This window comes from Biomphalaria glabrata, chromosome 6 (genome assembly GCF_947242115.1).
Source record: "Biomphalaria glabrata chromosome 6, xgBioGlab47.1, whole genome shotgun sequence".
NCBI classification, from domain to species: Eukaryota; Metazoa; Mollusca; class Gastropoda; family Planorbidae; genus Biomphalaria; species Biomphalaria glabrata.
The window spans coordinates 25,067,498-25,202,728 of record NC_074716.1 but is presented as its reverse complement, the minus strand read 5'-3'; the positions used below and the strand labels follow the sequence as shown (position 1 = coordinate 25,202,728).

Here is a 135,231-nt window from a genome sequence, read left to right as displayed (position 1 = left end):
CCTCTATTTCCACGCTTGTTGTAGTATGGGTAGCCTAGGGAGGATGTGTGCGCAATAGTGCGCATTGAAGTCACCAGCTATTATTGTCCTCGTGTAGTGTGGTAGTTTTATGCCTATTTCTGCTGTTGAGGGTAAAAGTCATTCTCTGGCACTGCTAAGTAGATTCTTTAAAAGAAATAACATTCATTAATAACAGTTTCCACTTAGGACTTTTCAAATGACACAGTAGGGCTGCAGCAGTTCCGATAATAATATTCTTATGCATGTTCAGGGCTTCGAAAATGTTTTTTTTATTGTGTTCTTTAGTCGAATAGAGTTGCTGCAATATCAATGATTATTGTGGATTTCTTCGTCAATAAAAAGTAGATCTGATCGATATCCAAATGTTTTGTCTGTAGAGTAGGTAGTGGGTGTGATAATATCTTGATGGTGAGTGTCTGTAGTAATAAAGCGTATTTATCTCTAAATGTGTCAGGACCAGATGCTGATGAATAGTTGGAACTTGGTCATGGCGACCACGATAAGCAGATTCTGACAAAGCTGTATATCCTGGAAGTAGTCTATGTGGTGCTCCATCAACTCACGGGTATTTCCACACTTTCAACATTTGTCAATGTAGTGGAGTGGATACCTTTTCAGAAAACACCGGCCACCCCGATATCCACGTGACCCTTCCCCCTAGATGGCACCTTGTGTCCGCGCATAACAAGGCATACGAACGTGGGCACTGTCCATTCGACCGGCATCTCTTGTCGCTGTAGTGTCCGTACGTTACTGGACCTACGTCGTCTCCATTCCCTGTTTGTGCCTGGTTCTACATCATGTGTTTATGGATGGCTGCAGGTCTTTAATGTATAATAAACAGTTTGGAATCGCCCTACGAGTTGCCTTCGTCATGTCATTTAGTTAGTTCTGTGCCAAACCCACCACAGAAACTTGGTAGCACGAGTGGGGTCAGGAAGAGAGACTACACTGTGGGATCAGAAGACGTCTCAGAATCTGCTTCCTGACAACCGAAACTAAGAAAGTGACAACCAGACGTAGGCCTAGATGTCTACAAGTAACCGTTAGTTTTTCCTGTTTCTGTACTTTCAAATATTTTCTATTTTTTGTTTTCTTCTTTTTGTTTCAGGGTAGTTAGATTTAGTGTAGTATATTTTAAAATAATTTGTTTCTATTTTCTTACTTGTGATTTTACTTAGCTTGAAAATTGTTTTTCTTGAGATAGATTTAGTTATTAGGTTACTATTATTGTTAGAGTTTCTTAAGACCTGCAGCCAGATGGAGAGAAGTATGGTGGAACCTAGTTCAGTGAAGGGGAGAGACGTGCGTCCCACGTGCAGTGGAGGAGAGCCGGAGGGAATGGAACGTGTCACTAAGGGGATGTTGACTCGACTACAAGCTGAACTTGAGGCATTGAAACTGGCCTGTCAGCGCCCTCATTACATCATAGAACCTGCTAGAAAAATGAGACAGTTCAGTGGGGATGGCAGAAATGTTGAGGTTTTAATTGAAGATTTCGTCAGAGAAATAAGAGATCTATGGGAACTTCGGCCTTACCCCTCGCCTCAAGAGAAGACAGCAACCATCATTGCAAACATAAGTGGTCCAGCTAGATTAGAGGTAGATCTTCAGCCACCTCATATCAGAAGTGATCCAGAAGCTCTGCTCGATGCACTTACCTCTGCGTTTGAAGTAATTATACCGGTGCGAGAGGCAGAGATTACATTTCTGATGTCGCAGCAGAGAAGAAGTGAGTCACTGCTCGAATTCTCTCACCGACTATTTAAGGAGTTCACAACGGCCATCAGGCAAGAACAAAGAGAAGGAATAGATTGCTTCAAGGGGGAAAGATTGAGGGACCAATATGCCTATGGAGTCAGAGATCCAGAACTTCGCAGAGAGCTGTTTAGGTTCATAGCGCAACATCCCCAGATAAGTTTTCAAAGTCTACGAAACTATGCATTCAAGTTGGAGAACCAGAACAAAGATGCAGCTCGAGCTCAAGAGCAGTGGTCTGAGGTTCTCTTAGCGAAATTGGCCAAGTTAGAGAAGCAACTTGAAGAGATAAAGGGGTCAGGCTATAACAGTCTGCTAAGTTCAACTAACGCTAACTCACTCTCTTGTCAACAATACCAAGGGTCTGGCTATAAAAGTCTGCCAAGTTCAACTAACCCACTCTCTAGTCAACCACATAGTCAACGAGACCCACACAAAGACACACGAAAAATAGCAACCAAAACAGAATTCGACCAACAGCACCGCCGGGTCTTGTGTGGTCAAGGACGAAGAGAGGATTCTTCCCATACACTGATGATGGATCACCAGTCTGCACCCAGTGCTGGGAAGTTGGACATGTAAGGCGTCACTGTCAGCAATCACCACAACTCACAGCTGAGGTTCAATCTGTTGTGTGCAATAGTGAACCCATTGTTTCACAGCCAACCCACCAAGTAGAACAAAGAACCAGTGAGCAACAAGCTGATGCAATGTACAATACAGATGCTATTCACTCAATTCAAACATACCCCGCATCGAGGAATAGAAAATTTAAGGCTGGTCAGCCTAACCAGACCAGACATGACAGACTCCGGAAGACACATAGACAAAAAAGAAACTACAAGCAGTTTAACCAGCCACAAAGACGAACTCGCTCACTACTCCCTACCACACTTTCTACAGCTTCCCAGACATCATGGGTCGAGAAAGACGGTAGCTTCAAGGAAAAACCAGACAGACCACTCTGTATGACCGATGGACTCAGCACGTTACAAACTGGAAAGATGTGTGTCGTTCCAGAAGACACTGACAAGAAACAGTTGTTTCAGTTTTCAGAAACCTACTAGGCTGAACGCCCCGGGACGGGTCGTTTCAAGCTAGGGGCTCTGTAGTGGAGTGGATATCTTTTCAGAAAACACCGGCCACCCCGATATCCACGTGACCCTTCCCCCTAGATGGCACCTTGTGTCCGCGCATAACAAGGCATACGAACGTGGGCACTGTCCATTCGACCGGCATCTCTTGTCGCTGTAGTGTCCGTACGTTACTGGACCTACGTCGTCTCCATTCCCTGTTTGTGCCTGGTTCTACATCATGTGTTTATGGATGGCTGCAGGTCTTTAATGTATAATAAACAGTTTGGAATCGCCCTACGAGTTGCCTTCGTCATGTCATTTAGTTAGTTCTGTGCCAAACCCACCACAGAAACTTGGTAGCACGAGTGGGGTCAGGAAGAGAGACTACACTGTGGGATCAGAAGACGTCTCAGAATCTGCTTCCTGACAACCGAAACTAAGAAAGTGACAACCAGACGTAGGCCTAGATGTCTACAAGTAACCGTTAGTTTTTCCTGTTTCTGTACTTTCAAATATTTTCTATTTTTTGTTTTCTTCTTTTTGTTTCAGGGTAGTTAGATTTAGTGTAGTATATTTTAAAATAATTTGCTTCTATTTTCTTACTTGTGATTTTACTTAGCTTGAAAATTGTTTCTCTTGAGATAGATTTAGTTATTAGGTTACTATTATTGTTAGAGTTTCTTAAGACCTGCAGCCAGATGGAGAGAAGTATGGTGGAACCTAGTTCAGTGAAGGGGAGAGACGTGCATCCCACGTGCAGTGGAGGAGAGCCGGAGGGAATGGAACGTGTCACTAAGGGGATGTTGACTCGACTACAAGCTGAACTTGAGGCATTGAAACTGGCCTGTCAGCGCCCTCATTACATCATAGAACCTGCTAGAAAAATGAGACAGTTCAGTGGGGATGGCAGAAATGTTGAGGTTTTAATTGAAGATTTCGTCAGAGAAATAAGAGATCTATGGGAACTTCGGCCTTACCCCTCGCCTCAAGAGAAGACAGCAACCATCATTGCAAACATAAGTGGTCCAGCTAGATTAGAGGTAGATCTTCAGCCACCTCATATCAGAAGTGATCCAGAAGCTCTGCTCGATGCACTTACCTCTGCGTTTGAAGTAGTTATACCGGTGCGAGAGGCAGAGATTACATTTCTGATGTCGCAGCAGAGAAGAAGTGAGTCACTGCTCGAATTCTCTCACCGACTATTTAAGGAGTTCACAACGGCCATCAGGCAAGAACAAAGAGAAGGAATAGATTGCTTCAAGGGGGAAAGATTGAGGGACCAATATGCCTATGGAGTCAGAGATCCAGAACTTCGCAGAGAGCTGTTTAGGTTCATAGCGCAACATCCCCAGATAAGTTTTCAAAGTCTACGAAACTATGCATTCAAGTTGGAGAACCAGAACAAAGATGCAGCTCGAGCTCAAGAGCAGTGGTCTGAGGTTCTCTTAGCGAAATTGGCCAAGTTAGAGAAGCAACTTGAAGAGATAAAGGGGTCAGGCTATAACAGTCTGCTAAGTTCAACTAACGCTAACTCACTCTCTTGTCAACAATACCAAGGGTCTGGCTATAAAAGTCTGCCAAGTTCAACTAACCCACTCTCTAGTCAACCACATAGTCAACGAGACCCACACAAAGACACACGAAAAATAGCAACCAAAACAGAATTCGACCAACAGCACCGCCGGGTCTTGTGTGGTCAAGGACGAAGAGAGGATTCTTCCCATACACTGATGATGGATCACCAGTCTGCACCCAGTGCTGGGAAGTTGGACATGTAAGGCGTCACTGTCAGCAATCACCACAACTCACAGCTGAGGTTCAATCTGTTGTGTGCAATAGTGAACCCATTGTTTCACAGCCAACCCACCAAGTAGAACAAAGAACCAGTGAGCAACAAGCTGATGCAATGTACAATACAGATGCTATTCACTCAATTCAAACATACCCCGCATCGAGGAATAGAAAATTTAAGGCTGGTCAGCCTAACCAGACCAGACATGACAGACTCCGGAAGACACATAGACAAAAAAGAAACTACAAGCAGTTTAACCAGCCACAAAGACGAACTCGCTCACTACTCCCTACCACACTTTCTACAGCTTCCCAGACATCATGGGTCGAGAAAGACGGTAGCTTCAAGGAAAAACCAGACAGACCACTCTGTATGACCGATGGACTCAGCACGTTACAAACTGGAAAGATGTGTGTCGTTCCAGAAGACACTGACAAGAAACAGTTGTTTCAGTTTTCAGAAACCTACTAGGCTGAACGCCCCGGGACGGGTCGTTTCAAGCTAGGGGCTCTGTAGTGGAGTGGATATCTTTTCAGAAAACACCGGCCACCCCGATATCCACGTGACCCTTCCCCCTAGATGGCACCTTGTGTCCGCGCATAACAAGGCATACGAACGTGGGCACTGTCCATTCGACCGGCATCTCTTGTCGCTGTAGTGTCCGTACGTTACTGGACCTACGTCGTCTCCATTCCCTGTTTGTGCCTGGTTCTACATCATGTGTTTATGGATGGCTGCAGGTCTTTAATGTATAATAAACAGTTTGGAATCGCCCTACGAGTTGCCTTCGTCATGTCATTTAGTTAGTTCTGTGCCAAACCCACCACAGAAACTTGGTAGCACGAGTGGGGTCAGGAAGAGAGACTACACTGTGGGATCAGAAGACGTCTCAGAATCTGCTTCCTGACAACCGAAACTAAGAAAGTGACAACCAGACGTAGGCCTAGATGTCTACAAGTAACCGTTAGTTTTTCCTGTTTCTGTACTTTCAAATATTTTCTATTTTTTGTTTTCTTCTTTTTGTTTCAGGGTAGTTAGATTTAGTGTAGTATATTTTAAAATAATTTGCTTCTATTTTCTTACTTGTGATTTTACTTAGCTTGAAAATTGTTTCTCTTGAGATAGATTTAGTTATTAGGTTACTATTATTGTTAGAGTTTCTTAAGACCTGCAGCCAGATGGAGAGAAGTATGGTGGAACCTAGTTCAGTGAAGGGGAGAGACGTGCATCCCACGTGCAGTGGAGGAGAGCCGGAGGGAATGGAACGTGTCACTAAGGGGATGTTGACTCGACTACAAGCTGAACTTGAGGCATTGAAACTGGCCTGTCAGCGCCCTCATTACATCATAGAACCTGCTAGAAAAATGAGACAGTTCAGTGGGGATGGCAGAAATGTTGAGGTTTTAATTGAAGATTTCGTCAGAGAAATAAGAGATCTATGGGAACTTCGGCCTTACCCCTCGCCTCAAGAGAAGACAGCAACCATCATTGCAAACATAAGTGGTCCAGCTAGATTAGAGGTAGATCTTCAGCCACCTCATATCAGAAGTGATCCAGAAGCTCTGCTCGATGCACTTACCTCTGCGTTTGAAGTAGTTATACCGGTGCGAGAGGCAGAGATTACATTTCTGATGTCGCAGCAGAGAAGAAGTGAGTCACTGCTCGAATTCTCTCACCGACTATTTAAGGAGTTCACAACGGCCATCAGGCAAGAACAAAGAGAAGGAATAGATTGCTTCAAGGGGGAAAGATTGAGGGACCAATATGCCTATGGAGTCAGAGATCCAGAACTTCGCAGAGAGCTGTTTAGGTTCATAGCGCAACATCCCCAGATAAGTTTTCAAAGTCTACGAAACTATGCATTCAAGTTGGAGAACCAGAACAAAGATGCAGCTCGAGCTCAAGAGCAGTGGTCTGAGGTTCTCTTAGCGAAATTGGCCAAGTTAGAGAAGCAACTTGAAGAGATAAAGGGGTCAGGCTATAACAGTCTGCTAAGTTCAACTAACGCTAACTCACTCTCTTGTCAACAATACCAAGGGTCTGGCTATAAAAGTCTGCCAAGTTCAACTAACCCACTCTCTAGTCAACCACATAGTCAACGAGACCCACACAAAGACACACGAAAAATAGCAACCAAAACAGAATTCGACCAACAGCACCGCCGGGTCTTGTGTGGTCAAGGACGAAGAGAGGATTCTTCCCATACACTGATGATGGATCACCAGTCTGCACCCAGTGCTGGGAAGTTGGACATGTAAGGCGTCACTGTCAGCAATCACCACAACTCACAGCTGAGGTTCAATCTGTTGTGTGCAATAGTGAACCCATTGTTTCACAGCCAACCCACCAAGTAGAACAAAGAACCAGTGAGCAACAAGCTGATGCAATGTACAATACAGATGCTATTCACTCAATTCAAACATACCCCGCATCGAGGAATAGAAAATTTAAGGCTGGTCAGCCTAACCAGACCAGACATGACAGACTCCGGAAGACACATAGACAAAAAAGAAACTACAAGCAGTTTAACCAGCCACAAAGACGAACTCGCTCACTACTCCCTACCACACTTTCTACAGCTTCCCAGACATCATGGGTCGAGAAAGACGGTAGCTTCAAGGAAAAACCAGACAGACCACTCTGTATGACCGATGGACTCAGCACGTTACAAACTGGAAAGATGTGTGTCGTTCCAGAAGACACTGACAAGAAACAGTTGTTTCAGTTTTCAGAAACCTACTAGGCTGAACGCCCCGGGACGGGTCGTTTCAAGCTAGGGGCTCTGTAGTGGAGTGGATATCTTTTCAGAAAACACCGGCCACCCCGATATCCACGTGACCCTTCCCCCTAGATGGCACCTTGTGTCCGCGCATAACAAGGCATACGAACGTGGGCACTGTCCATTCGACCGGCATCTCTTGTCGCTGTAGTGTCCGTACGTTACTGGACCTACGTCGTCTCCATTCCCTGTTTGTGCCTGGTTCTACATCATGTGTTTATGGATGGCTGCAGGTCTTTAATGTATAATAAACAGTTTGGAATCGCCCTACGAGTTGCCTTCGTCATGTCATTTAGTTAGTTCTGTGCCAAACCCACCACAGAAACTTGGTAGCACGAGTGGGGTCAGGAAGAGAGACTACACTGTGGGATCAGAAGACGTCTCAGAATCTGCTTCCTGACAACCGAAACTAAGAAAGTGACAACCAGACGTAGGCCTAGATGTCTACAAGTAACCGTTAGTTTTTCCTGTTTCTGTACTTTCAAATATTTTCTATTTTTTGTTTTCTTCTTTTTGTTTCAGGGTAGTTAGATTTAGTGTAGTATATTTTAAAATAATTTGCTTCTATTTTCTTACTTGTGATTTTACTTAGCTTGAAAATTGTTTCTCTTGAGATAGATTTAGTTATTAGGTTACTATTATTGTTAGAGTTTCTTAAGACCTGCAGCCAGATGGAGAGAAGTATGGTGGAACCTAGTTCAGTGAAGGGGAGAGACGTGCATCCCACGTGCAGTGGAGGAGAGCCGGAGGGAATGGAACGTGTCACTAAGGGGATGTTGACTCGACTACAAGCTGAACTTGAGGCATTGAAACTGGCCTGTCAGCGCCCTCATTACATCATAGAACCTGCTAGAAAAATGAGACAGTTCAGTGGGGATGGCAGAAATGTTGAGGTTTTAATTGAAGATTTCGTCAGAGAAATAAGAGATCTATGGGAACTTCGGCCTTACCCCTCGCCTCAAGAGAAGACAGCAACCATCATTGCAAACATAAGTGGTCCAGCTAGATTAGAGGTAGATCTTCAGCCACCTCATATCAGAAGTGATCCAGAAGCTCTGCTCGATGCACTTACCTCTGCGTTTGAAGTAGTTATACCGGTGCGAGAGGCAGAGATTACATTTCTGATGTCGCAGCAGAGAAGAAGTGAGTCACTGCTCGAATTCTCTCACCGACTATTTAAGGAGTTCACAACGGCCATCAGGCAAGAACAAAGAGAAGGAATAGATTGCTTCAAGGGGGAAAGATTGAGGGACCAATATGCCTATGGAGTCAGAGATCCAGAACTTCGCAGAGAGCTGTTTAGGTTCATAGCGCAACATCCCCAGATAAGTTTTCAAAGTCTACGAAACTATGCATTCAAGTTGGAGAACCAGAACAAAGATGCAGCTCGAGCTCAAGAGCAGTGGTCTGAGGTTCTCTTAGCGAAATTGGCCAAGTTAGAGAAGCAACTTGAAGAGATAAAGGGGTCAGGCTATAACAGTCTGCTAAGTTCAACTAACGCTGACTCACTCTCTTGTCAACAATACCAAGGGTCTGGCTATAAAAGTCTGCCAAGTTCAACTAACCCACTCTCTAGTCAACCACATAGTCAACGAGACCCACACAAAGACACACGAAAAATAGCAACCAAAACAGAATTCGACCAACAGCACCGCCGGGTCTTGTGTGGTCAAGGACGAAGAGAGGATTCTTCCCATACACTGATGATGGATCACCAGTCTGCACCCAGTGCTGGGAAGTTGGACATGTAAGGCGTCACTGTCAGCAATCACCACAACTCACAGCTGAGGTTCAATCTGTTGTGTGCAATAGTGAACCCATTGTTTCACAGCCAACCCACCAAGTAGAACAAAGAACCAGTGAGCAACAAGCTGATGCAATGTACAATACAGATGCTATTCACTCAATTCAAACATACCCCGCATCGAGGAATAGAAAATTTAAGGCTGGTCAGCCTAACCAGACCAGACATGACAGACTCCGGAAGACACATAGACAAAAAAGAAACTACAAGCAGTTTAACCAGCCACAAAGACGAACTCGCTCACTACTCCCTACCACACTTTCTACAGCTTCCCAGACATCATGGGTCGAGAAAGACGGTAGCTTCAAGGAAAAACCAGACAGACCACTCTGTATGACCGATGGACTCAGCACGTTACAAACTGGAAAGATGTGTGTCGTTCCAGAAGACACTGACAAGAAACAGTTGTTTCAGTTTTCAGAAACCTACTAGGCTGAACGCCCCGGGACGGGTCGTTTCAAGCTAGGGGCTCTGTAGTGGAGTGGATATCTTTTCAGAAAACACCGGCCACCCCGATATCCACGTGACCCTTCCCCCTAGATGGCACCTTGTGTCCGCGCATAACAAGGCATACGAACGTGGGCACTGTCCATTCGACCGGCATCTCTTGTCGCTGTAGTGTCCGTACGTTACTGGACCTACGTCGTCTCCATTCCCTGTTTGTGCCTGGTTCTACACCATGTGTTTATGGATGGCTGCAGGTCTTTAATGTATAATAAACAGTTTGGAATCGCCCTACGAGTTGCCTTCGTCATGTCATTTAGTTAGTTCTGTGCCAAACCCCCCACATCAACAAAATAGATAACGATCATCAATAGCTCCCCTAATTAATCATGGTCCCGGGCGCAATGAGCTTCTCCAGGCAATGGCTCCTGTGGGCCCTAATTAATCATGGTCCCGGGCGCAATGAGCTTCTCCAGGCAATGGCTCCTGTGGGCCCTAATTTATCATGGTCCCGGGCGCAATGAGCTTCTCCAGGCAATGGCTTCCGTGGGCCCTAATTAATCATGGTCCCGGGCGCAATGAGCTTCTCCAGGCAATGGTTGCTGCACCTTTGATATTTGCCGCCAGAGCGCACTCTATCTTGTAACATCTTCTTAGGTATGCCTATGTTCAAGGAGATTTTCTAAAAACTCTTCACCACAATTTTTAAATTCTGCTTTGACTATATTAATATGTATTTCTCTCGTCCATTGGAATCTTTCTACCTCCACGTGTTCTACCAACGACAGTCCATTTTAATTATAATAATTATTGTTATTAGGCCTACTATTATTTATATTATCGCTATTGTTGTTGTTGACTTTGCTACTCAGCTTCAGACTCTAGATGGCAAAGTGTCTGCTGCAAACCAGAAATTTGGTTCAAGCATTGTCCAAACCAAAGCACTAGCCCAAAAGCGCAAGCATCGCGCCCTACGTAAACAGTATGATCAACCCCTGGAAATAGTTGATAATTTCCGCTACCTAGGCTTCTTTATCTTCATTGGTATGTAACTTGATAAGGACATAATAATTTGATGTCTAAGGCACGGGCTCCATGTCACGCCTACAGATAAGAGTCTGGGTAATTCTTTGTGAACTATTACTTTACCTTCCACCTCTGGAGTTGTAAAAGGCGCATTCAGAAAATAAGGTGGTAAGATACAATCACCAATGAGGACGTCTTGTAAAGAGGAGAGATACTATCTTAACTTTAATCGCCGACAAATTAAATTAAATTACAATGCTCTAAATTGCACTACGCAAAAAAACTTTTTTTCCTTTAGTTTCGGCATTTATTCGTAGGATTTTGGCCTTTGAATATTTATTCCTATGCACTGGATGTCGCATACAAAAAAGAGACATTTTTGCATTTGTTTTACAGAAAGCTTATTTCGATCACTATCCACAGCCAATCGAGGCGTCGACTATTGTTTGGAAAAGGTGTGTGTGTGGGTAATTATCAAGTAATAATACATAATATTTCTTGGGGTGTTAAGCTTTTACGTTGTAGAATAACTGGGGAGCGGAAGACGCGAAAAAAAAAAATTTTTTTTCTAAGATCTATTTGTTTGATTTAAAAATATTTTTCGTTTAGATCTAGAAATTGTTAAAAAAAATCATATTGTTTAAAATACCTGCGCACCATTATGATTTTTTGACAGAACCTAAATAGATCTAGGTCAAAATGTAGTTATTATACTGGAGTAGAGTTCGCCTAGCTTGAAACTGTATTTCGTTCCGAGTTCTACGGAACAAATAAGATTTTAATACCTTAAATTTATATTTGAAAAAAGTCTGGATATAAAAACAATCAGCTTTGCAACTAAAAACAGTGTTTTCAAAGCTGGATATTTGCTGCTATATATGGGTATTTTAGCCTAATTGATTCTTTTTAATGCAATTTTCTACCGAAGTAGCTTACGCAGGGAAAATCCTCTAATGCTATATTGTCTTGTCTGTCACTTGGAGATCGCGAACTAAAAGCACTATTGAAGAATTGTATGATAAAATTTAATCACAATAATTTCTTCTTTGCATTTCGATTTTTAAGATACGGTTTTAAGCAATGAAATCAAAGAGAGAGAGAGAGAGAGAAAGAGAGAGAGAGAGAGCGATATGGAAAATTGTGTGTGTGTGGTTGGGGCCAACCAAAATTAACCGAAAGAATAGAATGGGCAAAGGAATAAAAAAGAAAAATATGTCTAAGACTAAGACTAAGACTAAGACTGCTTTATTGATCCTTACGGAAATTTGTTGTGATTACAAGGACTCGTTTCTCATATAAAGACAACACAACAGAAAAATACACATAAATACAACAGACAACATAAAGAGTTCATTCAGCGACTACACACAGGTATCTTGGTGCATTTCATGTTCCCTGATCAATGAGTGGCGGTGATAGAGTCTGACCGAGTGAGGTACGAACGAGTTTTTGTACCGCTCCGTTCTTGTTTTGATTGACAGCAGTCGCCCACTTCGCGACGACCTGGCGTAGTTCTGATGGAGCGGGTGGCCGTTGTCTTCCAAGATTTTTTCGATTTTTCTTAGGCACGTTTGTTCAAAAAGTTCCTTTAAATGTGGTAATGTTGTGAGTGTAATTTTTGATGCTTTTTTAATGATGTTTTCTAGACGTTGCAACAGTTTAGATGAGGCGTTGCCTTGCCAACAACTTATTCCGTATGTTAGCAGATTTTGTACTGTCGCGCCGTAAAATGTCTCAAGGATCTTCTTGTTTAATTTAAAACTGTTGAGTTTGTATAGAAAAAAGAGTCGCTGGGCTGTTTTCTTTGTCAGAGTTCCAAGGTGGTCTTCCCATGAAAGCTTGTTGTTGATGATAATGCCTAGATATTTATATGCCTTTACTTGTTCTATAGATGTAGTGTTTATTTGCAGTTCACGTATAGTTTGTTTTTTCTTTCTAAAATCTATTATAAGTTCTTTAGTTTTTGTTACATTCAGTTCTAGAAAGTTGTCGGTGCACCAGTTTGTAAACTCTTCTATCGAGCTTCGATACTGAGTTTCGTCTCCTGAAATAAGACCGACTATGGCAGTATCATCAGCGAATTTAATGAGTTTAACTGAGTCATAGATGCTTCTTATGTCATTAGTGTAAAGAGTGTATAGCACAGGAGAAAGTACACAACCTTGTGGAGCACCCGTACATAGTACTCGAGTTGACGATTTGGTGTTGTTGACTTTAACATACTGGGGCCGTTGGGTTAAAAAGTTTAGAACCTAAGACGCCATATCGAAAGATCACTGTTGTGACATAAATAATAATAATTACATTGTGCCAGAAGGGCGTAGAGATTTGATTCTACATTGCTGAAAAGTGCACTCAACAAAAAAAGTATTAAATATTTCGGATGTTTCTTCAGAGTTGAAGAACGGGGGTTGGCAGCGGGCAGGGTGTGAACCCTGGACCATCGAGACAATCCAGCGCGCATAGCGCACGACCAGGCAGCCATCCAATACTTATCAATACTTCCGTAATCTGTACACCGGATATACCAAACACAAAAAATAATTATGGATCTGCCTCCATGTATGAAAATTTGATTCTGAAATGGTTTGCATATAGGCCTATATTGTGATCAAATCAAACAGGCAGGGCCGGATTTAGGGGATGGCAGGCGGGGCTCCAGGGACTCCACAAGAGAGGGGCCTCCACAAAATAGGTTTTAAAGTATCCAAATTTCGACGGGTCAGAAACTTTTACATTTAAATTTTTTAAATTTTTTTTTTAGTGACAATACTTTAAATCTTACGGTTGGCAACACTGTCGTGGTTAAGAAGTAGGCTGTTCGATGATAGCGTGCTCGTAATAAATAAATGCAGTTCATGAACCATAACAGTACGTCATTCCAGGGCCTTACCCTCCACAAACGCAAATATAGATAATTTTAAACATAAATATATATATTAAATATTTTTTTTAAAGAAGAAAAAGAGTAGGGGCCTTCACAAAACTACTGCCCAGGGGCCTCCACATAAATCCGCCCTGCAAACAGTAACGTTCAACTAAAATGCTATTTAACCTTGTTTAGGCCATTTATTAGAACATACATCCTCTTTTTAGGATCCCTGAACTCAAGAAAACATTAAGACATTAAGAAACTAGAGCGAACGCAAAATATAGCAGTGAGATTTATAACAAAATAATATTCACAATGACTACAGTAAAATACCATTATTAAAATCACTAAATTTAGACACACTTAATTTAGGTCAGAAGAATAAAAAAGTAAAGTAGCAATAATACATAAAAAAATTAACCATAGTTTACAAATAGAAAAACAAAACTATAAAATACTCAGAAAGACACAAAGATATAGGCACATTTCTTAGTCCGTATGCTAGGACAAAGTCGTAAAATTGCTCCTCTTCCATAGGATCGTTACAGAATGGAATGGGTTGCCTGAATCAGGAAAACCAACGACTTAGCAGAGTTAAATACGCTGATTAACATGCATGACTAGATTGACACTTGAAAACAAAATTAGCTACGCTTATAGCATTTTGAGTGCCTAATTTGCTTTTTTTTTTATATTGAAGAGTTTTTTTTTTAGCTTCAAACACCGATGAAGGAGGTTTTAAACTCAAAGCCCCTTTGGCTGTGCTGGGGCAAGTGATGTTTTAGTATTAAAATCTCACCTAAAATAAATAAAAAATCAGTCACTAAATTCCGACCCCCCCCCTTGTGGGGGGTATTTCATTTCCGGAGGGGGGGGGTTGAACCCCGACCCCATCTGGCTACGCCCATGACGCATACCAAGAGTTGCAATGACATGTAGGCCATTACGAGGAAAGCGGAAACAGAGAAATCCTAGTATAACTTGGCGCCACACTTTCATGGAAGACTCAGAGCAGTGGACACCAGGTGGGAAGAGGCTTCAGACATTGCCAGTGACAGATTTTTGTGGAGACAGCTTGCTGCCCAATGCGTCCAACGGCGCGGGAGGATCTAAGTTCTATGTAAGTAAGAATAGCAGATTAGGTTTTTGAACTAAAATTTTTTAATAGCAGGATAATGCACTGTAGATACTTCAGAACATATATTTTTGGTTTCAAATACCGGAAATAGTGCCTGGCGTCGGAGCTCCGTCCCGTACCCCGCTGGGAGAGCTCGCAGCACTCCCCCAGACCCCCTTGCTGGCAAAAGACGGGGTGTTTACGGCTTTTCCACTCTTCCAGGAAAACCCAATTCTAGGTAAGGCTACAATAAACGAAACAATAAAGGGTCGGAATATAATAAAGATTAATTATGCGCGCACACACACACACTGTGATGAGGATTGAAGCCTATCTATTTTGTAGTTAGTGATGCCTATCTGACTTCGACAGATTACTCTGGAAATGTCTGGGTTTCTTGTGCGGGTGTATTCAATGCGACTAACCACTAAGACTAAGAACTCACACAAAGTTAACAAGTGAAAAGTCCAAACCGTTAGACAATTCAAATGATGGTTTTAATACAGCAAAAGGCCACAGTCGAGTCTGTTGATAAATACGTCTTATCCCTATGAAAATCCTATCACCAACTACTTTTAAGTCTCTATAGGTAGCCTCTAACCCACTAAGTCATAACGTCACTATAGTCGCGTTCTAAGTCCGTCAATTTTGTTGCGTCTCTATACAAACTAACAATACTAAGTGTCTAACAACACACACACACACACACACACACATAAAGATTTTATATTGCGGGGAAAGGAAGAGAAAAAATCTCCCCAAACCCCCTCCCCCTTAAAAAAAAAAACAACAAAAAAAAAAACCAACCAATCCTGGCTACGCCCATGATGTATATATGTGTCGGGGGCGCATTATGAAGCGGGTCTTTCCAAATCAAGTCAAAGTCTATGTTGGAGAAATTACGATGCGCAGGTCAAACAAAAAAAAAAAAGGGGGGGGGGGGCAGAGAGAGATTAAGAGGGGGGGGGGGGATAGAGATCGGGCTGTACAATTTAATTGTAACAGTCAGTTACACTAATTCACGGGCTAAAAAAGTATGTTAGTTTGGTTGTTAAAATGTGGCCCGTTTATTACAATAAAAAAAAAAAAAGAAAAAAGAAAAGAAAAGAAAGGGGTGTTCCGGCCATAATAATATAAAGCTAGGGAACAAATTAACGGGAGTAGATGATGTCTACTGCTAGTTTAGTATAAATCAACATGATCGTCTGTAAATGTAAATGGAACTGAATTTAACAGATTTGGAACCATAAAATTAATAAGGATCTGGGTATTTTTTGATGTTTTTATACTTCGATTCTAGTTTGTTTTTTTAAATCTTTGTGCAACTAGTAACCGAACTCTGAACATAATGAATCAATGAGCCAACAGAAACACAAACATTGTTCTAGATTCTAGATAGATCTAGATTCTAGAGATAGTAGCCTAATAGAAGTATATATACATTTAGTACATAACTCTTCTAGATCTAGAGTATAAAGATCTAGATCTAAGACCTAGTTGTAAGTAGTCTAGATAATTTCGACCTATAATTAGTATAATACTATAGCCTTAGCTTAGCCTGGCTTAGGCTTAGGCAGGTAATAAATAAAGGGGGGGGGGGTGCTACTAGCTATTATTAGTATTATTTAGAATCTAGATCTAGATTTAGAGTCTAGATCTAAATAAAGTCATTAAAGTCTCAGTATTTAACAAATTTAAATAGTCTTTTTTTTTATATAGATCTATGCTATGCTATGTATATATTCTATAGCCAGGTATCTAGATCTAGATCTAATTTAATTAATTCTAATCTAGATCAGATTAACTATTGATTGGCAAATTTGTGGACTACTGAGTGTTGCCAGCCTAGGGCCTAGCCCTAGACCTAGACTAGATAGCAATGGCAATGGGAAATGCGGTCACTTGACTCCATTCTATTTTTAGCCTTTTGTTTATACCCAAAAGTTCAAAGTCCAACGATTGAGCTGTTGTGAAGATGAAATAGAGAATCTAGCAATCTAGATCTATCTCTAGATTGGATTTTTAAAATCTAGGCCAGGGTAAAGTGAGGTATTGTTGTTAATTGAGACTATTTTTAGATCAATTGAGCCCTTATTAACAATAATAATAAACTTTGGTATGGCATTAATAAATATAATCATTAATGATTAATAAGTATAAGACATAAGTATAAGTAGTAACAGTATGAAGATAAGTCAATTAAGATTCTAGACTAGTCTAGACTCAAGAATAATTTAGATCTTGATCTAGATTCTAGATTATTCTAGATTTGATCTATTTTTTATATGATTTAATTTTAAAAAGGCCAAAAAAGCAAACAACTAGATTAACTTCTAGAGACTAGACTGACAAGAGATCAATAAAATTAAGTTAATAAAAGTATAATTAATTCACGATCTAGATATACTCTAGTCTCTACTCTAGATATAGAGTAGTTTATTTATTTCGTAACGAACATGAAATCGGACATCTTGCCGTATTGTTGATTTTACCTCGTTTTGATGTGATTTATTTGCAAAAGTGAGTTTTGTGCAATTTGCATGTCCATTTTCAATTGTCTCTAGATCACTTTCGTTCGTTTTCGACATTTTCCAGACAGGATACAACATTTTCAAAGTTGCATGGTAAGCCATTTTTTATTTCTATATCATTCAGATAAACTAGCTTCCAGGTTAAGAGTTTTTTTTTTGTTCCTGTTTAATGTTGTGCACTTTCAAAATTGATAATTACGTTTATTTCTCCCACCTCCCACGATGTCTCAACTCTTGATTCTGCCTCCCATAGTCCTCCCATCACTCATGATGTCTCACCTTTTTCTTTGCACTCCCATGATGTCTCACCTTTTGCTTCCTCCTCCAATGATATTCTACATCTTCCTTTAACCTCCCATTATAACCCACCTCTTCCATCTACCAGCTATATCACCTGATTCACCTTTACCTCATATGATTTCACACCCCAGACCCTAACTGGATGTAAAACAATGACTGCCCACCAATTAGGTGCCCTAAATCAGTATTTGCTTTTTTTATTTGAAGAACTCTCCCATGAACCTTAAGTTTTTTTCAATATAAGCTAATCCCCTAACCCAGGAAATTTCCAATGCTCTTGACAAAATTATATTTGAAAAATTTAGTGAACTTTCCCTCTCACTCCTAAAATTCTGTCAAGTACCTGCAGATGATAATTCACAACTAAAAGCTACTCTAATTGCTCAGGACATTTTACAGATACCATCCTTTAAGAGCAAGGACAAGAGAACTGCTAAAGCCAAAAAATTAACTCCAACTCTCCCAAGTCTTGTAAGCGGGGAGGAATTTCGGCAAGCCCTTAAGCGCAAGATCACAGAAAAAGATGAACAAGAAAATATTAAAATAAGTAAGAAGGTAGAAAAAGATGAGAGAAAAAGAAAAAAAAAAAGATGAAGATGCACTGCAGAGAAAAGTCTTGAGAGAAAAGAAGAAGGTAGAGAGACAACAGTAGAAAGATGATGAAGCAAGGAAGAAAAAGAAGGAAAGAGTTTTAAAAGTTTTGCTAAGAAGAAAGACAAATGAAGACAGCGATGATGACCCTGAGGTAGAGAAACTGATGGAGGCAGAACAGAAAACATGTGACAATGAAAGTGGTGATAAAGTTTCTGACAGTCTTGTTGAGGAGGGAATGAAGATTGTCCTGCTGGTTGCCTTACTAGAAAAAAAGGCACTCTTTAAGTTCTATGTGAAGAATGTGATCTGTGGTGGCACACTTGTTGCACAACAGTCCCTCAGAATGGAACAGAAGAAGGATTAGAAAAATTCAACTTTCTGTGTTCTGCCTGTTGCCCCAATCAATATCGCTAGTTCACATTAAACTTAAAAAAAAACAGACTATGTTATCATACATATTTATATAACTCTTTACATTTCTATACTAAATGCTTTCATATTATTGTTATTGTTATAGCATTCATATTATTATTATTGTTGTATTATTATTATTAAGAGTTAAAAATGGTCACTTGAGTTTTATTTTCTGTTACAATTGTAAATCACGCCATTTGTGAATATAAACATATTGAAATTGTAAATATAAATTTGAATATAGCTGTATATAAATCTTTATAAGTCTTTGTTTTTAAATTTATTTTTTGTTAAATATTGGTGAAAGTAAATAATCTAAATGACATTAATAAAATGCTTATGGTCAGAAACAACAACAAAAAAACTTGAATTGAAATTATATATTAATAAAAATAGGGAAAAATAATACATACAACATTCATTAAGTACAACACTCAATGAATCATTTAAACATAAAATAAACAGTCCAAATTAAATTGCAACACTCAGTAAATCATGCAAACATAAAATAAACAGTACAAATTAATATCTAGGCTACAATCTTCATCTAACTATATTCAGTCATACAATATAAACTGATTTTAGTATGGCAAAACTACTTGGAAATTAAAAAAATAAATAAAGACTGTCTTTTTTTAAATGCATGGGGGATTTTAAAATTTAGTTAATATTAATATAGAGTTAAGATATGAGTTTATTGATATTAAAATATAGAGACTGTTTGGAATAAATTTTGGTGTTTGGAATCAAATAAAGTGTGAAAAATATGTTCAGATAAAATAATGACACATGGCCTCTTTTACCTTAAATATAAATAATAAATATAGGTTAGGGGTACAAATATAAGCAGTTATCCTTTACTCCTTAAACTAAAGAACATTTTGGTATTTCATTTTCTTTTCTATGTCAAACCATTATCAAATAATGCATGGTTAAAGTCAAACTTTGAAACTTTGGCCTATAGGTGTTTGGATAGCATAACTTACTCTAACTGGATTCAATATAATTAGATAACATCTAGAATAGATCTAGATTTAGCATAATAGATATAGAATAGATATAATACTGCTTTATTGATCCTTATGTAACTTTGTTATGATTACAAGGACTCTTTTCTCATATAAAAACAACACAACAGAAACATTCACATAAATAGAACAGAGTTCATTGAGGACTACACAGAGATACCTTGGTCATTTTCATGTTTCTTGATCAACGAGTGGCATTGATATAGTCTTATCGAGTAAGGAACGTATTAGTTTTTGTACTGCTCGGTTCTAGTCTTGATAGACAGAAGTGGCCCACTTCGCGACGACTTGTAGTTATGATAGAGCAGGTGGCTGCTGTCTTCTAAGATTTTTCCAATTTTTTTTTTCAGGCTTACTCATGAATGAAAAAAACACAAAATATACATTGTAAAATTAATATTGCCTGTTTTAAAAAATTTGAGATAAAAAAACAAATCAAAGGAGGGGAAGACCATTCATATCAGTACCAGTAAGCAATAGCACTTTTAACTTAAGACACTTAAAGTAGAGTATTTAGTAATTCTAGTAGTATACTATACATTTCTTTTTTTTTTTTTCCAAAAGTTGCTGAAATCAATATATATAAATATAAACCTAGATAGATCTAGTAGTCTTATTTCAGATGTAGACTGCACATATAAATGTTCATATAATATATGAGTATGCATACCTACACTAATTGACTAGATCTATTATAAGACTTTTCCACTGTTTTTAATTGCTTGATTATTTAAAAAATTCTATTTCTAAAAGTTGATTTCAGTGACAGACACATTAATGACTTAGCAGAGTTTAAGTCTCTAATTAACATGCACAAGATTGACAAATGGATATGCGTAGGATGTAATCATCTTCTGTTTTGAAGAAACATTCATAATTTATAAGTTAGATGTGTAGTTTCTGTTTTGTTATGTTTTAATTAGTTTAGTTATTATTTAATTATTATTATTAGACCACTTCTACTTGTCTGAAAAATGCTAAAAAAAACAACAACAAACAAACATCGATATACATTGGTTAAAAAGTTAATGCAGTTGTGTGTTTGAAGTAATCGTCTTGTGGCAGGCTAGCATTGGGATATAATTAAACTCAAATCTGAAGGAACATCCAAATCATGTAGAACATAAACAAATATACATGAAATTTAAAACTACTTGTTTTTAATTAAATATATCTGCATTTAAAACTAATAATTAATTAAACTAATTTAATAATGTTTATAATTGAATAAAAAGTATATATTTCTAATCACACAATATATAATCCAATGCTAGACCACAACTGACCCTTTTTTTTGTTTTGCATTAGATCAATTATTTTTTAATTGGCAAGAAAAAAAAGGTAAAAAATGTTAGTACTATCCTTAAGTAGGTTTCTTATTTAAGATCATAATGTGCTCTTTAACTAATTAATTAATTTAAAAAAATGGTTTCTTGTGAGAATTTTATTCTAAATAGATATATATAACAGAAATAGTTAAAAGTGTGATCACTTCTGATAGGAAATTTTAAGATATGAATGAGATATAGACTAGCATGAACTATGACATGTGTTGTATTCAAAGGGCAAAGTCTATATCAATCTGAATATACAATAATTTCACCTGTATCAAAGTCACACCATTGAACTTTGTGCTAAAGACTAGCCCATTTTTTTTTACTTTGTCATATTATCTGTTGTTGTGTACTTATTTAAACTCCCTCCCCTCCTACAGTTTGTCTCTCACTTAGTATGTATAGTCTCTCTCTCTCTCTCTCTCTCTGATTATAACAAGCACCTTCAAATAGAATCCATCCATTATCTGTTTAACTAAAGAGGAAGGAGGTTAAAGGAGTTTTTTGTTAATTAAATATTAAATGAAAGCCAACAGCAAGTGTGTAATTTTTCTTTTTTAATACCAAAACAAAACAAAAGTAATGACAAAAAATATAATTGATTATTTAAATATGATACAAAAAGAAAAGTTTCACAGTGCTGATCAGTCCAAAGTTCAGCTTCAGATAAGATGAAAGAAAATAAACAAAACTGGGTCAAACTATTTCAAGTGTGAATGGAGTCAGGAGGAGACTACTGCATTGGTTCATTCTGTGATGAATTGTGTTTGTGATGTTCCATTGAGAGCTAGGAAACATTCATGGAATAATTTTGCCAGCAGACTCTCAGACTCTTCAGTACATTTATATATATATATATATATATATAAGTTTCAAGGTTTAGGGAACATATATAAAGCTTTATTATCACATTGACCTAGCTAGAGCTTTTCTTGATAGCAAAGCTGGCATTTATTGAGTAGTAACAGTTGTACAGTAATATCCAGTGAGTAGTATAGGGTAGTGTTTGTTAACCATACTTGTTTGATCAACATTGACTTGTCTTAACATAAAAGACTTTTGAGCATAAAAAAAACCTGTCACAAAGATGTTAAGTTCATAAAAATACCAGCACACAATTGCTTTTAATCATGTTCATTCATAAGTAATAAACATGTTTATTGAATTGAACCACTTAGAATATACTGTATTGTTCAACTGAGTGCTCTGCTTTCAATTAAAAGTAAGCTACAGGACACTGAGATGGGCATGTCACAATTATTTTGAACAGGTAGCTGAAAGGTTCATTCCTCTGTACTAAAATGTTCTAGCTTAACCCCCCCCCCCCCTTTTTTTTTTGTCACAGATGACAAATGTGCAAAAAAAATTAAATCTCTAACAAAGAAGACAAAAGGCTGTGATCTTATTGTTAGCAGCTTTCATAAGTAAAGGCTGCTTTTGTTTCTCTTGTAATGATTGCTATTGTTGAAGTAAGTAATGAATTTTGATATATCCTAACCAGGCTTGGTTGTTTAAAGTACTGGTACAATTGTGTGATTTTTTAAAGTAGGCCTATTTCCAAAGGTCTGTGGCCTACTATGTTATGCTGTAGTCACATCACTTAATCTAAAAGCCTAAAAGTGTTTATGTAAAGCTCATTAATGATGCTATTCAAATGTTTTAATTAAACCTACAAAGCAAATATTCATTTCCTTGCTTTAGTCAGTACACATGGACTGGTGTTAGTTCATTATCTGGTTTTGAAGGCCTATCACTATTCTTAGTTTAAGAGAATAGACTTATTAATGTTGAAATCATTTTTTATCTTTGAAGTTTTGAATGTGTATTTTATTTTCAGTTTTGCAAGTACATAAACATATTTATATAAAAAGCAAGTAAAAGAGGAAATACATATCTTCCTTGCATTTTAAATCCTTTCCAACTATTTGTTAAGGAAAAAATCAAACAAAATGATTTTGTGTACCTGATCTTAAAAAATTTAGAAGGACAAAAACATTATTGTAACCCCCCCCCCCCTTTTTTTTTTAGTTTGTCACCTTTAAAAAAGATTTTAAAAAAAAAGAAGAATAAAACATCTTTTTAGATTTTTGGGCATGTACTAAAACTAACTTTTGTAAAATAAAATTCAAAAAAAAATCTTAAACAGCAATATCATGCTGATGGAGATTATGTTTATAATTGCTGTACCGTTTCAAATGTGTTTTTGTTTGTTTCATTGTTTACTGCTTTAAAGCCGAGTAGTTACAAAGTTTACGTTTTATTAACAACTTTCCAAATTGTAAACATAATTGAGAAAAACTAATTCATACAACACATGCTATGATGGCACTAAAATAATAGTTTTTAACACCTTTACTTTGTCATTAAAAGTTGTCAAGCTTTCACCTTTGTTCCATGAATACATATTTCTTTACCCTGACAGGTTGAAGTTGTCATTTAAATCCCTTAGCCTCCTTTCACCTCATCTCTTTAACTGTGATTTAAATTTTTTAAAAATATTTACAAATGCAGGATTTTTTTTCCTTCTAATACCTAACAACTTAGGATTTAATCCAGTTTCACAATAAGTGTAAATATAAACTTTTAACTTGATAACATAATTTGTCTACATTACAAGCATTTTGCTAATAAAAGTCATGCTTAACTTAGGAAGTTAAATTTTATAGTAGATATTTAAGTTTTTAACCATCATGACAGTGTATTCTGTGTATGTTTGCTTGATTATTGGATTTAATATCAGTACATTTTATGTACCTTTTTATTTTTAATTGTTTAAAATTAATGTATTACATACAATTTGGAACAGTTGTAAACCTTGGTTTGAAGGTTATTTAACAAAATATTTGCCTTGATCCAGATTTCTCAAACTCTGTTCAGTATTTTGCGAGCCTGAATAGGTGAAATTGGGTGCATATGGTGTAATTCCTAAGTAAAGATAGAAATGATATTTGATTTTATTAATCGTACATGCATTTTTATGGCAACAGAAGAAAATATGGATTCCAACATGCATATAAACTTAGAAGTGCATGACCTAGATGCACACAAAATATTATTAAACACAAAACTTATGCTGAAGTTTTGTAAACAACTACAAAACAAAAGTGTATTAGAAGTAAAATCTTAATAGCTTAGAGCAAAAGTTTATTCCCCATTTTTGACTTAGTATCATGGGCGTAGCCGGGGGGGGGGGGGGGGGTTCCAACCCCCTCTGAAATGAACGGAATTCAGTGACTGATTTTTTGCTTTAATTTTGTTTATTTTAGATTAGATTTTAATACTAAATCACCACTTACCACAGCACAGCCGAAGGGGTTTTGAGTTAAAAACCCTCTACCAGGGGGTTTTGAGTTTTAAACCCCCTACCAGAGGGTTTTGAGTAAAAAAAACCCTATCAGGAGGTTTTGAGATAAAAATCCCTCTACCAGGGGGTTTTGAGTTTAAAACCCCCTGCCAGCGGGGTTTGAAGCTGAAAAATACCTCTTCAATATTAAAAAAAAACAAAACAAGGTTACAAAGACAGTTTGTGTGGAAACACAAACTTAAAATTGGCCCCCGAAGTGGTCCACCCTGGCAGGCTTCAATATTTTCAGAAAGAACATCCAAATGAAATTATATCAAAGACAAATGACAGATAAGAATGGAGAAAGAAGCTTGACAGATCTTGTGTAGTGCCCCAACGGTGCAGCAGATCAAAGGATAGGTGCAAGTGAATGCAAAGTTAGATGTGAACCTGGCCTAACTAGTTCCCCTTTCAGACCTTGTGGTATATAGGGCAGATGATGTAAAGTTCATCTGTTTTTGTGGCCTACGGTTAACGAGGGTGTCATGTAGCCAGCACAACGACCAACCGCCTTTACTTTTCCCCAACTAATGTCAGGTACCCATTAGAGCTGGGTAGACTCAGTGGCGCCCAAGGATTCCGAAGTTGAAAATCCCAGTCTTCACCAGGATTCGAACCCGGGACCCTCGGTTCGGAAGCTAAGCGCTTTACCGAGCCTGTCCTGGTCTTTACATAATGTAATTGTTTTGAAAAAGCTATATCTTTTATTTAAATTTTCAAAAACAATATATAAAATATAAAAAAAAAGTTTAAGAAAATGAAGTTTATAAGATTACTATTCGTTTTAAATTAGGTCTAACTTATAATGCATACTAATTAGCTTTTTCTCTTTAAAAAACTGCTTGCATAACTGCTTTTATAAATTAGATTTTTGCTTTCAGGAAGAAAAAAAGTAGCCGTTGCATCAGAACTTTGAATGGTCTAAAATATTGTGATGTCGGATTTTCAATATCTTTTCTAGTTTACGAGATCTAAACGGGACGGACGGACAGACATTTCGCACAAAACTAATAGCGTCTTTTCCCCTTTCGGGGGCCGCTAAAAAAAAAATTTACGCACTCAAAATGCTATGAGCGTAGCCAAATAGGGGTTTGAGTTTAAACCCCCTTTCAGAGGGTTTTGATGCTAAAAAATACCTCTTCAATGTAAAAGAAGCAAATTACATACTAAAATTATTTGAGCGTAGCTAAGCTAATGAGGGGTTTTGAGTTTAAATCCCCCTCCTCCAGATGGCTTTTTAAAAAATTAAAACCCTTTCAGATGGTTTTGAGTTTAAAATTCCCCTACAGAGCGTTTTGAGTTGAAAACCTCTCTCTTCAATATTATTTTAAAGCAAACTACAGTCACCAAATTCTATGATCGTAGCTAAATGGGGTTTTGAATAAAAAAAACAACTCCAGAGATTTTATTTTAAAACCCCTCAACAGATGATTTTGACGATAAAACTTTCCTTTTCAATATAAAATCTAAAGCGAAATACAGGCATGTAATTCCAAGAGTGTAGTCATGAGAGGTTACACATTTCTACCAGTGGCTGGGCTTCATTAATAAAGTATGAATAGTCATCTGCCTAAATTGAAAAACACTAAATGTGGCTCAACAAAGATGGCTAAGACAGATTTTAGGCGTCAGTTATAGAGATATAGAAATCAAAGAAATCATATGCCGAACTGGGAGTCGACACCTTAGTAAGGTTCTGACAGAGCATCGCATGAGGTATTGAGGGACATGTTCTCCAACAAAATGAATTACTCATAATAAGAGTTGCGGAAACAGCTTGCCGGAAAATGCGCCGAACTGTGTGAGAGGGTATAAGTCAGTAAGAATAGCACATTAGGTTTTTGAAATAAAACTTTTTAATAGCAAGATAATGCACTGTAGATACCTCAGAATATGCATTTTGTTGGCTTTCAATACCAGAAATAGTGCTCGGCGGGGGGCTTTGCCCGCCCTGGGGGCGCACTGCGAGCTCCCCCAGACCCCCTTGCTAGCAAGGGCGGGGAGTCTAGGGCACAATAAACATCTTCCGAAAGGGTCAGAATGTAATAAAGATTAATTATGTACACGCACACACACACATATGTATATAATTCCCCCCCTCCCACCCCGAAAAAAATCCTGGCTACGCCCATGCTTAGTATAATGCATTGCAAATAGTTGAATCCAAACATGTTGTAGGATTTAGTTGTAAAACTTTGTCATACATAAAAGAAATGATGAAGATTTATTAATGTGCGCATATTTACATGGTCATATTTTAAGATATATTCAGCTGTATTAATGATTGCATTACAAATCAAGAGATAAATCTAGCTTAGGAAAAGTGTATTGTTCTTAGGCGAGATAGTTTGTTTGAGTGATGGTTGAAAAGATGAAAGATGCACCATGTGTTGCAATCTTTTTTTAGAAACATACCTTGGGTATTAACAAAACATTTCTACAAATTTAAAGCCTATTTATACAAGGAATATGTATTAACATTTTTTTGAAACCAGAGATATAATTTCATCTTTTGATGAAAAAATGCAATTCGATTTTTGTCCAGTTTTAAGTTAATATTTAAAAATGAATACTAAGTAAAAAAAATTTTCTTGCCTTGCATGAATGAATTTTTCTTTCTAAAAAGAAATTTGATCTCTCCCCAACCCTCCTTAAGTTCAACAGGTAGTCGATGTATTCAATTTGAAGTTTCTTATTATAACAAAACATCTGAACAATTTTGAGAGAAACCACACACACGCACACTTGTTTAGAGAGAAAAACATTTTCCTTCTCTGGGAGAGAGGAAAAGTCTAAATAAATACAGTAGATAACAATATAAAAATTAAACAGGATAATTCTTTTCAGGAAAAAAAGGACTTGTTTTAGCATTAAAAAAGTATTTTTCAAATGTTTACAAAGTTATAGTATTTGACGATATTACTGTACTTTTTAAAATTATTTTGGTAGATCTTTTTGCCTTATGAGGACTTGTGTATTTTGAGACACTAAATCACAATTAGAGACCAATAGGAGATTGTTTTTATTTCTTTTTTCTTCCTAGAAAATATCAGTATTTGAAATACATTTCTGCCATATTATTTTTTTAGGATACTTTTGAATGGGTTAAAAATATTTCAATTTTTATTTTTTTTTGACTAACCTATGAAGGGTGGTCCAGGTCTAGCTTAGAGTAGTGTTTAATACACTGACTTGGTAGAGATAGTAAGAAGGACATTTTCTTTCAGGCCTCTCCAGCCATTCCATGGTGTCCTTAGACTTAACTAGTTAGTCGAGTAGTATATAGTTCAAAATTTAGTTGAAGCCATCTATTTCTTCTTGAGATGGGCTGGTTATCAATGAATTAGCAAGGTATGAAGATAATGTTTTGGTCCAGTACTTGAGTTTTGGTGTGGCTGTTGTATATACCAAATATTTGGAATGCATCAGAATCTTTCAATGATAATGTGACATTTGTTACTAGATTTATTGTTAAAAGCTTCATCATGGCCACAGAATAGGTATACAGTATAGGAATACAGTATATCTGTAATATAGTATAACATATTAAAAAAATATAACCCACCTGAATGCCCCGGAAGCAGATGCACTTTTAGTTAATCCATTGATTGGACTCTCTTTTTGACCTTTTGTTTTTCCTTGCCTTGTGCATGACTTGTGGAACTTCTGTAATGAAGGAAGTCCGTAATAAGATAACTTGATGTCTTATACAGATTTTAAAATACTCGCTAATGGTTATGCCAATGAGCTACTTTCATATTTTTTCTTTATCTCTACATTATCAGGTTGTAGGCGGATAAAAGATGGCCGAAGCACATTCAGCTGTCGCCTTCTCGTTCACAGTCACACCAGATGGCTATGATGTTCGCATTAATCATGAGGCTCTTAAAGCTGTTTGGGAAAGTGGTGTTGTGTCCTGGAAGAAAAGGATTGGAAAACTTAAAGTAAGGATTAGGTCATGTACTTATTGGTAGAATGCACCTAATAAAAGAGAATCACATCAAAAAATGTAAACTAACATGGTTACAAAGACAGTTTGTGTGGAAACACAAACTCAAAATTGGCCCCCGAAGTGGTCCACCCAAGCAGGTAAAAAAGGCAGGTTTCAATATTTTCAGAAAGAACATCAGAATGAAATTCTTTCAAAGACAAAAAGAAAAAAATGGAGAAAGAAGGTTGACAGATATTGTGTGATGTCTTATAATGAATATCTAATTGATCTAATTGTTTTGTAAAGGGTCAATCTCTTATTCAAATCCTCAAGAAAAAAACATTTGGTAAAAAAAAAATCCTTTAGTTTAGTATATAATCATAGCGCAGCACTGCAGTTCATGTGATATGAAAAACTACTTATTAATTGTTGTTTAAATTGTGTCCAACTTATATGCATACTAAATAGATTTTTTCTCTTTAAAAAAAGTAGTAGTTAATATGACAGACCTTACTAAACTTAGCAATAAACAATAAAATATTTTGACAAAAAGTCTAAAACAATTTGCATAAATGTGTTAAAAATATGGTAAATATTCATCTCCCCTACTTAAGAGCTTCCTGTGTTTGTTACTATTAATAGTGAATAGTTGTAAAAGTGGTGTATTTTTGTCAAAAAACTGCTTGCATAGGTGATTTAAAAAATTAGATTTTTCACTTTCAGAAAAGAAAAAAGTAGCCGTTGCATCAGAACTTTGAATGGTCTAAAGTATTGTGATGTCTGATTTTCACTATCCCTTCTAGTTTATGAGATCTAAACAGGACGGACAGACAGACAGACATTCCACACAAAACTAATAACGTATTTTCCCCTTTCGGGGGCCGCTAAAAATGTATTGACCAATGAAGGAAACATTTTTTAAATATATTACTTCATTTGTGTAAAAAAAATTGCAGTTAATAAAATTTATTTTTTGCGATTGGAGTTTTAAAAAATGTTTAAAATCTGCTCATTTCAACTTCATTGATTTTTCCCACAAATATTACAAATGTTCCATGTATTAGAGCTGGCTAGAGTATTACCAAATATTTAATTAAAATCATTTTTTTCACTGGGATTCAATATTGTGACCACTAGTTTAGTAGTTAAATCCTTTTATGATTTTTATACCATGCTTCCTTTTATAAACTTGTGTATTTTATTGAATCAGTCTGTTTTTGCTTTTTACAGAATAATATTCACAATGGAGTTTTTCCAGCATCACTTTATTCATGGCTGATTGTAGTGACAATAGTTCTTGCTGTCCAATTGGTTAGCTATGATCCTTCATTTGGGTTCATTCAATTGATACATCTTCATATACCATAGTAAGTGACCTGTGTGTCAAAGTATTTAGGATGCCATTTAGTGAAAGATGTTTGTACAGTATATTAAAGTTTTAAAAGGACAACTGACCACTTTCAATAAATTCACTAAGTATTTGTTTTTGCATTTAAAAAAAGACAGACATAAAGTAGAGTTTTCCTTCAACACTTGAGGTCCATGTAGTAGATGATATCTTGATTACCTTTTTTTTTGTGTGCTTTTTAGATTATGTAACCATTACAATGACCAACTGCTTTTATTTTCCTCAGTCCTTGTCAAGTAACCATTTCAGCTAGCTGGACTCAGGGAAATAATCCTAAATTAAAAAACAACAACAAGAACAAAAAAAATAACCTGGGATTTTGAACTTAAATTTCTTGGTTACAAAGCTGACCATTTGACCTCAGCCAATGTTCCCTTCCTCATAAAATATTTTTAGTTCAATGAATATATTATTATTTTATGAAAAAAAAAACAGTGGCTGTTCAAAAAATAATGCTTGAAAAAAATGTAGCAATGTTTACAACTCATTGAATGTGTTAAGTGTATTAGCAGTAAAATAGTGTTTATAGAATAGAACAGGAATGGAAGTTGTTTAACAAGATTTTGTTATTTTTTGCATCAAATTTTGTGAGTACAATTTTTGTTACAGTGTGAATAGTGCATCCTCTTCACTGTTAGGTCTTTATATTAGTACCATTGTTTTTGGCACACTTATTTGGATTGCAAAGTTCTTAGTGCTCAAGTATTTACTCAAGCTGCTGTTGTCCTATCACAAGTGGATTTACGAAGTCCATGGGAGAACTTCATTCACCACAAAGCTTTGGTTTGTAAGTACTTTTTTTTTTCTCTGTCTTCAGAGGAACATAAAAAAAAATCATTTATTACAAGAAAAATAAGAAGTAATCAAGTGGACCTGTTTATACTACACCTGAGTGTGCTAGCATTTTTATTGACATGTATTCCGCAAAAACAATAGCTTAAAAATTATTTTTTTTAAATTAAATTTTTGAACTCTTTAACACCAGACCTAAAAGATTCTATTTAATGGATTTTGTTGTGTTCTATTATTCCTGTTTTGTTAATATCTTCAGTAATAATAATAGATTTTGTTGATTCTTTATCGTCACAAACACAACACACTTTATAATGAGTAAAGCACATAAACATAAACCATAAGCTGAAATATAAACATTTTAGAAAAATTAATTGAACAGGAGTTATTATATGTTTCAATCATGACATTGAATTGACAAGAAATAGATTTGTTAAGCCAAACTAGTAGTATTAATTAAATGAAAATTCAAAACCTCAACAATATGCCAGTATCTTTTTATATACTACTAGCATTACACACATGCTATGTCATTGATTTCATCAAATGCTATGTATTTTTAAAATTTTGTCTCAAACCTCACCTTCTGTATTTATTTTTTATTCTATTTTGCGCTTCCATTTAAATGACCCACATTTCAGCAATCCTTTTTAACTTGTGATTTCTAGTATCTTTTGTTGAAAATTGAATGGCCTGATTTCTCTCTCTTTCTATAACTCCTTCAACCCTGTATAGTGCTGTCCCACTTAGACTATTAACTTGAATCAGAATGGTCCGCTATTTCTCTTTTTGTCTTTATCTCCATCTCTCTCTCTCCTCCTCCTTATCTCTCTCTCTCCCCCCCCCTTTTCTCTCCTCCTCTCTCTCTGGAACCCTTAATTTTGCACTTCCAAATAGCAGACAGTTCCAATTCAAGTTCAAGTAACATTATAAACCACTTAGAGAAACATAATGTCCTTACTCTATACCAACATGGCTTTAGGAAATATAGATCATGTGAAACACAACTAATAGGACTAATTGATGATTTTTCAAAAGGTTTTGATAATAATGAGCAAATAGATGCTATCTTATTAGATTTTTCTAAGGCTTTTGACAAAGTTCACCACCATAGCTTGCTTAGAAATTTAATTATTTTAGCATTGATGGTTCATTACATCAATGGATTTGGGATTTTCTGATAGGGAAAGAACAAACTAATAATAAATTACTCTAAATCAATACCAATAATAGTAAACTCAGGTGTACCTCAAGGAACAGTCTACTACTATTTTCAATTTACATAAATGATTTACTAAATTGCATTAGTTCAGGAATAAATGTCAGATTTTTTGCTGACGATTACATAATATGTAGAACAATAAAGACAACACAATATACAGAAACTTTACTATGAGAATTAGATGAATTACACAAATGGGAATCAAATTGTCTTTCCACCCAGAAATATGTCAGTTATTAAGAGTAACTAAAAAAACTAAAACAAATAAATACCACTTATCTTATTCATGGTAAACCAATAACACAGACTAAAAACACAAAATACCTAGATGTTATAATACATGAAAAACTGTCATGGAATCCCCATATTGATGAAACAAAAAAAAAATCAAACAAAGCATTAGGGTTTCTTAAGAGAAATTTCTATAAATCAAATATGAACATAAATGTTATTAAATCTTGGTTAGGCCAATAATAGATTATGCATCCTCTGAAGAAACATTAAGAAACTGGAATAGACACAAAATAAAGCAGTGAGATTCATAACAAACGAAACATTTGACTAGAGTAACACCTTTAGTAAAATCACTAAATTTAGAAAGCTTTCATGATAGAAGACTTAAAAGTAAAGTAGCAATTATACATAAAACACTGAACAATAATCTTCAAATACAAAACCAAACCTTATAAAATACTTGTAAAGACACAAAGATAAAGGCACATTCCTTGTTCCATATGCTAGAACAAATTTGTACAAATGCTCCTTCTTCCTAGAGCCCTTGTGGAATGGGTTGCCTGAGTCAGCTAGGAAAACCAATGACTTGGCAGAATTCAGTCATTGATTAATGTGCATGGCTAGATTGACCTAGGAAAACACTTAGGACGTAATCATTTTCCAATGATATTTTTAGACTTCTGTTGTGACGTCACAAAATTTTTTATGATACATATAGCAATTTTGAAAATACTAGAGTAAATATTATTCTAGTTGAATTTTTTTTTTACAACTTTTAAGGCTAGGCCACTTGTCTTGTGATAGAATACAATAAAAAAAAAAGAATAATAAACAGTTTTCGTGCTGAAAGACCAACTCACATACTAAACATGTTTTCTTTTTAAGGACAAATCAGTACATTATCAAGTTCAGTCATCACCATACTCAAATTATGATATTATACTAGCTTTTTGTATTTATTATTATATTATAGAAGTTGTTAACTTGTTAGTTGTATATTTAGATTTCCAGTTTTTTTTACCTTATTCCCTACTCATGCAGACATTGATCAAACTATATGGAGGCAGAAAACCTTTGTTAATGAGTTACCAAGCATCTATTCCAAAGTTACCAGTGCCTGACCTGAGGTCATCTGTAAATAATGTGAGTTATGTACATTCTGTTATGATTATAATGATAACTATTATATATAAATTAAAAAACTACTTTTGTTTAAGTACCTCCTCACTACTATTTGATTGAATCTTTATTTGGTAAGATGAAACCAGCTTAGATGCTTCCATGAACTCTTATAAGGTTTCACTTTACTTGTATTTCCTTACAATATAAAAAGATTTATTACATCAAATAAGTCACACATTTTTCAGATTAGGCTGATATCAGGCAGGTTTTAAGCCCTTTACTATCAAATCAGTAGTTAAAAGTACATTCTACGCATCCTGGTAGTTTCTCATACCAGTAACATTAGACTTACATTTTATGCTTTATCTTTTTGCAACTACACAGTTAAATTATATCATTTTCTTAAACTTTAACTTTGAAATGTGCTATTTTAAATAACATTCAAGGTTTGTAATTGACCAACAACTTTCTCAGCCATCCTTTCTGCAAATACACTTTTTTTTTCTTTCAGTACTTGAATTCTGTGCAACATTTGATGCCAGCAGAGAAGTACAAAGAAGTTGAAACACTAGCTGATGATTTCTGTAAAGGTGTTGGGAAAAAATTTCAGAGATACCTTATTCTGAAATCTTGGTGGGCAACAAATTATGTAAGTACTGGAGAAAAATGTAATAAATTATGTACGTACTAGACAAAAATGTTAACAAATTATGTAAGTATTGGACAAAAATGTAACAAATTATGTAAATTATGTAAATACTAGACAAAAATGTTAACAAATTATGTAAGTACTAGACAAAAATGTAATAAATTATGTAAGTACTAGACAAAAATGTTAACAAATTATGTAAGTACTAGACAAAAATGTAAAATTGTGTAAGTACTGGAAAAAATGTTAACAAATTATGTTAGTACTAGACGAAAATGTAAATGTAAAAAAATTATGTAGGTACCAGATACAAAAAGTGTAAAATTATGTAGAAAAAATAATTTTATTACTAGACAACAATGTTGAGCTTACATTTATTCTCTGTTGTTGTTCCTTGAAGTCTTTCATTTAAAAATTAACTTTCTATGGATATTTAATACTTAACTTAAACAAACTTTCTAATATATTCCAGTTTTGATTAGCTTTATTAAGGAATTAATGTGTAATTGATTAGTAACTTCTGTAAGTTTATGATACACATAATACTAATTAAATAATGCCAATTGTCTAATGCCAGATTTATGAATCCTTTTATTAACACACTCACTTAACACAGTTTACACACATTTCATACAACATTACAATATTAACTCTCTTGTCAATTCTAGTAACAAATTACACACACATATACACATTGTGGACAACTTCACTTCTTTATCTTGCAAAAATAATCTATGTTATTATTTCAAGGCATGGTGTCAATATCTTTTTTTCAGGTATCTGACTGGTGGGAGGAGTACATCTACCTGAGGGGACGCTCACCGATAATGATCAACAGCAACTATTATGGTTTGGTATGTGGTTCAATTGTTCTTTGCAAAATGATCAAATCTATTTCTTTTGATGTAAAAAGTATTCTTTAAACTAAAAAAAAACAACATTGAAGCCAATTTGTAGAATTATTTTTTTAAATTCTACTGAGTTAAGAAGAAGCTATTTTAATTTTTTGTTAAATAGTCAGAAAAAATCTTGTGGTCTGCGTTAAATTCGTTCTAATTATGCTGTTAAGGCTACCTTTTATTTTAAAAAATATTTTTTTATTTGCTTGCACAATTATATTTGTTAGTAATTTGTATATTACTCAGGATGCATTGCTGGTTCACAATACAAGTGTACAAGCTGCTCGAGCAGCCAACTTGATCTACGCTATGTTAATGTACAGGAGAGAAGTAGACAGAGAGGAGTTAAGACCTGTGAGTTGTTTCCTTTTTTTTTTTTTTATAGCTTTATATAGCCTAACTTTCATGCTTATAGCATGCTCAGTGCGCCATGGTCCAATCTCATTTGTGGGGGAGAGATATCTGGAAGAAGGTTTTCCGGCTGCCTTTAGGTGCTCAGTAAACACAACTCTGCTCGAGTCAGGTGTCGAACCTTGAGTTCCCTAGTAAGGTAGCCAAGCTAAGCTCAAGCGTACTTTGCCTCATGGCCACACATCCCGCAGATCAAAGTTAGACATCCATCTAGCTTAGTGTAACAATCCATACTTTTACTTTACTTACTAAATGAAAAGTTATTTGACTATTAAATTTGTCCACTCTGAGTTAAATCACAGAAATAAATAAAAAAAAGACAGAAGCATTAAATCCTAGGTTGTACTTTATGTACTTTCTGAGGCATGGAGAAGATTTAAAAAGGTCAAAGCTTGTACACACTTACTATTAACCAGAGAGTTTGTTCAGTAACAACCTCATCTACTTTTAAGCTGTTAAAAAACCTGAATGTATGACTTAAAGATGTAAGTACTGTAAATAAACAACACATGACCTAGTAAGCAGGATTGCCTTTCAGACTTTCATTCAATGAACATTCTTAATAGACAGTTAAAAGAATAACAGTGTGTGAGTTTGAGGCAAGCTGCTAGGATTAATACTGCTAATGGTAGCCTAGTCTTAGTGACTTCTGCATTTAGTTAATTGGGTCTATGGGAAAATTTTTTTTTTAATTAAATTTTTAAAAGAATAAAATTGAAAATGATCAAACTACTTATTTTATTTTTAATCTTGTTTCCTTTCATTATTTGTGTTGTTAGACCCATATGAAATGTAGACTGCAACCATTGATTAAGTAATCTTCAATATCAAGTTTCTCTTTTGATCTTTTTAATACCCCCCACCCCTTTCTTAACTGGTCCAGACAATAGATAGTGTATTGAGAAACCTAAACTCATGAAATTGTGCTAAACAAAAACGATTGGGAAAAATATTTACAATTGCACAGATTTATTAATGTTAGTCTATCTATTATAATTTTAATAACATGACTGATCCAAACTAATTGATATAACTACCCTTAATATAATCTTTGTTTTAAATAAAAAGTATTTATACATTTTTCTTTTTAGATGTAGCTAAAAAGAAAAAAAGAAAAATACTAATGTATTTTTGGCATTGAACTATTTGTACTAATTGCAATGAATTTGGTGTGAAAACTCATGAAGATGTGTTCTAATAGTATTGTTTTGATATCCAGATATTAATCAACAATGTTGTTCCACTGTGCTCAGCTCAGTATGAGCGACAGTTCAACACAACTCGTATACCTGGCATTGAAACAGGTTGGTCTAATTTCTCTTCTTAGCTTGAGAAATACAAATAGAATCAAGTCATCAGCATAGGGTTTTAGTTCAACCTCTTTCATTTCAATTGTTTGTTTTTTTTTGTTTGACGTTTAGAAACGATTAGATTTTTATTGTACTAAATGAAAAAGTACAATAGAGCAACAGCTTTGTAACCTTGAATTCTTTTGACTAACTTGTTGAAACAACTTTTCAGTATTTAGATTAGCATCAAGACAAAAGCCATGCGATTGTTTTTGCAAAGGATTAGATTTATTTACCTAAATAAAATTTATATAGTCCTTTTTTTTGGTATTTAAATGATAGGTGTGAGTGGAATAATCTTTTGAAATGTAAATGTAAATTTGTGTGTTGAAATGATACTTATTGTTCTAAATTAAAATTGACCACTTTATTGGGCATGAGCATCTTTCCACACAATACTTGTTGCATAGCATTAGCTCTTCTAAAGTGTTGTAGTTCAAAGATTTCACTGGTTGCTCCAATTCCACTTTTACAATGTGTTAGCTTTAAAGCCAGCTCACATGCTTTGGAAGTAATGGCAACTTTATTGTGACACTTAACTTTGTTACAATGTGTTGAAATATATATGTTGTTTACATTGTAAATTCTTCTTTATAAATTTTCACTCAGTGTCACTAGTAATTCAAAAATGTCTTCAGTTAAGATTTTTCAGAAAGTGCTTTTATTCTGATGAAGCATTCCTTTCTATGGATTATCTTTTGGAAATGAGATGAATGCCTTGGTGGAGGTTGGAATGATGTCACCCACTCATTAGTTGCCCCCTCTCCATGCAGCTGATGTATTCAAAGGAACTGCTAGTGCCTATACACTTTGGGGTCACAGTCTCTGCCAGGGTGTATCACTGAGTGCTGCAAACTGCCTTAGGTTTGACTCCAGAAGCCTTTCCCATGATTGTGTATAGCTGCAAGGCAGCAGAGGTTTGAATTCAGAGATTCATAGTTATTCAGGGGATAGCCAGCAATGGCTAACGAGCTTGAAGCTTACTGGTTTAGGCACTAGTTACTCGCCTTCGCCCCTTCTTCTGTTCAAGAAAACAGTTCCGGCAGACTCAATACCTGAGCCACCCATGAAAAACAGAAGTTGGACTGGTTGTCAGAGGCTATTTGAGACACATGTTATAGGTAGTGGAGTGCTTATATCCATTACCACTTCCAGCAATGACAGCCCTGCTTTTAACCCCTTTCTTAGTGTAGCCATCACAAAACTTGTGTACTCTTCTTTAGCTTTTACCATGTTTAACAAAGTTAACCTTACTCAACAAAATGTTTCAGATAAACTAGTTCACTTTAAAGAAAGTAACCACATCACTGTCTACCACAAGGGACGTTATTTCAAAGTTCTTATCAAACACAAACAAAGATTTTTGAAACCAGCGGAACTTGAAATGTAAGTCGCTTAAATTGCTGGACTGAAGCTAGTGACAGATAAGTTATTGTTTTGATTTGCTTTGTATTTGTGCACAATTTCAGGTATTTAATATCAAAAGGTTGAATCATTCTACTATGTTTGTCTTTAGCAAATGGAGATTACAACAAGAATTATTCTAATACTTTCAAAAAGTAATACACTTTTATAATTTTGAAGGGGCTTTAAAACCAAACCAATCAACTTGAACACCTTCATTTCACTTTAAGATAAATCTAAAACAAAAGACTATTTTATTGGAACAAATATAAGCAGTGAAGCATTTCTCAGGCTAGGTTTTGTTTCATTGATACAGCATTTTCCAGAAGATTCTAGATGATAATTCAGCCCCTATGGAGGGTGAAGAGCACTTGGCTGCTCTGACAGCTGGTGAGAGGATCCCTTGGGCCAAAGCTAGGCAAGAATACTTTAATCACGGCAAGAACAAGACCTCACTTGATGCAATAGAGAAGGTGAATTCGCAACACATTTTTTAATTTACTATTTGTTGTTGAAGTAAATTGTTCATAGTTTGATAACAATGTGTATAAGATTCAGTGACAATATGTTTCTTATGTGAAATTATATAATATAGCACAAAATTATAATTTCAACAGGCTGCCTTCTGTGTAACCTTTGACACTGAACCTCAAGAATATGATCCAGTAAGTGAAACATACTTCAACTAGAGATTTCTTTTGCTAGAGGTCTCTTTAAAGAAAGCTGATATTGTTTTTGTATTGTCCTATCACATTTAGAGTTCAAAAACTAAATGCCTTTGCAAAAATCAATATCTCTTTCATCTTCATCATGCTTGAATTGGATCCAGTATGAACAATATTTACATGATAGCTTTAAAACACTTCAAGTGTTGGTTATTTAGCAGCTGTATGGGACCTTGACTGACAAAAATGACAAAAGAAGTTGACAAAGATCTTCATTTTTCTGCTACAAAGTTAATGATGTTTTCATGATGGTTAATTTAAGGTCTATGTTGCTAATTTGATTTAGGTTGGAGTTTGAGATTGATGTGATTAGAACTAATCCTTTTTAAACTTGTTTAAAACATGAACTACCAAAACATTATAATCTTTTTTTATCATTAAAATCAATTTTTTTAAAAGTAGATTTGAGAAGCTGAATTTATAAAAGCCTCAGATAAAAATCCTGTGAGTAGTGTGTATGTTACAATACAGATCAAAATTACGAGGTTACCATGACTTGTTGAAATAGGATTCAGGAAGTGAGACTGTTTATTTTCCTCCCATGGCAAATTAAAGGTAGACTAAATCTTGCAAAATTAGATCAGATCAGATGTGGCAATAGCATAGGGCAATAATAGCTTAGGTCAGGGAATTTCTGGTAGACCACCTCTTGTGCTCTCAGATATGGTGGATTTTTTAGGCTATATTTCTGTATTAACACCATTTTTTCCTTCATCAATTAAATAATCATAAGCAGCAAGTTTCTGAAAGATTAGTGCCAACTTTTTCTGGTGGATTTACTTGTATGATCTCATTAGTTTTTTGTTAATATCATTTACTGTTGAAATTAGATTATTTTGTTTCGCATTAGATGTTCATAAAATAAAAAATGTTAATGGTTAAAAGCTGTTTTCTATTCCAATGATCTATAATTTATCTCTCAGGGTTCGTAGCGCTCCTAAAATCTCCTAAAAAATTAAAATTCTCCTAAAAATTGTCAAAATTCTCCTAGAATTTTGTTCACTATCCTAAAATTTTTACCCAATATTTTTTTTCAAGTATAATTTTGCTTATTTCTTTCTAAAAATGTGGGGATGAGCAGCGTAACTAGGCATTCTGATCACATGACGTTACTGGCTGGCTGTGTTAATGAGCTGACCAGTGACGCGTCTACACTGCCTTTCACCCACTTGTGAAGCGCAACCTCGTGATTGAAGATGGTCTTGGCTCAAGCAAGCATTTCACCTGGCATTATTTTTCTGAAGGCAGCGTAGAAATGGTTGTTTTTCTTTCATTGTTATATCTGAAGACGCGCTATATCTAGTCTGTAGTGACTATTGTGTATTGTCTACAATTAGAGCAATTACCAGCCTAATGTGTAGGCTACATACCTCCGGCCCTCTCTGATCTAAATTTCCTTGTTGTAACAGTAAGAGTGACTTCGCGTGGAAATTCTGTAAATATTCTAGCTAGAAAAAGATCTAGATTTAGATTAAAGTTAGATCTAGTTAAAATAATTCGCACACAGCCGTGAAAAGTTGTGAATTATAGTGACTTAGATCTAGAGTCTAGATATACAGTAGATACAGTTAAAATAATTCTCTCACAGCTGTGAAAAGTCCGCATATTTTAGTGACTTATAGCTAGAGTCTAGATTTACCATATTTACGGTAGATTCAGTCTCAGTGAAGATAATTCTCACAGAGACATGAAAAGTTCAACAATATTAGTGACTTAGTTCAAGAAAGAAACATTAAGAAACTAGAACAGACACAAAATAGAGCAGTGCGATTCATAACAAACGAATATTCACATTTGACTAGAGTAACACCTTTAGTAAAATCACTAAATTTAGAAAGCCTTCAGGACAGAAGGCTCAAAAGTAAAGTAGCAATAATACATAAAACACTGAACCATAATCTTCAAATACAAAAACAAAATTTAATAAAATACTCTGAAAGACACAAAGATAAAGGCACATTCCTCGTCCCATATGCTAGGACAAATTTGTACAAATACTCCTTCTTCCCTAGTGCTATTAGAGCATGGAATGGGTTGCCTGAGCTAGCCAGGAAAACCAGTGACTTGGCAGAATTTAAGTCATTGGTTAATATGCATGACTAAATGCATGACGCGTAGGACGTAATCATCTTCTTTTTTTGAAGTAATGTCTGTATTATATAAGATAAGATAAGATAAGAGTCTAGATCTACTGTAGATTTAACGAAAATATTTCGCACATAGATGTGAAAAGTCCATAAAAGTTATTTCGGTCATAAAACCCAGAGAAACTACATAGTTGAAAATGAAATTGTGCTTGAAAAAATAAAACGCTAATAGGTCTAACCTAAATCCAATCCAAAAGCCAATATTTAGTAAGCAAATGTCAACTAAACATACAAATAGGCTTGTATATTACAGGCTGTTTATGAGGAGGATTTAAACACAGTTAATATAAGAATAAAAAATTACCTCAAATGCACACCATGACTCTAGTATCTATAATATACACATAGGAACTAGAAATATACATTTCCACCTCAGAGAATACACATTATGAAGGCATCTCTAAGAATGTTTCTTATTTTAAAAAAATGGAATAACAACCATTTGTAATGTTCTTTAATAAATCTTTGAAAAAAAAAATGGTTGTATGAGGTTTGGGGATGACAGTCAAGTTGTTACTTGATTAAAAGTTAACTTTCATTACATTTTTTGTGGGTATACCGTCACATACCACAGCTGATGACGTTGTTTCTGTGTTCTGGGTGGGATATTGGAAAGATATTTATTATTTCCAAAATCATTGTTTTTTTTTGTATGTTATACAATGTATAACACAAACCGACAGGACACACACACACCTATATATATATATATATATATATATATATATATATATGTATGTATGTATATATATATATATATATATATATATATATATATATATATATATATATATATATATATAAATATATATATATATATATATATTATTATAGCTTTTATATAGCGGTACTTTCATGCTTATAGCATGCTCAGAGCGCTTTTGGTCCAATCTCATTTGTGGACCAGTGGGGGGGAGGGGTTTCTAGGAGTTGGTTTTCCGTGCTGCCTTTAGGTGCTCAGTAAACACAACTCTGCCCGAGTCGGGTGTCGAACCTCGAGCCCGCTTCTAGGTAGCCAAGCCAAGTTCAACCGCACTTGGCCTCTCGACCACGCTTCCATATGTATATATATATTTCATCCTTAAAAGACCTCCTAAAATTTTGTCATGGAAAAGTGCTACTAACCCTGCCATACAATTTTGTCCCTGTATGTAATAGGCTTTCATTAATAATCAGTTTATTTTACTAGCAATGTCCAAAAAGCATAACAATATTTCCTAGGACTAAAATTTTACTTGCAGAAAGATCCCAGCAAGTTGGACAGATATGGTAAAGCTATGATCCATGGAAAGGGTTACGACCGATGGTTTGACAAGTCTTTTACATTTGTAGTTTGTTCTAATGGGCAGGTAAGAAGTTTTAATCTCTGATGTGTTCCACTATTTGAGCAACCATAGTTTTTAAGAACACATAGAACATACAATTTTTATAATTTCAGATTGGTTTTAATGCTGAACACTCATGGTAAGACAAGTTTTCAACATTTTTCTTTTATTTAAGCTAGTGAAACCTTAATATGATGATAGTCTGTTGTATTGATATGGAAATTTACTTTATCAAGTGCTAAGAAAATTAATGTAAAAAAAAAGTTAGAGTTCCCTAAATAAACTTTCAGTATTAAATGTACGGAAAAAAGGTTTTTATGCATATTGACAGAAGGCGACCATAAAACCATAGTTTTTAAAATCATCAATTTCTTAAAAACTGCCTAGATATAATGTAAAATTAGAAATGACTTTTTTCACCTAATTATTTTTAGATTAACTAAAGGGGTAATTGAAATCTTTAAGAATATATGTAATATCTAATAAATCTAATATAAATGAACTTCAGTTTTGGACATGTTCGTGTGTTTTTTTAGTTGTAATTCAGTAATTGGTCCTGATAGATATAAAGATATTTGTGAAACATAGGTGCCATGTCCACAAGGAGTTAATCCATAGTGTACACTAGAAGTAAGATTGTTATGTAGTTTAATTTTTGACTTTCCTTTCCATTTATCATGTGTTTAAATATTTAGATGCCATTCTTAAAAATCTTTTTACAATACCTCTACTGAAGTCACTTTTTCTGAGTGGAACCTTCAGGGTGGTCAAAGGGTGGGTGGACTTTTTGATTCTCCAAAACGGTTCAAACGATTTTCTTAGAAATTTGACAGTTGCTGTATATTGTTGGAAAAAGAATGACTACCTTGTTGGCCACACTGGGATAACTCTAGTTTGACCATTCTAATTTTTTAAAGTATAAAAAGAAAATAAGTTAAATTTGGCTAGAGAACTAGAAGATCTTTATCTTGAACAGACTATAGGTCCTCTATGTTTACCCATTTAGGCATTATGTTCAGGAACATTTTGCACACCATCTTCTAAGTATAGATTTAAAGGCCTATTATGTCTTGTAACCTTAACCAAAATTTTTTCCTGGTTTGGGGGAGGGGGGAGGGCAAATCTAACATTCATTAGTTAATTTAGAGCAAAATATTCACTGTATATGTTGTATAAAGGAGGTATTGTGTTTAAAAAAAATATATTTTATAAAATATTTTTCTTGCTTGATTGACTTTTCAGAATGATTTTTTTTTTTTCAAATTTTTAATATTCCTTTTATTTTTGTATTAGAGAATTAAACTTATTTATCTCTTTATATACGTATGTTTTTTTTTAATAACATTTTTCTTTCACACTTTTGAATCTAAAATTGATAGGTTTAAGATATTTTATTAAACATTGTTTTTTACTTGATTTGTTTTGGAGAGGATTTTTTAATTCTGCATTACACAATATTTTTTTTTTTATGATAATTTTTTTTTTTGCCATTTATCGAAACATATATGAAAGAAAGTTTTGCCCTTTAAAATAATTTTTTTTTGTTTCAAACTTGTCTACTATAATAATGAAATGTAATACCAAATGAATATATACATGAAAATCAGTTATTTGAGTCCTCCACACTCCCAGGCTGATTTAACAGAAATACTGGTATGTCATACCAAGAGCCCATTAATGACTAGAGAATGACTCTTATCACCTCTTATTGGATAATGTCTGGTCCAACATAAAACTACTACTTGCTTTGCTCATTTTTAAGTCTCCATGATCTAACATAGCAATACTGGCATGGCTGTGATTGAGAATCTTTGGTTTAATGTAGCTGTAAATGTTTTAATTAATTGTAATACCCAAACTAGTTGAGCATAAATTAGAAGTGTGATTGTTGTTTGCTATACAGCAAGCTTCATCAGGGTTGTCATCTCTTTCAGGGCAGATGCACCCATTATGGCTCACATGTGGGAGGTCGTAGTGACCAGAGAACACATACTGTTGGGGTACATAATTTAGTATCTCAATAGTGCATGATGGGAGCTGACAACGAACATTGCTTTTGACTCTTTTTAAAGCTTCATTTTTTTTTGGTTCACTTTCTTTGTTTAGCCTAAGCAGTTTAAATTTTTTTTTCTTGCATGAAATAGAAATAAAGTATTTGTAAACAAGATTTTAATTAAAGCATGCATTAGTAGCATACTAAACAAAAAAGTTGAAAGCACTCTATTAACCATATTTTACATGGAGCAATAATATACATCAGAAACTAATGAAACTAATTATATATGCACAAAACAAACTAATAGAAGTTATATGCCTAACATAAGTTCATCACCTAATTCATCACTGAATGACTGTTGTGTTCTGAGAATACTTTTATAATTGATACTTGTAATGCAAAGACTGCACAAAACTTTTAACATTTCTTTATGTTAAATGGTTTTAGTTTAGTTACTGTGTATCAAATGCATCTGTTAAATAATAGGCATGGTTATCTTAGCATATCAATGTTTGAAAAGAATGTGTTTCATATTTGCATTGTTCTTTTAATGGTTTCAGAATGAAGTTGCTGCCCATTGTCCAATGCATCTGTGTCTTTTAAATGCTTTGTAGCTAATATTAGTCTTTCTATCAATAATGTCATCCACACTATGTGTACATAGGGCAGATGCTCCCATTTTGTCTCAGATGTGTGAGGTAACCTTCAGACATGACTTTGACCTTGGGTAAACTGTTTCTGACTTGCACTGTTGCATGATCCTCTTCACTCACCTCCTTTTCTCTAGCACAAAAAACCCAGTTGTTGGCAATGCACAAAACCCAAACAATGCTTTAATTATTGGATATTCATGTCAACGTGAGAGCTGTAGCTCATTATTTCAATCTCTCTAATGTCAGCCAGGTTAGCCTGATATATAGATATATATAGGTGTTTGTTTTTTAACCTGTTAATAACTTATAGATATCTACTATTAGCAATATAAAAAAACATTTGAGTTATTGTTTATTCATAATTAAGATACTTTTTTTTTTAAAGCTAGATGCCTTTCAGCATATTTATTAATGATTTATATATATATATATATATAAAAAAAAAGCTTTCTATGCATATATTGACATATAGGCTTTGGGGATACATGTTTTCAGCATGGCTTTATTTTTATTTTTATCTATAAAGGCTTATGCCTTCTGGGAATTTTTGGGCTGTCATTTGGTAGAGGTTGGTTAATTAGTAGTATCAATGAATCATAAAATAAAATACTTTTTCCAACTATTTATATAATAAACATCTTATTTTTTGGGTAGCTATATTGATTATTAATCACAATAGTTAATTACCTCCTGTGTCTGTAGCCATTACAGAGATGAAGTCAACAGCAGGGCTTACAAGATTTTCAGTATAGCCCACTTTCAGAGAGATGTTAATTGACAGGATGCAACTTTTCTTCACCTCTCCACCATTTGTTACTTTAATGTGTCAAATGACATTTCAGGACTGATACAGAAGAAGGATTATTTTTAATATGCAATGATGGCCCCCAGGTTATGTTTTTTTAAACAGGAGAAATGTCTTATTAATAATTTTATCTTTACTTTAGAATTACTTTATTGAGTAGTTATATAAAACCTCCAGCTGAATACTGGCTGTAGTTTTCTACAAACAAGAAATTATTTTTTAAAAATTCCTTAATAGATATTATGTATCTACCTAAGTTATTTTAAACTAGTCTGATTTAATAAAGAAATGTATTTAATAAAGAAATGTTCACTTTAATTCTATCAAATTAACATTCTGAAGCCCATTTTCACACATTATTTTGTTTATCATCTGAACTCGTTGTCTTTCATATCTTGTTAAGGGCCATCATTACATACTCTCCTACATTTGGAGAGAAAACAATAATTGTTTACACATTTTCTTGCAGGTCTGAAGAAAAAAAATTGTCTGTGCATTTCAATGGGTTCATTAAATTCTTATTTTAAAATAATATTGATGAACTTTCTTTACTAATTGTGTAATTCAGGGCAGATGCACCACTTATGGCCCAAACATGGGAAGCTTGTCAGCAACATGAATTAAGACATGGGTAATTCTTAATATAATGTACACACACACAGAACACATGTACTAGTTGTTTGATCTCACAGCATTTTCTTGTTTTCTCTTATTATCTTTTTGTATTGTATGTATGGATGTTACATTTATTCATGTTTTCATTAACCACCTGGTATTTTGGGGGGACTTGCTTTTCAACTAATATTTGTTGCATATATTTTATTAGAATTTTTTTAATTTGAAGACTTTTTTTAAACATATGCTTTGTGTAATATTTTTTATCATCTGGGAATGAAGGACTTCCAAAAAAAAAAAAAAAAAAGCATTGGGTAACATTTAGTTCCTCACAAGCATTCTGAGGAATGTCTACTATTGTCAGTTTTTTTAACTCCACGAAGTCATAAACTGGAATTGCCTTCTTTCTCAGATAAAAAAAAGTAGTCATTAGCTTGTAAATATATTTTAAAATGATGAATTGGGAGAAATCTAACAGGGAACACATACATTTAAATGTAATTTACATTTTTTTTCTTCTGAGCATTTTAAAAATAATTTTATTTAAATTAAAAATACGCTTAGCCATCATTTTTAGCATAGGTTCATAAAGTGTATGAGATGCTGCTAATGTTGGCTACATATTTAAGGATGCAACTTTCAGAAATTACTATTGACTACTTGGGCTGTATCACAACTAACTTGAAAAAAAAACAAAACATAAAAGTATTGAAAGCTTTTATCCATTTGAACTATTGAACTAGCTCACCTGGAGCTCAGCTAAATGACTTTCATTCATTATGCATCATGGGGGATCAGTCAAGTCTTGTTATTTATCAAGAGTGAAAAAATAAACTATCAAACATGAGGATGTCTTTTTTTCCTATTTACTTAAAAATAGTTTTAAATGTAAACTTCATTTTTAACTCTAAAATTAGAATTTCTATCTCTGTTTGTAGTTATAAACACAGAAATAAAAGAAAATAAACGAAGATCAATAAACATAGGATAAGATTACAGCCAGTACAAATGGAAAAAACTTGACTGTTCACCTATGTTGTAAAATCTTCATTCTTTTAGATCTGCTTGTTGTATTATTTTTTCATGCATTTTATCATTTGCTTCAGTATATTAGTAAATTATACCTGAGAATTAATTTTGTTTTTCCATTTTAGTATTTAGGAAAAGTTCTATTAAATTCAGAAGTGTCCTAAAATTGGACATATGCTACTGTGCAAACCTGACATGCCTGCCAGATGTCATTTACTTGTATCCCAATTTCCATCTGGTTGTAAATCTTTAACTAATCACCTTCTTATTTGTGTGCTTGGTACTTAGGGCCGATGCACCTGTGATGGCCCAGCTATGGGAGATAGCTCAAGATGAGCAATACAAATTAGGGTAAACTCCCTGTACCCTGTTTCACCAACCTTTTTTTTTCTTAATGCTTTCACACATATTTAAGCAGAATAGGTTGCTTTGTATTTTCTTTATTATCATTAGTGTGGCTGTCTATTCGACATTATTATCATGTCTGTTCTGAATGCCCATCATTTCAGCATCAGAATGTTCACTCTCTGAGATTAGTTGTCATCCTTACATTCTTCTCTTGTTTTATTTCTTAAAGTAGCAGTCATCCCATATTATTTGAACTTTGTAGCATCTAGAGTTTATTATTTCTCAAGATAAATACCTTTAAAAAGAGATGTAAAATTGTATCATTTTTCCTTCAATATTTTGAATTTAGTTACCTTTACCTATAATTTATGATAAGTAAAGTAATTTTACAAGGTTGCAGTATCTACACTTCTAAAAGGCCTAATCTTAAAACTTAAAATATAATTACGTTCAATTTTTACTAGTAGTGTAAATTTAAATTTTGATAAATGTATGGCATTTGAATAATTTGAATTTGAATAGGAGTTATATGCTTATTCTATTACTACTCATTTTAGTTTTCTAGATGTATTTAAACACAAATAGTACTGCTGGTTTGAACTTCTTTTATATATTCACCAGATATTCATTATTATTCATAGTATTTCATATATATGTAATATCTTTTTTGTTTATTAATTAATAACAAGAGAGATTTTAAACAAGTATTTTTAGATTACTTTAAGATTGCTTACTTTTAAAAGCATTTCATATTTTGTTACTTAATTTGGATTTTTTTAAATGACAATTTTATGTCAGTAATATTTAAAGCTTATAGAGCTAAAAAAATGTATTTGATTTCTATCTTATAAAATATATATATATACAATTAATTATTTTCATTTTGTGATGTAATGCTGCTGTAACAAAACTATTATGCTTAAAACTAAATTAATTCTTTGTATTTAAATATTATAGTTATGAATTGAAATTTTATTTCAAATTTTTTTAAACATTTGTAGGTTGTTTTTTTTTCTTCAGATTTTTCATAATAATGTATAATTTTAAGAAATACTTAAAAATCAAAAATTAAATTAAAAGATTTTGTTTACATCTCCATTATTTCAGTAATCATAAAGACAATATATATTTTTTAAGTCAGTGTTAATCATTATGTTTTAACTTGTTAAGGTAAAGATCTACCTTAAATTGTGAACTAAGCTGATATATCTAGGTCATGATGACTTTGGCTCAAACTATGAGTGAATGTCAAATTTTTATAATATGCACATTTATTTTTAAGTTTTTGTTAAATATTATCTGTATGCATCAATAGATATGATGAGAAAGGTCACTGTTTAGGCACCCCAGAGTGTGAGCCTCCACATCCAATTAGATTGCATTGGGAGATTCCTACACCTGTGAGTGATTCACAGTTTGTTGTGATTGTTTTTTAAATTATAAAGGCTGAATGATTTCTGATGATTTTAATATGCATCAAGTTTAGCATTGGATCATGAAAAATTAGTGTTTTTTTATGCTTTTTTTTTATTGTAATAGTAATAAACTTATCATCATAATAAGAACAGTTTGCTTGCTATATTCTATACTATTACTATATTCTATAATTGCTCTCACCCTACCTGAAATTGCATGCAGATTTCTTGTTTAATAAATATAAATTGTCTTTGTCTACATTTTACTCATCTACATTGAATGTGTTGACATTTACTTCTTTTGTTAAATATATTTTCTCAAATACCAACCAGACATGTGGCTGAATAGTGGCCTTGAACTTAGCCTTAACCCCTGTTATCTAAAAGCCTTACACATGCCTACAAAATGTGATTGAAAAGAGAAGTTTACTAAAAAAAAAAATTGGTGGATGACATTCTCATCCATGAGTTGGATTCCTAATTCTGACATTAAATTTTGAAATGCCATTCAAAATATTTAAAAGATTGTTAAAAGAAAACTAGACTAAACAATTGAATTTCTAAACTTAATTATTTTTTTAAATTTTTTTTTACAAAAAAAAAAAAGAAATAGGTAATCAAATTTAAATTTGGTATCAGATATTCCCTTAATTAGTTTGATTAGTAATGAGCTTTTTCAAAAAAGAATGTCACTTAATAGTTATAAAATTATTTACTTTGTGATACCAATAGTTCTTTGTAAACATGTTTCAATCAGCCAACAAACTCATTAGAATAACAAACAAAAAGCCAACAAACATTGTTCTCTACATTTCCCAGAAATATAAATATTAGTCTGCAATATTCCTTAATCTTTGAACTGAAGACAAAACCTAAATTGTTAAGACTACATCTAGCATAAGTTACAATGTTTCGCATTCTAAACATTAAATATTTTTTCTCATAGCTCTTTACATTGTATGGTAGTATTAACAGTTAAGTTTTAATACCAGCATCAGAAAGACAAAATGTAAAATAGCATACAACAAGCATTTATATCTATATTTAGAAATATATTAACACAATTTTTTTCTTTTGTTAATTTATCGTAGTGCATAGATGTCATAGAGAGCAGCTTCCAGGTGGCCACTAAGCTGATGAATGACCTTGATCTTCACATCATGATGTTTACAGAATTTGGGAAAGGATTTGTCAAGACATGTAAAGTCAGTCCTGATGCCTTCATACAAGCAGCCCTGCAGCTGACTTACTATAGGGTTAGAGCAATGTCTTATTCTGTCTTATTGGTATTTCTTTTCTTGTTTTCAAATTTATTTTGTTGGTCTTTTTTTTTTTCAGGATTTTATTTTATTCATATCCAATTGCTAGGAGGTGGTCAATGTAGGAGTTTATATTTGTATGCATCTTTCAAAGGCTTCATTCTCTCTGGACCAACTAGTTTGATTCTAAAACATGAATGCATTTCTTTGAGCTGTCTGCTCAGCTTCTTTTCAAATATTCATTTTGATCCACAGATGGAAAACAAATTTTGTTTGACATATGAATCATCTATGACTCGTTTGTTCCGTGAAGGCCGTACAGAAACTGTCAGGTCATGTACAGCAGAAGTGTGTAACTTTGCCCTAGCTCTTAATGAAGGGAAGCCTGTAAGTTACTTTATGTTAGCCTGTTTTTCAACCACTGTAGTTTTATATAGTAATTTTTCTGTGAGAAATATTTGAAACAGGTTTATAGAACTTCTGCTTGGCTAAAGAATGTCTTCATAATTACAATAGAAATAAAATAAAAACCATTTTTGATTTCAGAAATCAGAATGTATCAAGTTATTGAATAAAGCAGCAGAGACTCATCAAAAGCTGTACCGTGACACCATGACAGGCCGGGGGGTTGATAGACATTTGTTCTGTCTATATGTTGTCTCCAAGTATCTGGATATAGAGTCACCTTTCCTGTCTAAGGCTCTCAGTGAACCATGGAAGCTCTCCACAAGTCAGGTAAGAAAGTTTTTCTTGACTTTATTCATTCAGTATGTAAATGTTTTTAAAGAAATTAGTCAAATGTGTGTGCTATTTTCAAATGCTATTTTGTTTTAAATTTCTTTTTGAGGACATATCTTTGAAGTTTTGTTTCCTTTTTTTGTTCTTATACTTTCATTCATATGAATCACTGATTATTAAGTGTAGGTATTCATTAGTTTCATTTTATTTTACAGACTCCCCATCAACAGACAGACAGGCTTGACCTAAATAAATATCCAGATCGTATATGTGGAGGAGGAGGCTTTGGTCCTGTAAGTTTTCTTCTGAAGATTAATTAGGAGTGCAGTATTGAAGCCCAGACATAACTGCTGTGCGCCAGTGGTCAATTTAGGTTCTTTTTTCACCATCTATGTCTGTCCTCAGCAATGGATTTACTTTTAGTCTTGAATGTGTATATTGCAGCCTTTGTAAGAAATCTCCAGCTGTCTCCTTCGGAGTGCTCTCTTCTGTCAGTTTAAGCAAGTTGGTCTTCAAGCATTTTCGGGGAGCACTTATGTTAAGCTAACCACCTTTTAGCTCACCAGCAAATGTTGCCTTTGGAATATGATCATCCCCCATATGGGATATGTGTCCTGCCCAGCATCTGTGGAACTCTAGGTGTTTGCCAGAACATCTCTTTTTGTAGTGTGGTCTTGCCATGTACAAGCCCATTGGTGGCCATGCAAATGGAAAATATTTTTAATTAATCTTAACGCAAAAAATGAGTACTGCATTTATGATAACATTTAACAAGATTAGTTTATTTTAAAGGGACATAACGATTGCATATTTTTTTTCTAATTTTTTTTTTGTATTGGTTCAAATAGTAAATATGTTTTTTCTTTTTTAGCTGTCGCAGTTGGGTTTGTTTTGTCTGTTAGTAATGTTTAGGTCTCAAAAATTAATAGCAGTATTGAAACTCCTCATTTCACCACTGACTTCATAATGCTCAAACTAGTTCTGAAGTTTTGCTCTACACTTATGTGTAACTTATTGTATGAGTAAAAATAACACAAACTCTATTTTTTTTTAGTGTAAAAAAACATCTGTTTATAATAATTTTATCCTTAACATAGGAAAGTGAATGTATTAGTTTGGTAATTTCATTAAATTCTGCACTAAATAATGATACTGCACACAATTTGACCAGTTTTCTAAATATTTCAATCTTGTTTTACATGTCATTTTAATTTTGTCATTCTGCAGGTGACAGATGATGGTTATGGTGTGTCCTACATCATAGCAGGAGAAGACACAATATTCTTCCATATATCTTGCAAAGTATCATGTCCACACACGGTTAGAGTTGCCATCATTTCATACTACTTGCAATCTGAATTGATTTGTTTAAAAGAACATACATTAATAATTTGGCTTCAGCTACACTTCTTTTGTTGCCACAATTTAAAAGTTAGAAATCATTTAAATATATATATATGGCTCCTTCTGTCTTGGAAGACAATGGATGTACCAGGATGAGTCTTGAGATGGGGTCAGAATCTGGTCAAATTTTGAGATGTAATGTATGATTTTGTTTGTATAAAATATTAAATGTAAATTATAACAAAAAGAAAAAAGTCTTTATATAGCTTTGTTTTATAAAGGGTTAGATGAGAGACTTGAAAAGAGTCAGAATTTAGCTGTTTATCAACTAAAGATCATGTTAAGGAAAAAAACTGTGACACAATCTTTTGGTAAGGAAGCTAAAACCAACATTCTAAAGCTGGAACATCCACACACTTAGAAGTTTATTGGTTAGATATTAGGCTTCATCAACTCTTGTAGACAAAATTATTCGAACTAGCATAATATAGATATTTCATCATGAAAATTTTAATTCTTATAGACTTAGACTTTAGAGTTATTTCTCTGTGAACTAATATACTTTTCTATTCTGCCAGGACTCTCACAAGTTTGGGGCCACCTTGAAAAAATCTCTATGTGACATGAGAGAGATGTTCTCTAAAAACTGATATCTGCCTGGAATCATTCTTCATCTCTGACCAGCACACATTTTGTCAGCATCTTGACCATCTGCAAACATCCTGTATATCTAATTAGTGTGTGTTTGTAAAGTTATTTATTGAAATTCAACCGGTGTACACCTTTAAACATTTTTTTAGGGGTTGTTTTCCATGGTGTGATATAGCCAGCCGTTTATTGACAATTTTATTATCAACATTATATTTTTTCTCCATTAAATTGAAACTCTTATTTCTTCTATGTGATGTTAAATAATTATTTCCTTGTTGAATGCCCGGTTCTCTGTTTAGATATTATCAAATGTATGAGCAGGTAGTACAATTTGTCTGCTTTACATAATTCATAATGTCATGTTGTATAACAGAACAAAGAGTAAAAGTCTATTTGTTGCTCAGTTTCTGTTGTTTAGATACAAATAATATGTACTTTGCTCTATTCAAGTTATTTTTATTCCTTTGATAATGACTTGTTCAAGTGCTTTGGAAAAAGATTTGTTTTCTTTTTAAATCTCAAGGACCAGGTCTAGTAGATTTCAAATATGTCCTTAACTATATTTAAAATGAGGGTATGTGTGGCATTAATTTAATTTAATTAAATATCTTTCATTGCTCACTGGTTGGACTTAGCTCAGATTTGAAGTAGAATACCTACTTGAACTCAGAACTGAGGCATTTCATCAGGTCTGAAGTGCTGTCTTCTAGATGGCAAGAAGATAGTTAAAGCACAAACCTTAATGAATATATCAAGGAAAAAACTGTAAACACACACTTGAGAGATTTATTCAAGCAATTGTAACCATTCCTTTGTCTATTCTATATCTGGCTGACTGACAAAAATTGTGTAAAATAATTATTACTTTTTCATATAGACATTTATTTCATCAAATACCTGGTACAGAACTGACCACAGCATTCTGGATTTCATTTGTGCCATAATTATATTTTGTTTTGCCACAGATTTTATACTCAATCTATTGAACAATGCAAAATTAATGGCAAAAAAAAAAAAACCTACTGATTTAATTTCCAGCTCAACAGAAACAGCCATAGTTCTCATTGTTTTGAAATGATCTATTTACAGATGTTTTTTTTTTTCTTTTCTGTGATATCAGTGCACTGGCCTATATATATATATTTTTTGCTTAAGTTCTTTTCTAGTTCAAGGGTTGTTAGGATGTTGTGAACCCTCTATTTCTACTCTACCACAAATGTGCATTGTGTCTTAGATACTTCAGTTAAGTAAGGTGTACTTTGTACTGTCTTTTATTGAAGTGTGGTTTTTTGCTTGTGTGTTTTTATCATCTATTGAAAGAAAGTGTTTTTTTTTATCCATTGATTTCCTCTTGGCAGCATACTCTGTGACATAGCAGGCCCATTGCAGACCATGTGATCAAGTTGTTAGTTTCATATCAGACCAGTTGACATGTTTTTATACACTCCAGTATGGACAGAATAATGGTGTGCTCAGCATTTGAAGGACTTCTAATGTTCTTGTGTACTGAATAGGAATAATAATTAACTAGTTATCAATAAGCCACAGTTTGTTGTGTATATTGATAGTACAAGGTCTTATTAACTGCCATTAAAGTCAGAATGGTTTGATAGTTTTATATTGAGTAACTTTTATTAATATTTCTTGAACTAAAACTGTCGAACCAAATCAATTTGACATTTTTGTCTCGAGACTTTGTCCTTGGATTATATTAGTATCTCAATGAATTATATATAAATATATATATATATTTTTTTTTAATGACTAATGAACTGTTAGGACCACACAACTTTTTTCTTTTGTGTGTCATAGTATATTTATAAGTGAATAAATATGTAATGTACCTGTATATTGGAACTAGAATACTGTCTTTATTATTGTTTCATTGAATATTGTTTGGCCGTGACTCTCTATCATTACACATTTTGTACACAAAATTTATGTTGACTTAAATATTGCTTTTATCTCAACTTTGAATGTGATTAATTTGGTGGGTGCTTTAAATAGCTAAAGTTGTACAAGCTATCACCCATGTTAAGCAAACAACTATAGTAAAGATGATTTTTATTTTTAAGAAGATTTACAGCCAGCATCAACCAACAAATGTAGTTTAACCAAAGATTGCAGAAAGAGTCAATATGAATCTATAAATGCAATGCTGTTCATCAGTGTACTACTCACAAAGTCACATCGAATTAATAATTTATAGATGTATTTTGTTAGCCCCCTTCAGTTGTTCATCTCGTAGATCAACTCTTCTCGAGAGATATTTCCGTCCACATGTATCGCAGGTTCAAATGGCATTCGCTTTGGTGGTAGAGGAGCCAGAAACTGTTCGTTTGGCACGCTTTCCTTCCAGAGTTGAGGCCAATGCTTTTTCTGTCAATAGTTTTCCTGGTCACCATCTCTCTCCACATAGTTCAGTCTAGGTCTCTAGGATAAGATCTTCCCAGAAGTCAACATCAGTGTCCACTGCTATGAGATCCCGTTGGATTACATCCACACTAGCCTGTATTTCGATCTAGTCAGCAGAGATGGCCCTTTCAAATTGTACAGAAAAGAAGCTGTCCGCCCAAGCTGCTTTCTTTCCATCAAAATATGATGGCTACTGTGCACTTGAAAGTTTTAGCATTAACAGCGGAGTTAAAACAAGAAAGTGTCTTGGCCCCATGAATACTTTTTTTTTTGCTGCTAATCCACCACACGTTTAACAAATTCACCATCCATCTCCATTACAGATACGATGTCAAACGTTTGAATACCGGTATTGCCAGACCAGGGCGAAAACAAAAATCAGAACCACTCTTAGAAGAGAAATGCCTTTTACGAATGACGCAGCAATTGTGATACACACACACACACACACACACATGTGGAGGCATGAGGTCACTAATGTCCTGTTTCTCTCAGGCCTGCAGAGAGTATGGGCTATGTATATATGTATGTGTGTGTTACATATATAAATTAAGTATATATAAACCTCGCTCGGACGGCGGGCCATTTTAATATCCGACACTCGAGTCGCGGGCCACATGAAGAAAAAGTGAAAAAAAAAGGGAATTTCACAATAAACCAATTTTTACTAGAAACCCGTGAATCTAGTATTGACATTCATGAGAAGTTTATCCTAAGCTACTTTAAATATTCGTCTGCATAGTTGAGACGCCAGGTCAAAGAACATAATCTAGAATTCTAGATGTTCGTCTAAGAGACGATACGATTACGTAGCATCAATTTCGCACGATTCATCACTGAAAAAAGTTTGTCTCACTAATAAGTCCTTGTAATTATTGGGAGCAGATGAAGAAAACTGTTCAGAACCGAGTTCGGTGGAGAGGTGTGGTTGCGGACCTACGCTCCCTTGGGAGTGCACAGGGTTAAGTCAGTAAGTCAATTATTGTGATCATCCATAAAACTTGTTTTATTAGATTTCCAAAATTTTATGCAAGAAACACGGAGTAGAAATCAATAGTTTGCATCACTTGAAATGTATCCAGCAAGGATGTCTAGTTTGTAAGTCTATCCGTTTCAGTTGTAGCACTGTCTGGGCAATTGACACATTGGTGGCAGATGGATTTTAGATACGACGAATATTGTTTAGTCTGAACACGATCATCATCACATGGTCCGTAGATTTTGTTGGTGAATAATTCAACTATAGCACAGAGGCTCAGTTCCATTTGACTTCTAAAAACTATTGCTGTCAACCATAGTTGTGGCACCATCAGTAGTCTAATTTCTCCAAGGGACAAAGATTCTCTGTGATGGTTGAAACTTTTTTGTCAGTGTTTCGCCACTTGCGATTCCATGCATGCTCCAAATAGCTACTACTTATCTGATTTCAAACTTGTTTTTATTACGAATAAATACCAAAATTTTGAGCGATATCAGATATGTCGCTAAACTCGTCAGTGGCAACAGAAAATAGACATGCAGCCGAATCATTTTCTTCTCATTTAGGTAAATATTCTCATCCATCCTCCACTCTAGGTGTAATCGAACTATCGCGTCTCAAACCAAGAATGTTGCCTTATTTGTTTGATTTCCTAAAGCTGTTTAAAAAGAGCCACTTTTTCTTTATAAAACAAATATGTTGGCTTACTATCGATACCAATCCATTTACTCTACGTAGGGAAAGATATTTTTTAAACTTTTTTTTTTGGACAATGGATTTTCCACACTTTGTGCCGACGTTTCGGCGGGCCGGATAGAACCACGTCGCGGGTCGGATTTTGGGCATCACTGATATAAATATATGTATATATGTGTGTGTATATAAATAAATCAATAAATAAATATATATATATATATATATATATATATATATATATATATATATACCGGTATATTTATGTATATATGTTATATATGTATTTGTATATATAGGCCTATATATATATAGAGAGAGAGAGATAGTCACAGACAAGGAGAGAACAGAATAATGATAATTGCAAGTTTCTATACACGTCATTAGAAGAAAAGTTGGTTTACAGAAAACCTCTGTCATGACATACTTTTAATAATTAGGACACCTGTACCACATGTTAAAGGCGATCTTCTTTCACCAGCTGAAAGGAGGACGGCGTAACAGAGGTGTTCCACCCGTAAGCGCTATAAAGATCAACTCGGGCGCCTTTTCGCCCTCACTGGCATAGAGGAAAGTAGCAGATGGCCTCTGAAAGAGATAGTTGGAGAGCGGTTACGAAGGCTGTGAGACACACATTTGAGACTGAAAAGAAAACCCATAATTGATGACAGGCGCAGAAGACGGAAAGAAAACTTAAAAAGACCGCCGGCGGACAACGGCTTTGTCTGCACTAGATGCTGAAAAATATGCAGGTCGTAACTGGGTTTGCGTAGTCATGTGTAACACTGCACTCATCTCTAATTTTCGGATTCGAAGACATTGCCATTATTATATCCTAGTCCACGAGTAGGACGGCGAGGGATGATGGTGTGCAGAGTAGAGCTACGAACCGGAACCATGAAGACGACAGCACTGGCGGATCCAGGGGGGGGGGCGGTAGGGGCTATCGCCCCCTCCACTCGGCCGACCCCCCCCCCGAAGGGGGGGGGGCGGACGAATTATAGTATAGAATTCACACAATTTGTATGCGAATTTATTACTTATGTTAATAATATATACTAATTATTTATATTTCAACCTATTTTTAGATTATTTCGCCCCCCCTTCTAGTATTTCGGCCGATTTGGTAGGGTCGGGAGGGGGCGATGGCATCAATCCGTCCCCCCCCCCACCATAAACTTTCGAGGGGGGGGGGGCGTTCCTATTTATTTGTAGAAATCACAGTTTGCTAAGAGAATCATTTAAATATCTATATGATTAAAACTTGTTATTGGTATTTTAACCGGTCTTTATATAATTTCATTCACCTGTTGGCCGATTGGAAGGGGAAGAGAAAATACCTCCACCGCCCTTCCCATCTAAACCCTTTGAGTGGGGGGGGGCGGTTATACTTTTATGGAGAAATCATAATATGTGAACAAAATTAGTCGAATATCTATATAATATAAACAGGTGGAAGTGCGATACATGCAATCCCCTTCCCCCCATCGGACAAATCAATACTTTTTCTTTTTGTATTATAGTAAGAAATTACAAAATAAAAAAAATCTGTCACTAATGTAATTTATATATGCTATAAAGTAAATTCTTATATCGAGTCGCCCAACCCCTATTCTTTAATGCAAAATGCAATCAATAGCAGAAATTATAAAAAAAAGGAGCGAGAATTAATAGTTTTCATTTTACCGCCCTTGCCCTTTCCAGACAGAGTTTGTGTAATTTGACATGAATTTATCATAACTATTTTAAGAAAGACTTTGCTTTGGAAAAGTTATAATTCAAACGAAATTTTTCAATATAACAGTCACGGTTGAGATGAGTTCAAAAGCCAGATAATCTTTTCCTAGTCGACTTTTTCCAACCTTTACTCTATCTCATATTTTTCTAGTTAAATAAATTTAGGACTATAACTCACAATGTATGCTAGAATTTTATTGAATATTATTAATCGAATATTTTTTTTTTCGGCGGAGATCCTCAAAACCTTAATCTAAATATGTGGGGTATCTAATCTTTTCAAAGAACAAATCGGTTTTATTTGCAATGTATTAAGGGACTATAAATTCATATTAGAATATTTTTCTCATTATTCAAAAGGCACTTTATAATAGAATGAATAATGAGCTGTAGGGCACTAGAATGCGTTATTGCAGTGAAGAATGCCAGAAAACGCTTTTAGCCCCGAACACCACTAATAAGTAATGAGCTGTAGATGTCAGGAGAAGGCGTTTCAGCCGTGAAAAATGCAAGAAAACGCTTTTGGCGTCGGGGCTTCGCCCCGAACACCACTAATAAGTAATGAGCTGTAGATGTCAAGAGAATGCGTTTCAGCCGTGAAAAATGCAAGAAAACGCTTTTGGCGTCGGGGCTTCGCCCCGAACCCCACTGATAAATAATGAGCTGTAGATGTCAGAAGAATGCGTTTCTGCAGAGAAAAATGCAAGAAAACGCTTTTGGGCGTCGGGGCTTCGCCCCGAACCCCACTGAAGAAGCTTACAGTGCGCTCCCAGACCCCCAAGCTTGCAAGAGAAAGACTGTTTTTTTTCTGTTTTTTTGCCGAAGATTGAGAAACAGTCTTATTTTATTCTCATATATCGAATATGCTGTACGCACGTTTATGCATAGGGTTAGGGTTTACTGGTCGTTAAAGTTAGGGTTTGGAAAAAAATCGCCCCCCCCCCACTCCAAAGTTTTGGATCCGCCAGTGTGACGACAGTCCAGAGCGCACTGCTATCGGAGATGTTCACGATCAACTGAACTGTGTCAAGGACGCTTAACTTCAATGTTTCCAACAAAATAAATCTACAAACGGACAATTTGATTCTGCAGCACTAAAAAGTGAAACAAAAAACAATATCAGGCTTGCTATTTATGGATTAGCTTCCATGTATGAAAATCTCCACTATGTATCTCTATGACTGAATTATAATTTAGTCCTACTGGTTTTTTCAAAATTCACTCTAAATGCACGCCTTTAATAAAATGAAACAAGTAGATCTACGTGCGTAAAAGGTCAATCACTATAATGAACACATCACTAAATTCAAATAGCAGTGCCTGAAGACTTTCTTTAGATTGACTTGTGATTCTCATGTCTAGTCAAAGATCTGGTGAATTCAGAAGTTCGGGTGTATTCTGATTGTAGCTATCAAATAGACGTCAGTTTGGCTAAACATTCGAGCAGATTAGTATTAAATGTATTTAGTATTTAATGTAGGTTAATAGCCTAATAATAACGATAAGGATTTTTTTCCAGTCCGAAGATTAACGAGGAGTGCAGCCCCAGCTTCGACCTACATATTTTGCCACATGCAGCGCAGACATAGCCTAACCATTGTCCGCCGGTGGTCGATTAATATTCACTTTCTCTTTGGCCTATGAAGTCCTACAAGACTCTTAGCGGCACATTATCTTCTTATAACATACAGACGTTAGTAACGTCGTAACTTCAAAAAAGAAGATGACTATGTCCTTACGCGTATCCCTAGGTCAATCTTGTCATGCATGTTAATCAATGACCTATATTCAGCCAAGTCACCGGTGTTCCTGGCTGTCTCAGGCAAACCATTCCATGCTCTAATAGCACTAGGGAAGAAGGAGCATTTGTACAAATATGTCCTAGCATATGGAACGAAGAATGTGACTTTATCGTTGCGTCTTTCTGGGTATTTTATTAGATTTTCATTTTGTATTTGAAGATTATGGTTCAGTGTTTTATGTATAATTGCTACTTTCTTTTAAGTTTTCTATCCTGAAGGCTTGCTAAATTTAGTGATTTTACTAAAGGTGTTACTGTAATCAATGTGAATAGGCCTATTCGTTTGTTATGACTCTCACTGTTCTATTTGTGTTTGTTCCAATTTCTTAATGTTTTCTTGAGTTGAGGGGTCCCAAACAGAGGATGCATATTCTATTATTGGCCTAACCAAGGTTAAATAACATTTTAGTTTCATGTTCTTATTTGATTTGTAGAAATTTCTTTTAATTAATCTGGTGATCGTTGATTATATGAGCGTAGCTAAGAGGGGTTTTGAATTAAAAAAAAACACCTCCAGAGGGCTTTAAGTTGAAGAGGTTAAGTCTAGAGGGTAATGAGATTAAAATCCATTCAGCGGGGTTTGAAGTTAAAAACCATGTCTACAATATAAAATTAAAGCAAAATTTTATGAGCTTAGTCAAGTGGGTGTTTTGAGTTTAACTCCCCTCCAGAGGGCTTTAAGTTAATCCCCCCTCCAGATAGTTTGAGTTTAAAACACCATACAGATAGTTTGGAGGTTAAAATCGCCTCTTCAATATTATTCTAAAGCAAGCTACAGTCACCTGTTTGTTTAAAAAAAAAAAAAACTCCGGAGATTTTTAAGTTTAACCCCCCCCCCCCCTTAACACGAACAGATTGTTTTGACGATGAAACTTCCCTTTTAGATATAAAATCTAAAGCAAAGTACAGTCACCAAGAGATGTTTCGAATTTCTACCAGTCGCTAGGCTCCATTTATAAAGTGCAGTGAATAGCAGATTTGTTTTTTTTTTAACTAAAAGTTTTTAATAACAGGATAATACTCTATAGATACCTACCTCAGAATCTGCCTAGGACCCGCTGGGGGGAGCTCACAGCGCTTCCTCAGACCCCCCGGCTTGCAAGAGTGGGGTGTCTATAGTCTTTCCACTACCTCCAGGATTACCTATTCTAGGGCGAAAGAATGAAGGGTAGGAATGAAATAAAGATTAATTATGTACACAAGCGCAAGCATATACAGACACATGTTTATATAGATGGCCGGGGGGGGGGGGTGAGAAATAAAAATTCCCCCCTCGAAAAAATTCTGGCTACGCCCATGAGACTATGTTATGTCTATGCCAGTTGTTCTAGTTGTAGTGAAATGCCTACTGTGCGATTTTAGCTTTAGCTGCTGTCATTGCGACTCAATGTGATTTTAGCTTTAGCTGCTGTCATTGCGACTCAATGTGATTTTAGCTTTAGCTGCTGTCATTGCGACTCAATGTGATTTTAGCTTTAGCTGCTGTCATTGCGACTCAATGTGATTTTAGCTTTAGCTGCTGTCATTGCGACTCAATGTGATTTTAGCTTTAGCTGCTGTCATTGCGACTCAATGTGATTTTAGCTTTAGCTGCTGTCATTGCGACTCAATGTGATTTTAGCTTTAGCTGCTGTCATTGCGACTCAATGTGATTTTAGCTTTAGCTGCTGTCATTGCGACTCAATGTGATTTTAGCTTTAGCTGCTGTCATTGCGACTCAATGTGATTTTAGCTTTAGCTGCTGTCATTGCGACTCAATGTGATTTTAGCTTTAGCTGCTGTCATTGCGACTCAATGTGATTTTAGCTTTAGCTGCTGTCATTGCGACTCAATGTGATTTTAGCTTTAGCTGCTGTCATTGCGACTCAATGTGATTGTGGAGACTATTTTGTGAGCAGCACAGTATCCAATGATCTGGCTGAGACCAACAGCGCACACCCCCGAAAGAGAGTACTCTGGAGTAACTCTATTCGACTGTTAAAAAGAGAAAAAAAAAATATCTATGAAGTCGAGGTTCTGAAAGCTTGTGTATTGCTCTGAGACCTGTATGCTCTCTTAAAAGCTTCGTAGGCTCTTCGAACTCTACTTCCAAAGGTGCCTGCGTTCAATAATGGATATACGCTGACAAATCTACATTACAAATAATTAGGTTATGTTCTGTTGGACGCCGTTGTGGTCACTGTAGAGGTACTACTCGCTGCGCTGAGTGGAACAGCTATCCAGCATGGGGGATGAACTTTTGGCTAAGGAAACCTTTTGGCGAGTTTTGAGGAGAACGACGTAACACAGATGCTCCACGGAAGCGCTATAAAGATCAACTCAGGCGTCAGTTCTCACTCACTGGCATAGAGGAAAACAGCTGGCAATGAAAGCTGACACATTTGAGACCTGGAACTTGCCGAAGACAGGCGCAGATCGCGAAAAGAGAACGAGAAGAAAGACACCCGGCGGACAATGTCTTCATTTAATGTAGCAAAATGTGCAGGTTAAAACTGGGTCTGCCTTGTCACGTGACACACTGTTCTCAGCCTTAAACTTCTTACTCGAATTTTTTTTCGCGTTTAAATTAACAATAAATTAATAATCAATAATAATAATAATAGGCCTACAACATCGCACCGTCATTTCACGCTTGGTATCGTTCATTCTTTTTCAGGCTCTTGTGTTAATTAACTTTTGGATATGAATCTATATGTAACGCCTTGCCAGACCTCACCCAGGACATAGGGAAATGTTCACAGCGGAGACTCAGACTAAGGTATAGGGTAACTCTGTTTTCACTGATCTAAAAAAAAGTTTTGATCCCCATTCACTGCCAGATTATGTTACCATTGTTTCCCAAACATTACCAATCAGCTCAAGGACAAATATTGGCATATTTTACTTTGTCTAAGTATGCATAGGTCAGTGTAGTGAACTCAAGGCGTAACATGAAAAATGAATGTCGCGTAGCATCAACCTAAGTATTTAGGGTTCACTTCATTAGGAATCTTAGGACCTTATTAGGGTGAAGTGTGTGTATTTTCACATCATGATTGTCTCACACGTGTCTGTTTCATCTGACTAATCGCATTATCATTCAAGGTGTATCTTTGTGTCTTTCTGAATATTTATTTGGTTTTGTATTTGAAGTTTATGTTTCAGTGTGTTTTATACACTATTGCTACTTTACTTTTAATTCTTCTATCTTTAATTTAATTACGCTTGGCACTCTGGCTAAAGAAACGATTGACAAGGTGCAGTTGTGTATCAATGCGTGTTAAATACAAGTACCAGGTGGCCTCGCCTCGCTCGGATGAATAATTTGTTAAGGAAGGATATAAACTCTATACCCGAAGTCATTTTGGGAATAATGTTTTTATAATTACGAAATTGAACGCTCGGGTAAAGACTATCAATCCGAAGAGTTGCTTTTTCGTTCTGTCAGTTCTCAATGTAATTGTACATGACGATTTGAATAGAAGGTCTCTGAAGTCCCTCCAACAGTCTAGACAAACCACAGCTCACGTCGTCACGTTTTACAATGCATCTTTTACGTAAAACTATTGGGCTATTATTGGCTTGGAAGAAAGTCTTTGCATTGTAACTTCTAAAATGGCTACGTTCTGACATTCAATAGTGCAATGAGTAGGCCTACATTCATTAAGTCCTTAGTACGAAGCATCAAGTGATGAAAACTCTCTACGTTCTAGGGTAAAACGTGCACCTTGTAACAAAGTAAAATAGCGCATTTTTTCCCTAAGAGACTTAAAAACATCGCGTTAGTATTCTGAAGAAGCGTTATTGTGGGGCATCTCTGTTACGCCAACCATCTTTCAGCTCACTAAAGAAAATTCATTTGGCATATGTTCGTCCCCCATACGGGATAAGTGCCCTGTCCAGCGTGACTGTCGGACTATATGAAGTTCATACCGTTTCGCAAGAATATCGCTGTTTGCAGTGTGGTCTTGCCAACGTATGTCCATGATGGTGTGCAAATACCTGCCTTTGGCGAAGGCATTCAAGAGAAGTCTTTGTTGCTTTCTAGAAAGTACTCATGTCTCAGATCCACAAAGAGGGGTTGAGAGAACCACTACTTGGTACACACTGATTTTTGTAGACAGGCAGAGCGATTTATTTCGCCACACTCTCGCTTGGAGGTGTCCAAATGCACGACTATCCCTGGTCACATATCAAAACCTACCTTTTAATCAATGCGTCATTTGATATTATGCTTCCCAGATATGTGAAGTTATCTACCACGTTAAGGGATGTCTATGCGTGGTGATTTTTGGGCTGAGTAGGTTTTATTGGTTGACTTCTGGAACATGACTTCCGTTTTACCGAGCTCTTTATAGGTAAACCAAAAGAGGCGACAGCGTAATGAAAATTTGTTGACCGCGAACTGAATATCATCAGGCACGGCCCTGGGCCACTGCAACCTATGCAGCCGCAGTGGGCCCCGAACTTTCGTAAGCCCCGCGCTAATTCTAGGTGTAAATTATTAAATTAAACCATTATAACTTATAATAGTTTCCCGTGGTCTCCTTGTTTTTAAGGAGCTCCCGGAAATTTCCAGAAGCTCATAAAAGTGTCCTTAAAATAGACAAAATTGTTATTTTTGGGTGTCAATCAATATAGTAAACGCCAATCCTACGCGTAATAAAAAAAATGGCATCGTCAGCTTTCATTTAATAAAAATTTAATGTAAAGACGAATTTATTTTCTAATACAAAATCCTATTTTTCACTTATTATCCTTATCCCTACCCTAACTGGGCCGCGCGCAATCCATTTCACATAGGGCTCCGCAAATGTACTAGCGCCGGCAATGGATATCATGTTCAGTGTGTGCAAGTAAGGCGCAGATAAGCTGTGTTATGACCATTTCCTATGTTTTGGTATGGGACAGTAGACTTAGAAGCGGAAGCTTGAATACATTGCAATAATTCACCAGCAAAATAATAACAAAGTAAAAGCTACCTACTGGTCTACGCAATTAAAGTATATTTTGCCTTTAAAACACAATAACTAATCCACTGGCGGATCCAGGCGGGGGGGGGGGGGGGGCGGTAGGGGCGATCGCTCCCCCCCCCCCACTCGGCCGACCCCCCTGGGGGGGACGAATTTTAGTATAGCATTCAAACAATTTGTATATGAATTTATTACTTATGTTAATAATATATACTAATTATTTATATTCCAACCTATTTTTAGATTATTTCGCCCCCCCCCTCTAGTATGTTGCCCGATTTGGTGGGGCCGGGAGGGACCGATGGCATCAACAATCCCGCCACCCCCCATAAATATATATATATATATATATATATATATATATATATATATATATATATATATATATATATATATATATATATATATATATATATACAAGAATTGCTCGCTTAAGAGTATAGGATTAGAATAAAACTGTTTAATTAACTAGTAAGCTTTATATATATATATATATTTCATTCATATTCATGATGTTTCTATTTAGCTTTAGAAATGACAATCTTTACAATGGCATGGAACGACTCGGCAAGGGCATCTACTTCAGTCTGATTCGTGATGAGTCAGAAGATAACAACCCATTTTTTAAAGTAACAATTTTCCTAGTCTACACACCGAGAATAAAATGGCCGACACTTGTGCAATGTCAACAAGGAAACAATATCTACCCCATCAAGATTTATCTAGATCTTACCCGAACGATACTGAATTAGATAACTTCGGATTGCAAGAGCCACCCATAACTCTAGTTGAACTCAGTGAGACGAATGGCGACAACTTAAGTAGTACACCAAGGTTGGAGCAAGTGGGCCGCTTCAAGGAAAACAATAAAGGTATTGAAATAAATAGAAAGAGACAAACAACGCCAGGTGTCGCTACAGTCACTTGCAGGTGCCATTGGGAAGAAGCAGAAGTGAATGTAATTGACGAACCTATGATGCGACGGAATATTGCATCTATCAACTCGGCCTTGGGAGACAGAAAGAAAGGAAGACAAAATGTAATAACCTGCCTAAATGTACGAACTGCTTCCAAATTTGACAGAACAATCAAACTGACCAAGTCTGACTCGGGTAGGCCTTTTTTTTTTTCAGTTAAACTGTGAGTCGGCTCAACTAATTAACTTTATACTTAGCTCTACATCAAATGGCAAAAATAGATAAATAAATGATTTAAGCTAGTTTGAAATGAGACTAAGAAAAAAAAACAAGCTATACACATTAGTTGTTTTTATGTTTTAAATTTATACATTTTATTGTTGTTGTTTTTAAATTCTCTTTATATCTGGAAATCTAATATCAATATCACTTCACCTTTTCATCTTATTCATCTTAAATTCATTATAGAAAATCATATACCAACTAAATACACATCAAACAAAATAAATAAATGCTGGCTTAATAATAGACTAAAGAAGCTTTGTAAACAGAAGGAAAACCTATATAGAAAATTTAAAGAAACTAATGCAGAAAGAGTTTACAAAAAGTATATAAAAATTAAACACTTAACCCAAAAAGTAAGCAGACAGCTGCAGAGTGAATACATAAACAATGTAATATCTAAAGATAACAACAAAAACCTATGGTCATACATTAAGTCTAAGAAAATGGAAACAACAGGCATAGCGCCATTAAAAGATGAACATAACATAATACATAATGATAATGAAACTAAAGCAAACATCCTAAACAAATACTTTGCATCAGCATTCTCAGCCCCAGGAGACAAAGACATATTACTGAATTTGAACCAAGTAGACAACATAGAAGATATAGTAGTACAAGAAAATGGAATTCAAAAACTATTAGCCAATACCAAACCAAATAAAGCTTCTGGACCTGATGGTATTCCAGCTAGATTACTCAAAGAACTAAGTAATGAGCTAACCCCAGTGTTCAAAATACTCTTTCAGGCTTCACTTAACCAGGGCAGAGTACCAAAGGACTGGAAAGAAGCTAATGTCACCCCCCTATTTAAAAAAGGAGAAAAATCTGACCCAGGAAACTACAGACCAGTATCACTTACCAGCATCACATGTAAAATCCTAGAACACATAATATGTAGCAACATCATAAACCACTTAGACAAACATAATGTCCTCACACCATACCAACATGGCTTTAGGAAATATAGATCATGTGAAACACAACTAATAGGACTAATTGATGATTTTTCAAAAGGTTTAGATAATAGTGAACAAATAGATGCTATCTTACTAGATTTTTCTAAGGCTTTTGACAAAGTTCACCACCATAGTTTGCTTAAAAAATTAAAATATTTCGGCATTAATGGTCCACTGCATCAGTGGATTAAAGATTTTCTGATAGGGAGAGAACAAACTGTAATAATAAATGGCTCTAAATCAACACCGATAACAGTAAACTCAGGTGTACCTCAAGGAACAGTCTTAGGTCCACTACTATTTTTAATTTACATAAATGATTTACCAAATTGCATTACTTCAGGAACAAAAGTCAGATTATTTGCAGACGATTGCATAATATATAGAACAATAAGAACAACACAAGACACAGATATTTTACAAAGAGAATTAGATGAATTAAAGAAATGGGAATCAAATTGGAGCATGTCTTTCCACCCAGAAAAATGTCAGTTGTTAAGAGTAACAAAAAAACTAAAACAAATTCCACTTATCTTATTCATGGCAAACCAGTAACACAGACTAAAAACGCAAAATACCTAGGTGTTATAATAAATGAAAAACTGTCATGGAATCCACATATTGATGAAACTACAAAAAAATCAAACAAAGCATTAGGATTTATTAAAAGAAATTTCTATAAATCAAATAAGAACATAAAACTAAAATGTTATTTAACCTTGGTTAGGCCAATAATAGAATATGCATCCTCTGTTTGGGACCCCTCAACTCAAGAAAACATTAAGAAACTAGAACAGACACAAAATAGAGCAGTGCGATTCATAACAAACGAATATTCACATTTGACTAGAGTAACACCTTTAGTAAAATCACTAAATTTAGAAAGCCTTCAGGACAGAAGGCTCAAAAGTAAAGTAGAAATCATACATAAAACACTGAACCATAATCTTCAAATACAAAAGCAAAATTTAATAAAATACTCTGAAAGACACAAAGATAAAGGCACATTCCTCGTCCCATATGCTAGGACAAATTTGTACAAATACTCCTTCTTCCCTAGTGCTATTAGAGCATGGAATGGGTTGCCTGAGCTAGCCAGGAAAACCAGTGACTTGGCAGAATTTAAGTCATTGGTTAATATGCATGACTAAATGCATGACGCGTAGGACGTAATCATCTTCTTTTTTGAAGTAACGTCTGTATTATATAAGAATAAGAATAAGAATATTTTGTAGTGTGAGTCGCTTCTCGAGCGTATGCTATGTCTAGAACTGGCGGTAGATGTCCATTGGATTCAATTCCAGGAACTATTAAACATATTCTATTAAACTTTTTTGTTGCCGATATGATAGTTAGAGGAGTAACTTCAGAATTTGTCTTTATTTGTAAAAGGCTAAAAGGAAGCGGGTGTGGGCGCTAGGTTTGCTTGGGAAAAATGTGGAGAAACGATGTTTATTTTTAATTCTTATAGAGAGTCTACTTTTAAAAACTAAAATCTATTTTTTATGAACATTTTCACCTGACAGATCGCCCCATTCAACTACTGCTGACACAAGGCTGGAAGAAAAACACAAAGAATTTTCTTGCACGACTTGGTCGTCAGCACCAAATGACAGAAGCTAAAGTAAGAACTTATCAAATGTAACTTTGACGTAGGTTTATTTGCTTTACTTTGTAAACTGCCATGAGCTACAGACTATAGGCCTACGACAATAGCCGCAATTGAAACTATTGTCTTCTGATGCCTCATCTTCTATGGACTGGGAATCTGGGATGTCGAGGACTAGGATTTAAATTTCGTTATTTTTAGTGCTAAAACCCTAGTCCCCCCCCCCCAACTATAATGGGAACCAGGGGAAGCAATGGCAGTTGGTCGTTGTGCTGGCTACATGCCAGCCATAATAACCATCGGCCATAGAAACAGTTGAGCTTTACATCATCTACCTCATAGATTTTAAGGTTTGAAAGAGGTATGTCTTCCATGGACATGGCCTTCAAGACATTAGTTTGCGATCATCTTTCTTATCGGGAATGCTATTGGATTGACTCTTTCAATTTTCTATGTAGGCTACCCAGTTAAACATAAGTGTTCTCTTCTCTTTAGCTGACTAGACCCAGCGCAGGTCACGTGGTCCAGCTGCCCAACTAGATCTAGATAAAAGTCATAATTTGGCTGCACACATAAAAAAATGGCTATTTCCAGGCAGCTGAAAGGCAATGATAGCACTAGTTAGAACTTTTGTTTTCGTTTTGTTAGTGCCTGTGTACGCAAGCACACGTAAAATCACATCTAATAACATTTGCAGGAAAGAAGGGCCGTGTATATAAATGTGTACTTCTATTAACGTAGCCTATGTAAAAAAAAAAAGTAAATTATAATTGTAAGTTATTATCATTATGATGATGCCACGCTATGAGGCTAATTCTACTGCATGTCTACTTTAGGATGAAAGTCAATCCAATATCTTCGACTTGAGTTTATTGCGTGGGAAATATTTGGTTGCCGCTGCCGAGAGGTTAAATGTTAGAGGTTCTCATTTTGGTAAGTCTGAGGCCGTGGTGGAGTGACAGATGACCTAATGAAGGGTTCTTAGCTCATTTTTTTATTTCAATTTTCCATTTTCCCGAATCAATCTGTCTCAAGAGCTAGAAAAGTAATTTTAGACCCAAGCTTGACAAAACTTAAATACTAAAAGTGCACACGTCGAAAAGTACAATAAACAAGCAATATATAAAAATACTTAAAAAAAACCCAGCTTATCTAAGGGGAAGAGCTCCACATTTACAACTATAAAATGATCAAGAAAAGAAAAACTTTCCCATGAAGTCAAAAATGTTATTCTAACAAACAGAGGTGGAGCGTAATAATTCATACCAACAAAGGCGTTTCACCCTCAAACACCCAATCCCAAAGAAAACCTTGTCATAGAAACATTATTCTTGCTATTATTATTATTATAATTATTGAACACGGAGAAGCTTGTAAGGGAATCTAGCAGATGGTCTTTAAAGATAATCTTCTGATTTTACAGATAAGAAGTTATTTTCTTTTCCCACTTTGGTGTCGCGCTCTAGTTGGTATCACCCAGTGCGGTGAGCATATTTCTCAGCCTCCCCCTTCATGTCACTGCTAAAAGGCGACCACAAAATGTCCAGCGGAAGTTTCTTCGAATAAAAAGACACAACTTTGTGACATTTATGTTTGAAACAAGTAGCATACAAAAGTGCTGTTTTTGTTTGTTACATCACTTCCTCCTTTACCAAGCTGACGGCCGTCTAGAATTCTGATTTAGTTTCTTGTATTGCTTCATTATTGCAAGAAGTCTTTCTAGTCACAGCTTTGCGCAATCCAGTTCTTCTATGAACAGTCCAGCCATTTCTCTACAAGACGGTGTGCACAATGTTCATGTACGTCTAGTTCTTATTAACCTTTTGACTGAATACAAAGAAACATTGGAGTCGAGTGGGGGGGGGGCGGGATTGCGTCTGAGAACTAATTCAAAATAAAATGGCGTAAGCTGAACTTTATATTTTGAAACATTTTAACGGTCGAACCAAAGTTTTCGCTGTACGATTTATTACTTAGTATTTTTTACCCAAAGATATACATAAACTGTCAAAATTGTTAGGAAAATCGCAAGAGCTTTTTTCGAGATATTGGTCCAGCCAGTGTTTAGCCAGAACCAATGTAGAGTTTGCAGTCAAATAGGAGAAATTGTAAAAAAAAAAGCTTAATATTAAATAATGAGGCTCGGTGGGTGACCGGTAAATTGCTTGGCTACCTAACCAGAGTCCCGGGTTCGAATCCTGGGATTTTCAATTTGGGATATTTGGAGGCTTCTGAGTCCACCTAGTTCTAATGGGTACCTGACAGTTGGGGAGAGTAAGGCGGTTGGCTGGTTGTACTGGCCACATGACACCTTCGTTGACCGTTGGCCACAGAAACAGATGAACTTCACATCATCTGCCCTATAGATCGTAAGGTTTGAAAGGGGAACTTAATATTAACTTAATATTAAATAAACTTATCTGTAACGTGAGCTGTGTCGAAATGTTGTTTCGTTTTTTTTTCCAGGTTGCATCAACAGAAAAATTGACTTGAAGACTAAATTTGGCATTCTAAATCCAAACATCCAAGTGGAAGTAGAATTGCCACATACGCCTCTCGGCCACGAGAACGAGAAATCTCGTGTATTTCAGGACTATTTAGATAAGACCGATTCCGAGTCAGATTTCGAGGGGGACACGAGTTCATCTCACCAAGAGCTGGGTCGACCCAATTCAGTTGAGTCTGTCATGTCCTACCTAACGTCAGGCACGGACCATCAGGGCAGCCCAGAAGACAATGTTGCCAACGGGAAAGACGCAAACGGAAATATGCTGAGCCGCCACTTTATGTGCTGGCCTACGGACGAAGATCTGGAAGGAACGAAAAGACAGGCGAAATCTTTCAGTGGTCTAACTTTACGTCAGAAACGGAGAGCGCAGAGTCTGGCCCAGGAGAGAAGCAAGGCAGGGACAGAACTAAATTATAACAAGAAGGGGTGGATGAGAGAAAGTCAAGGGGATCAAAGGCGCACACCCCAGACTGATAAAAGATGGGTTTTGGAAGGATACTCCCATGAGCACAATGAAAAATCCGAGAATAAACACTATAAAGAAATAACTGCTCACATGGATGTTATAGTGCCTCCACCCAGTCACAGGGCCAGGTAAACAGCTGGGACTCACTAGGTCTAAGTGTAATATATAAGAACTTTTGAAAATATTCTTAAATAAAGCAAAATGATCTTTCTGATGTTATTTATAAAGATCCGTTTAGAGACATGTAGAGACTTAATGCTTGATCTAATAGACAAAGTTATTGAGAGAACATTCCATGTCTTCTATCTATCTATCTATCTATCTATCTATCTATCTATCTATCTATCTATCTATCTATCTATCTATCTATCTATCTATCTATCTATCTATCTATCTATCTATCTATCTATCTATCTATCTATCTATCTATCTATCTATCTATCTATCTATCTATCTATCCTATCCTATCCTAATCTAATCTAATCTAATCTAATCTAATCTAAAAGGCTATTGCCGATTTTTAAAACAAGAAAACTTCACCATTCAGATCTTGCTCTCTATAAGGCAGATCTGCAGATGATGTACAAGTCACCTGTTTCTGTGGTCCATTGTTAACGAAGGCGTCTTGTGGCCAGCATAACGACCAACGCTTTTTCTTTTCCCCACTCATTAGAGCTGGGAGGTCTTAGAAGCGCCCCAAAGATCCCGAAATTAACTATCCAAGTCTTACCAGGATTCGAACCCGGTACACTTAGGCTCACTCCGCCACCGCGCTCCTCTATTTCTCGTTCTGTTTTTCTTATTATCCACAGGAAGGCGCCAGTTAGTAAGTCAAGCTCGCGTTGTGCCAGTCACTGCTCCAGTGACCACCGCGATCTGCAAAAGCTGCAAATGATGCGTCTTCGCAAAGAGCTACCGCCTCCGCAACCCAGGAGACTGTGCTTCAGGACCAGCCTTCCCGGATGTAGCCACTGTGAGGTCAAGCAAGCGATAGAGAGTCAGTCTGGGGCCACAGTGGTTTGGATGCAGTATGACCCAGTGCAGCTAAACCCACGGCGTAAGTTGGTTTGTTCCCTTCGTGCAAGATTTTTGTGACGCGAATCCAATGGAGAAATACTAACAAAACTGCCCCTTCCAAAAATTAAACAATTAGTTAATCATTTGGTAGTAATTACTTTATTTTGTTTTACATAAATAGCAGATAGGGAGCTAAACCCTACCATCTTGATATGAAAGGCTGTAATTAGCGGTTTCTTTATCCTAGATAAGGTTTATTTTTGAAAGAACGTATTCTTTTGTTTTTTGTTTTGTTTTGCTTGTTTGTTTTTTTCTTCCGACACTCTTGTTTCCGCCATTTTTTTTTGTAAGTTAAAGGAAGGTCTTAGTATTTTCTACTTTTTTTTTGCATTGTCCAGAATGTCAACATGATGCCTAATCTGGACAATACTCAGGAATGTGTTGGAAAAACAACGCGATGGAAGGGGTGGTTGTTTAGGGTAGGCTGAGGAGTTTCTAACGTAACCACAAGGAAATTAGGGTGGATGTTTTGGTTGTGTAGGCTGTACTTGCTGAAGAGTTTCTAGTGAAACCACAAGATGTTTGTCGTAAATGAAGTGAATAAACAAGAACATAGTCTTAAAAAATACTTAAAAAATAACAAAGCTTATATATAGCGTTGTTGTATCAATTAGTTTGGATTAGTCATGTAATTAAATTTGTAATAGATCTAGACTAACAATAAAAAAGTTAAAAAAAGAGGGCTGAATTCGAACTCAGGTTTCTCAAGCCAACACGGTAACCACTCTGGTAGTGGAGAGCCTTTGAACATGGTATATTGTACAGTTATCTCTTGTTTCTATAGTCTCGTCCTATGTTTTCATGTTGTGTTCACTAAGACTCAGACGACGACCTATACAGGGTAGTTATTCAGCTTATACCACCACTTCAGTCAAGTACAAATTATTTGAGATACCAAACAAAATAATTAATAACCAATAGTTAATCAACTAATTGGTTATTTTTTAAAAATTGATTCTTGTATTGTCAGGTAAAAGAAATAATTTTGCTAAGTTTCAGTTAGATCCGAGATTGGGTGTGAGAGAAATAACGTGTAAAATCATTTTACCAGACAGACAGAGTGAGTTGATATAAGCTTCGTAAAAAGGACGTGGGAAAGTTGAGGGGAAGACTAACTAGAGACAAGAAACAGAGCAGACATGTATTTTTTTTAGAGAGTTAGATTTTGTTTAAATTATCATTTCATGTATGTTTCAACATTGATCTACTTTAAAGCTGAAGATGTTTATATTTAGAAACAAAACTTATATTTAAGTTAGTTTTAAAAGAAGCCTGTTCAACTTTCTATCAAGTCTACTGTATTAATACGCCTACATCGGTTAGTTGTATCCACTGTTCCGACTTAACCAGCCGGGTAACAACAGTAATGTACTTGATCGTCGTAAGATCAACTTTGTTTAAAGGCGGGCCTGTTTTGGTCTCGACAATGACGTCAACAATACGATGGTACGCCGCTTATGAAGAATTCTATCCTAGTATATATGCTCTAGATCTATGTGGGCTCTATGAGCTAAATATTCGAACGTTTAATGTGACAAAGACATTGAATGTTTTTTGCAAGAACATGTGATTGAATTGTAAACGTTTTTTGCGAACACAGTGCTAATGGTCGGACTTCCCAAGCTGGATTGATGTATAAACAAATACAATTTGATATAGATACAGGCGGCAGGCCAAATGTTTCTTATTGTCTATTGATTGCTTGTCGTTCGCTGAGACCGACACATTTTAAAGTCCAAAGAAAGTTGTCAAATAGAGAATTGAAATAGACATCCAGCAGACGATTGTCTGTATCAGGAGAATCAGAATATGGAGGTCGCGACTGGTTTTCTCTGGCGTTCTGGCCGAGTTGTAAAGAGCTGGCTTCCGAACTGGAAGGTCCCGGGATCAAATACCCATAGAGATTGAGATTTTGAACTTCCGGATTCTTAGGACGCCATTGAATCCTCCTAACTCTAATGGGTACCTTAGTAAAGGCGGTTGGTGGTTGAGTGTGCCACATGACACCATCATTAACTGTCGGATATAGAAACAGATGACAATTTTATCCGCGCCGTGCACTCCAGATCAGTTTTTCCCAAACTTTTTTTTTGCAGAATACTTCCCATTTTGGTAGAATTTAGCGGAATACTTTCCATTTTGGTAGAATTTAGCGGAATACTTTCCATTTTGGTAGGATTTAGCGGAATACTTTCCATTTTGGTAGAATTTAGCGGAATACTTTCCATTTTGGTAGAATTTAGCGGAATACTTCCCATTTTGGTAGAATTTAGCGGAATACTTTCCATTTTGGTAGAATTTAGCGGAATACTTTCCATTTTGGTAGAATTTAGCGGAATACTTCCCATTTTGGTAGAATTTAGCGGAATACTTCCCATTTTGGTAGAATTTAGCGGAATACTTTCCATTTTGGTAGAATTTAGCGGAATACTTCCCATTTTGGTAGAATTTAGCGGAATACTTTCCATTTTGGTAGAATTTAGCGGAATACTTCCCATTTTGGTAGAATTTAGCGGAATACTTCCCATTTTGGTAGAATTTAGCGGAATACTTCCCATTTTGGTAGAATTTAGCGGAATACTTTCCATTTTGGTAGAATTTAGCGGAATACTTTCCATTTTGGTAGAATTTAGCGGAATACTTCCCATTTTGGTAGAATTTAGCGGAATACTTTCCATTTTGGTAGAATTTAGCGGAATACTTTCCATTTTGGTAGAATTTAGCGGAATACTTCCCATTTTGGTAGAATTTAGCGGAATACTTCCCATTTTGGTAGAATTTAGCGGAATACTTTCCATTTTGGTAGAATTTAGCGGAATACTTCCCATTTTGGTAGAATTTAGCGGAATACTTCCCATTTTGGTAGAATTTAGCGGAATACTTTCCATTTTGGTAGAATTTAGCGGAATACTTTCCATTTTGGTAGGATTTAGCGGAATACTTCCCATTTTGGTAGAATTTAGCGGAATACTTCGCTTGTTGTTTTTTTTTAGGTCAGATTATTCTTTAAACCTTCATTTTTCTTATCCATATTTTTGTATACATAATAGTTTTTCAACTTGAAAATAAATAAAATTCTAAATTTTGTTAAACTAATATTTTATTTAAATAAATGGGAAATAATCCGACCTAAAAAAAAACAACAAGCGTTTGGAAAACACTACTCTAGAGCAGATTAGAAAAGAAAGACACTCCTCTTGTATTCCTCTACATCATCTTACCTTCATAGAACGCAAGGTCTGAATGGGGTACCTTTTTTTTTTTTTAACCCTCAAGTGGTTCTGCTTAGTTAGGCGAAATGTTCGACTCATTCCTAATCCTAGAAGTTCGCGTCTACTTTTTTATTTTTTTTAAACCAAGTTAACCCAATCCCAACAATAATTGCTAAATTAGAGCAGCACCATTGATATTATAGATCTTACATTTTCAGGTGGAGAATTTTCGTGTTTATGGATTTTTCAACTTGCTTCCGACGCTGCTATTGAGCCCCTACTATTTGAAGGCTTCTCCCTCCATGACACACCAATGAACGTCCGTCGCCTAGACGACGTGTACAAAGAGGAGCACACCGCCTACTTGCTGTGCTCCGAGGTTTTCATGGAACAAAAGAAAAGGAAGCTGCTCCGGAAATCCAGTGATCTGTTTTCGACAATAAAAGGCCGATGTCGTGATTACAATGATTAAACTTGTGAGAAAACCAAACCTGTTTTATTTTAATGTCGTAAACTGTTAATCGCAAAATTAACAGTAAAAACTAAAAGTACCAAGGCATTGCCCATCCATTTTCCGATACAAATAGAGACGCCCATTGTTTCGTTTTGTAACACATAGTTACATTTTGAAATTCAGCTCGACTGAGATATGGTCAGTCACAATAACGGAACAGGATTTTTTTAAGAAGTCACAATTGCGTAACACGGTAAAAATGTCGGAACAAAGTCTATATAAAGTCTTATATAATACTTGAACTCCTTATTCTTTACATTAATTTTTTTAAATTAAAGCTAAAGACACACATTAGATCTAAGACTTACAATCTAGATTTTTTACTTCTTCTTTAATTGTAATTGACGTCACACTACTCTGATTTTCCTTGCAAGGTTTCATTTTCCACTATTCTTAAATTCTTTTTTGTTATATTAATATTATATAGGTCTATATGATATATGATATTATGATTTGTCTACTTTTTTCTGGACATCTGGTAATCATAAATTCTATATTATTATTCTATGTATATTCTATATATGTAATATTATTCTCTAAATGTTTTTAAATGTATGTATACTAATGCAAACTCATATTTAAATTCCGATAATCTAAATCACTATGTAAATATTAAGCTAAATGCGCAGGTCAAATGAATAACATCTATAGTGTTTCACAATTGTGACTATCTTTAAAAAGGTAAAAACTGGGTGAACACCTCTCAATATTTTTTTTAAATTGAATTCCTGGTAGATGGCTATGCAATTACGTTTTTCCACATCCATTTATAAACCGACAATTAGGTGTATCGTGCAGGTGATGGGTCGTTCTCATTTTTAAAAGCCCTAAGCCTTGATCTATGCGGTTCTCCTGATACGTGAAAAATAGTGGAATCGTCCACTTTAACATGGAGTCAAAATTAATTTTCTGCTGTGAAAGGAAAACCTGTATATTGAAAATGTAGAAAAATGGACCATGCGCAGTACCGTTAGAGTAGTTTAGCTGAAAATTAAAGTAGATTTTAACTAATTTCGACGAGCTGTTCCGAAAACATGCCTGTTCCGCAATAGTGACTCTACTCTATATGTTAAATGTAGTTTTATATAGTCATATATCCTGGAAACCATTTACCTATTTTCAATGTTCTCTGGGGCGTAGCTTCTCCGAAAGTTTGGGAGCGCGTGACGATTTGTCAAATCTACAAAGTGCACTGGACACTTTTAGCCGCGCCGTGCCCTCTAGACAGATAAGGAAAGAAAGACAAGCCTATTGTATCTCCACTACAATAATTATACATAGCGTGTGTCAATGTCTCCATCACTAGATGTGTTGTGAGTTAGAATATGTGTGTGTGAGAGAAATGATGTAACAAATAGGGATTGTGTTTGTCGCGTGTCAACGTCCCAATGTCAATTGTAACATGTGTGAGAGAGACATTGCGTGTGTGGTGAGTGGGACAATGACTCCATCACTAGAAGTGTGGTGAGTGGGACAATGACTCCATCACTAGAAGTGTGGTGAGTGGGACAATGACTCCATCACTAGAAGTGTGGTGAGTGGGACAATGACTCCATCACTAGAAGTGTGGTGAGTGGGACAATGACTCCATCACTAGAAGTGTGGTGAGTGGGACAATGATTCCATCACTAGAAGTGTGGTGAGTGGGACAATGACTCCATCACTAGAAGTGCAGGAATTAGAATCGGTGAATATGAGCAACAGATATATGTATACTATGTATGTATGCTATGTATGTATGTATGCTATGTTATGTATGTTATGTATGTATGCTATTTATGTATGCTATGTATGTATGCTATGTATGTATGTATGCTATGTATGCTATGTATGTATGCTATGTATGTATGCTATGTATGTATGCTATGTATTATGTATGTATGTATGGTATGTATGTATGGTATGTATGCTATGTATGTATGCTATGTATGTATGCTATGTATGTATGCTATGTATGTATGCTATGTATGCTATGTATGTATGCTATGTATGCTATGTATGCTATGTATGTATGCTATGTATGCTATGTATGTATGCTATGTATGTATGCTATGTATGCTATGTATGTATGTATGCTATGTATGCTATGTATGTATGCATGTATGCTATGTATGTATGCTATGTATGTATGCTATGTATGCTATGTATGTATGCTATGTATGTATGCTATGTATGCTATGTATGTATGCTATGTATGTATGCTATGTATGTATGCTATGTATGTATGCTATGTATGCTATGTATGTATGCTATGTATGTATGCTATGTATGCTATGTATGTATGCTATGTATGTATGCTATGTATGTAAGCTATGCATGTATGCTATGTGTATGTATACTATGTATACTAATATAAAGGTATACATTTGAAGAGATTGAGTGTGTTCGTGTGTGAGAATAGTATGTGCCTGTGTGTCTGCGAGTAGTTGTGTGTAGCAGTGGTTAGTAGAAAAAAACAACACACGCTACAAAACAAGAATAATATATTTCTGTGAATTCGAAAGGGGAAGTCGACCTACTTTTCATTGTATGTGTGTATGAGTATTAGTAGTGAAAAGCGTGTGTATAAAGTATGTAAAATGTGCAAGTCACGAGGTTGTGCCATCGGTCAGCTGATACACTCTCAAACTTAGTGGGGTGGGGAGGGCGTTTTGTGTGTGTCTGTGTAAATAATTAGTCAACAACTGAACTATGTTGTATATTGATATTTTAACATTTCTATAGTGTGTCCCTGCCCCACTTTCTTGAATTAGAATTCACTCATCTAGAAATCTAAATGTAATACTTGCATTTGAACAAGAGAATCAAATGACGTCAGATAATTCTGTGTAATAGAAAAGTTTAAACATATAAATATTTTAAAGTGTGTCACTGTTAGTTAAAAGCAAGGTTTTATTTCTGTTATTTTCCAAAATTTGATTGAAACTTTTAAGTATGAGTTGGACTAATCTCATTTCCCAGCCTTATTTGCGACAATTGCTTCATTTCAATTATTATAAAGATATACTTCTAACAGTTAATAAACTTCTTTTTTTTCAAATTTCTTAAACCTAACAAATATAAGAGTGATATTTAATTTTTTTAAAATCCCCACCCCCGAGGGTTTTGACTAGCCCATCCATTTTGTCCCAAGCACTTTCCAAACAGCTCTCTACAAACTAATATACATTCACATGAGTTGAACAAACGCTGTTTGTTTGTCAACTAAAGTACCCCTTTCAGACCTAACCATCTATAAGGGCAGATTTTGTGAAGATCATATATGGCCCACGGTTAACGAGGTTGTCATGTGGCCAGCACAACGATTAACTGCTTTTACTTTTCCCAACTATTGTTAATTACCCATTAGAGTTGGGTTGGCTCAGAAGAGTCAAAAATCCCCAAATTAAAAGGTTTTAAAGTTGTTGTTTTTTATCTAGATAAATTTAAATTCTTTCGTTTCTAGAGATCCCTTCCATTTTTTTATTATTATTTTAATATATCCTTTATGTCCTGAATAAAAGCTTATCTTATTCACAGCAAGCCAGTTCCACTGACTAAAATCTTAAAATACTAAGGTGATATAATAAGTGAAAAGTTATGGAATCTCCTTATTGTTCAGATTATGAAAAAATCGAATAAATCCTTTAGGTTTATTGAACGATTTTATTTTTTTTTTTTTGCAAATTAGACAAAAACATAAAGACTATTTAACCTTGGTAAAACCAGTATTAGAATATGCGTTTTCCGTTTGGGAAACCTCAACTTAAGAAAACAAAGAAGCTAGAACAGACCTAAAATAGAGCCGTGAGATTTACAACAAATGAATATTCACATTTGACTAGAGTAACACCATTAGTAGAGTATCAATAAAAACATACAACTCTGAACCATAACTTATAAATGCAAAAAAAAAACAAAGAAAAAAAAACAACAACGAATAAAATACCCAGAAAGACACAAAGACACATGTATTCTATGTGCTTAAACAAAATCGTACCAGTGTTTCTACTTCTCTGGAGCATGGAAGGGTTGCCTGAATCAGCCATGAAAACCAATGGCTTAGCAGTGTTTAAGTCTCTAGTTAACAACTGTTAGATAGCTAGTTGAGTTAGTTGGGTTGCGCACTTTGTTAGACCGATAGTGAACGTATATTATATAGTGACGACAATCACGACATAGACTTTGGGTTAGAGATTAGAATAGACTTTTAATTAATCAGTTACCGCTAGACTCTTGAGGGGATAACATCGTTTTATAGTGACAGACTAGACTGTGGCCCCATTCTGTAATAAACGTTTGTTTGAAGTTCACCTTGAGTCAACTTGGTCATTGAGTCTGTGTTCTTGTTTAGTACCTGTTCAATAACGTGATGTTCATGTCCCGAACTCGCAGTCATAATACACTCAACAAGGTACGCACGCACTGAGTCTAAATAATCATCTTTAGAAATACTTCCGCTACATCTGACTTACACATGCATCCGTTACAGGACTAGATTAACACATGGATACTCGTAGGACTTCATTATCTTCACTTCTGAAGGAACGCCTTTAAATTATAAGATTTGATTCTGTTGTTTGAAAATATTTGCAGGTCAAATTTGTTGGCATCATTACGCGTGTTAGGGTTTAGTGCGATAGGATTTAGAAACCAAACCCACCCTCTCAAAAGTTTTGTATCCGCCCTAGCATACAAACACAGATTGACGGTAACTGACCTTGCAAGAAAAATGAGAAAAGTCACAAGTGTGTTGACTGTTCCAGGTCACCCTGTCACAAGTGTGTTGACTGTTCCAGGTCACCCTGTCACAAGTGTGTTGACTGTTCCAGGTCACCCTGTCACAAGTGTGTTGACTGTTCCAGGTCACCCTGTCACAAGTGTGTTGACTGTTCCAGGTCACCCTGTCACAAGTGTGTTGACTGTTCCAGGTCACCCTGTCACCGGGAGCTCCCCACAAGAGGAACTGGGTTTAAAAAAATGTTTTTGTTGTTTCCTAATGATTCATTTGTTTATCCCCCATCCTTTCAAAACAATGAGTACGTAGGGGCTCAAAGTAGCCTAACGTGGCAGGTGAGTTGTTTAAGACTTGAGCGCTAGATAGATAAGTGACGATCACTTGCCAACTAAATAATAATTACTTTGTGCTACAAGGGTAAAGACCTTAGAAATTTGTATCTGCACTGAGACTGCAGAGCTAAAAATGCTTACAAAAATACTGTGCTAAAATTATTTGTTTTTAAAAATACATTCCTCCATGTTTGAAAATCTTTAATACATCTGTATTCTGTGAACCGGATACACAATAGCATGGTATCTATCTATAGTCATCTGCATCATGAAACTGGTCCGACCGGTTTTATTTTCAATAACAGAGGTGCGACCCCCCCCCCTCCCGTAAGCGCTCTAAAGATTAACTTAGGCACCATTTTGACCTACTGGCATAGAGGAAAGTAGCAGGCAGCAGATGGCCTATGAAAGAGGCAGTTGGGGAGCTATCACAAAGGCTACGGAACAAACATTTGAGCCTCAAAGAAAAGCAATTCTTGAAGTCAGACGCAGAAAATGGGAAAAAAACAACCTAAATAGATCGCAAGTGGACAACGGCTTTGTCTGCATGAGCTGCGGGAAAATATGCAGGTCGCAACTCGTTCTGCAAAGTCATGTGAAACACTGCACTCATCCTTAATCTACGGAAACGAAGACATTACCATTATTATAACTAAAACTGCGCATGTCTTTAATTTATCCTTTATCCTAATTTTATCCCAATTTAAATATGTCATTTTTACTAAATTTTTTAAGAGAACAAGACTCCAGGTAACTTTCATTATTGACAGGTCTGTGCGACATGGCAACGAGCTATTCGTCTCCACTGCCCACATGTTGAGATGTTGAGATCTTGCTGGTCAGTGTTCATGCCTTTTATAGCGTTTTTTTTTTCATATAGTCTATGTTTTTTCTAAGCTAAGTTTCAATAATATTTCGAACTGAATTTTATTGCTTAAATATAAATTAACTTTAAAAATCAAAATGAAAATACAGAGCAGATTACTGTGATTCACTTTTAGAGCGAAAATTACCAGTCCAGTAATTTAATTTCTTATTAAAAAAAACGCACTTCTACCTATTCACCCCAGACCTAAATAGGTTATAGAATAAATATCTCCAGGTCCGAACAAGAAATATTTGGACTCCCACGTGTCAAAAATCTTTAAATACATAGACAATAGGCTTATGAGATGCATTTAAAAAAAGAACGTAAAGGGGCCCCTTCTGTTGGGGCACCGGACTATAGTCCTGTTTGTTTTCCCACTACCCTCCAACTGGCGGCGGGCCTGATCTAGTCCATATGCCTGGACTCTGCTAGATCTCATTTGATTGGAAAACGGTTAAGAGCTTTAATTTTTGTAAGTCAGTAGTTCTTACACTTTTTTCTTAACAGAACACATCGCATATTCCAAAATATTTAGCAGAACACTTTGCATGGTGTCCAACTGGTTAATTATTCCAGCAGATGGTGGAGCACCTATCCAGGCCTCGCTGAGCAGTAGGGTTCCTCGGAACACAGTTTGGGAAACACTGTTCTACGCCACAATGTTTTTCTTTAAGAGATGTAAAACGCGTCACAAACTAAAAAAAAAAAACAATAACAAAAGAAAACAAAAACAAAAGCGAGCGACTTTTCTCTCTCCCCCCCCCCTTTTTTTTTTCTTGTCCGCACTGTGTGTGTCTGCTGGCGTCTTGTGAACCACCGAGTCATTTTTTTAATAGGTTAGTTCACTTTCACGTTGCTGGTCGGACTAACTTTCTGGGGAAAAGTTCACATTTGTATGTAAAAACTTTATTATAGTTTCTATAAGTAAGCAGTCGGACGTAGGTAGACTAGATCTAAAGGCTATATCTAGGTCTATCTAAACTTAATTAATAAGAATTAAGATTGAGATTTAACCTGTGCTATTAAAGTTAACGTCAAGTAACACCATAAAACATATACAGGTCAGTAGAAACAAGTTGTAATTACTTTTATTAAGCAGACATAAATCACTTCCAATAAAAAATATTCTGTTGTTTATATTTTTATTACGTAAATAAACTCGAGTTAGTTCAATAACCATACTTACTAAGACTTTATAGATATATATATTTACATTGAAGAATGGTAATATAAGCCATTAGGTCTATAAACTTAATTCTATATTTTAGTTACAATTACTTATACAGCATACACAATCAATAAAGATATATGTATGCGTTGAAATAAATCAATAAGCCTGTGTTATAGAACAAACTGCCCTAATTTAAAAAAAATTGTTGCACTCGGATTAGATTCCTCATTTTCGAGGAAATAAGCAAAGCGGATTTTCCCGTTCAAAATTTGATGAAACAAAAGGAATCTCCTGTTACAAAAATATATAGATCTAACTGATCTATGTTCAACGTAATGAGCACAGTGAGAAATCTGCATTTCGTGACGGAACTCTAGATCTTGGCAGTACTTCAAATGTCACCGTAAACAATTTTTTTTAGCTCAGAGTCGCTTGTAATGCAATATAAAGCTCTATAGAAACTGAAGTTTAGAAAAATCATATTTGATAATAAAAGAAGCTATACCCGTACAATCTTTTATTGTTCGTTGTCATCATGATCCCATAGGAGGGGTCAGATGAATCCTCCATGCTGAACTGTTCAGTGGTTTCCATAAAGTTTATTTTCTAGAGAGTGCGATTGGGCCTTACGATGACAACACACGAATCAATCACAAAATAAACCAATTAGTTAATTAATTAGTCGTTATGAATTTTGTTTTACATAGAAACTAGACAGATATTATCCGCTGCCCACGGGTCTTAACTTGCGTATTGCTGATGTAGTCACTGATATAGTGCATTAGAAACAATTAAAGAAAATAATAATGCTATAAGTAAAGCGAATGCATGAATTCATGAATAAAAAAATATTATGAATGGAGCTAAAAATAGCTAATTGACCTGAATTCAATTTTTTTATGAAAACATTGACGAACGAATGTAGATCTATGTAAAAAAAATGCTTTAGAAAAACAAATTTGAATGTTAATTTGATTAAAATATGAAATAAATGGACTATAATTAATATGTTGGTAAAACTTTACATCGCAGGATGTATCATCTTAAGAGTGAAATTAGAGTTTTAGACCTAGGAATAGAGAGATGTGCAACTTTTCGCGTAATGTCTAATGAAAGAATGTTCGTCAGGAATTCTAAATTCGCAGATATAAGGAACAAATTTATGTAAAAATGCATTTGAAACACATATTTGAAGGTTAGTTTTATTAAATAATGAAATCAATAGACTATATTTTGTATTTTCATGTGTCAAAGTAGAAATTTATCTGCGCAAGTGTAGTTTCTAAAATTAGATCTAGATCTAGATCCTTTCGATCTGTTCCTGTAAATATGGTAAACATAGTCTAGATCGATAAAGTTATAATGCTTTCATAGAGTTGGTCTTTTAGGGTCTTAAGTTTGTTTTAGGGCTACAATATATACACTACGGTCTAAGTTAGTACCCAAGGAACAAGTTTGATCAAGATTGGTCAAACGGTTTTGATTTCAATTTGTAACATACATACATACATACATACGCCTTACTTTCTAGTTTATATAATTGATGTACTAATTTAAGGGAAGGTAACCCTTGCTTGGAGGGAAAAAAAAGTAAACTCTAGACTTATTTAGAGTATAAAACCTTCTATTTTAGTAAGTAACTGTATAGCTCAGTGGCTAACGCGTCAGTCTTCCATCATGGAGGCTTGAGACCTCAATTCGAATTTAGACTGGAGAAACTTTTAAAAAAAAAAATCTTTTGAAAAAGCAGCACGTAAACCTTCGAGATACCCATCCCACCCCACCCCATCCTACTAGATGGTCCACAAAAGTGATTGGTCCATAGCGCATTGTGCTGAGCATTCTGTATGCATGAAAGAATAGCACAACAAAAAAAAATAAATACAAATATTTCCTATTGCACAATCTTATTCTTTTTAGTGTAGGTCTGTTAATAAGAAAAACATTAAAAATACTTTTGTAAAAAAAAATAATAATAAACTTGTATTAAGTGTAATTGTATCAATTAGTCTGGATCAGTCATGTAATTAAATCTGTAATAGATTTAGACTAACAAAATAAAGCTGTGCGATTAGAAACGTTTTTACCTATTGTTTTTGCTTAGCGCAATTTCATACTTTTAGCGCTCTCAATGCACTATGGTCCTATATATCACTTGTCTGGATACTTAGTAAAGGGGGAGGGGGAAGAAAGGGTCTAAGTGCATGTTATCGGGATCGCTTTTTCAATGCATTTTGTTTTAACAAGTTGTACGACTAGAATTCGATACCAAGGGTTCCGCTCTCATCAAGGGGACTAATTCAACTTATACCACCGCAACAAAATAATCAATAGCCAATAGTTAATTAATCAATAGGTTAATTTTTTTTTTTTTATTAATCTTGCTTTGTCGGGTAGGCTACAAAAAATAATTTTGAAAAAATTTCAACTTGATCCGAGATGATGTGTGGGAGAAATAGAGGGTGTATACTGTAATAACGACTCAACGAGACATAGATGTTTATTTACTAGAGGACATGACAAACACATAAGACATCTGCCTTGAGCACAGCATCTTCACTTAGGCTCTAGACTTGGGAGGAAATCGTTCTTCTTCCTAATGTCAACATCCTTCCTAGTCTGGTTTCTAGAAGTGCGCACCTTCTGCACTAGCCTGGATGGTGGTGCGCATGGCAGAGTTATAACAATACGTTTCACCAGACAGAGTGAGTTGATTTAAGATTTGTAAAATTAATTACACGATGGATTCAAAATAATTTTTGCAATTTCACCCAATAAAAGCTTTATTTTTTAAAAGTATTTTTTTTATATTTTACTTGATTTTTGTTTTTCCTTTTTTGGGATGTGTGCTGGGATCCATTGGAGAACAGTTTTCTTTCTGTTGAAGTTTATAAGTGCTTTCTTCAGTTCAATGATATACAAGTCTTAAGAACTTTTTATCTTTAAAGCTCTTTTAAGGAGTTATTTAGCTTTGGTCATGATGACCTTTTCGGTGAACGTGATATCTGCTTATCCTAATGCTCCCACCCCCCTTTCTGCTCTGTCGCTGGCAGAGAGATTGCCCAACATCAACATGTTAGTTCGATGTGTATGTATATGTGGGTGTATATGTTGGAAATTCAATGTGTATGTGTATACAAGTTAGGTATTTTTTTCTGAGATAGCGGGCAGTAAATCTTACTTTCCGGGAAAACTGTTGGCCAGACGTAATGACATTGTTTTGTGTTGTACCACTTACCTGGCCAGCACTGAGTAGCGGGGACGTATGTTGGAGTGTTGGTAAAGGTCAAGGCCTGAGTGTCATGTGTATGTGTGTGTGAGAGAGATTTCTCTTAAAATCATTATAGTCTAAATTATTTTTTTTAAATGTCTGACCTCCTCTTTGTCGTTAAGTCTCTCGCCTTTTTCATCATTATAATGAAACCCCTAACTTCCTAACTAATACTGTAAGCATTTCCCCGTTTTACAGAGTTCTAAATAAATTCCCAACACCAGGATAAGATAACGAGTAGTATTGTGAAAATGTCATTTCCATTTCTTAAAAAGCCAATAAATTACTTTAGACACTTTTTTTTTAAATCAAAAAATTTTTTTTTATAAAAAATTAACAATATATGTCAATGATTTAACAATAAAACAAATAAGTCTAAAATGTATTGAGATGTAGCAAGCTTGTCTAGAAATACTCTAAATAGCATCCATAAACAAACAATTTCTTTGTTGTTTTCCTACAGTCGTATAACTATGGTTCACCTCGTAGAGCACTTTTTTTTATGTATCTGTAGCGCCCTGTTCTGGAGAGATTCCCGTCCACACGTAACGCAGGTAAGGTGGCATTCGCTTTGGTGGTAGAGGAACCAGACATTTTTCCTTTGGCACCCTTTTCTTCCAGAGCTGAGGCCAATGGTTTTTCGCTGTCCAGCTTTCGTAGCCTCCATCTCTTAGCACAGAGTGCGGTCCAGGGCTATGCCTTCCCAGTAGTCAACATCGATGTCCACTTCTTTGAGGTTCTGTTCTACTATATCCACTTATAGGAGGGGTGGACGACCAGTTTTTTCTTTAGCCGGTCGAAAGTTGACCACAAATGATAACTTTTGGAATACGATTGGTCTCCATCCAGCGGCATGACCAAGACAGCGTAGACGGTGTTGTCTGAGGATTGTAAAGATGCTGGGAAGACCTGTTCAAGTATCCCAGTGTTACACACTCTTTCTGGCCAAGAGATTTTCTTTTGATCATCTGAAGGAAGCGCAAGTGAAATGATTTTCATTTTCTAACTTGCTTTGCAAAGGTAGTCCATGACTTATTGCCGTGAAGGAGCGTGCTTTAGACACATGCCTTGTAGACCTCCATTTTGGTCATCGGAACTAACCCTAACCCCTTAACCATTAACCCCAAAACAGTCTTTACACTATAAGAAACCTCGTTAAACAGTTGTAGTTGATACAATGATCATGTTAAGTCATATAATCTTAATTTTCATTATTAAAATACACACAGTCTTTATTCCACCATATTAGATAACGAACAGCAACACACAATTCCTAATCCGCTAAAGGAACTAACTCTCACGCAACATTACATCATATATCAACATCCTTCTTTCTCTACAAAAATAACATAATACACCTGATCACATATTCTATAAATAATACAACATATCTTCCCCTTTTTCAAACAATAATATAACACATATAAGTCATCATTCAATGAAGAAAACAAAATATGACCAGGAAAAAAAATCAAAATAAATGTCATAAAATGTCATAGTATCTGTGTCAATTTCATCAGCAGAGCCATCCATCTGAATGGTTAGATAACAGTTCACAATGTTTCAGCAATTCTCCTTCATCATCAAAGCTTCCCTCAGACTCCTGGGTTTTTTGTAATGTCTCCTGTCCATTCAATGTCATGTTGAGGCGGTACTGTCCTGAGATCTGTTTCTGAAACATCTTCATCTCTACCAGAGATCTGTCGGAATCTTCTCAAATTCTTCACAGCAACATGTTCACTTTGTTTATGGTACGGTCTAGTACACTGGGAGGAAAAATGTTTCAGTCTATGACACGTGAAGCATTCTTTACCCCGGGCTGGACAAACAGTGTTTCTATGGGCATGATACTTGCCACAGCATCTACATTCTGGAAGTTTACTGTCCTTAGTTTGTTCCCTGAAACGTTTCAACGACAATCTACAACTACATGTAATAGAGTTGATACAAGTGTCTTGATTAGACGTAGACGACTTCTTCCTATGGTTACTCTTCTGTGACTTGCATTTCACTGTGGTTGATCATTTGACAGTTGAAACAAGTTTTGCCCCAAGCCGGGCACGACTGTCTGTTATATTCATGTCTGCCTCCACAAAATCTGATAAATTTTCTTTGTGGAGCTTTGCTTTTGCTTTCTCAAGCTTCAGAACATAGTCAGTTTGCTTAGACTCTTTATTCATTTCCTTGAGACTATTGGAAGTTTGTTCATAGACTTGGCATATTTCTATAGCCTTTTCTAGTGTCAAATCTGAACACATTAGTAGCTTCTCTTGTAAACGTTGATTAGCAGAAAAGACGAGTTTATCTCTTATCATTCGGTCTTTGTCTTTAAAATTGCACTTCTCAGCCTGTGTTCTCAAACTAGTAATAAACAAGTCATATGAAGAGATACGAGTCATATTGCAGAACCTATAAGCTTCAAGTACTTCGTTCTTCTTTGGATGACAGTAGTCATGTAACTTTTGTAACACTATGTCTGGATCATTGCTATCTTCATTGTCTTCATAAATAAAATGTTCACATACTTCTTGAACTTGTGCTCCTGTCTTTCTTTGACATTTCCGTTTCTTGTCGGCGCCTGACGCTAGAAGGTAAATCTGCATCTGTCTTCGCCATTGCTGAAAATTTTCACTAACATTTCCTTCTATTATGTTTAATTCTGTTGGTGGTTTAAGTTGAACTTCTGTCATTTTCAATGAAAACTTTACTATAGTCAATATAGTATATCTACTAGATCTATCTAGACTAGACTTAACTAGATCTAGAATACCGTAACTCGGCGTAACTGAATAACCCCGAGCCTCTCTACTCTACTCTAGACCTAGACTGACCTAAACTGTCATATATAGAATATATGTCATATAATCTTAATTTTCATTATTAAGTAAATACAATTTTCATGATTAAATCATACATTTTACAATTCAAACAAATATGTATTCAAAATATTTATTTGGTGGAATATTGAATATCACACACATATATCGCATGCTAGTAATATAATGAATACAGTAATCCAGATGAGATAATAATAATGATGGTGGGACACTGTGTGTGAAATGACAGAGTGCTTGTTGTCGATTTGACTGTGTGATGTGACAGTGTGGTTGTGATGTGACAGTGTGTCTTGTGTGAAAGTGTAGGTGATCTGAAAGTATGTATGTGATGTGACAGTGTGTGTATTCAGGGCCGGTCCTACAGGTTGCGGGGCCCTATGCGAAACGGATTTCGCGGGGCCTAATTTGGGTTTTGATAAAGATAATAAGTGAAAATTAAGTTTTTGAATTAGAACATAAATTTGTCTTTGCATTTTATTCATACTTTACTAAGTACAAAATCACTGTTAAATTAACTTTACTAGCCATCTACAGTAGATAGTAGTTTTCCAACAAAAAACTGGTAAACATCAGATTTGCCTTTAGATTTACTATCGACTCGCAAAATATCGCTTTTTTTATATATATATAAGAGGTTGAAATAGATTTAGATGATTAGATCTATATGTGTATGCTAGTGGCTATCTAAGTAAATAAGTATTAGAAGTTCTTGTTTTGGTTAAAATTCTGCTTATTATTACATTTTTATTAAATGAAAGCTGATAATATCTTTTTTTGAATCGCGAGTAGCACTGGCGTTTTCCATTTTGAAAGACACATCGAAATGACAATTTTGTCTGTTTTAAGATTTGCATCAGTTTTCAGAAGATTATAATACTTTCAGGTGATTTTCATGACATTTTCTTATATTTTATAATTTCAGGAGAATTCCAGGAACCCTTTAATAATAATTTAAAATGGTTTAATTTAATAATTTACACCTACAATTCGCATCGCGCGGGGCCTATGAAAGTGCGGGGCCCAATGCGGCGGCATTGGTGGCAGTGGCCTAAGACCGGCCCTGTGTGTATTTGTTAGACCAGTGTGTGTGTGTGTAATGTGACATTGTGTACGTATGTGCTGTAACGGTGTATGTGTTATATGATTGGATAATGATGTGACTGCGTGCAACAAAGGTTCTCAACTCGTGGTAAGGATCTTTCCACATTATTGAATTGCGAGCCTCTCCACTTCATCCTATTGTTCAACTTGTTTGTCCTCTAGCTATCAGTGGAGACCAGCAAGAAACGTCCATACAGAGGATGGGCCAATGGGGTGCCATATCAGCTTCTCCTTCTAGTCCCGAGTGTCCGAGGGTTAAACCATAGAAATCTGAAAAGTGTGTTCTACATTGAGAAGAGTCCAGTGAGCCATGTTTGCTTGGAATCATTACAGACATTAATAATTTGCCTCCATTCTAGACTATAAGGGGATCTTTTTCATTGGCTTAGTTTAGACTCTTCCGATCACCAGGCGATATGTCTTCCTTCGTGTTTCTCTCAAGCGTAACCTTTGTCACTGAATCCTGTCTGAGTACTTTAACAGTAACCATCCCAATAGGCTTAGCAATATTGAGAAGATAAATCATTTTGATTGTAATACCAATCTATTGAACCGAATTATCTTGACCATTAAAACATTGTTAGAAATAAAAGACGTACTTTCGAAAACAGAAATGTATTCCTGTCCTTGACCTATTATCGTAACTTATTTTTAAGCTTTGTGTGTGTGTGTGTGCGTGTGTGTGTTTACAACTGTGCACCAGTGTTGGTGTCATTCTTTCTGTTGTGACCTTTCTTACTAAAACAATTTAACCTTGCGTTTTGTCAAAATAAATTTCACTAAGTTTATAGCCACACCACTAGAGCAGCTGTCACAGGAAGCCTGTCCGAGTTACATCAAAGTCATTGTAACCCCTTAGTTCGGTGTTTCTCAAACTTTTGACTTATGAATACAACTTCTATAATTTTTGTAACGCTGAATACCCCTCGAAAAAAAATGGATTTATTATTTTAATAAAAATCTAATTATTTGTTGTTGTTGTTTTTTTTTCGGTACATACGCAAAGAAACGAAAAGACATATTGTTCAAAATAAAATTTAAATTGTATCCTTACATTTATTTGGATCAATGAGAAAGATGACATTGTTTGTGCTGAGATGACAGACCTTTATAATTTGGTTCCCTGGTTGCTAATTTCAATCTGAGATGATGTTCCCTTTCGGTCTGTTCCTTGTTTTTTCGACTTCAGATCAAGAAATGCTGAAATAAACAACTTCACACATAGATGTACAGTTGGGAAAGGCAAGGAGTACTTCAGCACTTTTTCTGTTACAACCAGATACACATGTTGCAGTTGTAACCAGAATCATGTTAAAGTACACGCCCAATGTTTATTTGTTAAGACTGTGTCTAAGGCCACTCCAACAATTGCTCTTCTTCCGCATGCGATAAACTTTCTGGCATGGATGTGTTCATGTTAACCAGATCTATATCTTACCCATTCAATAGTTTTGTTTAAATCAAGGAAATTTGTTTTTCAAACACATGTGCAACCTCTCCAAATGCTGTGTTATGCATTTCAGAATATCCGCATTAGTTTTGAGTAGCCAAACTTGCTATGAACTCATGAAGAAAGAGAATCGAGTTTCAATCGAGTCCACTTCTCAATGAACCTCATTCACCAATCGTAAACAAACAACATTTTGCCACGTGGTTCTCTATATCTTCTATACAAATTACGCAATACATAAAGGTTGTCACGTGATACGTAATTTTTTCATTGTTTTATCAATATTTTCACGTGGCTAATGTTCTCTGTTTACGATTGGTGAATGGGGTCCATTGCCAACTCCCTTTTGCCGTAATTTGGTTTTGCTATGGCAGCGTTCATTTGATCTTGAACGTGAAACAATGAACACTCAAACCAAACAGAATAGACCAAATAGTGGAGATGTTCACACAAACTAAGCAATGTCAAGGACGCTAAATTGAACTTAAATGTTGCCAACTAAATAATAAAAAGACTTGAGCTCTAGTCTCAACACATCTCACTGCTTGGCAGTTGATCTTCCTTTATTCAAGCTCCAGTGTAGCTCATTATGTTCTTAAATGAGTTTTAAGGCATAGAAAGTCTAATACTTCCTTCTAGTGACGGTATCTTTGTGCTGCAAACGGAAGCTGTTTGAAATAATACTCCAATAGTTATCACGTGACTTTTCAAAGCGAATCACTTCTCAACGTTTCCTTCATTTTGTTTTTACACCGGATACACCAAAAAGCTGGCTATTTATAGTTTTTTTTTCCGCCATGAATGAAAATCTCCAATTCAGTTGTACAGTGGAACATTGCTAGGTCTTGTTATATTTCACTCATCTATTCGTCATACATACATCCTAAACTAACATCATACATACATCCCAAACTAACATTATTTTTTTTAGCATTTTGAGTGTTTAAACTAACGAAAAAAGAATAAAGTTTCTAAATTGAATTTCATAACTCCGAGCTAGTTTTTTGTTTCTGTAGTTCTACAATATCAACGTTGGTTAGTAACGCTTTAAAGTTTGGTGGTCAAGAAATCAATTTTCTGCGTTGTATGTTGGGCTGTTCTATTCCTATACTATTTGTTACTATCTAGTGACAAACAAGAATCAATTTAATGCCGAAGTTATCAAATAAAACAAAAGAGCTGATTTTATGGCCTTCTAAAACTAACACACTTGACATGAACCCATTAAAAGCCAAGCCGGGACATGAAATGTCAAGCTCTACGTAACACCAATATTTGTAGTCACTCAACTATTGTAGTTATAATGAAAGATAGAAATCCAGTTCTTTAGACGCATGTTTGATGGAAACTGAAACATCCGGCATGAAATAATCCCAATCTTAGATCTATATATACTGCACACAAGGAATAGATCGAATGACCAGAAGGTCAATCTAGTGTCTAATATCGGGTGACCCGACAAAATAGCGCGGAAAAAATACATATATATATATATATATCATGGGCGTAGCCAGGAAGGGGGGGGGGGGTTGGGGGTTCAAACCCCCTCCCCCCCCCCCCGAAATGAAATCTTCCCCTCGAAGGGGAAATCAGACTTTAGTGACTGATTTTTTGCTTTGATTCTGTTTATTTTAGGTGAGATTTTAATGCAAAACCATCATTGCCCCCTTCCAGATTTATATATATATATATATTGTTATGACTCTAAGTTGCGCACTTTCATTAGGTGCGAGACTGTGCACCATGAGACACAGGACAGGGACACGAGAGGATAGAGGAAGCAAGATGGCCGATGATTAGAGATGAAAACAAGGAAGCTTGTGATGTGATTAGTGTGGCTCTAGATCTAGTTTCTTTTTTATTATTAAACATTCTATTTTATTATTTTATAATTCTTTCGTTGAGGTTATTTGGCTAAGATATAGCAATATATATATATATATATATATATATATATATATATATATATATATATATATATATATCTGACAAGTATCTTTGCCTGTTTTCAAAGTACACTTTTGGAATGTAAATAAATTATACATTTTGAAATTATTCATTTTATTTTATTATAGTTTTTGCTTACTGTTTGCATATTTATGTTTTAAGTTATCAAAAGTGTTTCCTCCAAAATAATTGAAAAATAATGTTAACATTAAAACTAAAAAAAAAATTGGCTCTATACATGTTTTACGATATCTAAAGTATTTCTTTCAAAATGACTGAAATATATTTTGTTCGCGCTATTTTGTCCGCGCTATTTTGTCGGGGTACCCTAATATCGACTAACTTTTCTTTTTTGATGCAAATATTTTGGTTGGGGAGAAGAATCTCTGTGTATGAGAGAAAGAAAGAGAGGTAGAAAGAGAGGGAGAGAGAGGTTCTGAGGGAGAGACGTGTCAACTAATTCGTCTTAAACTGTTCACAACAAGCACAACAACAAAAGTTTGTATGACAAGTTGACTTCACCTTTTGCCCAACATTTCAGTTTTAACAATAAAAGAGAAAAAATAATGGAAATTTAAGCACAGGCTAAACTTTAGTGGACAACGTGAAGATTGAAAAAAACAAATGTCTGGCGCTAACACGTTTAACTGTAGTCCAAACTTAACAGTTCAATGGACCTCATGGACTCAGCCCGTTCATAAAATTTGTTCTTAAGTGGAGAATTAGCAAGTGGAGAATTAAGAGTAAAATGCTTATCAATATCTTTCAGAAAATCTTCATTTTGAGTTGTTGTTGTTTTTTTTCTGAATATTTTTTTAAATTCGATATGCCGAACTACTAAAGTCACATCTCTATAATGTCCAGGATATAATCTATACGACAGTTGGCACCTGTCTCCTGTATTTACAAAACATTACTAGTAAATGTTTGTGCAAAAGTTTTTTGTATTTTAAATCACAAAGAATAGAAATAGGATCCAGTGTCACCAGCAATCACACGAATACGTCCGAATATTGTGAGCGTGACATGTCTGCAACATTTCAATCAATGTGTTTCTCTTGGACAGGACAGTGAGAATGCCTACATCATTTCCGGATCTGATCGCTAAGAAGAGAGATGGTAAAGAACTTCTAGATGAAGAGATCCAGGAATTTGTTAAGGGGGTCACATCTGGCTCCATGTCAGAACCTCAAATAGGTATGTAAAATGTATACGGGCCTAATACAAATGTCTACTGTTCATGTATATTTAGTAATAAAAATAGAGATAGACAGTTAGAAGGGAGAAATAAATTATGAAGTGAATTTGGAGACGTCTCATAGTTTTGAATAATTCCATAAAACTTCGAATGGTGACTGTTACTAGGTTACTAGTCTACATCTACTTTATATCGTCGTTAGGTCTACGTCTGTTCACCAATTTATTCGACTACCTCCTGGCCGCCTGCATATTGTTGTAACTCTCTAAGGCAGGCACTCAACGAAAGACAGGTTGACAAGAGTAAATGATGTATTTATTTAGTATAACTAGTATAAGCAGCAACAAATAGTAATAGTTACTAGTTAGACTTGGACGTCTGCTATAAAGTCACAGGGAGTAATATGTCTTAAGTTCTAAGAGTCCTACTTCATACCAGAACACAGAACAGACCACCGACACACTTCCCAGTGTCGCTCCAGGTCTCCCACACAGTTTCCTAGTATCACTTAGGACAGCACTCAGCACCAGACTGTTCAAACTCCCCTGACTTCTAGCCGGCTCACAACAGTCCTTCTTCCTGTCTCTATATGTCTTTCACTAGTCGTGTTCAGTAGTGCTCAGATGCGCACCATTAGTGTAGCGCGGGAGCGTGGTTACAACAATATTTAAATCCCTTAAGAACAAATGAGTAGCATTAGAGAAAGAGAGACAGGGAATGACAGGGAGAGGGAGCCAGTGAGCCGTGTAATGTATACATGAGCAGAGAAAGTGCTCCATTTCTAGCACTTATCCATCCCTGGTACAAACAAGTCCACATCCAGCCAAGGCAAATAAAACCAAAAGTGAATCATGCGTATTTCTATTTTTGTTTACAATAAAATATACAAATGCATAGTGAGACATTTCTCTACAACTTCTCCCTAGGCGCTATGTTAATGGCCATCTACTGTAAGGGCCTTAAAGAACGTGAGGTTGCAACATTGACGCTAGAAATGAAAAACTCCGGAGAGACACTTCACTGGCCCAATGAATGGACAGACGTATTGGTGGACAAACACAGTACAGGTGGAGTAGGTGATAAAGTCAGTCTTGTGCTAGCTCCAGCACTGGCAACATTCGGTGTGAAGGTGATGTGAATATGCTCGTTTAACATTGTATCATAGTTTTAACATGGGACCTATACTATTGTATTAGTTATAAACCTACCTTCTTTAAAGATGTAGCTTATTATGCTATAGCGTTAAATTTTTTTTTAATTTTTTTTTGTGTGGGGGGAGGGACGGTCCTTCTTTTATGGAGAAATCGTAGTGTATGTATGTGAACAAAATTAGTCGAATATCTATATAATATAAACATGCAATCACCTTCCCCCCATCGGACAAACCAATATATATATATATATATATATATATATATATATATATATATATATATATATATATATATATATATATATAGTATATATATATATATATATACTAGCCTGGCATTACCCGCGGCCTGCGGGTCTAAGTTTGTGTTTACTAATGTAGTGGATTGGATTTAGATGTATGTTAAACTTAGCTAATGATCCTTTCACGTTATTTCTCTTTCGCTACGAAAATAAAATTAGTTTTGCGAAAATGGGTTTACCCGAAGTCGATACATTCATATCTATTAAAAACGAAAAGAGCGATAGCTTTGTTAAATGAATGGGATTATAAAGTGAACAATTAAACGAAATAATTTTTAGTACTCGATTCATGAATGAATATAGATCTAGGCATGGGCGTAGCCAGGGGGGGGGGTTGGGGTTCAACCCCCCCCCCAAATGAAACCCCCCCGAAGGGGGGGGTCGGAATTTAGTGAATGATTTTTTGCTTTGATTTTGTTTATTTTAAGTGAGATGTTAATACTAAACCATCAATTGCCCCAGCACAACCAATGGGGTTTTGAGTTTAAAACCCCTTACCAGGGGATTTTGAGTTTAAAACCCCCTACCAGGGGTTTTGAGTTTAAAACCCCATACTAGGGGTTTTGAGTTTTAAACCCCCTACTTGGGGTTTTCGCAGTTAACCCCCCCTCTTCTATAGAACAAAACAAAACGAAAATCCCCTAATTCCAAGAGCACAGTTAAGGGAGATTTTGATTTTAAAACCCCCTCCAAAATTTACGATAAACCCCCTCTTCAATATAAAAAGTTAATTAGGCACTCAAAATGTTATGAGCGTAGCTAAATGGGTTTTGACTTAGTTTTTAGTTTAAACCCACTTCAGCGGGGTTTGAAGGTAAAAACTACCTCTTTAATAATAAAAACAAAGCAAATTATACACTCAAAATGTTTTGAGTGTAGTCAAAGGTGTTTTGAGTTTAAACTCCCCTCCAGTGGAGTTTGAAGCTAAAAAGTACCTCTTCAATATAAATAAAAGCAAATTACTTACACTAAAATCTATGAACGCAGCCAAAGGGGTTTTTAGTTTAAACCCCCCGCCAGGGGTGTTTGAGGCTAAAAAATACATCTTCAGTGTAAGAAAAAAAGCAAATTACGCACTCAAAATGCTATGAGCGTTGCCAAAAGGGGTTTTGAGTTTAAACCCCCATTCAGAGGGGTTTAATGCTAAAAATACCTCTTCAACATAAAAAAAAAGCAAATTGCACACTAAAATTATTTGAGCGTAGCCAATCCAATCGGGAGTTTTGAGTTTAAACCCCTCTTCTACAGATGGCGTTTGTTTAAAGTTTAAAACCCCTCCAGATGGTTTTGAGTTTAAGATCCCCCTACAGAGCATTTTGAGGTGGAAAACCCCCAAAAGATGATTTTGACGATAAAACTTCTCTTTTCGATATAAAATCTAAAGCAAACTACAGTCACTTAATTCCAAGAGCGTATTCAAGAGTGGTTATACATTTTTACCAGTGGCAGGGCTCCCTTAATAAACTGCAGTGAATAGTCATCTGCCGAAATTGAAAAACACTAAATGTGGCTCAACAAAGATGGCTAAGACAGATTTTAGGAGTCAGTTATAGAGATCGGGTTTAAATCAAGGAAATCCTATGCCGAACTGGGAGTCGACCCTTTAGTAAGATTGTGAGAGAGCGACGCATGAGGTTTGCGGGACATGTTCTCCGACAAAATGAATTATGCGTAAGAAGAGTTGCAATGATATCCTAGTACAAATTGACTCCACTCATTCATTGAGGTCCTCATGGCAGGTGGGAAGAGGCTTCAGATATTACCAGTGACAGGTTTTTATGGAAACAGCTTGACGTCCAATCCTCCGAACGGCGCGGTAGGGTCTAAGTCAGTAAGAAAAGCACATTAGGTTTTTGAAATAAACTTTTTAATAGCAGGAAAATGCACTGTAGATACCTCAGAATATGCATTTTGTTGGCTTTCAATACCAGAAATAGTGCTTGGCGGCGGGGCTTCGACCCGCGCTAGCGCTCCCCAGACCCCATTGCTAGTAATGGCAGGGAATCTACAATTTTATGGAAACAGCTTGACGGCAAATGCGCCAAACGGCGCTGGAGGGTCTAAGTCAGTAAGAATAGCACATTAGGTTTTTGAAATAAAACTTTTTAATAGCAGGAAAATGCACTGTAGATACCTCAGAATATGCATTTTGTTGGCTTTCAATATCAGAAATAGTGCTTGGCGGCGGGGCTTCGCCCCGCTCTGGGGGAGCTCCTAACGCTCCCCCAAACCCCCTAGCTAGTATTCGCGGGGAATCTACAATTTTTCCACTAACTCATGGAAGAACCTATTCTAGGGCACAATAAACGTCTTCCGAAAGAATGAAGAGTCAGAATGCAATAAAGATTATGTACTAACACACACACACACACATAAATACATATAAAAAAAAATTTCGCGGGGGGGGGGGGGGGAAGAAAAAATCCCCCCCCCCCAACCCCCCCCCCCCCCCCCCGAAAAAAAATCCTGGCTACGCCCATGGATCTAGGCGGCCTATCTCAACTCGGCTTCGCAGCTTTTGTAAACGAATGTAGTCTCTTAATAATAATGCTTTAGAAAACCAAATTTGAATGTTTATTTGATCAAAATATGAAATGAATGGACTTTAATTAATATGTTTATGTGTTAAAGTATAAAACTATCTGTGCGAAGAGAAGTTTTATCATCTTAGAGTTGAATTAGAGTTTTAGATCTAGGGGTTGGATTATAAAGTAAACAATTAAACGAATTAATATTTAGTACGCGATTCATTACGGTATTGTCTAATGAAAGAATGTTCGTCAGGAAATCTGTAGTCACAGATATAAGGAACTAATTTATGTAAAAAATTCTTTTGAAACACAAAATTGAAGGTTAATTTTATTATATAATGAAATCAATGGATCTTCTTTTGTATTTTCATGTGTCAAAGTAAAAAACTATCTGCGCAAAGTGTATTTCTTAAAATTAGATCTAGGTCTAAATCCTTTCTATCTTTTCTCATGTCAACATTGTAGACATGGCCTAGATCCATAAAATACTATAGCTGTAATAGAGTCGGACAACTTTATTTTTTTTGAGGGTCTTAAGTTTGTTTTAGGGCTACAATACATACACTACGGTCTAAGTTGGTACCCAAGGAACATTCCTGCCTAGTTTTATCAAGATTGGTCAAGCGGTTTTGATGTCTATAAGTAACATACATCCATACATACACCACACATTCTACTTTATAATATACTAGACATATGTTACCCGCGACCCGCGGGTCTTTATTTGCGCATTACTTTCGATATAGTCACTGAGAGTGTTTTGTAAACAATTAAACGAAATAATAATGTAATAAGTAAAACGAATGTGTCAATGTACAAATAGTGTGAATGAAGCTATGAAATCAAAATAGCTAATAGGCTTAAATCCATTTTTTCAAATTAAAACATTTGCTTGTAGGCCTACATATATTTGATTAAAATTTGAGATGAATAGACTTAATTTTATATGTTCATGTGTATAAAGTAGATCTTGAGGTAGACATAGATCTAAATCTACACTAATCTAGAGTTCAAAGTTGGCTTTTATAGAGTTCATTCTGTGTTGCGCATGCGTGACCTTTTTTCATGAATGAATATAGGCCTATCTCAACACGGCTACGCAGCTTTAGCGAACAGCGAACGAATGTATTAAAAATGCTTTAGAAAAACAAATTTGAATGTTAATTTGATTAAAATATGAAATGAATGGACAATAATTAGTATGTTTATGTGTTAAAGCACAAAACTATCTTTGCGAAAAGAAGTTTTATCATCTTAGAGTTCAATAAGAGTTTTAGACCTAGGGCTAGGAATAGACTCAGAAGAGAGATGTGTTAATGTGTAACCATTTGGTCATGTCTAATGAAAGAATGTTCGCCAGGAAATCTGTAGTCACAGATATCAGGTACTAATTTATGTAAAAAATGCTTTTGAATAATCTAGTTTATTGGATTTAGATGTATGTTAAACGTAGCTAATGATCCTTTCACGTTATTTCTCTTTCGCTACGAAAATAAAATTAGTTTTGCGAAAATGGGTTTACCCGAGGCCGATAATTCATATCTATTAAAAACGAAAAGAGCGATAGCTTTGTTAAATGAATGGGATTATAAAGTGAACAATTAAACGAAATAATTTTTAGTAAGCGATTCATGAATGAATATAGATCTAGGCCTATCTCAACTCGGCTTCGCGGCTTTCGTAACCGAATGTAGCTTTAGAAAACCAAATTTGAATGTTTATTTGATCAAAATATGAAATGAATGGACTTTAATTAATATGTTTATGTGTTAAAGTATAAAACTATCTGTGCGAAGAGAAGTTTTATCATCTTAGTGTTGAATTAGAGTTTTAGATCTAGGGATGGGATTATAAAGTAACAATTAAACGAAATAATTTTTAGTACGCGATTTATGAATGAATGTAGATCTAGGCCTTTAACTCGGCTTCGCAGCTTTCGTATATGAATGTAGCTTTAGAAAACCAAATTTGAATGTTTATTTGATCAAAATATGAAATGAATGGACTTTAATTAATATGTTTATGTGTTAAAGTATAAAACTATATGTGCGAAGAGAAGTTTTATCATCTTAGAGTTGAATTAGAGTTTTAGATCTAGGGATGGGATTATAAAGTAAACAATTAAACGAATAAATATTTAGTACGCGATTCATTATGGTATTGTCTAATGAAAGAATGTTCGTCAGGAAATCTGTAGTCACAGATATAAGGAACTAATTTATGTAAAAAATGCTTTTGAAACACAAAATTGAAGGTTAATTTTATTATATAGCCTAATGAAATCAATGGATCTTCTTTTGTATTTTCATGTGTCAAAGTAAAAAACTATCTGCACAAAGTGTATTTCTTAAAATTAGATCTAGGTCTAAATCCTTTCTATCTTTTCTCATGTCAACATTGTAGACATGGCCTAGATCCATAAAATACTATAGCTGTAATAGAGTCGGACAACTTTATTTTTTTTGAGGGTCTTAAGTTTGTTTTAGGGCTACAATACATACACTACGGTCTAAGTTGGTACCCAAGGAACATTCCTGCCTAGTTTTATCAAGATTGGTCAAGCGGTTTTGATGTCTATAAGTAACATACATCCATACATACACCACACATTCTACTTTATAATAGACTAGACATATGTTACCCGCGACCCGCGGGTCTTTATTTGCGCATTACTTTCGATATAGTCACTGAGAGTGTTTGTAAACAATTAAACGAAATAATAATGTAATAAGTAAAGCGAATGTGTCAATGTAAAAATAGTGTGAATGAAGCTATCAGATCAAAATAGCTAATAGGGGAAAATCCATTTTTTTAAAAATTAAAACATTTGCTTTTGAATAATCTAGTGGATTGGATTTAGATGTATGTTAAACGTAGCTAATGATCCTTTCACGTTATTTCTCTTTCGCTACGAAAATAAAATTAGTTTTGCGAAAATGGTTTACCCGAAGTCGATACATTCTTATCTTATTAAAAACGAAAAGAGCGATAGCTTTGTTAAATGAATGGTATTATAAAGTGAACAATTAAACGAAATAATTTTTAGTACGCGATTCATGAATGAATATAGATCTAGGCCTTTAACTCGGCTTCGCAGCTTTCGTAGATGAATGTAGCTTTAGAAAACCAAATTTGAATGTTTATTTGATCAAAATATGAAATGAATGGACTTTAATTAATATGTTTATTTGTTAAAGTATAAAACTATCTGTGCGAAGAGAAGTTTTATCATCTTAGAGTTGAATTAGAGTTTTAGATCTAGGGATGGGATTATAAAGTAAACAATTAAACGAATAAATATTTAGTACGCGATTCATTACGGAATTGTCTAATGAAAGAATGTTCGTCAGGAAATCTGTAATCACAGATATAAGGAACTAATTAATGTAAAAAATGCTTTTGAAACACAAAATTGAAGGTTAATTTTATTATATAATGAAATCAATGGATCTTCTTTTGTATTTTCATGCGTCAAAGTAAAAAACTATCTGCGCAAAGTGTATTTCTTAAAATTAGATCTAGGTCTAAATCCTTTCTATCTTTTCTCATGTCAACATTGTAGACATGGCCTAGATCCATAAAATACTATAGCTGTAATAGAGTCGGACAACTTTATTTTTTTTGAGGGTCTTAAGTTTGTTTTAGGGCTACAATACATACACTACGGTCTAAGTTGGTACCCAAGGAACATTCCTGCCTAGTTTTATCAAGATTGGTCAAGCGGTTTTGATGTCTATAAGTAACATACATCCATACATACACCACACATTCTACTTTATAATATACTAGACATATGTTACCCGCGACCCGCGGGTCTTTATTTGCGCATTACTTTCGATATAGTCACTGAGAGTGTTTGTAAACAATTAAACGAAATAATAATGTAATAAGTAAAGCGAATGTGTCAATGTAAAAATAGTGTGAATGAAGCTATCAGATCAAAATAGCTAATAGGGGAAAATCCATTTTTTTAAAAATTAAAACATTTGCTTTTGAATAATCTAGTGGATTGGATTTAGATGTATGTTAAACGTAGCTAATGATCCTTTCACGTTATTTCTCTTTCGCTACGAAAATAAAATTAGTTTTGCGAAAATGGTTTACCCGAAGTCGATACATTCTTATCTATTAAAAACGAAAAGAGCGATAGCTTTGTTAAATGAATGGTATTATAAAGTGAACAATTAAACGAAATAATTTTTAGTACGCGATTCATGAATGAATATAGATCTAGGCCTTTAACTCGGCTTCGCAGCTTTCGTAGATGAATGTAGCTTTAGAAAACCAAATTTGAATGTTTATTTGATCAAAATATGAAATGAATGGACTTTAATTAATATGTTTATTTGTTAAAGTATAAAACTATCTGTGCGAAGAGAAGTTTTATCATCTTAGAGTTGAATTAGAGTTTTAGATCTAGGGATGGGATTATAAAGTAAACAATTAAACGAATAAATATTTAGTACGCGATTCATTACGGAATTGTCTAATGAAAGAATGTTCGTCAGGAAATCTGTAATCACAGATATAAGGAACTAATTAATGTAAAAAATGCTTTTGAAACACAAAATTGAAGGTTAATTTTATTATATAATGAAATCAATGGATCTTCTTTTGTATTTCCATGTGTCAAAGTAAAAAACTATCTGCGCAAAGTGTATTTCTTAAAATTAGATCTAGGTCTAAATCCTTTCTATCTTTTCTCATGTCAACATTGTAGACATGGCCTAGATCCATAAAATACTATAGCTGTAATAGAGTCGGACAACTTTATTTTTTTTGAGGGTCTTAAGTTTGTTTTAGGGCTACAATACATACACTACGGTCTAAGTTGGTACCCAAGGAACATTCCTGCCTAGTTTTATCAAGATTGGTCAAGCGGTTTTGATGTCTATAAGTAACATACATCCATACATACACCACACATTCTACTTTATAATATACTAGACATATGTTACCCGCGACCCGCGGGTCTTTATTTGCGCATTACTTTCGATATAGTCACTGAGAGTGTTTGTAAACAATTAAACGAAATAATAATGTAATAAGTAAAGCGAATGTGTCAATGTAAAAATAGTGTGAATGAAGCTATCAGATCAAAATAGCTAATAGGGGAAAATCCATTTTTTTTTTAAATTAAAACATTTGCTTTTGAATAATCTAGTGGATTGGATTTAGATGTATGTTAAACGTAGCTAATGATCCTTTCACGTTATTTCTCTTTCGCTACGAAAATAAAATTAGTTTTGCGAAAATGGTTTACCCGAAGTCGATACATTCTTATCTATTAAAAACGAAAAGAGCGATAGCTTTGTTAAATGAATGGTATTATAAAGTGAACAATTAAACGAAATAATTTTTAGTACGCGATTCATGAATGAATATAGATCTAGGCCTTTAACTCGGCTTCGCAGCTTTCGTAGATGAATGTAGCTTTAGAAAACCAAATTTGAATGTTTATTTGATCAAAATATGAAATGAATGGACTTTAATTAATATGTTTATTTGTTAAAGTATAAAACTATCTGTGCGAAGAGAAGTTTTATCATCTTAGAGTTGAATTAGAGTTTTAGATCTAGGGATGGGATTATAAAGTAAACAATTAAACGAATAAATATTTAGTACGCGATTCATTACGGAATTGTCTAATGAAAGAATGTTCGTCAGGAAATCTGTAATCACAGATATAAGGAACTAATTAATGTAAAAAATGCTTTTGAAACACAAAATTAAAGGTTAATTTTATTATATAATGAAATCAATGGATCTTCTTTTGTATTTTCATGTGTCAAAGTAAAAAACTATCTGCGCAAAGTGTATTTCTTAAAATTAGATCTAGGTCTAAATCCTTTCTATCTTTCTCATGTCAACATTGTAGACATGGCCTAGATCCATAAAATACTATAGCTGTAAAAGAGTCGGACAACTTTATTTTTTTTGAGGGTCTTAAGTTTGTTTTAGGGCTACAATACATACACTACGGTCTAAGTTGGTACCTAAGGAACATTCCTGCCTAGTTTTATCAAGATTGGTCAAGCGGTTTTGATGTCTATAAGTAACATACATCCATACATACACCACACATTCTACTTTATAATATACTAGACATATGTTACCCGCGACCCGCGGGTCTTTATTTGCGCATTACTGTCGATATAGTCACTGAGAGAGTTTTGTAAACAATTAAACGAAATAATAATGTAATAAGTAAAGCGAATGTGTCAATGTAAAAATAGCTAATAGGCTTAAATCCAATTTTTTTTTAAATTAAAACATTTGCTTTTGAATAATCTAGTGGATTGGATTTAGATGTATGTTAAACGTAGCTAATGATCCTTTCACGTTATTTCTCTTTCGCTACGAAAATAAAATTGGTTTTGCGAAAATGGTTTACCCGAAGTCGATACATTCTTATCTATTAAAAACGAAAAGAGCGATAGCTTTGTTAAATGAATGGGATTATAAAGTGAACAATTAAACGAAATAATTGTTAGTACGCGAGTCATGAATGAATATAGATCTAGGCCTATCTCAACTCGGCTTCGCAGCTTTCGTAAATGAATGTAGCTTTGAATGTTTATTTGATCAAAATATGAAATGAATGGACTTTAATTAATATGTTTATGTGTTAAAGTATAAGACTATCTGTGCGAAGAGAAGTTTTATCATCTTAGTGTTGAATTAGAGTTTTAGATCTAGGGATGGGATTATAAAGTAACAATAAAACGAAATAATTTTTAGTACGCGATTCATTACTGAATTGTCTAATGAAAGAATGTTCGTCAGGAAATCTGTAATCACAGATATAAGGAACTAATTAATGTAAAAAATGCTTTTGAAACACAAAATTGAAGGTTAATTTTATTATATAATGAAATCAATGGATCTTCTTTTGTCTTTTCATGTGTCAAAGTAAAAAACTATCTGCGCAAAGTGTATTTCTTAAAATTAGATCTAGGTCTAAATCCTTTCTATCTTTTCTCATGTCAACATTGTAGACATGGCCTAGATCCATAAAATACTATAGCTGTAATAGAGTCGGACAACTTTATTTTTTTTGAGGGTCTTACATTTGTTTTAGGGCTTCAATACATTCACTAAGGTCTAAGTTGGTACCCAAGGAACATTCCTGCCTAGTTTTATCAAGATTGGTCAAGCGGTTTTGATGTCTATAAGTAACATACATACATACATACCCCTCACATTCTACTTTATAATATAGACTAGACATATGTTACCCGCGACCCGCGGGTCTTTATTTGCGCATTACTTTCGATATAGTCACTGAGAGTGTTTTGTAAACAATTAAACGAAATAATAATGTAATAAGTAAAGCGAATGTGTCAATGTAAAAATAGTGTGAATGAAGCTATCAAATCAAAATAGCTAATAGGCTTAAATCCATTTTTTCTAATTAAAACATTTGCTTGTAGGCCTACATATATTTGATTAAAATTTGAGATGAATACACTTAATTTTGTATGTTCATGTGTATAAAGTAGATCTTGAGGTAGACATAGATCTAGATCTAGACTAATCTAGAGTTAAACATTGGCTTTTATAGAGTTCATTCTGTGCTACGCATGCGTGAACTTTTTTGCATGAATGAATATAGGCCTATCTCAACACGGCTACGCAGCTTTAGCGAACAGCGAACAAATGTATTAAAAATGCTTTAGAAAAACAAATTTGAATGTTAATTTGATTAAAATATGAAATGAATGGACAATGATTAGTATGTTTATGTGTTAAAGCATAAAACTATCTTTGCGAAAAGAAGTTTTATCATCTTAGAGTTCAATAAGAGTTTTAGACCTAGGCCTAGGAATAGACTCGGTAGAGAGATGTGTTAATGTGTAACTATTTGGTAATGTCTAATGAAATAATGTTCGCCAGGAAATCTGTAGTCACAGATATCAGGAACTAATTTATGTAAAAAATGCTTTTGGATAATCTAGTGGATTTGATTTAGATGTATGTTAAACTTAGCTAATGATCCTTTCACGTTATTTCTCTTTCGCTACGAAAATAAAATTAGTTTTGCGAAAATGGGTTTACCCGAAGTCGATACATTCTTATCTATTAAAAACGAAAAGAGCGAATCTTTGTTAAATGAATGGGATTATAAAGTGAACAATTAAACGAAATAATTTTTAGTACGCGATTCATGAATGAATATAGATCTAGGCCTATCTCAACTCGGCTTCGCAGCTTTCGTACGTGAATGTAGCTTTAGAAAACCAAATTTGAATGTTTATTTGATCAAAATATGAAATGAATGGACTTTAATTAATATGTTTATGTGTTAAAGTATAAAACTATCTGTGCGAAGAGAAGTTTTATCATCTTAGAGTTGAATTAGAGTTTTAGATCTAGGGATGGGATTATAAAGTAAACAATTAAACGAATTAATATTTATTACGCGATTCATTACGGAATTGTCTAATGAAAGAATGTTCGTCAGGAAATCTGTAATCACAGATATAAAGAACTAATTAATGTAAAAAATGCTTTTGAAACACAAAATTGAAGGTTAATTTTATTATATAATGAAATCAATGGATCTTCTTTTGTCTTTTCATGTGTCAAAGTAAAAAAACTATCTGCGCAAAGTGTATTTCTTAAAATTAGATCTAGGTCTAAATCCTTTCTATCTTTTCTCATGTCAACATTGTAGACATGGCCTAGATCCATAAAATACTATAGCTGTAATAGAGTCGGACAACTTTTTTTTTTTTTTTTGAGGGTCTTAAGTTTGTTTTAGGGCTACAATACATACACTACGGTCTAAGTTAGTACCCAAGGAACATTCCTGCCTAGTTTTATCAAGATTGGTCAAGCGGTTTTGATGTCTATAAGTAACATACATACATACATACATACATACACCACACATTCTACTTTATAATATAGACTAGACATATGTTTACCCGCGACCCGCGGGTCTTTATTTGAGCATTACTGTCGATATAGTCACTGAGAGTGTTTTGTAAACAATTAAACAAAATAATAATGTAATAAGTAAAGCGAATTAAATTAAATCAATGTAAAAAAAGTGTGAATGAAGCTATTAAATCAAAATAGCTAATAGGCTTAATTAAATCCATTTTTTTTTTCAAATTAAAACATTTGCTTGTAGGCCTACATATATTTGATTAAAATTTGAGTTGAATAGACTAAATTTTGTATGTTCATGTGTATAAAGTATAAAGTAGATCTTGAGGTAGACGTAGATCTAAATCTACACTTATCTAGAGTTCTGTGCTGCGCATGTGTGAACTTTTTTTCATGAATGAATAAAAGCCTATCTCAACACGGCTACGCAGCTTTAGCGAACAGCGAACGAATGTATTAAAAATGCTTTAGAAAAACAAATTTGAATGTTAATTTGATTAAAATATCAAATGAATTAGTATGTTTATGTGTAAAAGCATAAAACTATCTTTGCGAAAAGAAGTTTTATCATCTTAGAGTTCAGTAAGAGTTTTAGACCTAGGCCTAGGCCTAGGAATAGACTCAGACCTCAGAATAGAGATATGTTAATGTGTAACCATTTGGTAATGTCTAATGAAAGAATGTTCGCCAGGAAATCTGTAGATATCAGGAACTAATTTATGTAAAAAATGCTTTTGAATAATCTAGTGGATTGGATTTATATGTATGTTAAACTTAGCTAATGATCCTTTCACGTTATTTCTCTTTCGCTACGAAAATAAAATTAGGTTTGCGAAAATTGGTTTACCCGAAGTCGATACAATCTTATTTATTAAAAACGAAAAGAGCGATAGCTTTGTTAAATGAATGGGATTATAAAGTGAACAATTAAACGAAATTATATTTAGTACGCGATTCATGAATGAATTTAGATCTAGGCCTATCTCAACTCGGCTTCGCAGCTTTCGTAGACGAATGTAGCTTTAGAAAACCAAATTTGAATGTTTATTTGATCAAAATATGAAATGAATGGACTTTAATTAATATGTTTATGTGTTAAAGTATAAAACTATCTGTGCGAAGAGAAGTTTTATCATCTTAGAGTTGAATTAGAGTTTTAGATCTAGGGATGGGATTATAAAGTAAACAATTAAACGAATTAATATTTAGTACGCGATTCATTACGGAATTGTCTAATGAAAGAATGTTCGTCAGGAAATCTGTAATCACAGATATAAAGAACTAATTAATGTAAAAAATGCTTTTGAAACACAAAATTGAAGGTTAATTTTATTATATAATGAAATCAATGGATCTTCTTTTGTCTTTTCATGTGTCAAAGTAAAAAACTATCTGCGCAAAGTGTATTTCTTAAAATTAGATCTAGGTCTAAATCCTTTCTATCTTTTCTCATGTCAACATTGTAGACATGGCCTAGATCCATAAAATACTATAGCTGTAATAGAGTCGGACAACTTTATTTTTTTTGAGGGTCTTACATTTGTTTTAGGGCTACAATACATTCACTAAGGTCTAAGTTGGTACCCAAGGAACATTCCTGCCTAGTTTTATCAAGATTGGTCAAGCGGTTTTGATGTCTATAAGTAACATACATACATACATACCCCTCACATTCTACTTTATAATATAGACTAGACATATGTTACCCGCGACCCGCGGGTCTTTATTTGCGCATTACTTTCGATATAGTCACTGAGAGTGTTTGTAAACAATTAAACGAAATAATAATGTAATAAGTAAAGCGAATGTGTCAATGTAAAAATAGTGTGAATGAAGCTATCAGATCAAAATAGCTAATAGGGGAAAATCCATTTTTTTAAAAATTAAAACATTTGCTTTTGAATAATCTAGTGGATTGGATTTAGATGTATGTTAAACGTAGCTAATGATCCTTTCACGTTATTTCTCTTTCGCTACGAAAATAAAATTAGTTTTGCGAAAATGGTTTACCCGAAGTCGATACATTCTTATCTATTAAAAAAGAAAAGAGCGATAGCTTTGTTAAATGAATGGTATTATAAAGTGAACAATTAAACGAAATAATTTTTAGTACGTGATTCATGAATGAATATAGATCTAGGCCTTTAACTCGGCTTCGCAGCTTTCGTAGATGAATGTAGCTTTAGAAAACCAAATTTGAATGTTTATTTGATCAAAATATGAAATGAATGGACTTTAATTAATATGTTTATTTGTTAAAGTATAAAACTATCTGTGCGAAGAGAAGTTTTATCATCTTAGAGTTGAATTAGAGTTTTAGATCTAGGGATGGGATTATAAAGTAAACAATTAAACGAATAAATATTTAGTACGCGATTCATTACGGAATTGTCTAATGAAAGAATGTTCGTCAGGAAATCTGTAATCACAGATATAAGGAACTAATTAATGTAAAAAATGCTTTTGAAACACAAAATTGAAGGTTAATTTTATTATATAATGAAATCAATGGATCTTCTTTTGTATTTTCATGTGTCAAAGTAAAAAACTATCTGCGCAAAGTGTATTTCTTAAAATTAGATCTAGGTCTAAATCCTTTCTATCTTTTCTCATGTCAACATTGTAGACATGGCCTAGATCCATAAAATACTATAGCTGTAATAGAGTCGGACAACTTTATTTTTTTTGAGGGTCTTAAGTTTGTTTTAGGGCTACAATACATACACTACTGTCTAAGTTGGTACCCAAGGAACATTCCTGCCTGGTTTTATCAAGATTGGTCAAGCGGTTTTGATGTCTATAAGTAACATCCATCCATCCATACATACATACCCCTCACATTCTACTTTATAATATATATAAATATATATATATACATATATATATATATATATACATATATATATATATATATATATACATATATATATATATATATATATATACATATATATATATATACATATATATATATATATATATATATATATATATATATATATATATATATACATATATACATATATATATATATATATATATATATATATATATATATATATGCTGTACGCCCCCCCCCCCCCCCACTCCAAAGTTCTGGATCCGCCAGTGCTCTTACGCTTGTCATTCACCGGACGTCTGGTAATCATACCATAGAGGGAATATCAGGAATTTCGTTTCATGTTTACTATTAATATTTTAAGTTCTAGTGTTTATTAGTAGGGTCTAGTATTATGACTACTTGAATGAGTAAAATAGTTTTAAAAAAACGATAAAAAAGGGAGGGGGGGGAGAACGGTTGTAAGAATAATAACCTATTCTAAAGTCTATTTAAGAAAAGAAAGTTACTGGTCTTAGTTTAGCTCAAATCTACAACAAAGAAAAAAAATAAAAAAAATAATGTAACCTGTTTTTCTAGTAAAAAAAAAACAACTAAAAATATAAAAACACTATTATGACACGAGGCCTGTTATGTTTTCCTTCGTAATTGTCCTAAGAGTAAAGTCGAAGACTCTTGGAAATCTAGGCTTATGGAAGCTTGCCTTCACCTGCCTGTCTGAACAAACTCCTGTCTGGTAAAAATCAAAGCAGATGTAATTTTTACATCCTATGGCTTGTCTCCCAAGACGCTTGGGTTAGAAGACCATGCACACCGGTGAAATTCCCCCATATCCCTTCTCTGTACCACATCAGTCGTGCAGGTGTCCGCCATAAATAACGGTCTTTAGCGGGACAGTTTGTGGATATAGTGACATGTTTTTTTGAGCTTTCTTTCAGTCCCGACAGTGCAATGGATTTGATACTTAGGCCCAACGGGACTTCTGTTTTGCTTTCCTATTGGCCTAATCCTATCTTCTAACGACCCACCCTAGCGCTACGTTGAGGCTGAGAAGCATTGGCCTGCCTGGGTCTTAGGGCAGCCTTTGCAATGTTGAGGCAATGTGCAAAGTGCAAATGAAAGCCCCAATATTGCATCTTGTATATCTTCGTTTTTTTTTAAAGCAAAGCCCCTTTCAACCTCCTGTCTCTAGGCCGTCGGACACTTTTTCACAGCTATAATGCCGAGCCTGCTGAGTCATATGTACCCCCTAGTACTTGGGGACCTAGTGGCTGTAGTCACTTGGAACATTTCGATACAAATTAGAGATAACGCCAATGATGAACTAATCAGATAAAATACGATAATATAAGATAATTTGTATTAGTCCAATCAAATGGAAATTCAGTTTTACAATTGACCACCTCAGCGTAACTACTGTAACAATAACAATATACGAACAACACATACACATTCACAACCAGCGCTATATGAATTAGACTTCTATATACTTTTCGATGACGACAGATGACAATGACAGACAATCAAGAGAGAAGAACGTGAAAACTAAGAGACAATTGTTTGTATAGGTCCCTATGATCTCTGGTCGAGGTCTAGCTCACACAGGCGGCACTCTAGACAAACTGGAAGCAATACCTGGATTCAACGTTTCCCTGTCACACAAAGAAATGGTCAAGATTCTTGCTCAGGTGGGCTGCTTCATAGCTGGCCAGACGTCTGACATTTGTCCAGCAGATAGGAAGACTTATGCTATACGAGACGTTACGGCAACTGTTGATCAAATTGGCCTAATAACAGGTTTGTTATACTCGACTAGGTTATGTGTATGTTATACTCGACTAGGTTATGTGTGTATATGTTATACTCGACTAGGTTATGTGTATGTTATACTCGACTAGGTTATGTGTGTATTTATGTTATACTCAACTGTGCCATTTGTGTATATGTTATGCTCAACTAGGCTATTTGTGTATATGTTATGCTCAACTGTGCCATTTGTGTATATGTTATGCTCAACTGTGCCATTTGTGTATATGTTATGCTCAACTGTGCCATTTGTGTATATGTTATGCTCAACTGTGCCATTTGTGTATATGTTATGCTCAACTAGGCTATTTGTGTATATGTTATGCTCAACTGTGCCATTTGTGTATATGTTATGCTCAACTGTGCCATTTGTGTATATGTTATGCTCAACTGTGCCATTTGTGTATATGTTATGCTCGACTGTGCCATTTGTGTATATGTTATGCTCAACTAGGCTATGTGTTTATATCTTATACTCGACTGGGCTATGTGTGTATATGTTATACTCAACAAGGCTATTTGTGTATATGTTATACTAGGCTATGTGTGTTAAATAATAATCTTATAAACGAAATATAACTAAATAGTTTTTCAACCCAAATAGAATCAAATGTTTCTTAGAGTAGCATAATGTAATACCTTGTCTTTTTTTTTGTCGCAATCTGAGTACGACATTGTTTACTTTGTCCTTTTTGTTTGTTACGCCAGACATGCTAACAGTTTGTTAAGCCAGACATGCTAACAGTTTGTTACGCCAGACATGCTAACAGTTTGTTACGCCGGACATGCTAACAGTTTGTTACGCCAGACATGCTAACAGTTTGTTAAGCCAGACATGCTAACAGTTTGTTACGCCGGACATGCTAACAGTTAGTTAAGCCAGACATGCTAACAGTTTGTTATTTCATTTAATTCGGTTCGTTCATATGTTTCTGTTTGATGAACTTCTTACTACAAGTAGATGGGTGCATTCACCTTTTTTCTCACCTTCAGAGCCGGCCTTGGATAATTGGAGGCCCAAGGCAAAGTGAATTTGGTGGCCCGAAATGAAATTTGTTAAAAAGCTTAAAAAAAATAAATAAATAAAAGGTTCGCAATTTATTAAAGCCTGATTGTTTCTAGATATGAATCGACAAATAAATGAAATCCACGTATCGCTATTTCCGTAGTCAAGAGTCCTAGTGCCCTACTGTGTTTCAGATCTGATCCAAGTATCGCTTTTTTTTCTCTTATTTTTTTTAGTCCCGTGCGAGGCTCCTACCAACTGGAGGCCCTAAGAGGCTGCACAATAGGCATATGCTTAAGGCCGGCCCTGCTGTATTATTTCTACTGTTCATTTTGGTGATTTCTAATATTCTTCTAGCGAATAAGCAACTTGTCTAAAATCAATTTCAATGAAATGAGTGAGCCACTGCGTTTAATATGCTTCTTAGATAAGAGAATGCAAGGTGTTCAAAACCGAGTTTAGTTTAAATCAAACACAAATAAGTTATTGTTTGTTGAACCTGTTTTAAACGGTGGATGCGTTTGAATCCTCACAGCTTCCATCGTTTCCAAGAAAGCAGCAGAAAACATTAAAGCATTGGTTCTAGATGTTAAAACAGGAAGCGGTGCGTTTCTAAAGAACGAGACCGAGGCTGCCAAACTAGCGCAATCAATGGTGAGTACACATTTAATAACTGTGAACCGTGCGTTTTTTTTTATTTTTTTTATTTTTTGTAATATTTCTTTACCATGTTTTTTTTCCTTATAAGAAAACATTGTTGAATTTTTCAAACTGTTTAAGAAAACTGTTATTTAGGCAAGCTTAGTTTGTGTATTTGTATCATTGCTCTACTATGACCCTTCCTAATGGAAAGTTGTTGTTTTTACCTATCTCAATGCAAATTAAGTTGTCCTGCTGTCATCGCTTGGGCATCAAGGCCTCAGCACTGCTGACTGACATGGATGACCCGATTGGCAACATGGTGGGCAACGCTTTAGAGGTCATCGAAGTCATAAGATGTCTACAGTGTCAAGGTCCTGCAGATTTGCTGAATCTAACGATCAGTCTTGGTGAGTAAAGACATTCATACAACTAGTGATTCAATCTGGGGTCCAGTAGCATGCTCTCGGAAAGTCAAATCTTTATATTGTGTGATATCTACTAGCAAACAATTCTGGTGCCCAGTAGCACCCTTACATCTTAGGAGGGAGAGGGCAGTACTTACGGCCTATGAGCGCTATAAAAGGGGCGACTCTAGGCTACCCACCTCAATTTTAGTGCGACAGTGGAGAGAGAGGAACCGCATTAAAATGCGTTCGTTCCTACACATAGCGGCCAATTTGTCAAATACAGCTGGACTCTCCACTGATAGAATTCCCATCAGAAGAATCAGTACGTGCCCTCCGTGGAGGAGATTGCCGGCCCCACAAATAAACCTGTCCCTGTTAGGGCAAGAGGGAGCCACCAAGAGGCGATTAACACCTGCCATTCTCCAAAATTTGGCATTCATTACTATAAAGTCCTACCCATCAGATGCCATATTCTGCTATACCGATGGGTCGGTAATGAGGGACCCCGATAGATCGGGGTATGGGGCCCTTATTGTCTACCCCGACCGGACTGAACCAGATAGGCTCTCTGGTCCATGCGGCTACGCTGCATGCTCCATGGATGCCGAACTGACAGGGATAACTAGGGCGTTCGAGGCCATTAGGGCCCGAATGCTCGAACGCGAGACTAGCGCCACTGCGGTGGTGTTAGTCACTGACTCTCGCTCCAGTCTCCTAGTTATGGGTGGCGGCGGGGGAGGGTCGCCCGTAATAGAAGAGGTGTTAATCGCCTCTTGGTGGCTCCCTCTTGCCCTAACAGGGACAGGTTTATTTGTGGGGCCGGCAATCTCCTCCACGGAGGGCACGTACTGATTCTTCTAATAGGAATTCTATCAGTGGAGAGTCCAGCTGTATTTGACAAATTGGCCGCTATGTGTAGGAACGATCGCATTTTAATGCGGTTCCTCTCTCTCCACTGTCGCACTAAAATTGAGGTGGGTAGCCTAGAGTCGCCCCTTTTATAGCGCTCGTAGGCCGTAAGTACTGCCCTCTCCCTCCTAAGATGTAAGGGTGCCACGTTTGTAAACGTAACCAGGGCGTTCGAGGCCATTAGGGCCCGAATGCTCGAACGCGAGACTAGCGCCACTACGGTGGTGTTGGTCACTGACTCTCGCTCCAGTCTCCTAGTTATGGGTGGCGGCGGGGGAGGGTCGCCCGTAATAGAAGAGGCAATCGGCGCCGCAGATAACATCCGCCGAGCTATTGGAGCTGTCGTTTATATGCAGTGGGCGCCTTCACATTGCGGCGTGAAGGGCAATGAAACGGCAGACGCCCTCGCAAGGGAGGGTGCAATGGCAGCCACACACCTCGAAGCACCAAGCACGTACTTACAAGCAACGGCACAAATCCGAGCACTCATTCATGAGAAGTGGTTAAAGTCCTGGGAGGAATCCGACAGAGCACGCGGTGTCTGGCAGCGCATGCGTCACCCAGATCGCGACGATCCATGGTGGCGACTGAGGAGGTCAGAGCAGTCAATAGTTGCGCAGTGCAGGACGGAACACTGTCCTATTGGGGCATACTTTGCCCGGTTCCGCACTAACTTTGACTCCCGATGCCGTCACTGTGGAGAGAGCGTCGAAACAGTGTCGCATGTCTTGTACGAGTGTCCCCAGCTCCGTGAGCTAAGGGGGGACTTGCCTGTGCAGTCACTCGACTTGTATGGTAGCTATGAGGCACTACGCCGGACGGCTAAGTTTCTTGCCAGAGCACTACGGGAGGACTAGTCCTTCCTGCTCTGATTTTCCAATAGGAGTTCATCTCAGGTGCCCAGTAGGTGTCGTACTGATGCAATGGACGCCCTCACATTGTGTCGTGACGTGGCTGGTATTCTAGCTGGAGGAGCGCTGGTCGTGCCCGCTTTCATGGCTTCAAGTATGTTTAACCAAGCTACGACTAGAATACGAGAGTGGGTACATGAGAAGGGGTTGAAATCCAGGGATGGGTCTGACAGGACCTTTGTAATCTGGCAGCATTTGCTTCGCCCGGATCGTGGCAATCCAAAGTGTTTACTAAACAATTGCGCAGTGTAGAAAGTAGCGCTGCCCCATAGATCCTTTTTTTTCCCCGGTTCCGACCAAATTTCAATGCCCGTTTCCGACACGGTGGAGATAGAGGCAAACTTCTTGCATGATTGTCATCAGCTCAGATATCTGCGGGATAACGTATCTGCAGTATCACTGGACTTGTATGGAAACTATAATTATGTGTCACTCGACCTGTATAGGAACTGTGTGCCACTAGATCTGTATATGAACTGTGTGCCACTAGATATGTATATGAACTGTGTGTCACTCGATCTGTAAGTGAACTATGTGCCAGTCGACCTGTATGGGAACTGTGTGTCACTCGACCTGTATGTGAACTATGTGCCAGTCGACCTGTATGGGAACTGTGTGTCACTCGACCTGTATGGGAACTGTGTGTCACTCGACCTGTATGGGAACTGTGTGTCACTCGACCTGTATGGGAACTGTGTGTCAATCGACCTGTATGGGAACTATGTGCCAGTCGACCTGTATGGGAACTGTGTGTCACTCGACCTGTATGGGAACTGTGTGTCAATCGACCTGTATGGGAACTATGTGTCACTCGACCTGTATGGGAACTATGTGTCAATCGACCTGTATGGGAACTATGTGTCACTCGACCTGTATGGGAACTATGTGCCAGTCGACCTGTATGGGAACTGTGTGTCAATCGACCTGTATGGGAACTATGTGCCAGTCGACCTGTATGGGAACTGTGTGTCACTCGACCTGTATGGGAACTATGTGCCAGTCAACCTGTATGGGAACTGTGTGTCACTAGACCCGTATGGGAACTGTATGTCACTCGACCTGTATGTCACTCGGCCTGTATGAGAGCTACGAGGCACTACATCAAACAAAGAGTTTCTTACCAGGACACTACTGGAGGACTAGTACTTCCTGTCCTGAAACCAATCGGAGTTCACTTCAGGTGCCCAGTTGCAGTAGAATTTATCACGTAGGTTTACTGGATGGGTGTTTCAAAAACTGAAAGCGAATTAGTCTGCAGAGTTACGGGACCTGAATGGGAGGTACCATGAAGTGCAATTGTCTTGCCATGCGCTAAATAGCCCTTCCTGTCATGACCGCATTTGAAGTTCTCATTGAGTCCACTATGGTAATAAATACATTGCAAACTCCATGAATTCAGTCACCGAGCTGTTCTACTTGAGATCATCAAAATAACACAGAGTAAATAAATACAGGCTATAGTACATAATACAGAATACATAAAACAGAGTACAAAATACAGGCTGGAGAATATAACACAGGCTAGAGCACATAGCACAGGCTAGAGCACTTAGCATAGGCTATAGCACATAATACAGGCTAGAACACATAATACAGGCTAGAGCACTTAACACAGGCTAGAGCACATAACTCTGGATAGAGCACTTAACACAGGCTAGAGCACATAACTCTGGATAGAGCACTTAACACAGGCTAGAGCACATAACTCTGGATAGAGCACTTAACACAGGCAAGGAAAAAAAGCTCTATTCTTCTGAAGCAATATATCTGTTTAATAAACACAACGAAACACACGCACACAGATTCATGCCAACACACGTACAACCCAGTCTAACAAAAACGCGCATTCACACACGAACATACACTTGCGCGCAAGTACACACATACACGGACAATAAAAGGATAGTAACAAGTTTCCACCCTATATCTAATGGGCCATAATATAGTGTCAACCTTGTTATTCTTCCTGCCTTTAAACTAAATGCATTTTTTCCTCCAAGTGACCTGAATTTTAGCAATCATGCTAAATAAAATATTGAATAATTTAAGTTTAAACTTCATATGTTATGTCCCTTTTATTAGTGCACTATTCGCATAGATTCTAGATCTAGATCTATGTACTCTAAAGGCTCTGACCTTGGTACGCCACTGTTGACACAAAGTTACTAGATAATTGATACTGTTCCAGTTGACTAGAGACATAGTGCATTTCTTTCTGTTGTGATATGAGAAAAAACAAAAAACTTTCAGCCAATTATATAAACGAAACGAAAAACAAGGTCACCTATATTTTCTTAAGAACGGTTTAAAAACAACGTCACAAAAGGTAGGTTAATTATTCGAACCAATTCACAGACTCTACTAAAACGTGTATAATAAGATCTTCTACGGTATATTCCTAATGTTAGTATGTGTAAAACTTCATAGTAGAACAGAATCATAATGTAAGCATACACACTTCAATAATGAGAATCTCGCCAGCCATCAAATGATGTTTTATAACCAAAACTACAATCACTGCCTGGTCGTGTGATATCAGACGATTGGTCTCGATGATATGAACTCTGGGATGTCGTCCTGATTGTCCCGGGTTCGATCCCTGTCACTGCTATCCCCCGTCGACCTGCGCAAGGCTCCTGCTCGGATGGAATAATCTTCAAATCTGAAGGAACAAATCTGAAGGAACAAATCTGAAGGAACAAATCTGAAGGAACAAATCTGAAGGAACAAACCTGAAGGAACATGCGGTATGCGCGCTGGACTGTCGTTTGGACTTGTCGATGGTCTCAGGTTCATATTTACCCGCTGCCACCCCCCGTCGTCCTGTGGGTTGTTTGGAGTAGGAAGTAAATTATCTTCAACTCTGAAGGAACATCCGAAACATGTCAAACATTGTACAAAAAATCAATCAATCAATCAATACAATTGTTCTCGTCCATAGTTCTATTTAAGTTAACTGCTCTAGAATATGGAATTAATGGATAGGCCTAAATAATCTTTGGCAGTTTTGTTTTCCAGGTGGTCAATTATTACATGCTGGAGGCTTTTCTGACAGTGTAGAAGAGGCGTCCAAGAAATTGCGTAAGAGTATAGAAAATAAAGAAGCCTTGTCCAAATTCTGTGCCATGCTGAAGTGCCAAGGTGTCGACGCGACCTTAGCAGATAATCTTTGTGACCCTGACCTAGACCCCACTGCATTACTACCACAAGCCAAGAGTACAACCTGTTTTCAGTGTCATCAAAATGGTAAAACATGTTAAGCGTTTTTACATGTCAAAAAAAAAATCAATATTTTTTTCCTACGCCTAGTCTGTATGTGGACCAGGATATAAAATAAAACCTTATTTATTCGAAGTATAACAGATGAATCATGTATTCATAAACTAAAGTTTTTGTTAATAAAGCAAGTGTTTAATTGTGTGTTTAAGAAATGGTTTATAAATATATAGACTAACCTGTTGTAACTAATAATTTAAAATAATCATAATGCAATATATAGCTTTATATAAACATCCTTGCGAACAGACCTTTTCATATTACCTCACTGTTTGAAAGGGCTATTTTACTTTAAAAAAACAACAACAAACTACTTTCAATATTAAGATGTAGGAGGTGTGGCTGAGAGGCATAGGCTACTTATCAAGGGGGTTTGAGCTCGAATTTCGTCTCAGCTGAGTTGTGTTTGCTGAGCGCCTAAAGGTACCACTTAGCCCCAATGGTTCACAATGGTTCACAATGGTTCATAGCGCTCTGAGCATGATAAAGCATGAAAGTCGAGCTTTAAAAAACAACTAGAGCTAAATATTAAAAAAAAATTACAGTGCAAATGAAATCATGAGTTATAAATAAACGTAAAAAAAAGAAAATGAAAACGATCAAACAGAAGTATATATTTATATATACATTTATAGCTTTCATATAGCTTTACTTTCATGCTTATAGCATGCTCAGAGCGCTTTGGTCCAATCTCATTTGTGGACCTGTGGGGGTGAGGGGGTATCTAGGAGTTGGTTTTCCGTGCCCGAGTTGGGTGTCGAACCACGAGCCCCTTTCTAGGTAGCCAAGCTAAGCAAAGTTCAAGCGCACTTAGCCTCTCGTCCACGCTTCCCACGTGCCGTCACTAAGTAGAACTATTTATATTTATATAGTCAGTCATTGTCTACATTTAGTCCCTATTTACCAGGCTATATTCAACGTATCGACGCCATGGATATTGCTGTAGCTGTCCACATGTTGGGAGCTGGACGTAATCTACCAGGGGAACCCATCAACTGGGCTGTGGGTATAGAACTGTTACACAAGCCGGGAGACCAAGTCTTGAAAGGTAAGTATCATATAAAGATACTCTATCCAATGTATTCAGATCATAAACTAAATATAGATTTGGATACGCATCTGTTCGTCGACTAGTTCCGGTTTCTGAACCAGTGATGTGTCGTCGACTGTGTGCTTCTAAGATCTCACTAAAAATGTGGAAATCTCAATAGTGTCAAGTTGTGTAGTCTAAACAAAGATCAACGTATTAAATCTTGTCTTGTTATCAGTGTCTCTATCCTCTCATGACTCCTCAATCCTTTTCTTTACTTGTAACGATAACTTTGGTTCTGATCCACTCAACTCTGTTTCTCGGCTATTGATTTAGAAGTTTTATATCAGTTCATTTCACAGTGGGAATGTTCCCAAAGGAGTGGCGCTACATTGGACTTTAAAGTAGCCAACGAAATACAAACACAATTGAGCTACTTTATTGTTTTGTGGTCAATGTGTTCCTTTAGAACTGAAGAATGTTACATTCTCTAGACAAAACTCCTTCCACAGGACGACGGGATATAACTTTGACCTTGGGATCATTGAGATGACAGTGCAGATTGCAGACTACATGACATGGCTGCCATTCAAAAGGAAGAGCTTTAAAAATGTGATTCTGCAGTCACACTAACAATCAAATATCTTTTTTACAACATAGCTCATCAGCACTTTAATTCTTTGCACACACACACACACAAAGCGTTGAGCTATTTATAGGTTTTCCTTCATCGAAGCTATCCAACTGTTCAAACGTTAAAGAAGACAGGAAGACATCTATTTATAGTACAGTGTCATATGATGCATTCGCAATACAAAGAAAATTTGGAAACGGAAACGAACCCCATATTCTATCACTATATATCTCTATTCTCTTCATGGCTCAACAGTTTGGACACCAAGAAGTAAAGGAAAGATCATTTTTTTTATTTCTGCAAGTTTAACTAGAGTTACTCCACGAAAAAAAAAAAGAGGGGGGGGGAAACAAGTAGTATTCACCCGTCACTAAATAGCGGGGCCGGACTTAACCATTGTGACCAAGAAGTCATGGAAAGATCACTCTTTTATTTATTTCTACCCCACGTAACTTTAGCGGCGAAAAAAAAGGGAAGGGGGGTGGTAGAAAACAAGCAATCTACTCTGTATTCATCTGTCACTAAATAGCAGGGCCGGACTCAACCGTAGTGGGGCCCTATGTGAAACGGATTTCGCGGGGCCAAGTTTGGGTAGAGATACGGATAATAAGTGAAAATTTAGAGTTTGTATTCGTCTTTGCATTTTATTCTTCAGATTTTACAATTGCGGGTATTGCATAATGCCGTCTTTTTTATCGCGCGTAGGATTGGCGTTTTCCATATTGAATGACACCCCCAGAATGGAAATTTTTGTCTATAATTTTCTGGAGATTTGTATGAGTTTTCAAAAGATTGTAATAATTTCCGAAGATTTCCAGGCCTTTTTCGTATATTTTGCAATTTCAGGAGTTATGAGTTATAAAATGGTTTAATTAAATAATTTACACCTAGAATTAACGCGGGTCCTATGAAAGTGCGGGACCCACTGCGGTCGCATAGATTGCAGTGGCCTAAGGTCGGTCCTGCAAAATTGCGGCGTATGTTACGCCGTGCTCGACTAGTATATATATATAGTTCTCTTCGTGGCCCTACCTTGATGAAAAAGTCATGGAAAGATTACGCTTTTATTTCTTCAAGTCGGACTAGAGTTACCCCACGTAACTTTTGCGGTGACAGAGAGAGAGTCTCAGAAAAAAAAGAGGGGGGTATGCTACGCCGCGGGTCGGCTCGTTTTATTAATTGATTGATCTATCTTCGTTCTTAACTGGAAGTATGGCTCGTGAGGTAGATGCTAAGTCCACTTGTTTCGTATGTCAGTCATTAGAGGCGTACAGGTCTAATTGCTGTAGTGTTGTTCACTAATGAAGTCTTGGAGTTTAAGTTGAAACAATAAAATTCGCGTATTTTATCTCTTCCTAGGTCAAAACTGGATCAAAGTTTATCATGATCAGCCATTATCGGATAAGATTGAGATCAAGATCAAAAAGTCTTTGGAAATTTCCCAGACTCCTGTGCAGCCTAAAAAAACAAGAGTGCTGCGCGTCTTTACCTAAACCATAACGAATTCAATTTTGTGCGTGTTATTATAATTTTTTTTTGTTGCTAAATTAGTTTTCATATTGATGCATTTCGGACTTTTTTTTCGCCTATAATTAGCTTCTGAAAGCAGCGAGTGGAGAGGACCGGTGATTTAAACGCATTTTTTCCCTCTTATTATATTTATATAATATTATAATAATTTTAAACGTTTTCCTCTATACATTGAGATCACCAACGTTATTTTTAGTGAAACTTTGTTTCTTTCAACGAGTGATTGTGTATCCAACGAAACAAAAGGTTGTAACTAAAATCTTATAATTTGGTAGCTGAGGAAAATGCTTTTATATTTTTTTTTCATATACCGGTGACTATGTACAACTTGTAAATAATGACAAAGATATTTGTATACAACTTTTTGTTTTTATAAGAATGAATTTGTTTTATTCTAAGTAAACGTATTAATTGTATCTTTTAGTAAATGAAGCTAAAAGTGACAAACTACTTAAACAGGCACCAAGTTGACAAAGGTTTAATTTTATTCAACTCGAATACAAGCCTTATTATTATTATTATTGTTTTTATTTTATTAAAAGATTTTTATAAAATAACGTTGGTCATTAAGATCAAAGTTAAAGTGTTAACGAGAACTCAGTGGTGTCTACATGATAGAGGTGTCGGTCTTCCAAGACTTTTTCATATATAATACATTTGAATGACCTCTTCAGCCCATTGGACACAAGAATGATTGTTTATGGGGTCTATTTATACAAATATTAGAATATAATTATGAACAAATGCCTGGATCCCCTTCCAGACCAAAATCCCAGTTTATGCATTTAAAAAAAAGTATCCTTAAGTGTCTTATATTGTTACTGCACTAAAACATTGTTACTGCACTGTTAGTTCTGTTACTGGTGAAAGATATTGATCACACTATCGCCCATTTAATCAAAAGTTATTAACTGATCTTATGTTGTGGGAAGATTTATGTTTCTAAGTGAGTGAGTCTTGTTCTTCACAAAAGATTGTTACGCCCTAGCCCAAACCTCTTGTAGGCGGATTTCAAACTCTCGACTAATGACTGAAGTCTGATACTCCAAAAAATCAGCCATCCCATTCTGAAGGGGGAAGGGGAGGTGCAGGTCTGACCTATATACGCTTGAGTTTATTTTACACTTTGTTGTCAGTGATAATTTTCCAATTCGCTGGGTTATGAAATTTCATTGTCGAGTTATTTATTTTCTCACATGTCTCTCATTTTCTGCAAGCAAGCAAGAAATCTGTCAAACTAGAGTCTAATCTTTTCAGCAAAAATATCTTTTTTTTTTTTAATGTAACATTTCTGTCCTTTTTACAATAACTCTATTCAAGTTAGAGCTTCGTGGAACCGGAAATCAGCCAGTAACCAGCCTGGACGCCGAGTCAAAAAAGGCCGCAACGATTTTCTTAGCAATTTAACGTTTGATGTATATAGCTGAGAAATGAATTAGCCTACTAGTTCGTTGGCCATATGGGGAAAACCCTAGTTTGACTGTTATAATTTTTCAAAGTATAAAATAAATAAATGTAAATTTGGCTTGAGTACTAGACTTAGAATAACCATTTAGATCTAAAGTCAACATTGGTTGTAAAAGGACTATCGCATTCGAGAATTTCTGAATGTAAGGCATTATTGGAGTCATTGTCGATTGATTTTTGGCCGAAGCCTTAACGACGTACGTTCACGCAGCTGACGGTGTCGAAGTCACGGGTTCGATACCTGGTTTAAACCATTTTTTTGTTTTATAAATTTAAAAAATAAAAATTTTCAGTTATATAATAGAGGTATTGTCTTTTTTTAAATGTTTTTCTTTTTTTTTTGTTCTCTTCTAACCTAATTTTGTTTAAATCTCGCACTGTCTATTATAACATACTGTTTTACAATATTTGATATATCCTTTTTTAAAATTTGAAATATTATTTTCTAAACCTCAACTATGTTTAGAATCTGATTTTCCCTATTGGTAGGCCTCATGGGCGTAGCCAGGATTTTTTTCGGGGGGGGGGGGGGGGTTTGGGGTGATTTTTTCTCTCCCCCCCCCCCTCCACCCGCGAAAAAAAAAATGTATTTATGTGTGTTTGTGTGTGTACATATTCTTTATTACATTCTGACCCTTCATTCTTTCGGAAGACGTTTATTGTGCCCTAGAATAGGTTCTTACATGAGTTAGTTAGTGGAAATGTTGTAGATTCCCGCCATTGATAGCAAGAGAAGCCCCGCCGCCAAGCACTATTTCTGGTATTAAAAGCCAACAAAATACATATTCTGAGGTATCTACACTGCATTTTCCTGCTATTAAAAAGTTTTATTTCAAAAACCTAATGTGCTATTCTTACAGACTTAGACCATCCCGCGCCGTTCGGCGCATTTGCCGTCAAGCTGTTTCCATAAAGCTGTAGATCTCCCGCCATTACTAGCAAGGCGGACTGGGGGAGTGCTAGGAGATCCCTTAATGCGGGGCGGAGCCCCGCCGCCAAGCACTATTTCTGGTATTGAAAGCCAACAAAATGCATATTCTGAGGTACCTACACTGCATTTTCCTGCTATTAAAAAGTTTTATTTCAAAAACCTAATGTGCTATTCTTACTGACTTAGACCCTCCCGCGCCGTTAGGCGCATTTGCCGTCAAGCTGTTTCCACAAAAATCTGTCACTGGTAATGTCTGAAGCCTCTTCCCACCTGCCATAAGGACCTCCATGAATGTGTGGCATCATGTTGTACTAGGATATCATCGCAACTCTTCTTATGCGTAATTCTTTTTGTCGGAGAACATGTCCCGCAAACCTCATGCGACGCTCTGTCACAATCTTACTAAGGGGTCGACTCCCAGTTCGGCATAGGATTTCCTTGATTTGGACCCGATCTCTATAACTGACTCCTAAAATCTGTCTTAGCCATCTTTGTTGAGCCACATTTAGTGTTTTTCAATTTCGGCAGATGACTATTCACTGCACTTTATTAATGGAGCCCCGCCACTGGTAAAAATGTGTAGTCTCTCTTGAATACGCTCTTGGAATTAAGTGACTGTAGTTTGCTTTAGATTTTATATCGAGAAGGGAAGTTTTATCGTCAAAATCATCTGTTGGGGGTTTTCCACCTCAAAATGCTCTGTAGGGGGATCTTAAACTCAAAATCATCTGGAGGGGTTTTAAACTTAAAAAAAAAAAACATCTGTTGGAGAAGGGTTTAAACTCAAAACCCCCGATTGGATTGGCTACGCTCAAATAATTTTAGTGTGTAATTTACTTTTTTTTTTTATGTTGAAGAGATATTTTTAGCATCAAACCCCCTTTTGGCAACGCTCTTGGCATTTTGAGTGCGTAATTTGCTTTTTTCTTACACTGAAGATGTATTTTTTAGCTTCAAACCCCCTGGCGGGGGTGGGGGGGGTTTAAACTCAAAACCCCTTTGGCTACGCTCATAGATTTTAGAGTGAGTAATGTGCTTTTATTTATATTGCAGAGATACTTTTTAGCTTCAAACTCCACTGGAGGGGAGTTTAAACTCAAAACCCCTTTGACTACTCTCATAACATTTTGAGTGTATAATTTGCTTTGTTTTTATTATTAAAGAGGTATTTTTTACATTCAAACCCCGCTGAAGTGGGGTTTAAACTCAAAACTGAGTCAAAACCCATTTAGCTATGCTCATAACATTTTGAGTGTGTAATTTGCTTTTTTGTGCTCTTGGAATTTGGGGATTTTCGTTTGCATTTTTTTTTGTTTTGTTTTATAGAAGAGGGAGATTTAACTGCAAAAACCCCAGGTAGGGGGGGTTTAAACTCAAACCCCCCTGGTAGGGGTTTTAGACTCGAACCCCCCTGGTAGGGGTTTTTAAACTCGAACCCCCCTGGTAGGGGATTTTAAACTCAAACCCCCCTGGTAGGGGTTTTAGACTCGAACCCCCCTGGTAGGGGTTTTTAAACTTGAACCCCCCTGGTAGGGGATTTTAAACTCAAAACCCCCTGGTAGGGGGTTTTAAAATTAAAACACCCTTGGTTGTGCTGGGGCAAGTGATGGTTTAGTATTAAAATCTCACCTAAAATAAACAAAATCAAAGCAAAAAATCAGTCACTAAATTCCGATCCCCCCTCCCGCAGGAAGGGGGGGGGGGAATTTCATTTCGGGGGGGGGGGGGTTGGCCCCCCTGGCTACGCCCATGGTAGGCCTACTATTTGGTTACTAGTCGTTGAGTTTTTAAGCTACAGAAATCCTTTTTTTGCAGGGGTATATGAAAGTATAATCAATCTTATTAATACCTTGGATTCAAAATTAATATGTGAAATAAAAGTACAAAGCACATAGCACAAAAAGAAATGACTAGCAGACTGATCGCTTTCAATGTTTGTATGTTTTAACAGTAAATCTTACAATTAGCTATGTTTTGACTGCTAGAATCTAGTTTTTATAGTTTTTACCTAAAAAAATATAATGATTATGAAATTCAGTTGTAGGGCTATATAGGCTAGTGCATGCTTATTCGGTTTACATTACATTTGACTGATAGAATCTAGTACTGGTATAATAAACAAAGTAGAAAGGGAATGATTTTTGCGCTATTTAAAGTGAATCCCAGAACTTAGACTACAGATCAAGTGTTCCCTTCAGTTCTCGCCCTTTAAACTGTTGTTGTTTCCTCGCCCTTTAAACTGGTGTTGTTTCAAAGTTCATAAATAATCAAATCAATAAAAGTATTTATATTGGTTATATATTGTCTAAGCTTAGTTTATAATGATGTGTTTTAGCTTTTTAAGTTAAATTTTCCCCTTTAAGAATTTTCGTTTATTAAAAAATATCTTAGACCTGTAAGCAGCAGCCATTTCGATGTATAATATATTGTTAATAAAATGTTATAAACCTGGTGGTGGCACAGATGGGGGTAGTGGTATGTGTGTAGACAGCCTATGCAAATCGCCCCAGGCCAGCGCTAGTATGTGTACAAGAGGCAATTTGACGCAGCGGCTAAGGTTAACAAATGGAACAGTGAGGAGGAGAAAGCCACTGCCCTTGTGCTATCTCTAAGAGGAAAGGCCTCCGAATTGTTACAGTCCCTACCGAACCAGCAAAACTTCGTAGCGCTCATCCAGCTAAGGAACTCCGATACGGGGATGAACACTTGCAAGAAGTCTATCGAGTGCAACTGAAGACCCGACAGCAGCGCCCCATGAAACACTACAGGAGCCAGAGACAGACATCAAACACCTCGCACATTTGGCCTACCCAACAGCTGCGCAGGACTTTCTGGAAGTCATCATCACAAACGCTTTCATTGATGCACTTCGAGACTCCGAGTTGAAGAAAGCCACCAGAGTTAGTGGTAAACGCAAGGCCAGCGAAGTACTAGTTAACGCTCTCTCATATGAAGCCGCTAAAGACGCATCTGGAAGCGCTCATCAAGGCCGAAGGCTGGAAGTCAAAGAGGAAGAATTCGTACAACTTGTCAGAAGGGTGACAGAGGCGCTGGATGAGCGACGAACAACCCAGATACCTGAAGGTCAACCTAGGGCCCCTGTACGATGTTGGAATTGTGGTGAACTTGGCCATATACAAAGCTGCACTAGAAGATCTCGACAAACCGGATCAGAAATGTATGCACGAACAGGTTCCCGGGCCTACCAGAGAATCTAGCACGACGGTCAGACAAGACAGTTCAGGAAGGATCGGTGTTGTGAATACAGCTCAGGAGCATCACGGGAGATGTAGTCATGTGATCACCAGAATGGTCGAGCGTAGTTCCGTCCGGTTCTAGAAGGCCAACAGGGACCCTATATAAAGAGCGAAGGTATCAGAGTCCGGTGATTCACAACTCCCCGATCTACGGTTCTGTACGACGGCTCAGTACAAATCCAGGACGAGACGGAGAGGTCAGTGCAAGAGTTGATACGGCGGTACGGTTGTTAACGGAGAAACAATTGTACAGTCGTGTGTTACGTGCTGCCAATTGTACAGTCTTGTGTTACGTGCTGCCAATTGTACAGTCTTGTGTTACGTGCTGCCAATTGTACAGTCGTGTGTTACGTGCTGCCAATTGTACAGTCTTGTGCTGCCAATGTACAATATTGGCTGTGATTCGTTGTCATTAAACTATTACGTTATTTGTAGCCCTGAGTTGTTAATTTCTTTCAGTTGGTGGTGTCGTGTGGTGCAGTTTGCAGAGAGCCTGGATAGGGAGATTCGTTACAATATTATAAGGCATCACAGTGGCAGCAACTAGAAACCCTGTAGACTGAGTATACAAGACAGCTGGTTGAGCGGTAAACCGAGGTCCCGGGTTCAAATCCTGGTGAAGACTGGGATTTTTAATTTCAGGATCTTAGAGCGCATCTGAGTCCACCCGGCTCTAATGAGTACCGGACATTAGTTGAAAAGTAAAGATGGTTGGCCGTTGTGCTGGCCACATGACACACTCGTTAACCGTGGGTCACAGAAACAGATGACCTTTACATCATCTGCCCTATAGATCGCAAGGTCTGAAAGGGGAGCTTAGCTTATACAAGACATTGACTATTAGGCAACCGATCGACAGTACCTAAGAGCTAGAAAAAAACAACAACAATGACATCAAAACAACAATGACTTCAAGAAATAACATTGTCGCCATCAAACCAGACATAACATTGTCGCCATCAAACCAGACATAACACTGGCGCCATCAAAACAAATTTAACATTTATGACGCCATTAATATAAAAATTACATATGCGTCATCAAGTCAGACATAACAGTGAGGCCATGCCATCATAGTAGACATAACATTAACATCATTAAGCCTGACATAACTGTCACGAGTCTAGTCTGTGACCTATTTCGACCAGTTTCTAGAAGCGAGTTCAAACCAGTGCAAGTGTCCAGCGTAAACAAGTTAATTTTAGGTATCCAATCAAAGAAAGAGGTTAAGGAAAAAAAAAGCACACGTCAGCTTCTAGAAGGTCAAAGTTACTAAAATAATTAGGGAAGAAGTTTCCATGATTCTGGAATGTACGATTAAGAAAGGTAAAAATTAAGGGAAAGTCAGTTAGACGGGGTCCTCGCTTAGTCCTCGATTAGTAATGGTTATACGTTTTGTGATATTAGCGGGTCCATTAGTTACAAGTTTTATTAGTTGAAGTTGAAGTTATACTAAGTGAAGTTTCATGTATCTTTAAGTTTTATTTAAGAAGTATCAAGTCAAGTTGTTGTTAAATTGAGAAGTTAATTTTATGTGAAAGTTGAAGAAGTATTATTAAAGAAGTTTTAAGAAAATACAGAGAAATGTTTCCTTCATTGAATTGACAAGTTTGATCCTATAATCCCCGGCTAATACAGTCGTCACATTTATCGTCACCATAACATTGACGACATAAAGTAGACATATAATGGACGTCATTTAAGCCAGACATAACATTGACGCCATCAAAGTAGAAATAATATTGACGTCATCGACGAAGACATAACATTGACGTCATTAGCTAGAAATAACATTAAGGTCATTAAACAGGCCAGACATTGACGTCATTAGCTAGATATAACATTAAGGCCATTAAACAGGCCAGACATTGACGTCATTAGCTAGATATAACATTAAGGTCATTAAACAGGCCTGACATTGACGTCATTAGCTAGATATAACATTAAGGTCATCAAACAGGCCAGACATTGACGTCATCAAACCTCAGACGTGTTTAAAAATAAAACAAAATACACTGATTAATGCCTATGCATAGCGTCTTGCTAAAGTTTGTTGAGTGCCACTTATATATGGTCGCATCAACACACATGATAGGATAGTCCAAATCTCAAACACGATACAATAACCGGTGGAGAAGGAGATGCAAAAGAGAAAAAAGAAGTGATGATAACATTGATAGACGTGTACAGAGTATGATGACCATTTCCAAATTTATTTACTGTGTCATTTGTTTCTATTAGTTTGAGATCTACGACTTAGGTAGACTTGTTCGTTAAATACCCTCACACCTACACTATTTACTTCTTGTCAAGAACACCCACAAAATACATTTATTTTTACAGAGGTTATATCAACTCACTCTGTCTGTCTGTCTGATAAAAAGTTTGTTCTCCCAATCTCTGATTAAGCTGAAATTGTGCTCAATTATTTCTTTTACCTGACAACACAAGATTCTATTTTTTTTTTAATTAACCAATCAGTAAATTAACTATTGGTAATTAATCAATTTGTTTGGTATCAGGAACAAGGGAAAATATTGTACTTGACAGATGTGGTGGCATTACGGCATACTTTAAATTAGCCCCCTTGAGGACTCTGGAGCCCTGAGTGAAACATTTTTTTTTGCCTTTCAAAACGATCACGTCAACATTCACCAAGCTACCCCCTTCTTCCTTACCCCTTTCACAACTGGTCCAGACACGTGATGGGATCATAGCGCAGTGAGAAACATTCCCCAAGCTACCTCCTCCTTCCCTCCCCCTTTCACAACTGGTCCAGACACGTGATGGGATCATAGCGCAGTGAGAAACATTCCCCAAGCTACCTCCTCCTTCCCTCCCCCTTTCACAACTGGTCCAGACACGTGATGGGATCATAGCGCAGTGAGAAACAAACAATTGGTCAAAATATTTCTAATCGTACAGATTTTGTTTCGGTCACTCATTATGAAAATGACATGTCTTGATATGACTTGACATGACTGATCCAAACTAATTGATAGGGCCTACATTTACACGCTTTGTTTTTTGTGTGTTATTTTTAAAAGTATTTTTTTAACGGATCATCCGGGAACTTGTTTTTATTGTAAGTATAATCCAGTTTCAATTTCCAAAGGCAGTGCTTAAAGTACATCCTCGGTAACTTGTGCACGATATGTTAGCCCGGAAATAATGACTCAGTTGAAAATGAGGCCACGCGTTACGCACACACACACACACACACAAAAGATTTCTTTTAACGACATCATTCCGAGAAATGTAGAATACTTCTACACTAGATTTGTTATGTTGTGTTGTCAGGTCAAAATTTCAGCTTAATCCGAGATTGGGTGTGGGAGAAATAACGTGAGCAAACTTTTTACCAGACCGACAGTGAATTGATTTAAGCTTTGTAAAAAGGGGGCTAGCTGGTCTTATTTGCACTTTAGGCTGACAACAATATTAGCAATGTTTACCAGTATTTCATTAGCTACAAAGAATATCATTGCAAGAAACGCAGTCAATGCAAATAAATAAATAATAATACTAAAATTAAATTCGTTTTTTACTTTTCCTGAATGCATATTGCGAACTTTAGACCTGTGACGTGACAACGAGCTATTGGCCTAAACTGCCCTCAGCTTCCGACGTCACAGGTCAGTGTTAAGGCCTTCTAGAACGATTGGTCTCGTTTGAACCCAGCCCGCCCCCGTCCTGTGGAAGAATTAGGCTTGGATGTAATAATCAATTCTGAATCCGAAACACGTCAAACGTACAGACTGCTACCTGATGCCCCCCCCCACCCCCCCGAATTATTGCTATATTTGTTCCTGGTTTTAGATGGACATTACCTGACAACACATTTAGATGGACATTACCTGACAACACATTGTTCATAAATTTAATAAACGTGTGAAGAAATTTTTTTTGTTATCATTGTTTCATTTAGTCTTCTCGCTGAACCTTGACCTTTTGGAGTGCGATCCAAGTGAACTATTAGAATTGGTCAAGTCAGTCAATGTATTTTGTCATCTTATTGGTAATTTTGGTTGACCTTGACTTTGAATGGAACTTGTTGAGATGGGCTTACTGATAACTAATGTACTCAAACGGGAATCTACTCTCCAGGTCTTGCGATTTTTATGCGTCTGATATTTTGCACGTAGACAAAAGAGTCGACCACGCTTTGATATATGGGAGAGAAAAAAAAATTGCTTGAGTCTGAATAGGAACTTATGCCTCAATGATGAAAGGCCGATGTGTTTTGTCTTTGAACTATTCAAATACTCTTAATTTCAGCCTCGGAGCTTGCTATTTCTCTTGGACCAGGCATCCAATACTCCTATGTACTACGATTCTCGCATTTATTTGCATAAGCGAAAATAAAGTCACACAAAAATGTGAGAGTAGAGTTTGGAAGAGCAATTTGAATCTTTTTTTTTAAACATTGTTAAGTACAAATTGAAAGCGACGAATATTTATGAATTGCACTGTAATACTTTAATTGTGAATCGAAATGCCGCTAATAGTTTTACGTGGTCTGTCTGTAACGGAAAGATGTTTGCGCTCCATCGTGGACAAAAGGTGGCAAGACCACACTACAAATAGCCAAGTTTTTGCCGGTATGGACAGTACTATAGATGAAGTGTTAGATTAGCTTTTACTGATCTACTTCTAGACTTGATTGCGTTTGTTGTGTTATGTAATTGCGCTTGAGGAAGATCTTCATTGGTGAATCACTCAGTGCCGGCCTTGGATAATAAGAGACCCTATGCGAAGAGAATTTGGTGGTCCCAAGTGAAAACAAAAAGAAAAAAAAAGAAACAGCGAAAAAAAAAATACGCAATTGATTTTAAAAAACCTGCCCATCTATATCTAACTCGAAAAATAACTGAAATTCATATAAAGCAATATCCGTAGTAGAGACAAAGTTAGACTAGTAATGAGTCATAGTAGAGACAGGGGAGTTAGACTAGTAATGAGTCATGGTGCTCTACTGTGTTTGAGATCTGATCCAAATTTCGTAATTTTTTCTCTAAATTACTTTTAGTCCTGTGCGAAGCCCTCACCAATTGAAGGAGGCCATAGGAGACAGCCAAGTTTGCCTATGCCTAAGACCGGCCGTGGATCACTGGCTGAACAGTACATACTTCTTCAACATATTGGTCAATAAAATAAAATACTTCTCTAAGTGTGATCGAATGTAAACGCACACAAGCTAATGTGATCGAATGTAAACGCACACAAGCTAATGTGATCGAATGTAAACGCACAGAAGCTATGTCAATACAGAATTTGTCAGAGCTAATTAATAACAATATTAAAGTTATAAAGAAAAAAAAAAGCAATGGGTTAAAGAAAAACAAAGTTTAAAGAAGTTTCTAACTCTATACTGTTAGCTTCCATTACATACAAAATTCAATGAATTCAACACTTTTTTTTTTTTACATTAGTTTTAAATCCGATGAGTTGTGAGAGCGAGTGCCATACAATCTTCAATTGCTTGGATAGTCCAAAAGATTGTATATACTATGCATGATATTCATTAAGTAAAAACACAATTTTGATTTATGAACGTATTGGGAAATAGTTACAAAGCTGACATTATAAGAGCTGGTTTGGTGATCTGGTCATCAGTAAAACGGCCCGCATTTCAACGCACCCACAACACATTTTTCTAGCCCTCAAATTCTAGGTCCTTTTTGTTTTGTATCTTTCATCCTACAATCGAAGGGCCCGCAACCCCCTATTATAGAGCATGCATAAACAGAAGACCTTTAGTTGTAGCCTTCCATCTCCCTGCACTATAGTGCGCCCCCTCCCATATATTATTATATACACCATAGTTTCCAATGAAAGAAGAAAGATCACTATTTACAACTTAGTCCACTGTGTCCACTCTTGACATATTTGTGTTTCATTTGTCAGTCATTGATCTAGAGTGGCACTTTTATTTAGAATAACATATAACTTCAAAAACCGTATCATTTTATGTTTAGAGGCTT

The 135,231-nt window shown here is 35.8% G+C and overlaps 3 protein-coding genes and 1 long non-coding RNA gene across 29 annotated transcripts; 3 read left to right on the top strand and 1 right to left on the bottom strand.

The window, feature by feature from the left end:
* Positions 1-16,018: 16,018 nt before the first annotated feature.
* Positions 16,019-54,643, top strand: LOC106050925 (carnitine O-palmitoyltransferase 1, liver isoform-like). 15 transcript variants are annotated; one of them, XM_056031663.1, is made up of 25 exons: positions 16,019-16,188; positions 17,285-17,313; positions 28,019-28,177; positions 29,395-29,531; positions 30,182-30,359; positions 32,862-32,963; positions 33,454-33,591; positions 34,368-34,445; positions 34,737-34,844; positions 36,121-36,205; positions 37,522-37,636; positions 37,971-38,127; positions 38,272-38,319; positions 41,768-41,875; positions 41,965-41,990; positions 43,786-43,851; positions 45,874-45,936; positions 47,238-47,300; positions 48,613-48,697; positions 49,804-49,968; positions 50,227-50,358; positions 50,518-50,706; positions 50,925-51,002; positions 51,937-52,029; positions 52,632-54,643. In XM_056031663.1, the coding sequence occupies exons 3-25, from the start codon at positions 28,037-28,039 to the stop codon at positions 52,701-52,703; spliced, it is 2,427 nt and encodes an 808-aa protein (XP_055887638.1). In that variant the 5' UTR covers positions 16,019-16,188; positions 17,285-17,313; positions 28,019-28,036; the 3' UTR covers positions 52,704-54,643. The 15 variants fall into 15 exon arrangements, with proteins under 15 accessions (XP_055887638.1, XP_055887639.1, XP_055887635.1 ...); XM_056031664.1 differs by having other exon boundaries at positions 17,254-17,313; XM_056031660.1 differs by lacking the exon at positions 17,285-17,313.
* Positions 51,950-66,146, bottom strand: LOC129926625 (uncharacterized). Of its 2 annotated transcripts, none has more exons than XR_008778332.1 (3): positions 66,015-66,146; positions 61,366-61,472; positions 51,950-52,063 (listed from the first exon to the last, which is right to left on the bottom strand). It is a non-coding gene; the product is annotated as an uncharacterized LOC129926625 (long non-coding RNA). The 2 variants fall into 2 exon arrangements; XR_008778333.1 differs by lacking the exon at positions 51,950-52,063 and adding an exon at positions 57,134-57,379.
* On the top strand, positions 59,825-76,805 carry LOC106050926 (uncharacterized). Of its 6 annotated transcripts, none has more exons than XM_056031670.1 (8): positions 59,825-59,949; positions 62,986-63,087; positions 65,814-66,393; positions 68,969-69,066; positions 69,888-69,984; positions 71,518-72,154; positions 72,839-73,083; positions 76,534-76,805. In XM_056031670.1, exons 3-8 carry the CDS (start codon positions 65,946-65,948, stop codon positions 76,785-76,787), a joined length of 1,779 nt encoding a protein of 592 aa, XP_055887645.1. In that variant the 5' UTR covers positions 59,825-59,949; positions 62,986-63,087; positions 65,814-65,945; the 3' UTR covers positions 76,788-76,805. The 6 variants fall into 6 exon arrangements, with proteins under 6 accessions (XP_055887645.1, XP_013061452.2, XP_013061453.2 ...); XM_013205998.2 differs by having other exon boundaries at positions 65,808-66,393; XM_013205999.2 differs by having other exon boundaries at positions 59,835-59,988; positions 65,808-66,393.
* A 6,719-nt stretch (positions 76,806-83,524) lies between these two features.
* On the top strand, positions 83,525-128,287 carry LOC106050934 (thymidine phosphorylase-like). 6 transcript variants are annotated; one of them, XM_013206017.2, is made up of 9 exons: positions 83,525-83,582; positions 95,590-95,720; positions 96,648-96,850; positions 113,010-113,238; positions 114,789-114,907; positions 115,140-115,302; positions 120,141-120,368; positions 121,306-121,446; positions 123,422-128,287. In XM_013206017.2, the coding sequence occupies exons 2-9, from the start codon at positions 95,600-95,602 to the stop codon at positions 123,553-123,555; spliced, it is 1,338 nt and encodes a 445-aa protein (XP_013061471.2). In that variant the 5' UTR covers positions 83,525-83,582; positions 95,590-95,599; the 3' UTR covers positions 123,556-128,287. The 6 variants fall into 6 exon arrangements, with proteins under 6 accessions (XP_013061471.2, XP_013061470.2, XP_013061469.2 ...); XM_013206016.2 differs by having other exon boundaries at positions 83,535-83,639; XM_013206015.2 differs by lacking the exon at positions 83,525-83,582 and adding an exon at positions 83,589-83,807.
* The last annotated feature ends 6,944 nt before the right edge of the window (positions 128,288-135,231 follow it).

Coding starts and splice junctions, on each gene's coding strand:
- LOC106050934 (XM_013206014.2), top strand. Junction 95,721..96,647: donor CATGTCAGAACCTCAAATAG/GTATGTAAAATG, acceptor ACTTCTCCCTAG/GCGCTATGTTAATGGCCATC. Junction 96,851..113,009: donor TGGCAACATTCGGTGTGAAG/GTGATGTGAATA, acceptor TTGTTTGTATAG/GTCCCTATGATCTCTGGTCG.
- LOC106050925 (XM_056031660.1), top strand. CDS start 28,037: ATGGCCGAAGCACATTCAGCTGTCGCCTTCTCGTTCACAGTCACACCA. Junction 34,446..34,736: donor ACAGCAACTATTATGGTTTG/GTATGTGGTTCA, acceptor TATATTACTCAG/GATGCATTGCTGGTTCACAA. Junction 43,852..45,873: donor AGAGAACACATACTGTTGGG/GTACATAATTTA, acceptor TGTGTAATTCAG/GGCAGATGCACCACTTATGG.
- LOC106050926 (XM_056031670.1), top strand. CDS start 65,946: ATGGCCGACACTTGTGCAATGTCAACAAGGAAACAATATCTACCCCAT. Junction 69,067..69,887: donor ACCAAATGACAGAAGCTAAA/GTAAGAACTTAT, acceptor TGTCTACTTTAG/GATGAAAGTCAATCCAATAT. Junction 69,985..71,517: donor TGTTAGAGGTTCTCATTTTG/GTAAGTCTGAGG, acceptor TTTTTTTTCCAG/GTTGCATCAACAGAAAAATT.